The 107,392-nt window shown below is 51.6% G+C and overlaps 1 protein-coding gene and 1 long non-coding RNA gene across 5 annotated transcripts; one reads left to right on the top strand and one right to left on the bottom strand.

The window, feature by feature from the left end:
* Nucleotides 1-26,345: 26,345 nt before the first annotated feature.
* On the bottom strand, nucleotides 26,346-97,760 carry Rcan1 (regulator of calcineurin 1). Of its 4 annotated transcripts, none has more exons than XM_021229441.2 (4): nucleotides 97,466-97,760; nucleotides 32,031-32,204; nucleotides 30,635-30,794; nucleotides 26,346-28,023 (listed from the first exon to the last, which is right to left on the bottom strand). In XM_021229441.2, exons 1-4 carry the CDS (start codon nucleotides 97,709-97,711, stop codon nucleotides 27,851-27,853), a joined length of 753 nt encoding a protein of 250 aa, XP_021085100.1. In that variant the 5' UTR covers nucleotides 97,712-97,760; the 3' UTR covers nucleotides 26,346-27,850. The 4 variants fall into 4 exon arrangements, with proteins under 4 accessions (XP_021085100.1, XP_040606389.1, XP_040606388.1 ...); XM_040750455.1 differs by lacking the exon at nucleotides 97,466-97,760 and adding an exon at nucleotides 95,643-95,789; XM_040750454.1 differs by lacking the exon at nucleotides 97,466-97,760 and adding an exon at nucleotides 34,944-35,093.
* On the top strand, nucleotides 81,656-82,897 carry LOC121141886. The gene is made up of 2 exons (XR_005878815.1): nucleotides 81,656-81,962; nucleotides 82,725-82,897. It is a non-coding gene; the product is annotated as an uncharacterized LOC121141886 (long non-coding RNA).
* Nucleotides 97,761-107,392: the final 9,632 nt, after the last annotated feature.

Below are 107,392 nucleotides of genomic sequence, written 5' to 3'. Positions count from 1 at the left end.
TACTCTCAAGCTCAAGGAATCTGTCAAGGCCGCATCTGGTAAGTCGAGCCCGCCCCTCTAGACACAATTCTAGCTGCTCCACACAGACCTCCAGCCCAGTCCCTCCCTCCAACAGTGGATCTCAGCAGGCTCACCTTGCCATGACCCCCCTGGCTCAGCCGTGGTCGGTCCAAACCTCCTGGGGCCCACTGGCTGCAAAACCCTGGCCAGCCTGGCGGTTCCCTCCTCTCTCACACCTGAGAGCTCATTTCCCATTTGTTGGGCTCTAAGCACCTTTGGGCTGGTCAGTTGTATCACCTCAGAAAGACTTAGTCACAAACCTTTCCCAGATAGCTCTCGGGAATGTGGATGAAACAAAGCAAGATGAAAAACAGCAGCAGCAGCAAACCTCTGTGGCTGTGGGTCCTCCTGCTTCCAATTCGCAGGTGCCAGCAACACCTTTCATTAAAGCGGCAGGGGGTCACAGATCCCCCGGGGCAGCCACAGCTGACATCACTGAGCTCGGAAAAGGGCTGGTTTTGTTGTTCGTTTTCCAATCACCTTAACTGTGAAACGTGGTGAGCATTGCCCAGCCCACCCGCTGGACCCTCTTGAATGTCAAGCGCCCCTGCCCAGGGCGCTGCGAGGGCACATCTGCGAGTCGGAAGCACCCTTGGAGGACCGTGCACAGCCGACTTTAGACCCTTGGCTGCCCTTGCCAAGCCACCATAATCGTTATAGCGTTGTGAAAAGAACACATACCCAGTTAAGAAAGTTTTTCCAAAAGAAATAGCAGAGTCCCCACCCCCTCAGCCTCTCCCCGCCAGTGCTGTTTGTCTGGGGAGTAATGCAGGGCTGATGGGAACATGGATAAATTAATTACAGCGGGGAATGTCGTTCATGGGTGGAAAAGGACACCAGATCTGCTCATACAGGGTTTGACATTTGAACATAAACACCACCTTTATGTTTTTCTTTTTAAACTCAATCGGTCCAGTTTACCCAGACATGGGTATAATCCCTTTAAACACCGTGGATTTAAAGTTGAAAAGGTAACAATATGCTGGGTGTTCTCCCAGGCCAAGGAGTATGGAGATGAGGGAGTGAGGCCGACGCCTCAGCCCTTTCCGTGCCTGATAGTATCTTGGTCTATCTCTGGTTCTGAGAACACAGGGGCCCTTTTGTTGAAGTCCTTGAAATGGAAGGGCATTGGCACCCCTGCATATCTCGCTGGTGCAAGCGGCCCTCCCGGGAAGCTTGCGAAGGGTGTGTGTGTGTGTGTGAGAGAGAGAGAGAGAGAGAGAGAGAGAGAGAGAGAGAGAGAGAGAGAGAGAGAGAGGGGTGGGAACTGGGGCGAGTCCATCCTGGGTGATCTGGGTGATTTTCTTAGTCCCCGTTTTTATTTGAAGCTGGGTCTCTTGCTGAGCCTGGATCTCACCACCTTAGCTGGACTCAGTGGCCCGGGAGCCCCACTCATTCTCCTGACTCCACCTTCCCAGGGCTGGAGTTTCAGGCATCTTTTTTACTTGGGTTCTAGGGATCCAAAAAGGACCCTGGCCTTGCCGTTATCAACCAGACCATCTGCACTGCCCACGAAGATTCCCGAGTTTCTAGAAACAGTTGTCTGCGATCATAGTTGTGGTTTCTGGGTTTTGGGTTGTCGTATGTGTCCCCAGGGGTACTCTTTGAGTAATCAGGTAAAACAGAAGGAGAGGCAGAGGTGGGCGTGGCTTAAGGGAGAGAATATATTCAGAATAGAATTTTCAGAAAAAGCAAATGTGAAAAATCCATGGCATAAAATTCATTAAAAAGCAAGATGATTTTGAAGACAACTTGCACCTTCCAGCTGTGTTCTTCTTGGTTTACGTGACGTTCTGACCTGAGCAAGGACGCATTTCCTTAATTTCTTTTTTTCTCAACAAAGAAAGCGCTGATGGCTTCTCAGTGTGTTCAGGGTTTGCTGAGCTCCTAGGTGGGGAGGGCACAGAGCCCTGGGTCAAATGTATGTATGAGCTTGCCCATCTTGCAGGGCAAAGTTAGGATGCCACCCCCCCAACATGCCCTCCTCAGGCCCATCCCGACTTTCTGACAGAATAATTGCCGCCCTTGCTGGGAACACCTGTGCAGTTTCCAGCAGCTCCGACTTCACCCTTTGTCCCCCGAGAGCTCTTGGGACTGTTTTCCTCTTTTCACCCCGGAAGCCCTCACCAGAGACCACCCTGGATCTGTGTTAGACAGGTTTGAGCTAGAGCTCCAGGCTGATCTCTCGGTCTGCCCTAACCCTGCTGCTCCTGACTCTGAGCGCTCAATTTCAGGACTCCCCATCTCCCATCTTAGCTCAGCCAAGAATGGCCATCATGTATCACATCTTCACCTGCAAGCCTCCGCAGGGCGAATTCTATTCACCAACTTTGCTTTTATTCCCACCGTGACCAAGGAGGAACCTGGTCACGCGGCACGAGCTTTCCAGGCATATCTGAAGTATCTGGCTACTTGTCTGTCCATGATTTGTCCTTTCCTGGAACAGTGGTGGACCAGCCTGTAGCACCTCGTGCTTACTTAAGCACAAAGGGCATCAGTGAACTCGGGGTTGAGTTGAACTCAGTGGAAAGTTGGAGCGTGGGTCTTTGGAGCACAGCCATAAGTAGGAAGAATGCATGTGAATGGCAGTATCTAAATGAAAATCTGCTGTCACGACAGCAGCCCAGGACGCGTCTCTCTGACATTGTTCTTGTGGAAATCGCAAAATGAAACGAAATCTAAGAGCTCAATAAACGGACAAGGAAATTGCCCTCAACAAAGGCCGCAGTCACCTCATGTTCCGTTTCTCTTGGCAAGAGTGACCCAAATGAGGTGGATGCTGGAACGCCTGCCTCATGGGGTCCCAGGCTCTGCAGCCAGCCAGCCAGCCAGACAGACAGACAGACAGACAGACAGCCCGCCTGCCAGACAGACAGCCATTCACCGACCCTGAGCTCTGTTTCTGGTTTTGTGGAGGTGCCACTCCGAGAATACGTGTTCTGTTTCGCTTAGGCCGGTGTTAGGTAGAAGTTGTGCGGTGAAGTGAAATCACTTCCTGCAGAAGAAAGCGAGCTGTAAATAGGAAGTGCAATAGAGGGGTAGGAGAGGGGAACGGTGAGGGCCAATCTTGAGCAAAGCCTACCGCACACAGGCCGCGCTGTACGGAATCCATTCCTTTGTACAGCTGGCTTACACAGAGGGAGGAAGGGAGGAAGACTAGAGAAAAGAACCCTAGGTGAGGAAGGTCGGCGAGTTCACGCTCTGACCGTCCTTACCGCTGAACACAAAGCTGTGACGGGTAGCGTGTTGTAAATAAAGGGCTCAACAGAAACAGGAGAGAGGGCTAGAACACCAGCTCACTGCACTCTTTGTCTAAAACCAGCAGGGAACTTGGCCCTTGCTGGGAAAACCCAAGGTGTCCCATAAGGAAAGCCCACTGGACCAAACATGGCCCAAGTCAGCAACCCTGGCGGGGGATGGGGAGACGGGGACACACGGAAGGTGACTTTGCAAGGAAGAACAGTGACTGGTCACTACCCAGAGGCCAAGGAAGAAGGCGGCCCAAGGCCAGAGGAGACCCAGGCCTAGTGACATACTGGCCTCATGGTGGGAAATTGTCCCTAGGGGTCCTGTTGGGGAAGATGCCCACGTTTCTGGTATGAATCTGGTTCGGGACTCAATCCAGATGCCAGGCAGAAAGTGTTAATGATGGTCAAGGAAGGACTGGCCAGAAGGGATGGAGACAGCGGGACAGGAGAGAATGGGAGATAAAGACAAAACTCACCCAAGATGAGGCTAAAGCCTGTAATTCTAAAGCATAGGGTACCAAGGGCCTAACCTTAGGTTACAGAGTTAGCACACATGACACCAAACCAACGGGGAGAGACCGGACCAAGATGGAAAATCTCAGAACAACACAACTCCCAAAACACTAGATCAAGAATTAGCAGACAGAACCCAACAGCTCTAACATAAACAGCATTTTATGCTGAGTTACGTTATTTCTAATGCATTAGGCTGTTACAGACTCTGTATCACCAGGGGCCAATAGCTGCATCCCCACATCAGCAGTGTTGACACAAATACGACGGTGCGACAGTCAACTTAATCAACCTGCCTAGGACATGAAGGCCCCAGATATTTGGTCAAGCGTTATTCTGGGGCTGAGGAGATGACTCAGCGGGAGATGCATTTCTGAACAAGTGTGAGGACCTGAGTTCCGGTCCCCACCCTCATGTGAAATGCCGAGGTTGGTGCTGCGTGCCTGGCGCCCCTGAGCCGCGTGGGTAGAGACAGGTCGATCTGGGGGCTCCCTGGCCAGCCGTCAGCAGGAACTGCAGTCTCCATGTTCATAACAGGTGGAGAGAGATGGGAGGAGACGGCTGACACCAACCTCAGGGCTCCACGTGTGTGTACATGGGCACCCGCACACCTACACATGCAGGTACATGTGTGCACACATATACATACTTGTACACATATACATCACACACACATGTCACACACACACCCCCACCCCATCACACACCACACACACACACACACACACACACACACACCGCATACACTACACCCCCGCCTCCCACATAACACACCCCCACACACACCCCTTACACCACACCCCCACATACCACACACACACACCATACCCACTACACATCACCCCCCCACATCATATGCTCACACACACACATACACATACACCCCACATACACTACACCCTGCCCCCCACATACGACACCCACACACACCACACCCCCTACACCCATACCCACCACACACATACACCACACAATCATCTCCCCACATCATATGCTCACACACACACATGCACACTACATGCTCACACTCACTCACACACACCATATGCTCACATACACACACCACATACACAGACACACACACACTCACACATGCTCACTCACACACACACTCATACACACCACATGCTTACATACATAAGCTCACACATGCTCACACACACATACACACTCATATACACACACAGCACATGCTCACACACAAATGCTCACACACAGGCTAATACACACACACCACATGCTCACACACACACACTCACACATGCTCTCACACATGCTCACTCACACACATACCACACATGTATGCACACATGCTCACACACACATACACATACTCTATTCTTAATGGTCGCTTTGACGAAGATGTCTTGGGATGAGAGCAGTATTCAAACCCATGCACTGAATAAAACAGTTTGCTCTCCAGGCTGTGGGCATCCTCATCCATCCGGTCTGCGGCTTCACCCTCCCGTGAACGATATGGAAACAATAACTTCACAGCAGACAGATCTGATAAGCGCTGCTTCAGACAGGTGACCGAGGCCAACGTCAACACTCATAAATCACGGTGACAGTACACGCATTTGATATGATGTGAAGAAAATAGCCTGTCCCCTCTGCTGCCGTCCTCTCAATGACCTTTAACCTCAATCTCAAACTAAGGCAAGCGTCGGACAGGCACTGCCAGTGGAACAGCCTGCAAATCTCCACGTGCCCGTCTCTAGACACTCAAGGGCGAGCAGAGCAAAGAATGCCTCAGAGGCACCCAGCTGGGCCCAGGGTGATGTGGGGAGGTTAGTGTGAGCCTGGGATATAGGAAATGGATACCGGGAAGGGTTTCAGAAGCAGAAACGGATTAAATTGTGAATTTGCCAATCACACATCATTCCTAGTTCACTGCAATGGGCGGGGCAGACAGACACAGCGTTTTAATAAAAGGGGCAGCTTGTAGGGGACATGGGGACCTCGCTGGCACCTTTGTCATTTTTCTGAAATTCTAAAACCTACTGGAAAATGTAAAGTCTCTTAAAGGGTAAAGGAAACCGATCAGTTAGCTCACTGCTACCCCAACCACAGAGGCGAGCCCCTCGACTAAGAGGCAGAGCTAGAGATGAGCTCAGTGCATCCTGATTCCTTCGCATGACTTTTGAGCCTGGGAGAGCATGGGAGTGTTGGGAGAGCATGGGGGTGTGGTTCCTTCAGGGAAGCAGACCGGTGGCGGCTGGGTGATGTCACAGGAGGGACCTGTGGGCCTCAGTGAGCATTCGGTTTCTTGCTCTGGTGGGATGAAATGGGTGTGTCCTTTACTGAGCCAATGCTCACGGTTTTTCTCTTCCCGTAAACTTGAATGAAGGGAAGAGAACAAGAGTCCATCTGTGTGTACCACACACGCTGATGACTCCCACAAAACAACCCTGAGCTCAAAAAGGTGTCAAGCAAAAGACGCTCTCTTAAAAGGGGCGGCCGTGCTTGCTTATGAGCAAAACTTACCCCAGCTGTTTGAAACGTTCAGAATTACAGGACGCAAACACCCACCCCTCCCCCTACAGTCCCAATTTCAAACAGGAGCAGCCCTGGGGGACTGATGAGTTTGCTGAGTTGGTTTAAAGAGCAGTGGGAGAAAGGAAGGGGGGGGCAGGGGGACCTTGCTAAAAGCAGACATGCTGGGAGGACTTCACCCAGCATGGAAGATGACTTCCCCCTGGCTGTGTAGACCACCACCCTCACTCCCATCTCCGAGACTCTTGAGACTTAGACCCTGCAGGCTCCCCCCCCACCCTCCCCACCCGTATTCTTTCAGCCCCTAGACAGAATTACGACCTGTTGGGACTGGTGACTAGAGGTGGAGATGAGATCCTCATGACCCCCTTGCCCTCCTCCTTGCCCTCTGAGGGGAGGCGGGACCAGGCCCCATGATGACCTTTGACAAGTATGCCCGGCAGAGTCCCTGAGGATGGTGCCACTGGCTCAGAGGACAGGACCACACAACACAAGGGTTCATGTCGCCCAGTCAGCCTCAAGCTGAGTGCTCAGTTAACCAGTGTGCACCGCCACACCTGTTTTATTCCACGCTGGAGGCCGAACCCGAGGCCGTGCGTGTGCCAAACAGGGCCCTACACCCGCTAAGCCGCAGCCCTGGCTCCGCACAGCTCTTTACAGGTCATAAAAAAACGCAGCTGGGCTGCAACTGGGCAACAGAGCATTAACTTAGCACGTCCAAGGCTCTAGGTTTTTATCTGCAGCACCGCAGAAAGATGTGAAGGTCATATTGCAAAACGTCGCTACGGACAGTTGGATTCAACTACGTGGGTAATTACGCTTTGTGCTCGCTTCTCGTCAAAACGTGCGTGCCTATGTACATAACTATGACCAAATGCGTACTTAGAGGGTGATAACTAGGCAGAGTCCTGCGGGAACGCATGACTGGCACTGTGCAGAAGAACCACAGCTGGGGGAGCATGGAGTACCGTGCCGTCAGCACCCACCGCGGCCACTAGGGAAGGCAGAGCCTGAACGGGACAGAGGCTTCCTTCCCACCGAATGGTTCTAAACTCAACTCCTGTGACCTCTAGTTTTCGCCAGCTCCTTGTTATCCTCCTATCGTCTGTGAAATCTGCTCTCCCAGTTCCCTGGGAGAGCAATTACCTTTGCTGACAAGCTTGCCAGGAGCCTGGAACAGTCAGACGCTGGAGGTCCGTGGGAAACCTACTCAGCTGTCTGGCCCTTCAGGGTCCAGCTTGAACTGAGCCTCTGCGAGGCTGCTCCAGCAGACCCACTGGGCGGGGCTTGACCTTGGCTGGAGGGGGGGGTGGGGGAGAGGGGGTCGAGCCTGCCAGCGTCTGAGTCTCAAGAGTCTAGGAGATGGGAGTGAGGATGGCGAAGGGTTGATCTACACAGCCGTGTGGAGGCTGCACTATTAGCCACGGTGAGGGCAGGGTGAAGGGGCAGACGGGGAGCCCAGGAACGTTCTAGGCTAATCAAGTCTGTCTTCTGCGTGTGTGATCCAAGTCTAAGGCTAAAGGCCGGGAGTTGGCTATCGAGTCAGGAGTCCAAAGAGGCTCAAATCTAGAAGCGCACTGGGTGTTACAGGTACGCTTAGTGTCCGGGAACTATGACACCTGACCCTGGAGAGGCATCTGGGCGTCAGGTCCAGAGCCAATGCAGGGAGAGAGTGACGACTCCGTCAGTCAAGCAGAAGCTGCTCACAGCTAAGGCAAGGCCCCCATCTCCCCCGGAGTCTCAGAAGCAGGCAGGGGAGTAAGACAGCTTCACAGAGGGACGGGGCAGGGCTTCAGGCCGGTCCTGGCTGGAGGCTGCTGGCCTGGGAAGCTGCAGGTGGGCTGTGAGCCTGTCAGAGGGCAAGTTTGACATCTCTGGCAGTGACAGACACGGGGGGAGGGTCAGGGACTGAGGGAACTCTGGTCATCTGGGCCTGTTGCTAAAGATGTTACTCCTGAGCTTCCTGGCCTGGAGATAGCAAGCTGGCTTCCTACAGGTCTGACCCACGGCAGACTGACCGTTTTGTGTTCTTACCCTTAGGTAAAGGAGATGATTTTCCAGGCCAGTTGCTGTAGGTGGTAGGCCAGAGTTCTGTCATACATGCGGTTTGGACAGTGTCCATTGGTACACTGAGTCTCTCTGAGAATCAAACAGGGCAGGAAACCACAAGGGAAATAAGGAGGGGGGAGGGAGAGAGGGAGGGAGCAGAGGAGGGGGAGGGCCGTCAGGGAGAAAGGAGAGAGAGGGGAGGGGAGGAGAGATACCTACCAGCAGAAACAAGCCCTTGGAAGTCATAAAGCCCCGGGGGTGGGGTGGGGGGAGACGGGACAGAAGGCAATGGCTGCTTACTCTCTCCTGTCTGCTAAGAGGTTGCCAAAGGGGACGGTGATACGGCCATTGCTCCCGTTGAGTCCTCAAATGGGAAGCACACATCTTCCTGTGGCTTCAAGCAACAGTGGACTCAGAAATAAGCAACTTAGGAAGAGACACAAGTTGCACCCTCGCTGAGAACTGAAATGCTGATACACCAACCCGCATGTTCATTGCTTGTCTCCTGCCTGTGACAGAAGGAGGGTTTGTTTTGTCCTCACCTCAAGGCAGGGAATGCAGGGAGCAGGAGGTGGCTGGGCTGGTCAGTTTCCAGCCAGGAAGCAGAGAGAGATGAGTGTCCCTGCTAAGCCAGTTTTTTCTCCTTCTTAATCAGTCCAAGGCTCCAGTCCGTGGAGTCCATGGAGTGGAACCAATAATTTAGGGTGAAACTTTCTGCCTCAATTAATCCAGCTTAAATACAGTTTCTTGCGGGGATGCCTAGAGACTTGTTTCCATGGTGACTGTAAGTCACATAATGTTGGCGTTCGGTGCTAACCACCACAGCCTTGTTCCAAAGAAGCAGCCCCCAGCTTCGTCCCGGGCTCCATGACTAGTTAGGGGCCCAGCCCAGGCACTCAGCTCTCGCTGCTGTTCTTGTAAGACCATCGAGACAGGGAGAAGAAAATGCTTTCTGTGTTTTGCTGCCTTCTCGTCAGCGGCTAGTCTGGCAGGGATTGTTTAATAATACTTTTCTTCTGAAGGAGGGTAACCATGTTTCGAAAATCTGCAAATTGGAAAATAGGTGAAATTTACCAAGAAGTCAGTGGGTTGCTGGAAAAAAAAAAAAAAGAGGACACGAAGTTGAGGGGTGGGGTTGGGTCTGGGGGGGATTAGGAGAGGCATTGAAAATGAATATAATCAAAATACAGTGAGTAAAATTCTCAAATACTAATAAAAGCATTACACACTTTTAAAAGCTACCCACAGAGCCGGGCGTTGGTGGCGCACGCCTTTAATTCCAGCACTCGGGAGGGAGAGGCAGGCGGATCTCAGTGAGTTCAAGGCCATCCTGGTCTACAAAGAGAGTTCCAGGAAAGCCTCCAAAACAATACAGAGAAACCCTGCCTCAAAAAACAAAAAAACAAAAAAACAAAAACAAAAACAAAGCTACCCACAGGCTGGGCATTGGTGGTGTACACCTTTAATCCCAGCACCTGGGAGGCAGAGGCAGAGGCAGGTGGATCTCTGCGAGTTCAGGGCCAGCCTGGTATACAAGATCGAGTTCCAGGACAGCCTCCAAAGCCACAGAGAAAAACCCTGTCTCAAAAAAAAAAAAAGTTACCCACAGTCTCTCTACCTAACATAGCCCTTTTAGAATCATCTGCTAGTCATCAGTCATCTTTTTATTTTTAATCTTAGCCAGTTTCTTTTGAGACAAGCTCTCATCTAGTATCTCAGGCGGGCTTTGAAGTCACTTTATAGCCAAGGATAACCCTGAAATGCCTGCTTCCTCTACTTCCCCAGTGCTGGGATTGCGGGCGTGTGCGGTTCGGAGTGAAACCAGGATGTTGTGCGCGGTAGGCGAGTGTTCCACCAACTGAGCCGGGCCCCGCCCTTCGAATGATCACCTTTGATGAGTGATGGGAGCAGGTATTTCTGCCTCTGCTTGTCGGGGACACTCTCCTCGCTTGGTATGTAAGCCAATGCTCATTTCTTTGGAAACATCCTTAAAGACGGCAGAGGCTGAAGAGCATGCAGAGCGAGGTGAAAAGGGATGCCCCTGAGTGACGGTGACCTCAGTTCCGGCTGTAGGTTTTCTCAGACGCGGGCTTTTTTTCCATCTCTCTTGTCCCTACAGCCTAAGCCCAGGCAGCCCTTGTCCCCCGGTGCCCTGGTTTGGGTACTTTTCCCACAAAAGCCCATTCATAAACGTCTTGGTTGCAGCCCCTGGCTCTCACTACCGGGAGCTCGTGAAAAATTGAAGACGTGGGGCAGAGTGGGCAGGTGCCGGGCCTTTGGGCGGTGTCCTCAAAGGAGGTAGTGGCGTTCCTACCTCTGGCCGTGAAGTGGGTAGTTTTGCTGTGCCTCATGCCCTTACACCGCCTTACCACAGGCCCCAAAGCAATGGGGCTAATTTACCGTGGACTGATACCTCCGAAACCGTGAGCCCACACAAACCTTTGCTTTCTGTAAGCTGCCCTTGCTCTGATATGTGTTATAATAGTAATAGTACAGCATAGTAAAATCTGGCTGACAGTCTACAACCTCCTGGCTAGAGGAGATTCTCTGACCCTTTCCTATCCATCCCCCACACAGCCGCCAGCGTCTCTCGGATCCCACCATACTGCCCCGCTCCCCCTACAAAGTCCCGACGGCTTCCCTTAGCTGGAAAGTTCTAAGGCGAATCCCCCGGCAACGCAGCCAGCTCCTTCACACTCTGTGTAGCCCCAGTGAGTTGTTCTCAACCTCAGCTACGTTTCAGGGTCTGGAGGAGCATTGAAAACCGCCCGTGAGCTTAGTTTCATTAGTCTAGCCAGGCCCCAAGTATCTGCATTTTTATTTTGTTTCCCAAGACCAGGTTGTGAACTCTGCAGATGCCTGGGCCTCTGCTGCAGAGCCTGCTGCTTCCTAACCCGAGGAGCCATGTGGGAGCTGGCCTGAGGCCTCGAGTTATTTCCCTTCCACCCTTCGTAGTTGATGAGCAGCCTTCAGCTCGGAAAGATCAAAACCAAGAAAGCCTCCTGCGCCACCAAGTCTGGGCCCCATTGCTGCACACAGTAGGCTTGCTTGGAGATACACTTCAGGGCACGTCTGTCAGGGATTTCTAGGTTGGTTTCATTCAAGTGGGCAGATTCCCTCTGTGGGCAGCACCGTTCCCCGGGCTCTGGGGTCCCAGACTGCACAGGGAGAAGACAGCACCCTCCCTTTCAAGTCTTCACTACAGACACCCCAAGCTCTGTACCTGCCTTCAGCGCTGTGATGGACTGCACCCCAAGCCGTGAGCCCCCCCTTCTTCCGGTCAGGCCATTTTGTTGCAGTAACCAGGCAAGTAACTAATACACGCTTTCTTGGCATATGCGTTATCGTGAGCTACGGACCATTGAGAATAAGAGATGGGTGAAGAGGTCTGAACACACAGAGTAACTTTCCGTAGGGAAAGGATCATGGGCATGCCAATTTCTCCCAGGAAGACCCTTAGCAACCCAATGGAGAAGGCTCAGAGAGAGGCTCAGACCTAAGTTTGCACACTAGATCTCACTAAGCAAGCCTGTTCATCACCCCTGGTCACCCAGGAGCATCCAACTTCTTCCTTTCTTTTTTTTTTAAATTTTAAATAGCTGAGGATGGCATTGAAGACAAGTCTCAACCTTGTTGGTTGGGGTGTTTGTTGTGGCACCGGGAATTCCCTGCCATTTGTCAAGCAGCGGTTTTTTGTGTGGTTATCATTGCCGCCACATTCTGGAGAGTTCTTGACATCCCAGGTACCTCCTGTCAGCCCGCTGTTGGCCTTTGGGGAGTTGGGGTGGTCATCCCATCTGAAGCTCGTTGCCTGTTCTCTAAGACACGGTTCGGCCTGGCTCCCTCAGTCTTCACGGCCCCGGGGCTGCATCTCACAAGAGTCCGTCTCTGCTGGTTCTCCACGTGCTTAGGTTAGCTTTAATGAAGGCCAGCCTCTGCTTCCTGCCACCTCTTGGTGTGCTTAGCCAAAACAACAGACCCTGCTGGAGCAAGCAGAAAGCCAAGGCATCTTGAGAAGTGCTCATCACAACGTGTCACACTCGTATTTGGCTGAATTTGTGTGGCGTGGCTGTTTTGGGAAAATGCTCTCGGTCCCTGACTACATGTATCAGAATAATTTCCTGTTGACTAAAAGATGCCTTGATGAATATGTTTCCTTCCAGAACATAGGATCATCAAGGGACAAATTCTTCAGCTGAATTCACTGGAGAGACATATTGCTTGATTGGTCTTTTTTATTCCCTCTTCAGCAGGTTTTCTAAAATGCCAGATTTTATTTTTCACTTATTTCCCCAACAGCAGCAAATTCTGGCACATTCTCACAAGACCCAGGTCTTTGGCAGGAGAGGAACCAGATGTATTATACCAGAGAGTCCCAGGACCGTTTCCAAGTACCAGGGAGTCATTGGGCGCCTATCAGGAGCGAGATGCAGTCTCTGGGGATGGACTGGTGTGGGTTTTTGGGCATGGTCAGCGCTTTAGGTATGTAAGATCTCTCCCTACAGACTGGGCATACTGCGCCCCATCAGGAGGGGGATGCAGTCTCTGGGGACGGACCGGGCATACTGTGCACTTAAGGAAACAAGAGACACTCATTACAGATTGGCTTTGTCTGAGCAGTTTTAAATTTCTGTGCAACTCAAGCTGCTTCTCCAACACAGCACATCCCTACACCAGAGCCAGTTGTGTCCACTGGGGACTTCTTGTAGCTCAAAAGGACACCAAATCTCCGGAATAGAGCTGCGGAGTCCGCTGCAGCACAAGGAGCTGTGCTGGTGCCATCGGAAAGGCATGTAGAGAACCAGGTTCGTTTTGCACAGACAATAGAGACACTGTGTCCTTACTGAAGACGCCGAGAGCTGCTCAAAGCCCCACTCGGAGTGGGGACATGCTTTGTTGCGGAGGTGGGGGTGCCGGTTTGGGAAGACACTGCCATCACCAGTCGCAACCCTTGTTATTTCCCTGGAGGTAGATACTCAGTTGTCTGAGAGAAGATGAAGTCATCCCTGTCAGTTTCAGGATGTGCACATGGAGGTGCAGGACCAGGAGGGGCAGGATGGAGGTGCAGGACCAGGAGGGCAGGATGGAGGTACAGGACCTGGAGGGGCAGGATGGAGGTACAGGACCTGGAGGGGCAGGATGGAGGTACAGGACCAGGAGGGCAGGATGGAGGTGCAGGACCAGGAGGGCAGGATGGAGGTACAGGACCTGGAGGGGCAGGATGGAGGTACAGGACCAGGAGGGGCAGGATGGAGGTGCAGGACCGGGAGGGGCAGGATGGAGGTGCAGTAGGAGGTTGATAACGTCTGGATCCAAGAGGTGGTGACTGACGAGCCGCAGGGTGTGCTAAGGAGCCAGTACCCACCTGGGGTGTGGAGGCTGGTTGGTAGAAGACAGCTCTGAACATGTGGGTCCAAGCCAGTGCCCAGGGACAGGCCCAGACGTGGGACCCACACCTCATCCCTTGCATGTCATCGCTCTACAGTTGTCTTGTCCGTGACTTCTGCATACCGAGAACGGCACCCGCCAATCACCTAGATACAGCCGAATGCCAGAAACAGCGTGTGCCAAAACAACCCCAAGCAGCTGCGAGACCAGCACATCCCAAGCTGGGCTTGGGAACCTGATGTTATCACTGAGTAGCTGATACAGACCTGTGGGTCCCATTTCACAGTCAGCCAAGAATATTGAGGCCATGGGAAAGTGGGGCCTGTGGTGATTTGGATTCGATGTCCCCCATAGCCTTGGGACATTTGAACACTTTGTTCCCTGTTGGTGGTGCTGCTTGGGTAGGTTTATGAGTCATGACTTTGCTGGCGGAAGTGTGTCACTGGGGATGGGCTTTGAGCTGAAAGACTGGACCACTCTTCACTCACTCTCTTCCTCCTGGGGGCTCAAGACTTAGCGTCCTGCTTTCGCTGTCACAACTCCACTGTGCCGTCATAGACTCTCATCCTGCTGGAGCCAGAAACCCACATAAGCTCTCTCTTCTAGAAGTTGCCTTGGTCGTGGGGTTTTTAATCACAGTGATAGAAAAGTAACTCAGGCAGGGCCAGAGGAGAGGAAGATATTTCTATGTGTTTTTGCTGTTGCTCCAACTGTCTGCAACTCTTTCCTGTCTTCTGTCTGTGAGATCAGAGACCCTTTCATTTGGTAAAATTCACCTTGGTAACTTGGACTTTGTTTTTTTATTTTATTTTTTTAAAATTTAAGTTAGAAACAAGCTCGTTTCACATGTCAATCCCAGCTCCCTCTCTTTTCCCTCCTCCCCACCCTCCCCACCAGGCCCCCCAGTCCTCCACCCAATCTCCACTCTGATCCCCAGGGAGGGTGAGGCCCTCCATGGTGGATCTCCAGAGTCTGGACTTTATTTTTAAAAGTACTACTGTTATTGTTTGAGACGAGTCTCACTATGTAGCCCTGGCTGTCCTGAAACTCGCTCTGTAGACCAGGCTGACCTTGAACTCACAGAGATCAGCCTGCCTCTGACTCCCGAGTGCTGGGATTAAAAGTGTACACCATCATGCCTAGCTTACAGTTTAATTTTACTTTTCATTATATGTGAGCATGAGTGTGTGTGTGTGTGTGTGTGTGAGAGAGAGACTGTGAGTGCAGTGCTCGTGGAGGTCAGAAGAGGGCGACAGATTCCCCAGAGCTGTCAGAGGCAGTCGTGAGGCCCCTGCCATGGGTGCTAGGAGCTGAACCCAAAGAGCATGGATTGCTTAGCTGCTCGGCCGTCGTCTCTCCAGCTCCACTCAAGAAGACTCTGTTGTCCCTTCTGGTTCCTTTTCATCCAGTCACAGTCAGGTCATGATGACTTGGATTCCTCTCACTCCTAGTGCTTATCTCACACTTACTGTTAAGAGAAGGAGTGAATGAGTGAATGCATGAATTCAACATCAAAATAAGCTGGTCGAAATCTTATACGCCCGTTTTCAAGGTCCCTCCATTTAAGGCAGCTCTGCACCTCCAGGGGAGAACAGGTCAACAGAGGCTTGTTCGTCCCAAGACCTTCCCTGCCCCTTGTGAGGGCGTGGTCATGCTTGCTTTTTTAATTGCTGCTCCTGGCTGGCTTTCCCTCATTGCGTTTGGTGGACCTCATCATGGCTATGATTAGGGCAGCCTATCCTCACCCCTCAGCGCTCAGTGACCTGACTCCAACTGATAAGTGACTTTGGGGCCTCCCTGTCAACCACAGGCTTCCCCGAGGGCTCCTGTCCCTTATTCTCCATTGACACAGTGAAGAGTTGCTTGGGGCACAGTCAGGTTGGAGATCACACTAACACCCCGTCTACACCGCAGGGTCCTGCAGGAAACGTGGATCTAGTCGTGTTTGATGACACAACCTGTGGTCTCAGATTGGAGACCACACTAACACCCCGTCTACACTGCAGGGTCCTGCAGGAAACGTGGATCTAGTCGTGTTTGATGACACAACCTGTGGCGTCAGCCATGTGAGAGGTGGAGAGAAGAAAAGACAAGTCCAGGGCTACACAACGACCTTGTGGCCACTTGACCCTGTCTTAAAACCCTAAACCAACCAGCCAGTTAATCAGCCAATAAATAAATACGCTCACAGCTTTCCCTGTAAGCTTGACCATGGCTCCTATCAGGTGTGGGTAAACGAAATGTTTTAGACACGCAACGGACTCACTCAGTCCCAGCTCACAATACAGTGTAGACGAATCTGAGAGATAATTACCTAGGAGACAGAAGGCAGCTACAAAAGACTGCATCTTGCGTGATGCCACTCAGAGGGAAGTCATACGCAGAGAAACCTCGAGAGATGGAAGTTAGGAGAATGGTGGCCCAGGGCTCGATGGTGACAGCTGGTGTTGATGAGAGGGGGTTGAGACTTGCAACTTCCGGGGCTGGACCACAACCCATGAAACTATACGAGTGCCTTGGGAGCACTGTGTATGTGGATTATACCTCAGGAAATCCACTAGAAACAAAACAAATCAGAAGACCAAACCCAGGGCCTGTGTCTGAGACAAAGGCAAAGCATGTAGGGAGCAGTCCCGACCCCACCCCACCCCACCCCACCGCCCTCGCAGTCACCACAGCTGAGAACGTGTCTGCGTGCGGCTGTTTCTGCCACGTGTCCTGTCTGTCTTCAGCCTCACCTGTGAGAGCCAACACCTTACTGGCTACTGTCACCCAAGAGAGGTCAGACCAGGTCTCTGCAAAGGACCAGATGCAATGCCCTCTGGGGTCACCCCTGCACCCCCAAGGACATCCACTGTGGGAGTTATCAAGGTTTCCCTAGAAGGTGGAGGGTAAGGCCCGGGGTTTACACTGTCTTCTCAGCAAGTGTGATCTGCTGTTCCGTGTGGGTGTGAAGTCATCTCTCTCGGTGGCTTTGGTTTTTCTCTCCCCTGTGGTATGTGGGGTGTCTTCCCTTGCTTATTGGACATTTGTTTTGGTCTGATAGGAACAGCTTCCTCAGGCAGAGTGATCTACCTACCATCTTCCTCATCCTTCCTCTCTCCCTCTCATTCTCTCACTCCCCAAGTCAGCACTCACTCCAGAGGGTTTCAACAGCGGCATGTTTCTAAGTTATTTATTGGCTTTTATTGTGTGTGGAAGGTATGTGCTGCGTGGGTGGAGTGGGTTCTTTCCATCCACCTTCACATAAGTTCCAGAGATTGTATGTCAACAAGAGCCTTTATCACAGAACTGTCACGGCCCCGCCCCCAAGCCTGGCCCCACCCCCGCCCGGCCCCACCCCCTGCCCAGAGCCCACATGCTGTATTTTTACAGAACATTGCTTAGCAAGTGTGTCAACACATACCTCCTCTGTCAGGCAACCGGCCAATGGGCTTGCAAATGCTCCGCGTTGGGGGTTATTTTGTTCCTGGGTCCCTTTAGGAAATCCTTCAGGAATGAAAGCTATTCTGCTCCCAGCATGATGTGGTCACAATGGTTGCAGGTCTGAAACTCACAAATGTAACCTTTATCCCAGCTCTTCAAACTGGGCCCAAGGAGACGCTTCCAGAAAAACTCCTGGGTTGCTGGGTTTCTAGATGCTACTTCTCGCTTCAGTTTAACTCCGCTGACCTTGGGCAGGTGACAGCGTCGGACCCAGCCTGGCTGCACCTGGGGGAAGCCAGGCTGAAGTTTCCGCGTTTGGACACAGCATCCACTGAGAAAACAACCTCCCTGAAGTATTTCCTGCAGCAGCTGCTCTGCCCCCGCCCACACAGTCTCAACCCGACAGCAGTGTTGTGGACATCTGGGTCTTTAAAGGGTTAACGAAAACAGGGACTTGAGCTGAACTGAAGAGCCGAGAAATCACTGTCTAGTTGGACACAGTCACAGTGTAGGGAGACCAGGGAGGATGGAACGGGGAACACCTTGGCTGGAGCAGGGCCGTGCATTCCATCCCCGCGAGACTGGCAGGTGTCAGGCAGGGTTCCTCAAAGCTCGAGGGGCTTGAGAGGGGTCTGGGAGAATGATCAGAGCCTGGGAGGTCAGAAGAGGGACAGCTGGGGATGACACAGAGGTGTGGAAGCGTGGTGCATGCCCCAACACATCCAGCCATTCGTGGCCTGGCCCCGTAAGAGGCAAGGGCAGAGAATCCTCCACAGATGGGGCCCCGGCAGGCGGCTGCGTTTGGTCACTGAGGACATCAGGAACACCCCCTCACCCTTTAAAAAGCTCATCTTGGCAGTGGTGGGGAGGATGGAGGGGGAGGCTCTGCTGTGAAAGCCTGTAAGGGAATGAATCAATGAATCAGTTGCGAGGGTGGACATGGTAGGTGCGTCCTAAAAAGAGAAGCCACTGGCCAGGACTTCAGATGTGACTGAGGCCGGGGACGGCGGGACAGGGCAGCTTCACGATCCCGGCTCAGGGTACCCATTGCTAAGAGCAGGAGACACCAGGAGCTGTGTCTTGAGTGTGTCCCCTGGAGTTTGTGGGTTGGAAATAATCCCTAACAGCAGGCTCAGCAGAAAAGCCCGTCAGAGGCTGCTCTGCCCCGAGGCCTCTGCTCTCACGCATGAAGACGGCTGCAAAGTGGGCTGGACACTCGCTACCCATGTGAGGCCTCCAGCTATGCTATCCCTGAGGCAAGAGGAGTCCCCTTGCTGGACACTAGCGCTACCCATGTGAGGCCTCCAGCCATGCTATCCCTGAGGCAGGAGGAGTCCCCTTGCTACATGGGGCATAGGTCTGTGGCTTTTTGTTTTTATTATGTGTTGTGGGTGTTTTGCCTGCACGCTGTCTGTGTGTGCAGTAACCCCGCAGGGACCAGAAGAGGGCGTAGGAACTTCTGGAACTGGAGTCTCAGACAGTTGAGAGCGGCCGTGTGGGTGAACGGAACTGAAGCCGGGTCCTCTGCAAGAGCAACAATTGCTCTTGACTGCTGAGATGGAGGGGAACCTCTCTCTCTCTCTCTCTCTCTCTCTCTCTCTCTCTCTCTCTCTCTCTCTCTCTCTCTGTCTCTCCCCCCAAAGGTTATTTACTTATTATGCATACAGTGTTCTGGCATGCATGACCCAAGAGGTATGAGACTCAGCAGCTAACACAGCAGCATTAGGAGTCACGGCCTTTGCAAGGTAGTACACATCTGTAATTTCATCACCTGAGAGGCAGAGACAGGAGGATCCACCCAGGCAGGTTCTAGACCACCCTGGTCTACACAGTGAGTTCCAGGACTCCCTTTCAAGCCGGTATCTCTAATGGCTCTGCATCACCACATTACTAAGAGCCACAGCACAGACTTATCTGTCCCATTCCCCCATTCCCAAGGCTCGGGAGTGGTTCCTGTTTTCAGGGTGTCATCAGGCTGAAACCAAGGCAGCCCTGTATGGCAGCATGTCACCCCCCCCCCGGGCCAGCTGCTGCCAGGAGAGGCCTCGCACACGTCCTGACTGTTCTGAGTTCTCCGCTCAGTCCTCTTGGCCTGTGCTGGGTGGAGAACTCACCCAGTGGGGCTCTGTAAGGTTCTCGGGGCCCCCTGAGGGGAGCCTGCCAGAGCCTCCGGAAGGCCATGGTGTGTTCAAGGGAACTGTTCTGTAACAAAGGGATAGGACCGCACAGACTCCTATCAGCCCCTGCTCTGCTAGCCAAACCTGTTTCCCCCTGGTGGAAGGACAGAGGTGCAGTTTTCTCTTGTTGGGTCCAGGTTAGGCTTTTTTTTTCCAACTAGAGGTGGCCCCCAAAGTCCTTGCCACGAGGCTCCTTCCAACAGCAGCCACTTATTTATTTCTGGCCAGAAGGGGGCGCTGCTGTCCCTGGTCTACCTTAAGGGCCAGTCTGGTTTGGCTGGGCCCACTTTAGAAGCCTTCTGATGAACTTAAGCCAACTGGGTCTACATCTTAATTACTTCTGTAAATCTCTCTCTCTCTCTCTCTCTCTCTCTCTCTCTCTCTCTCTCTCTCTCTCTCTCTCTCTCTCTCTCTCTCTCTCTGCCACACAAAAGAACACAATGCAAGGGTGCCAACCAACCCATCATCATCTGAGGGGCTGCTCATAGAGACTCCTGCTCACACTCAGAGAGACTCCTGCTCACACTCAGAGACTCCCGCTTACACTCAGAGAGAGACTCCTGCTTATACTCAGAGAGAGACGCCTGCTCACACTCAGAGAGAGACATCTGCTCACACTCAGAGAGACTCCTGCTCACACTCAGAGACTCCCGCTTACACTCAGAGAGAGACTCCTGCTTATACTCAGAGAGAGACGCCTGCTCACACTCAGAGAGACATCTGCTCACACTCAGAGAGACTCCTGCTCACACTCAGAGACTCCCGCTTACACTCAGAGAGAGACTCCCGCTCACACTCAGAGACTCCCGCTTACACTCAGAGAGAGACTCCTGCTCACACTCAGAGAGACTCCTGCTCACACTCAGAGAGGGCTTTGCAGGGCCTGTCTGCTCTGGGCATGGAGTTAGACTCCTGAGGGCTATGTTAGCACCTCAACCCCTCCATCTTGTCCCCTCCATCTAGGCTCACAGCATCTGTCAGGGCTGCCGGCCCTGGGGACACGCCGACAGCTACGATGAGGAACTGTCTTTCAAGAGGGGACCAGCACCACTGATCTGCATATGTTCCAGGCTCCTTCTGGGACTCAATCCTTCTCCCTTCCTGCTGCTGTCCCGGCCTGGTGGGATGCTATGGAGGGAAGCTTGGCCCCTGAGCAAGTCCCCCAATTTCCAGCAGCCTTGACTGACAAGCCGTGCGTGGAGTTAGAGGTCATCCCTCTTCCTCCTGGGCGCCAAGATGTCCATAGAGGACTCAGGCTCTGTGCTTGGCTGGGTGACGGAGCTGTGGCTGAGGAGCCAGCACAGGCCCACGTATTAGTGTCTGACCCTGGCCATCGCGGGTGCCGGGGTGGTGGGTGGGGTAGAGGCCTAATGAAAAGGGTCCCCCATGGTATCCCAGACAGGCTCTCCTCAGGCAGCCCCAGGAACCTGGCAGAGCCCTGCTGGGTGAGCTCCAGGCCACACTACCTTGGCCTCTCAGCACAAGCCGAGATGCTTTTTTTTTTTTTTTTTTTTTTGCGATGTATGCCAGGTCCTGTCGCCATGCTGGGCCTGCAGGGGGCCCTCAGACCCCTTGTCAGGCAGTGAAGTGACAGCAGGGGGCAGCACCGCCTGGGGTATCCGCAAACCCGTCTTCAGTACTCGAGTAAGAAAGACCTCCATGAGCTTTTGTGGTCAGAGGTTGTCAGTAGGGTTCAAACCCTACCTGGGCAAGGGCTTAAAGCAAAACAAGCCCTGTAGGGTGTCCTTGCCACCGCCTGAATGAAGGCCTCTCCCCACCAGGGAGGGTGGCCGTCAGCAAGGAGCCATTGCAGGGCACCCTCTGGGCTCATCCAAACCTTGAAGAATCTGGGCACTCCTGCATCCAATCAGTGGCCACAGGAGGGCTAATGCACCCTCTTAGGACCCATTAGTCACTCTTGCCTTGGCCTCCTTGAGTACTGTCAACTCAGGAACCATTCCAGCAGCGTTCCTGTCTCCTTGGGAGAAGGATGGATTTCCCTGAAGCAAACAACAGGTTTCTTATTTGGTAATTCATGATTTCTAAAAATCCAGCGGCACACCCCCTACCTAGCTTTCATAGCGGGACCAGCCTGGGTTGCAGGGTCATTGCATGCCCTGTGTGTCTGTAGTATTTCTGTCCTGGAAGAGTCAGGCTCCATGGCAGCAACCAACAAATCTTGCCATACCCATGTGTCTTTCTACAGTTCACATACAATTGCATTGTTCTTGAAGAAGAGAAAGACACTGGTTTCAGGCATACAGGAAATCAACCATAAAAAAGTCGTTGGGCAGTGGTGGCACACACACCTGGCACTCGGGAGGCAGAGGCAGGAGGATCTCTGTGAGTTCGAGGCCAGCCTGGTCTACAGAGCAAGTTCCGGGACAGCCAGGGCTACGCAGAGAAACCCTGTCACAAAAAACAAATTGAAGGAAGTAACTGTGGTCCAAGTTGACTTTTTAAATTTCTATTTTATGTGTATGAGTGTTTTAACCATGTGCATATATGAGCACCACATGTTTGCCTGGTGCCCATGAAGGTCACAAGAGGGTGCTGGGTACCCCAGAACAGGAGTTATAGAAGAAGGCTGAGAGCCACCGTGTGCATGTTAGGAATGGAATCCCGGTCCTCTGCAAGAGCAACCAAGTGCTCTTAACCACCGAGCCAGCTCTCTAGTCCTCCAAGTTGAATTTTGCTGTGACTTGGGGTATAGCTCAGTGATACATGCTTCCATAGCATACACAAAGCTTTGGGTTTGATCTCCCTCAACACACACACACACACACACACACACACACACACACACACACACACAAGTGTCTTCTGGAGAGAGTATTTAGAATGCTCACACACACCACACACACACACACAAGTGTCTTCTGGAGAGAGTATTTAGAATGCTCACACACACACACACACACCACACACACACACACACACACACACACACACAAGTGTCTTCTGGAGAGAGTATTTAGAATGCTCACACACACACACACCACACACACACACACACACACACACACACACACGTGTCTTCTGGAGAGAGTATTTAGAATGCTCACACACAAAGCAGGCAGGCAGGCCCCTGCTCCACTCTTCTGTGTGACAGCATGTTTTGCAAATGTCCCCAGGGCTTTCCATCTCTGGCCCATCTCTAAGAGTAGATGATGGGGATTAAGACTTTCCTTCAAATTTTGTCCACTGTCCAAGATTTGAGTTTTCTCCTAGGTGCTGATTTTTAAGTCAAATCACCTTTACTAGGCATGCATTATCAAACGGCTCTATTTGCATGAATCTTTGTGCTTTTTGACAAATGCCACACCTGTGCTGTGACTGCCTCGTTGTCTCCTCTGTTAGTAGGTTGCTCAATCAAAAACAAACACTCATCACTGAAGAAAGGTCTTTCAAGGCCTTCCCAGTCATTCCCCCTCCAGCCAATCTCTTTCTTAGAAGAAACAGTTTTGAACAAGCCTTTCTTCTTCTCGGCAATTACCCAGCACAATCGTGTCTGCTAATCCCCGCCTTTAATTTCCTGTTGCATCAGCAGCCTGGAAATTTGCTGGATTAAAGGCATGAGCTGCTTAGGGGCTTGCTGACTGGAAAGGCAGGAACAGGCCTCATTGTTTTTCCATTCTTTCTCAGCAGCAGCTCAGTTTTCATTCTTCAAAACCCCATTATCTCTCTGTCTACTCATCCATCCATCCACCCATCCACCCATCCACCAACACATTCATCCCTATTCCAAACACCCAACCACTCCTTCCATCCATCCAGTCTCTGTCCAACCACACACTTCCCCATCCATCCATCCATCCATCCAGTCTATGTCCAACCACATACTTTCCCATCCATCCATCCACTCACCCATCCATCCATCCATCCATCCATCCATCCATCCATCCTATGTCCAACCACACACTTCCCCATCCATCCATCCATCCATCCATCCATCCATCCATCCATCCATCCACCCACCCATCCATCCATCCATCCATCCATCCATCCATCCATCCACCCACCCATCCACCCATCCATCCATCCATCCATCCACCCATCCACCCATCCATCCATCCCTGCTCATCTTCAATTGCTTTATCCATCCATTGATTCATTGATCCATTGCTCTACTCAATGTAGTATTCATCATGTTGATATCTACTATAAGCCATTAAACATGCTACCCAAAATCCAGTTTCCACCCAATTTCTGTTGGAACAAGGATGGCAAAAATTAACCTGAAAGATGATACATGCTACAGGGAAGAATGAGCATAACAGGAGACCCAGCAGGAGTAGCTAGCATTGATTCTCTTGGGAAGAGGCACTGATGATGGAGATTTGTAGGGCAATATTGAGTTGGCTAATTATTCATCAATATTTGTAGAGAATTGTGGGCCAGGCACTGTGATAACTGCCCATGACTGGGCACAGAGGTGCAGGACAGACACAGGACTGTTCTCCCGGGGTAGACAACATGGCAGTTAGCTGGGTTGGAGCACTGGGTGTCATTCCAAATGAAGAGTTCATGAGAAATGGTGCATCTAGGAAAGCGTGGTAGGAAACCAACAGCGTCTGGCCAGAGGTGTTCCCTTCCCGTGAAGAACGGTGACCAAGGTCCCAGTCAGAATCTCCAGAGGAAAAGTAAATGGCAACCGTGGGCACTACCACTCAATCACTTGCAGATAATTTCCTTATCTTTTATACACATGTGAAAATGACCTTTCACGAACAGCAGGGAAGGCCTCCTGGAGAAAATGAGGCGTGAGGGAAGAAAAATCTGTCTGCCCAATGGCCATGTGACTCCGCTGGCTCAGAGAGCATTTCCAGTGTGACTTACTGATTGCCTATACAAGACTTCAAAGAGAACCCTTCATGTCCTACTTCAGAGGCAGAAGCCCAGAGGCCAGGGAAGGGAGAGTGTTTGAAACCCAGAGGACCTTTCTTCCTAAGTAATTCTGAGGTAAATTATTTGTGTAGTTTCCATCTGAACTGCTAACCTTTTGATGAATGTCACCAACGCACACTTGTTAAATGGAGACAAACATTCTGCCGTATGTATGCCCACAACAGGTCCACGTGCTGCATTTAATTCTCTGTGTGTTAATATTTGATAAAGTCAATTTACTGCATAGGGAATCTTGTATGTTTTACCTAAAAATGAAAACCCTCTGAAAACCCAGATTTTCCCACACGCCATGTTTGCCAACTGCAGATCACTGGCTACAGCTAGAGCCTTAACAGCATCGAGGAAACCACGTTCCATTCATCATGTCACTATTGGGTTGGTTTGGCATTCATTTCAAGAAGCTTTGGTCCTGGGATGATCCCAACTTACTCACCATCAGCTCCATAAGACGTCTATGAAATCTCTACAGTTTAGAGTATTCTACATGCCGTGTGCTGAAGGCCGGGTCCTCTCCATATCATGTCAGTTAGTGTCACCATTCTGGGAGGTGGTGGAAATTTCAGGAGGTGAGGGCTGACCAGAGGGAGAAGGTCACAGATGGGAAGTTTCAGGGTGTGCGCGCGCCTCTGAATTAATACTCGGCTCCCAGTCCCTTCTCTTATCTCAGCTCTCCTGGCTGCTCTAACCTCACCATGTCCTGACATCGTGGTCTGCATTACCAGGCCCAGGAACAGCAGAGCCAGCCAGCAATGGCTACACCTTCCTTCTTCATACTGTCCAATGTGTTACAGCAGCAAAATGCGCGGCACACTGTTTAAGAGCTACCTTCTACCAACAGCAAAGCACGTCACGACCTGCCCCCTCGGTACCTGTCCCTTCACTTTATTGGTCTAAGTCAGTAACATTTTCACTTTCAGCTGAGATCACCGCTCACGTCCACCATGGAACTACGCAAAAGAGGTCTTCCGTGGGAGTGTTCGGCAACCTGAGTTCTGCTGTAGGGTCAGCTTCCCTGGCAGTGAGATCTTCCGTGGGGGTGTTCGGCGACCTGAGTTCTACTGTAGGGTCAGCTTCCCTGGCAGTGAGGTCTTCCGTGGGGGTGTTCAGTGACCTGAGTTCTACTGTAGCTTCCTTGGCAGTGACGGTACCACCCTTCCACACAGCTGTTCGGGGGACTGCTCCAAGTCGGTTCCTGGGCAACATCTCAGCCCTCTTGTAGGGCTATGTATGAACTAGTACCTGGGGCTGGAAAACTGCTCAGTCTGAGCCATCTGGAATAGTGAAGGGAGGAGCCCCGTGCTGTATTCCTATCCGGGAAACTGTCTCGCCTACCTCCAGGTGGTCAGTGAATCTGTTCAAGAATTAGCTCCGAGCACCAGGATTAAAATATGAACTTTCAACACATTTCAATCTTGGACATATGTGGCTTTAAAAAAAAAGATAGCATAGAAGTTTCCATGGAGGAATATTTAATGTTAATCTCGATCAAGATTATTTCCATACATCAAAAAATAAACACTTAACTATTGAGGCTTTTCCCTCTCCAGGGAGGAGGTGACCAGAGGTTCAGATGTTCTGAACACGACTGGCCTTTAGGGTGGCTCCCAGGGACCCACATGGTCGGAGGGAAGGCAGACTACCACCAGGGGTCCTCTGACTCCACACATGCAGTGCGGGGTCTGACCATACATGCATATTTAAACTAAGTAAATGTTTAAGAAGTAGCTTGTCTTCTGTGGATATCCCTCTGAGTAGAGAACCCCTCAAGTTAGTTAACAAGCATCACTAGAGTTGGGGTGTAGCTGTGGTGGAAGCGTTTGCTTGGCAAGCATGAGGTCTCGGGTTTAACTCCCGCCTCCACCCAGGAATGACCGTGCGTGAGGAGACTGCTCGGTGAAAGCGCCGGGCGCCACGTCTGCCCACCCGCACGGTGGGGACACTCAGAATCTTACTTTCGGTTCTGTCTGTCGGGCCCTTTCCTGAGTGACGTGTGCTGGGCTTGCTGAGATATGGCGACAGCGGGCATTGACAAACGCAGGTGCAGCCTGTGAGCAGTCCCAGGAAGAAAACGACAGACAACTTTCCCAGAGAGCAGGCTGCGCTGATTTATTACAGAATGCTGTTAAAAAAATTCCCTTGAGGTTGGCCTCTCCGGCTCAGAAGCACTGGGGTGGGAACACGGGGACAGCAATGTGATGGTCTCCCCTGAGGGCTGTGACCAGGGTTTGGTGGACATCCCACCCGTTCTCACTGCATATGCTCTCCCCAGAGGAAGCCGCCTTCCCACTCCCAAAGCATGCATTGTTAATTGGCATTAGGTTATTTCAGAGTGACAGACTTCGTAATGGCATTGCGAGTCCAAAACAGGACACCTGTTTACCAGACACACACATGGGTGACTGGAAAAGGAGAAAGTCCCAAATGGTGGCCGCGTCTCGCGGTCCATCTGGGATGAAAGGGGAAAGGCACTGTGTCCCTCTAGCAACACACAGCTACGACATCACATGCTCCAAATTCATCCCGCTAAACACATGACGGCAGTTTCTACCACACACATGTCACAGGTAGCTCGAGACCCCTTCTGCCCTCTGTTCTCACCCAGGTACACAACGGGTATTAAGATATGCTCTTGGCTTTATTTACAAGTTTATCTTCACGTTTCAACTGTCTCAACAAACAACTCCCAAAGAGGTTTTCGGCTGAAAGTCACGTACGAACCACACTACATGAAAGAAACAATAGGACTGACGCCTGAACCCAAACACCTAACCCAAAACCTCCCGCCCACCGGCACCTGACAGCAAAACTGTTCTCTCCATTGCAGACGCTACATTCTACACAGGAACTCAAGATCACCTTGTTGTGCGGGAAAGCACCAGTGACACGGTGCGCGGGACAGGGTGACGTGTGGACGCCTCCAGGGGTGACCCCACGTGTGCACGCTGTCGCAGAGAAGGCCAGGGACCAGGAAAGACCACAGCTCTCCAGAGATGCCCCAGCTTCCCAAGACGGAAAACAACGGTGCATTCACACACGGACAAAGGTTAGTCTTGGAACCCAGTACTATACATGCGTGAACGTTAGCACACGAGGGGAGACATGGGAAGGACGATTTCCACATGGCACTGGGGTTGTCCCGTAACCGTTCCGCACTGGACACTTGGTGGCTTTGTGGGGTGCCTCTGCTTACCAGCGGGGGCTGGACCCTGAACACCGGTTGGAAACAGAAATCTTTCCCCGGGGCCACCAGTCAACCTGTCCTTGGCAAAAACAGAACCTGGAAAAAGAGCGAGTACAAGACACTACCATTATCAGTTTTCTCAAGATGTCCCTAGATACCCTTGTGTGAGTATGACCAACTCAGTGAATGGCCCAACACGTTCCTGGGTGCCACGGACATGGGCTGAGGTGCCGTGTCAGAACGAGGAGACAGAGCCTTGATTCTCTTCTGAGCGACATGAACTGGAATTTCTGTCACAGTGGTCACGGCCGTCACCTCCAAAGCTGTGACCAGCCTCCTGCACAGTAAAAGATTCCTCCCCACGAATGGGGTTGAGAACGTGTCGTCTCCGTCTGCGAGCCGGTTCAGCTGAGGTGGATAGGCGTGTACTCCGGCCTCCTCGTCTGGATGATTTTTGGCTTGGGTCTCTTCGTCCTCTCCATTTCCTCCTCCTCTTCATCCTCTTGGTCACTCTCGCACACGTGGACCACCACGCTGGGCGTGGTGTCTGTCGCCGCATGCAGCTCATACTTCTCACCTAGGGGAGGAGACAGTTGCCTGGTAACTAGGTAACCGGTAACCAGGGCAAAAGCATGATGAGCAGGTACGTGGGCTGAGAGACCGAGGAAGGGAGGGAGGGAGGGAGGGAGGGCAGGAGTGTGTTGTTAGCTGACCCTTCCCATGTTCACCCAGGGGGCTCCCATCGGAGCTCTCCAAGGGCGGCGCAGGAGCATCAGTTCAGGGAAGAACTGCTCTGGAAACACATGTCCTGAGCCTCCCTTGCAAGGCTTCCATTTGGGGTTCCAGAGCACACCAGGGAGGAGGCGTGGACAGGACCTCAATGCCCACACACGTGTGACTGCCTTGCCTCTGTCCGCCCTTCTCCTCCTTTCTTAGTTTGGAGACAGGGTTTTATATAGTGTGGGCTAGCCTCACATTCACTCAGTAGCTCAGGCTGACCTTAAACTTCTGTTCCTCTTACCAACACCTTGTACAGAGGCATCACACCACCATGCCTGGTTTATGTGGCATTGGGCCATAAACTCAGAGATGCATCCATGCTAAGCAAGTCCTCCACCGGAGTGACATCCTCAGCCACAGCACCATGTATGTATACATGTATGTATGTATGTATTTATGTGTGTATGTATGTATGCCTGCATGCATGCATGAAGGTATGTATGAGCTAGTAGCTGGAACTGAGAATGTTCCCTCATTGCTGTCCTGGGCTAGCCTGAGCTTGCCCAGGCTCCACTCTGCTGTAGCAAGGTTAGGGTGAGCCTTCTGTCACTGAGAACTGTGGCTGGGAAGGAAGGGTCAGGGACATCCCTTGAGGGGTCTGCGCTGGCTGCTGATGGGGGCAGCAGGAAGAGTGGGTGCTGTGTGGCCTGGAGTGAGTGGACACACTTGTAGCTGGGGATGGTGGGCCTGGATTTCATTCCCTGGTGCCCCTCGCCTCTTCTCCAAAACAGGGCAACCAAGGCACCAACGGGGCCAATTCCATGAGAGAATGCATTCAAAACACCCGGCAGCTATGTGCTTAAAAGTGGAGCGTGCTGGGATGTCGGGCGAACAAGGGGTGCTTACTAGTAGACGCAAGGTCCCAGGTTGGAACCCCACTTCTGATCTAACTGGCTTGGGGGGCCTCCAGCTTCCTAGTGTGCTTCTCAGATGTGGGGGGCACGGCTCATGAACAAGGAATTTCTTGTTCATGGCCTTTACCCCACAGTGAGGCTAAACGTCGCTCTAACTGCCTGCAGACATGAAGGGCCTCAGCTCCCCCAGGGCTGAGGGTCACTGGGAAAGTTGAGAACGGAGGCTCTTCCACAGAGTATCCGCCACTGGCCCAGGCGCAGAGGGCTTGGGACGGAAGGCTGTATTGTGAAACCTCTGCAATCCTGAAGAGCATGGTTGGAACAAAAAGATAGAATACAAAAGCGAACTGAGTTAACTCCGCTGCTAACTAGCTGAAGGGCAGACGGCTCTGAGAAGGGTGTCTTTGGGAGACCCCTCTCCTCAGCCTGAAGGTGTATCTGACTCTGGGGCGGGGCCCTGGTGGGCACTCCAACACTCCAGTTCCCATCACTATCCAGGGCAGAGATGTTTCAGTCCAGTCATTCCCAGTCTGGGTTCTCAGGGATGGAAGGCTCGCTCCACTTCCTGCCTCTGGAACAGTCTGGCTCCTTGCTACAGATGGAGATCCCATTTCCACGTGTAACGCCCACAGATGCCAAACCCTCGGCTCCACTCGCGATGCTTGCTAGGAACTGCCATGATGAGCCACCTACTCGCTCACACAGGCCATTTCTAGTCTTGACCTTCAAGCCACAATTAGCACCAGTAACGCGATTCTTGGTTTGTACCACAGGAGGGATTTCCGTTCAGTGTGTTCTCAGAAATGTAATCTTTCAGCACGAAACTGCTGATGGGTGGTGAAAACAGAACCCTTTCCCTAGAGGAACATCAGATAGCTGGTCAAGGAGCAGCAGGGGGCTGACGGGCAGCGTTTATTCAGCATGCTGCGTGGTGGGCAGGAGTGACGCTCACATCTCTGCTTCCTGGTCCCACCCACCCCTCGGACAAGCCCTCTGACATGGGAGAGGGGCCCCGACATTTTACTATTCCTGAGAGCCACCTGCTGAGGGCGGAGCTGCCTGAGGGCCAGGTACCGAGCAAAGTGCTGTGTTCAGGGCGATGGTTTACCTATGGCCCACGGCTCCATTGGACGTGACCCATTGTGGGCTCTGACCTCACCGTGACCTGTGGTTTTCCTCCTACCCATTAGCAAAGTCAGGTGGTAACAACAGCTGCAGATGAGCTCCCAAGAAGGTTGGTCTGTTTCCCCTTTACAAAATCCGGTTGCTCAGCCCATCAGAACAATATGACCTATGGCCTGGGAGTGAGTCACACAGGTTTGCCTGGCGGGTGAGGGGACACTTTGGGGATGGTGGTGCAGAAAACCCATGGGCTGCTGCCATCTCTCCTGCAACCCTTAAGGGGAGCCCACGGTCGGGGCGCCAGTGGCAGCAACGTGGAGGAGTAAGCGTTCGTTCGTAAGACACATTCGCATGGGGTCACTTGAGGCGTCTCGTGTCGGGACAAGCCCACCACACCTCCCAGCCCCTTGACCACCTGAGGGCGCTGCTTACCTGGGCCCAGCTTGGAGATAGCATACAAAAGGTCGTAATTTATGACTGGGGTAGCGTCTTCTACTTGCTTCCAACCAACCGGTGGAGAGGCGGGAGGAGAGATGAGAAACTGCTTGTCTGGGTTGGGTGGAGCCAGGTGTGAACTTCCTATGTGTAATGTCTGAGGAGAGAGATCAGTTCATCACTACGCTGAGAGGGAGCTGCAACAGGGGTTTGCAGCAGCTCACGGAAGCCTTTGGGAGGCCAGCACGGATGGCAGACCAGAGGCCAGGAGTGGACGGGGCGGGTCCCGCTGAAGGGGAACTGTGAATGTCTGAAGGGGGTGCAGGGCGGACGAGCTCTGGTTTTGGTGCCTATGTTGGGCTACGGCAACACTGGATGGAAACGGCCGAAGGGAGAAGTGACAGTTTGGTCTGTCAGTGTATCATCGTGGGGTGGGGCACGGCAGAGTCCCTGGTGTAGTCACCATGGGGGTGGCATGGCAAAGCTTACAGTGGCTAGGAGCTGTAGAAGCATGTTACACGTTACATGGTGCCAACCAGGAAGCAAAGACAGCTCCAACCAGAAGAGGGGCTGGGCTCCAACCCCTCCGTGTCCACCCTGAGTGAGATATCTGGCTTCTTTAGGCCTCCACAGCGAATTTCTGTGAGGCTCAAAGGCTAAAAGTCATCTCAGGGGTAGAGGTGGAGAAGGCTCGGGGCCTGGCAAGGACTGACTTCACCTTGGGAGTAAAATTCTAGAACCTTCTTTCTCTTTTCTTGGCACTCTACCAGTCCCTGTTACAATATGGAATGGAAGTTGGGAACCGTCTTGAAGGTGCACCTGGGATTGGCCGGACCAAGGGCAAACCCATCCATAGATCCCCCTCTCTGCACCCCAGCTAAGAGAGGGTTATCAACCATCTGATCACCATCTCACGAGCCCATCCCTGCCCCCTCCCCGCCCCCTCCCCACTAACAACCCTGTGCTGATTTGCACATAGGTTCTTCACAAAGCCAGGGTGTTGCTGGAAGCCATGAGAACCTGGGCCAGCTGGTGACCTCTATTGACCGGGTCATTAGCCTAATCCCTGAGACACCCTGCAGAGAGGCCCAATGTCCAAATCCCAGCGTACCACAGCAGTTTGCAATGATGCCCACCCCCCAAGCTCCCTGGGTGAACAAGGAAGGCTTCTTGCCCTCATTCATGATTTATCCTAGGAAGCCACAGGGTTCCTGTCTCTGAGGTGGTTTTCACATTCACCTGGTTCCTTCTTAGACCAGGTGAGACCCTGAGAATCCAGGGTAGGGCCCACTAGACAGCCAGCTCGCTATCTGGAGTCTAACACCATCAGGACTTGAGGGGCTGGCGGTAGACTTTTTGGGAGGGGGGGCTGCTTCACAATAGGCACACTCACCTGCGCAAAATACAACTTCATTTCTTTCCCCAGGAACTCAGTCTTATGCAGCTGCAGCCTGGCATCGGCTGCGGATAAGGGGTTGCTGAAGTTTATTCGGACACGTTTGAAGCTCTTAAAATACTGGAAGGTGATGTCCTTGTCATACGTCCTGAAGAGGGATTCAAATTTGGCCTGAAAAAACAATACCGATAAAAGGTTTTAAAATTCACCTAGCCATTGCCTTCCTTGGTGAAGAAATGAGTTATCAGGTTATCAGTCATTTCAAGGGAAGGAGGGAGGGAGGGGGAAGAAGGGGAGGGAGAGGAGAGAGAGAGAGAGAGAGAGAGAGAGAGAGAGAGAGAGAGAGAGAGAGAGAGAGAGAGAGAGAGAGAGAGAGAGAGAGAGAGGCCGCTTCTTCCAACGGACTGACTGTGCTGTTTGTCTGGTGCTGGGATTAGGGGTTAGGAGGCCTTGCACCCTGCTAAGCACACGTGCCACCGTTAGACTAATTCAGATGATCTTATTAGCAGAGAATGTTCAATATACTAAATTCATTTAACCAGCAGGACAATTGTCACTCCTTTTAAAAGTGGGATAAGCATTTGCCAATGAGGTAGAAGAGTCCGGCCGCTCATTACTCCACAAGACTGATGTTCCCATGACCTTCCACTGTCCAGCCAACTCCACCCAGAGTGGATATTGTATTTTTCAAATATTTTTCTTTAGGGCTCAAGGTCATGCAGCACATTTGAAGATTCCTTAGAAACTGAGAACAAAGGGACAAAGACCTTAAAGAAAGTCTTGCCACTCCTTAGAGGAGGCTCCCATGTGGTTTTACCTCAGCCTGTTACTCTTTAACTCTCTGAAAGAATACTGGTTTAAAATGTAATGCGGGTCTGCAGGCGGGCCAAGCTTTCATGTACGGCCTCCCTCTGGTGCTTGCTGTAAGGGCTGTTAAGAATTAGGAAATATCATGAGCTGGTAGTGTCTGGAGAGCCCGGATTCTGGGATTGCAAGCTTGGCTCTTGGCTTCTGGAAAAACCTCATCAGCCTCCTGGGAAAGGCTGGGGAACCCCACCCTCTCCTGCAACAGTGGGGATGGGGGCTGCACCTCCTGGGGACACCAGGAGGATTCTGGGAGCTCTCAGAGTTCCTTTCTACGGGCTACACAGTCAGGACAGTTTGTGGGGGCTTCTGAGGGTGGGGTGGCAGGTGAGAAGGTGGCTGGCAGAGGGCCTGGGTCCGAGCCATGCTCTCACTCCTACTCAGGAGGACGACTGAGGCAGAGGAGGGTACACTGCCCATTTGCAAGTCTACCCGGCGTAGAGTCGGCCGTCTTTGGGACTAAAAGCCTACTGGCTCTTGGCGTAGTCCAGGTGGGTGCAGCACCTCTTCTCTCCGAGGCAGGTGGCGAGGGGACATATCCCTGCCCCGCAGGAGCATTTCTATGACTTTCCACTAGGGGCTCTGGCAGGGGTGAGCAAGGCGGAGCTGACATTTAACCTGGATGCCACCAGCTGGGCGATCCTGTCCAGCGTCTCAGGCACTGAGCAAGTTTCTTTCTGGCTGAGGGTGCCAGGAAAGCTGGGATTTCACATGACCTCATCAGGAGGCACTGTGACTAACTGTAGTTTTGAGTTATGATTCAGAATTTGGGAGAGATGACTTGGTGAATATTTTTAGAGTGCAAGTCAGGGCTCAGAACCAGAGCATCAGAGAGCATGCATTACTGCTAAATCCACACCCCCACACACTTAGGAAATGATCTTATCTGCTCTAACAGTAGACACCCAGCTGTTACGCCTGTGGTATAGGATCTCTACTTAAGTGCTTCCTAACTACCAGGCTAATATTCAGCGCATCAAGTCTGCAGTGCGTCTAGGAAGAGACCGTGTCTGACAATCACATTAAAAGGCTACAGTCCCAGTCTTCCAAACACCATAAACAATTAGCTGACTCTGAGCAGCCCTTTTACATGTCCCAATATGTCTTGAATAAAAAGCATACCACACAAACCCCATCCCCACAAACAACATATTCAATATCCATTCATATAGGATTCTGATTGATTAAAGATCAATTAGTTACTATCACTCAATGGCTTGATAGTAACTGATAAAAAAAGAGACCTCTTATGCTTTTCCCAAATAAAGAAAAGTACAGTGATTAAGATGACTATCTCTCCAGCCAGGCGGTGGTGGCGCATGCCTTTAATCCCAGTACTCAGGAGGTAGAGGCAGGCGGATCTCTGTGAGTTTGAGGCCGGGCTGGACCAACAGCCTCCAAAACAATACAGAGAAACCCTGTCTCATAAAACCAAAAAAAAAAAAAAAAAAAAAAAAAAAAGATGACTATCTCTGAGAGCTGCTACCTTGTCCCACACTGAGTTTTAATATTTGGTATGCCTGCATTTTTCTCCAGTCGGAGAGATCTGGATGCTGGAGGCAGACCCTTGCCATTCCTGCAAACATGCGGTCCATTCACAGGTTATTTGGACCTCCAGAGGCAGGAGCTGGCAGTAGCCACCCTCTGGAGTTCAGAGGAGCCAAATGTGGCCACACACTAAGTCCGCACCTCCCGCACACGTAGGGAACCCGGGAGCGTCCAAAGCCGGGCTACACAGCTCCCCTCACGGTTAATTCTTCAGGCAACAGCTTCTGATTTTCAAAACTCTAAAATACTCTGGGGGTTACTTGGTAAACCCCAGAGAGAGCCACCCACCCCTGAGTAGTTCGGCTAATTGTCCCAATTAGCGGCGTGCTTGGAAAATGCTCAGAAATCACAGGTCGCCAGAAGCCTTACCCTGGTTTCACTTTCGCTGAAGACATCACCGTTTGCCACACAGGCAATCAGGGAGCTAAAATTGTAGTTAAAGTCCCTAAAATGCATTCTGCTTTCTTACGGGGCAGAAGCTAATGACTCAGGACTCACACTCTCTCGCAGTCGAGCCCAAGCTGGAGGTTCCTTTGCAAGAGAAAGACCAAGGGTCCTTGCTCCAGCAGGGTTTATAAAGCTGCTGGGAGGGCCAGCCCCCTGGGGGTGGGGAGGGCTCGGCTTCCAGAGCATCCTGTTTGGACAGCAAATTCCTGAGTCAAGTCCGGCAAGCTCGCAGGCAGACAGGGACAAAGTGTAAGTTTCTACTGGAAAGAGGTGACGTCAACACCTTAGTCATTTTCCCTATGCTAATTGCCGCTGCTCCGAGGGTGGAAAAGGCTGCGGAGCCGAGGTTTGCTGAGCTCCCAAACCTCACCCCCCTCGAGCGGCATAGTTCCCACTGGTAGTAATTCCATTCGGCAGCCCAGACAACACGCTTCTGGGGCTGAACTGGGCGGGCCCTGCTTAAGATGGAAAATGTTACGGAAGGGACAAAGGTCTGAGGCTGTAAACAGCAATTAGCCTCCAGGGAGCCCTTAGGCTTGCGGAGACCTGGAAACCACGTCCTGGGGAGTTGGTCGCCCTGAAAAGCCTCAATGAATGTTTCTTGCCGGGCATCAGAGAAACATTTTGAAATCTGTCTTGGTCAGTGAGTTCTGTTTTTTTTTTTTAAAGAAAAAAGTTGGGCTTGTTTTGAAATGCAGTATTTTTTAACCCCCCTCCCCAATTGTACTTTATTGGTTCCCAGTGGGATGGTGGGAAGGGCACCCAAGATGGTACTATGAAAAACTTCCTGCCTGGGTTGGAGGGCCAGGGGATGGGCAATGTATACACGCTTCCCAAGGCTCAAAGGATTCAAAGGATGTGCTACAAGAGCTATGACGGTAGAACACGTGCCCTCAAGTCGATGACCAAAGCCACAGAAACAAAAGTCCCACAGAGAACCGGGCTCTGAAACTTAGCGGACGGTGTGTGTGTGTGTGTGTGTGTGTGTGTGTGTGTGTGTGTGTGTGTGTGTGTGTGTGTGTGTCCTGTTCAAGGATACACACCTTTTCTTTTTATCAAAAAGGAAGAGAGAGACGCAAAGAGTGTGCAGTTACAACCACCAAGCTCGTCTCGCCAGCCCCGGCGCCCGCTGTGCAGCCAGAGGGCCCCAGCTCCTGCTTCCACCTACAGCCCTGGCAGCCAGTCCGCCCCACTGGCCCCAACCTCGTTAACGCATTCAAAGACCGCTGCCTTCTCTAGCTGATTTGCAGACTCAGCTTCCACGTGTCCACACGTTAAGCCGTTCCCTCCACACTGAAAGCTTTCCTCAAAGCTCTTCTAAAGTCAGCCAGCAATTACAAAGAATGTATGCAACCGGAACAAACGGGACGCTTATCCCTCCACCCCCCCCCAAAAAAAGGCCAAGGCTCCTCAGATGAGCCAGTGTTGCTACATTTCAAAGCCCGGCGCTTCGCTGCCAACTGTGGGGTTATGTAAGAAACCAGTTATGGTGTTTGCTTTGCCAAATCACCCAGGGCTGCCAGCCCCAAAAGACTTAGATGCATTTATTTATTCTAAAAAAATGTTTGGTGCACTGAACAGTAGGTGTGTGTTAGACACCAGGGAGGCTGGCGACTTTGGGTGGTGTGTGGGGAGGGTCAGGCACTGGACCAACACGTGTCACTCCCTGCTCCTTCAAAGAGCCCCAGGCAAGACTGCTCCCGCTTAGCTACCCCCCCCCTCCTCCTGTCTTCTCCTGGAGCCCACCTTGACAAAGCTAAAGGGGATCAGAGGAGGACAGGAGCCTGATTTCATGGCGTTTGTGTATGTGCACACATGCGCTCACTTGTGTATACACACATGTACATGTAGGCCAGAGAACAACCTTGGCTGTTTCTCAGAGATTATGCACTGGCCTGGGGCTTGCCAAGGGGGCTCAGGGTCAGCCTGTCCCCATTTCCTCAGGGCTGGGGTACAAACACCTGCCATCACCCCCAGAGTTTTCACATGGGTTCTGAGGTTAGTGCAAGGCAAGCCCTTTTCTGGTGGAGCTGCCTCTCCAGCCCCTCATTCTTTTTCTTGTAAATCATGACGTTATGCTCCAGGTAAGGTTTGTAGGCAGAGCTGGGCCACTCCTTGTCCAGCTGAGGCAAGGTGGCCGGCTACTGAAATTTTAGGACCTTGATTGGACTATGTGAATGAAGGCGGGGGATAAGGGACATCAAGGTAAAAGAATACTGCTCAAGTCTTTCTCACAGAGGTGACAGATACATCTTCCACTAAGCTGTCCCCGAAGCCCGCACAAAACGTGTCATTCTGTTCCTGTACCAGAACGGATTGGTCTCATCTAAATCACATTTCCCTTAGTGAAGGTGAGACTTCCAGTTACCATTCAAGAACTGGGGCTGCTTCAGATGACAGCTGGCATCATGTGGGGAGACTGGAACAGGGTGTCACCCACAGTGAAATCACTGGTCACACCGTGTTCCAGAACCCTGGCCTACGGGGAAGGGGGCACCCAGGATCTGTTAGCAGAGGGACGCGGGGCAGACCGGAGGGCTTCTGTGCTACCTGGGGAGTCTGCCGCCTGGGGGTTCCTGGAGCACCTGGAGAAAGCACGGGTTCCCATCCATGTCAATTCCCTGCATGCTCTCTGTCTCTCCCGCGTGAACCTAGACCCCCTGATGCTCCCACAGGGAAATGAGTTACCCTTAAGGCATGGCCTTTCCTTACCAAGAAGAAAACTGGTCAACACGTGCATTTTAAAATTAATTACTTATGGAGGCAGAGTTTCTCTGTGTAGCCCTGGCTGTCCTGGAACTCACTTTGTAGATCAGGGTATCCTTGAGCCCGGAGACCCTCCTGGGATTGAGGCATGCTGGGAGTGCTGGGATTAAGGCTGTTTTTGAGACAGAGAGCACAGGCATTCTAAAGGTGCACACTCTTGTCCGCTTGCTCCTTGTGGTTTGGGAGACGGGTGCATTCTTTTGGGACAGGGTCTCAAGTATCCCAGGCTGGTTTTGAAGCTCTGACCCACATGCCTTCACTTCCAGAGTGCTGAGATTACAGCATACTCTGCCATGCCTGGTTTATGTGGGGCTGGGAACCGAACCCAGGGCTTCGTGTGTGACAGGCCAGCCCTGTACAACTGTCCCCCCCCCAGCATTCTCCATCCTGATTTGCTAGTTAAAGGGGGAAGGACTGAGGGCAAAAGTGCTCTCACAGCAGAGTTCATCAGGACTCAGAACAGGAAACCTGACGCCGGAAGCTAAAGGAGTAGCAGCCGCTGCCGTCACCCAAAGCTCTGTGCCCTGTGTTCTTCCACTGAACCATGGCCCCCCCCCCAGGAAGCCTCTCCAGCTCGCCTTCCCCTAGGCAGGCCTGCCCAGGCCAGCCGTTCCTGAGAGGGAGAGCTGCTCTTCAGTGAATTCTGCGCCCCTCTCCCACAGTGGGAGTTCTGAGGTCCCCCCAACCCTGTGCCATGCTTCAACAGTGTGGGGGGGGGGCTCGGAACTCCCACTGTGAGAATCCCAAGGAGCTAAACATGCTGCCAAGGAAAGTGTCATAAAACCAACTAACCCTCCGCTCTGTAGACCAGGCTGGCCTCGAACTCACAGAGATCCACCTGCCTCTGCCTCCCGAGTGCTGGGATTAAAGGCGTGCGCCACCAACGCCCGGCTGTCAAGGTCAGTTGAAGCTTAAAGTGAACTTGAAAATTACAACCACATGAGAACTCTAATGAGAAGGCAGAAGAGGAAGAGGAGGGAGGAGGAGAGTGGAGGAGGAAGGGAGGGAGAGGGCAAAGGAAGAGGGAGAAGAGGAAGGAGAGGAGGGCAAGGAGGGGGGGGAGGGAAGGCAACGGTCTCCATCCTCTTTCTCCCCAAGGCGTGTGGGCAGGCGTGTGTGTGTGTGTGTGTGTGTGTGTGTGTGTGTGTGTGTGTGTGTGTGTGTGTGGTCGCTGGCGCCTCCTCACAGATCTCCCTCTCTTGCTCGCTAAATTCTTGTGCTCAGAATCTGATTAGCGCCTGTTTCCTTATTACTGCAATCTTTCCTGGGTACATAAAGATTACCTTCCTTCGGTTACTTCTCGGAAAAGCACTGCTTGCAGAGTTTCAGAAGAAAAAACGGCCTCAGGCAAATCACAGAGGGTCAGGTCAGGCCCCTGACCACCTGGTGGCCATTACCCAGGACTAAGGGAGGCAGCCAGAGCTGCCACCATCAACCAGCCCTGTTTGGCTCTTTTGGGTCGGTCTTCCTGGACTCGCTTGCTTTAATGGTCGCTTTTACCTTCAGCTCTGCTGTGGTCCTCACCCAAAGGCACGTGCTGGCACCTCCCACAAAACCCGGGCTGCTGCCTGTGGGGTCTGGCCGTGTGTTTAAACGGCAGCGCTGTTCTGTTCTGGGAGGCTACTGAACCATCAGGAGGTGACACAAAGCCGGGAACACAGGCCACTGAGAGGACCTTGTGGAGATGACAGCCCCTCCTCCAGGTCTGTCTCTGCTTCCTAAGCGACTGCATTTCAAGCCCCCATGACCCAGACTGTGACAGCTGTCCCGCCGGCGGGCATTCTCCGATACAACGGACTGTGTCCTCTAACCCCCAAGCCCCACCCCGCCGCATCCTTTTCTGTTGTTTCTGTCCCGCAATCCACATTGGCAGTGAGAAAAGGCATGAACAGAGGCCGCAGCGGGAAGACGGTGGACAAGAACCAGATCGTAGCTTTCACAGCCCCTGTGGAAGGATCAGAGATGCATGGGGCATGGGGGGGGGTAGGGGGCTGAAGGTAGTTCCAGGGTGAGATGCTGTAAAGATTTAAGTGGATGAGTGTTTTATCTGTACGTGTGTAACTACGCATGTGCCCAGTGTCCGTGGAGGCCAGGGAAGGGCACCCCAGGAACTGGACTTGCTGGTGGCCGTGAGTCGTCACATGAGCCTCTCTAGGAGTTGGGGTGCTCTTAACTGCAGAGCCATCTCTCCAGCCCCTGAGGGTTTTTAAAGATACTTCTTGGGAAGACAGCAGTTTAAACTGCTTGTGTAAAGATGTATGACATAGGTGATCAATCATCTTATGGTGAAAATAACTATGAAAACCATTCAACCTTGTTTTATTTCTTAAACATGCCTTGGGATGAGCCAACGCTCTGAGAAATGGTTGCAGAGGCTCTACGATGATGCCCTCACTCGCTACAGGAGGTAAGTTAACAGTCGTCAACTCTGTCAGTTCAATCAACCGGCTGCCGCCTGATTCCCCCGGAACAGAGGCTCCTGTGTGAGGGGATTATGGGCAAGTGTGGGGAGCAGGCCCAGGTAGATGCAGAGGGCTCCATTGTGGTTTTGTCCCCGTGCACAACTTTCTGAACCCGTGGGGGGGGGGGGGGTCTCAGGGATGGGGCAGGAGGGGTGGGCCTTGTTCCCCATGTCCAGGAATGAGTACAGTGGTTCCCCTCAGCTGGAGCGATCGCCAAAGAGGGCAACACCTGAAGGCAGCCAGGGGGTCGATCTTCACTCCTGAAGGGAGTCCCAGTTACCAACCGGCCAAACAAGGCGTGAGTGCAGGGAGATGGAAACTCCCACCATCAATCACCTGAAAGTCTGACGCATAGGGCACTGTTTAAACCACAGGAAAGCTGCCAGCACCACGGACATTAGCTCATCCACCTAGGCAAACAACTTGGAAGGGGCTGAGTAAAAGAAGTCTGGACTTCCAGTAGTGTCCTCTGAAAGCCTCAGACTGACAGCAACTCACTCCCAGGAACTTAAACTCTCTTGACAGTGCGCTAAGACGGAAACGTGCCCTTTGGAGCAAATGAGTATCTAACTAATGACCAGACAATAAAAATGAAGTGTTAACATATATTTAAAAATGAAGATGCTGCATCCACTCAATAAAGGGAGTGAGATGTTATATAAAAAGATGCTAACATTTACTGAACTCATTAGTGTTAGCAACAATTACTAATAGTACTATTGTGACAATTTTGTGACACAGTAAATATAAATAATAAGGAAGACTGCTGTGTTTCTCTTGTGGCTTATTGTAGTCACAAAGTTTCCACAATGCATACTGGTTACTTTTTGAATATTTTTCCTATTTCCCCCACTTGATGCTGTATCTTGATGGTCAAGGTTAGCAGATACGCTACATAAAGTTCAAGGTTACAGGACCGATTTGGCATTAGGGTCATTAATTTATATTGCCTTCACTAGTCAAAATTCCTTAGCTCGGTGATTTCTTTTGGTCTTGTATGTGTCATATGCATGTGCGTGCGTGTGCATGTTTGTGAGCCAGAGGACTTACCCCAGCTGTAATTAGTTCCTCAGCAGTGTTATCCACCTTGTTTCCATGAGGCAAGGTCTCTGTCACTGACCTGCAATTCACTAAGTAGGTTTGGCTGGTTGGCCAGATGGCCCCAGGAATCTGCCCATGTCTGCCCAGTCAGTGCTAGCATTACAAGCACACACTGCCAAGCTCAGCTGTCTGTATGTGGTTTCTGGGGTCGAACTCAGGTCCTCATACTTGCAGGCAAGCCCTACTGACTGAACTATTACCTCAGCCCAAGCTTAGTGTTTTTAATATATTGATATTGTATTGTCAGTCATTGATTTTTTAAATCTTTTCTATGCCAAAATTTTACCATAAGTATTTATTTCATTAAAAAAAACAACAACAAAAAACGGTTCTACAAACCATCATTAGTGGAATATGCAATTAGTGAGTTGTGTTGGCTGAGGTGTGTGGTGGTATCTTGCTTGTACAAATAAAGCCTGTCTGAAGATGAGAGGATGGAGCTTGTCAGTAGCTAGCCATAGAGGGCTGGAGGTCTGCACGGACAGACAGATGGCTGGGTGGAGACAGGAAGTGAACTGGTTGGGAGGAGAGAGGACATAAATGGGAAGAAACAGGCACGCACTCTTTCCCGCTGGGAAACTAATGAGGTTGAGGTGGTTTTGGCTTGCTCCTCCATCTCTCAGCACTCTCCTCTGACTCCAGGTTTTTATTATTTAGACCTGTTAGGAACTCCGTTTACAGAGGTGTTTGCAGTACACTCGGGGGCACCCATGTGCCAGGGAACAGTCACTTGACTGCCCTGCGATGTGTCACAGGTGGCGGAGCCAACCTCTGTGTTAGTGTGAGCAGACCTCAGAGCCTAGAACATTCCGCCGACTCCAGCGCGGAGCTCAGCGGGAACCAACACGTGCCCACTGGAAGGTCTGCCGTGTGGACACGGCACTCGAATCTTGGACTTGCTCACCCATTTCCACTTCTCTAGAGCTCTGGGATCAAGCTGGGTATGCACTCCCCCACCCCCGTGGCCCCTTCCTTGGAACCACCCTTGTAACAAGACTGGAATGTTACCCAACAAACTTTCCCCATTACAGTGCTAATGATAACAGCTGTTTAATGTGCAAGGCCTTCTAAGAGAATTTGTATTTAATCAGCGAATTCTGGAGATCAAAGTCTCAACTCCAGGAATGTATTGCTAAAGGGAAAATTCCAGGCAAGAAGTTAGTTACAGAGGAAAACTCCCAGGACCCACAAGGCCAGGATGACATCAGTCAGGCTTTCAAGTCTCAAAGAAAACGATGAATCTGTCCATCCAGCTATCACTTAGTGTAGATCTGTTGTGTGTTCTAGTTTGCTTTTTTTTTGTTGCTGTGATAAATGTCATGACCAAAAGCCGCTTGGGGAGGAAAGGGTTTATTCCGGGTCACAGCCCATCACTGAGGGAAATTAAGACAGGGACTCAAGCAGAAGCGGAAGCAGAGACCACGGGGGACGCTGCTTGCTGGCTCCAGCTCAGCTGGACCTCTTTTTTTCTCTTTCTTTCTTTCTTTCTTTTTTTTTTTTTTTTTTGGTTTTACGAGTCAGGGTTTCTCTGTATTGTTTTGGAGGCTGTTGGTCCAACCCCGCCTCGAACTCACAGAGATCCGCCTGTCTCTGCCTCCCGAGTGCTGGGATTAAAGGCGTGCGCCACCACCGCCCGGCTCAGCTGGACCTCAGGACGTTCACCCTCATGTCCATGAGGATGGTGCCACCACGGTGGGCTGAGCCCTCCCACACCAACTACTGATCAAGACAGTCTTTCAGAGACATGGCTGCTGGCCAGTCTTGCTGATAACATTTCTCCAGTTGAGGGTCCTTCTTCCCAGGTGACTCTAGGTTGTGTCACGTTGACACCAAAAACTAAGAAGCACACTATGCAAGGGTCAGAGGACCCCATTAAACATCTTGTAAAGGAACCTGGAATTCTTAGCTCTCACCACATGATTGGTTTCCTCCACTAAACTAAGGGCAGACCAAGCTACATGCCCCAGAACATTAAAATCCCTTCGTAAGCATGTGCTGCAGCACCTAGTACAAGCTTTCCCAGGAGATTCATACGGGAGGAGGGCTCAGTTACTCCTTGTAAAATCTCCCAGCAAAACTAGTCAACAAAACAAAACAATCTCAGGGCGGTGCTGGCGCACGCCTTTAATCCCAGCACTCGGGAGGCAGAGGCAGGCGGATCTCTGTGAGTTCGAGGCCAACCTGGACTACAGATGGAGTTACAGGACAGCCTCTAAAAACAATACAGAGAAACCCTGTCTCGAACCGCCCCCCAAAACAAAACAAAACAAAACAATCTGTCTTTACTAAGTGGAAGGGCTGTCCACTTCATCCCTGTGGAATATTGAGTTCTAAAACCAGTCCTGGATGTTGTGGCTAAGTGGGAAGGCCTCACTTATGTCCTGGATATGTGAGGACGTCCTACCTCTGCATACTTGATTTTCAAAGGAAAAAAAATCCCTCACCAAAATGCATTTAAAAGTATTTTGGTGAGAACACCAACATAAGTAAATGAATACATTAGACGAAATCTTTTACTAGGTCCTATGTGGGCCTGGAGAACAGGGTGTACGTGATGGGGCTGGGAGCAGGGCAGCGGGCCGCTGTGACAACGGTCCTCTCTGCAAACACAATTTCGAAAGACAGCTGTAACACCATCCCTCATCCACATGGCCCTGTGGATCACTGCCATTCCCCCATCAGGAGGCGGGGCGTGTGCCCTGCCCTAGAAGGGAGGCTTGTCGGAGGGCTTCAGGGACTCTGTGTGGTTCCTGGAAAGTCAGAGACCCTCACACCCTCAGGGCACTTCTCCCTCTTCCTACGCTGCCTGCAGCATCTTGAACGGAGGCTCTAGCCTCTGGGCCAAGCAGAGCCAAGTACTCCGCAGACAGACAGACTGACTGACGCCCCTGCAGAAATGGAAACTCGGGAGCAACGCTCATGGCTTTCTCTGAGCTGTGAAGTTTCATCATTCTGCAGCAACGGGAACGGGAACATTTCCCAGCTGTGCTTAAGGGGCAAGGCTCGCAGCTAATCAGACTGGAACGCAAGTGTGCAGGGTCAGCCATCAACTGCTTTCCCACCTGACTGAACGCAACAGCAGGCTTTCTGGGTGCGGACGGCTCCCTAAGGACCCCAGGATGAAGGCACTGGAAGGTGGCGAAGCCTTTAGGGGGTTGGGTCTCTCGGGAGATCCTAAAGTCAGGTGACTGTAGGACTCTACCACTCTCTCTTAATTTCATTGCATATATTCAATGCATACAGCACTGTGTTAGTAAGGACGCTTTCCTGCAAGTGTACACAGTATACTTCGTACTTTCCCTACCTGAACCCTTCACCGTCTCCACTCCCACACCCTGAAGACAGTTTGGACTCCAGGGACACAGGGACACAGCTAGCTGGGCAGGAACCCTGAAGGACACTCCATTCCTTAGCATATAAACACTATATAGTTGTGTGTGTTTATTTATAACTAATATATATATACATATATATATATATTTATAACTTTATCTGTGAGGATGGATTATCATAGAGCCCAGGTCATGAAGTGGTTGTGTACTACCAATGTGGTGGCTGTGCTCCCTGATTATCAGGTGGGCTGATAGGGGCCCCCAGAAATGACTGCTCTGAGCCTCCTCCAGGGCAAGGGGAAGTACACACGCAAGGCCAAGGCAAGGAGACCAGACGGCAGAGGCGAGGGGGGCAGTGACCGGGGAACACATCACAAGACAAGGGAAGTGGGAGCCTTCAGGACTGGGGAAAAGGCACTGGCTGCCCTTGCACAGGGCCCGGGTTCAGTTCCCAGCACCCACACTGGGGCTCACAGGCTCTGGCAACTCCAGAGATTCAGCACCCTCTCCTGGCCTCCGTGGGTGGTATGTGGGCGTGGTCTTAAGAGCTCAGCATCCCACCCGCTTCTATTTGCAAACAGGGTCTCATTATGTAGCCCCAGTTGGCCTTAAACTTGGAGCCATCTGCCTGTCTCTGTCTCCCCAGTGCCGTCATGTCCAGATGGGTAGATGGGTGACTTAGTGTTCGCGTACTGACTGGCCAAAGCCTGGGCGTGACCAATGGCTCCAGCCCTTCCTCCTTGCCAGGGTGGTCACAATGGGAGTCACAGACAGACTCCGGCTGTAGTCACCACGAGCTCCTACTATAGCTGAAGAGCTCTCAGCTGCAGTTTCCTTCTCTGTGAAGCGGGACAGTCTACACCAAATCCCCTGTCCACTCAGCAGACGTAGGTACTTCTCCAACATCAGTTGCCAGGGAGCAGCAAGGCCACCACAGAGGGGGAGGGGAGAGGGCTGTGGGAAACATGCTCTATGCTCCATCTACTGCAGTAGGCTGGACTCTAATGTGGCCCCTGAGGTTTACCCCTGGAGTCCATGGCCTGCATTGTTTGGAGCTGTAACTAGGGTGGCCTCCTCCTATTCTGTGATTAGATTAAGTCACTCACGGAGATTGGACAGGGTTGAGACCCTCTGGCCAAGTATGCAGGCCTGTGATCCCCACCACTCTGGAGACTGAGATGGGGAATTCCAAGTTCCAGACGAGCCTGGGCTACATAGCAAGCTCAAGGCCAGCCTGGGCAACTAAGTGAGGCTATCTGAGAAGCAAATAAAAAAGAAGGGGCCATTCTCTAATTGCTGACTGTGAAGATGCTAAGGAATGGGGGGGGGGCAAGGGATGCGAGTGCCATCAGGAGCCAGGAAGAGTTGACCATGCTGGGAGGCAGAGTCCCCTCCACAGATTCTGACATTAGTGCAGGCCAGCCACGACCCTGCCTCTAGGAACCAGAGTAGCCAGTGAGCAGCCCTGTCAGACACCTGTGGTGCAAACCACGAGTCTGTTGTCATTTGTTCCACAGCAACAGAAAACAGACACACACATTCGCTGACTCGGAAACTCTGTTTGACAAGCCTTCCAGGTGACTAGCATTGTACAAGCTGGAACACCACTGTGTGGATAATTGAGGCACCTGGTAATGTTTCTGGCCAAACAGGATTTGTTTGCTCACATATAGACTTAGGTTGGCCACTGGACATCTTGAACAGCAGATTAGCCCCTCTGGACATTCCCAAAACACATGTGAGAAGTGACAAGAGACACGGTGCCTACCTATGGTTTCTATGTGCTGTCTGGATCATGAGGTATCTCCAGCTACACCTGTGTCCTGGACCGCTGATGCTCCCCAAGGCTGTCTGCATGTCTGGTGCCCTGAATCCCAGTCTCCCCCATGAGTGCATCCCCCTCCCTTATCTTTTCCTGGCTCCTCCCCACTTTAATAGACAGTTAAACAGCTCAACTCTTCTTGGAAAGCCTGCCCCAGATGCCTCATGTGGGCGAGCCCCTGCTGGCCCTCCTTTATTCTGACTCAGGTGACAATGGGTCCCGGTCTATAAAAAAAAAACCCAAAAAGCCCAGGTTGCCCAAGGGCTGGAAAACAAACACCCCAGCTTTCACACCTAGCCCAGTTCTGGGTAGGAAGGAGGTGGCTCATTGACTCATTGTTGACAGAATGCCTGGATGAATGAACAGTCCAGATAGCGTAAGCTCCATAATGTTGACCTGAGAAGTGGGTTTTAGGAGACACCAAACATGCTGGAGAACGGCTTTAGGTGGGAATTTCTGCATTGTGTGTCTTTCACCACAATTTGAAAATTAAGGGGGGGGGTCCCTGATGTGTTTTTAAATCATTGTAGTGGGTTCTGATCTTAGGTTATAACTTTCTTAGCCTTCCTTCCATTGGTGTTTCTGAGCCTCTTCCTCGTGGGAGGGGCCTGCTGACCCTGAGAGGGCAGTGAGGGGAACCCACTCCAGCCACCCCTTCCTCGGGTCCTTAGGAACAGTAAGCGGCTGGCATGGCGGGGAAGAGGAGGGGAGGGCCCACATGGTCGTGGGTCACAGCCGAGCATGCGTGGGCCATCTTGGAGGGTCAAGCGTGTTGTTTCTCAGAGCTCCGTCAGAGGACGCTTTGAAAACCCAGCGTCTGCTGATGGAGGGTGGACGGCCGTACTAAGAAGGCCATTTCAGAAAGGGGGCAGTGTGTGGAGGGCTCTTCAATAAAGAGGGAGGCACCAAGGCATGCGTGGTGTGTGAGCCTGGGGAGAAGGGGGCTCACAGGTGTCTTAATTATCTGAGCCCTGTTTTCACTCAGTGTTCCTCAACAGAAGACATGTGGGGTGAAACAATTTCTCTTTGTGTGGCCCTGTCACTTGCCATCTAGACTCGGCCCCTTACGTCCCCAGCATTTTCCCCCGCTGCTCCTCCTGATTGTCCTGAACGCCAGCTACTGTCCTCTATTTGTTCCTGCAATTGCGAAGCCTTCCAGAGATTGCCAGATCTCCCTGGGAGAGCAGCCTTAGAGAATAATAACGCCGGGATCTAAAATTAAGCAGGTTGTCCTAACACGACAAGAATAGCCCCAGCACACCAAATGCACTCATTTAATTTCTTATTCAGCAGGAAAGAATGGCCTCTTTTAATGTAGAACACCTTTGAAATGTGTCATTTCAAACAGGTCCCGAGCAGATCCTCATACTTGTCCACAACTCAAAAAGTGGGTTGACGCACACAGGCAGGAATGATGGAAGGCTTTGGAGGCTCCTAAGTGAAATGCCTCACACATACAAAATGCTCTTTGGCCATCTGAGGGATGTTAGCAGGAGGGGATTTACTAAGTAAAAGGGAGTGAGAAAAAAAAACACTTCAGTGATTCAGAAGCTGATTCAAGGGGTTGGGGGTGCGGCTCCAATGGTAGGGTGACTTGCCCCGAGTGTGAGAGAAGTTCAAGGCCGACCTCAGCCACAAAGGGGTTCAAGGCTAGCCTAGGTCAGGACGATCCGTCTCAAAAACAAGACAGCAAAAGATTTAAGACTGACTTTTGTTGTTGTCTCCTTCATAAAATAAAACCCCACTCACAATAGTTTTCTACTCCTGCCCATTCCTAAACCAAGAATGTATTGCACACAGGCTCTAAGAGGAAATGACATTTAAAAGTTGAACTTATGGTATGATGAGAATTTCTTCCTTATTTTTTTTTAAATAAGGAAGTGGTTACAAAAAATAGCATAGAAACTTTGTTTCAAACTAAGTAGGCTCTAACTGACATTTACTGCTACAATTAGACTACTTGAAAACCCCCAAATGCCAAAGTATCAACATCCCTCCTGTTTATCCTAGAGCTCAAAGGGAAAATCAAATGCTAACAAGAAGACTTGCTTCAGTCCAAAAGCCAACCACCCTCATCTTTGCAGCCCGGAAACAAATGCAGCCGTCTCTAGCGCCATTACACATGCAGTTTAACTGCAGCTCAGAGAGTGGACGCTGGAAGCCACAGACGGCAGTCCGCAGACCAGGAACTCGACAGGAGGAAGCAGCTTTAGAATAGCAATGGGTCACCCCCATCCATATTTCACAAGAAATGTTTGATTCCATTTCAGATGTGGAAAGAGAGCATGTTTTTCCCACCGAGACGGGAAACAGGAAAGGTCAGGGGCCCCTAATCTATTACCATGTCCTCTGTGGAAACTGAGAACAGCGGAGCCAGTGACGAGTCACAAAGACATGAGTTAGGAAAAGCGGCTGAGCAGTGGGGTGAACCCGATGAGGAAACAGCTCAAATGCTATTGGGAGGGGGGTCTGTATGCAGGAAAGAGTCACACAGTATACAAGTCAGTGAGTTTTGTAGGACTTTCTCCCCGCCTCCCCAAGGGAGCAAGGGTGATGACTCACAGGGTACTGTACTTGTCATACATGCAGGAGGGTCCCTGGGACCCACACAAAGCTACACATAGGAACGCCCGTTTGTAATCCCGGCTCTCCTTTGGTGGGACTGGAGGCAGAGACAGGAGAATCCCTGGGGGTTAACCTGGAGGTACACAGTGGTGAACAGTGAGAGACCGTCTCAAACAAGGTGGAAGGTTGTCCTGTGGCTTCTCCTCATGTTCCATGGGATGTGCACACCTGCCTTTATACACACACGCGTGCACTCACACACACACACACACACACACACACACACACACACACACACACTTGAGTAACATTAGCCAGTCTCCCAAAGTATGGGAAATACAAGTTGTCTGTGTTAAGTCACCTAGTCTTTGGTAGATTGTGATAGTCTGAGCTAGGATGCCCATCCCTCCTCTCCTCCCCCAGTCTATGGCAGTTTCGGACAGACTGAGCTTAAGATGCCTTCACCAGTCTGTGACAGTTTGGGATAGCCTGAGCTAAGATGCCCTCAGCCACTCAGCTTTTAGAAGCAAGCTTTAACAGTCTATGTTCTTGACTTCCTGCTGAGAGGCAACAAATTAAGACATCCAATGTCTTCTTTTAATTACAGCGCACTTTCTGCTTTCAAAGCAATGTAGGAAACTGATTTGCGAAGTTCGTTATATGCTGGATGGATGAGGGATTTGTTTGCCTAGTCGGACAGCAATTCTCTTCAACACCTTTTTCAGCTGAGGTTGCCAAAGGGCTTTTTTTTTCTCCCCTTGGGGAAGAACGAAACAAGGTGAAGGCAGCTTGTGAATAGGACAAAAGATTTCTGAAATATGAGCATAGTACTCTTAGCAGCTTTGCTGAATAATAACATATGTGATGTTACAGTACAGTCAACGTCTTCATGCACTGATATAACTGGCATAGTGCTTGAGATCATAGGTATGGTTTCTATGGTTGTTGTTTTTGTGTGGTGTGCATGGGATGCAGGCATGTGACTGTATGGGTTCACACCTATGCATGCACACGCGGAGGTCGGAGAACCACATCACGTGTCTTCTCCATCACTTCACTCCAGGAGACAGGGCCTCTCAATTAGCCCGGAGCTAAAAGCTGTTTGGGCTGGCTGCCAGGGAGCGTCCGGGCTCCATCTGCTACCTCAGCACAAGGCGGGGCTACAGCCACCAGCAGCCATGGCCAGCGTTTTCCTCAGTGCTGCGGATTTGAACTCACGTTCGCACAGTGAGTGCTCTAACTCACAGTGACATCTCTGCAGCCCAATTCCGTCTAAAAGAGGTCAGCAGAAACATGTTAAATTCTCCCTGGGTGCCAACTAAAAAACAAACAAACATATTTTTCCAGGCTGAAGAGCCTTTCCGTTCTTGCAGAGGACCCAGGGTTCAGTTCCCAGCTCCTAGTATGTGTAATCCCAGTTCCAGAGGGTCCAATGCCGTCTTCTGGCCTTGTATGGCCCTGCACACATGGTGCACATGAGCTCACACAGGCACACACGTTTACCCATGCCGGGCAGTGGCGCAGTGTTTCCTCCGCGTGCTTGCTCTGCACATGTCCTGCTCATCCGTGCATGTCTGACGATCACACTTCATAACTGCTGAGCTGGCCTGTGGTCAGACACCAGGAAAGAAGTGTCCGCTTGGGACCGGGTCGGGCTTTCGGCTGCTGGCTGCTGGGCTGTGACCGCAGCCTCTTTCCTAGTCATCTGCCTTTCACCGTCCCTGACCTGTCGAGGTCAGCCTTCGGTCCATGACTAGGGTGCTGTGCCCACACAAGCTTGGCCTGAGTGCTGACGTGCTGTGACTCATGCCCTTGGTGGCCCTCAGGGGGTGAAAGGGGAGTCAGACAGTGAGAACTTCACTTTGGTCAGCACGAGGTCAAAGATGCGAAATCCTCATGTGTGTGTGTGTGTGGGGGGGCGTCCGGAACTCAACCTGTGATTTGATCTAAATACTGTTTTTACTTCTTTTATAATTGCCCGCTTCCTAACCTGGTGGTAGGGTGATAGTATAACATGCTCTGGGGCTTGAAAACACATCTGCTAGCTGACTCCCTGTGGCTGCCCAAAACTAGTATTAGTGGTGAGAGCCCAGGACCCCCAGTGATAAATCACAGAGGGCAACTTAGAAACTGATGCTCACAGGCGGGGTGGCAGTGGTGACCCTCCCCACAGTAGAAATGCCTATGGGGGTGAAAGAGCAGAGGTCATCAGCAGAGACCAGGCGGCTCCCTGCCGGCTGCTTGCGATGCTTCCCCGTGCGGCAGCAGTGACTCCCTTCAGCCGTCCACTCGACACTGGCCACCGTCTGGGCTCTGACTAGGCCATATCTTGGGGTCCAGACACAACTGTGTCACCGTTCCTTGAGCTGATGGTTCCATGGGGCACATGTGACCACCCCCAAAAGACTGTCGGGGGGCACTAGCATAGACCCAGGTGTGACCCTGACGCTCCAGTCGATGTCATTGGTGGCACCGGTGGCTGTGAAGCAGCCCCAAGGTGGGGTCAGAGACGCCACCCAGTCCTGGTTTTGCTTTTTAACATATTTGGAATTGAATGCAGGACCTCACACAGGATAGATACAAGCTCTACCGCCAAGTGGTAGCTTTAACCCCTTTTTACTCTGTATTTTGAGAAGCTGCCCAGGCTACCCTTGAACCCATTCTGCAACCCAAGCGGACTTTGAATTTGTGATCCTCCTGCTTCAGCCTACTGAGTAGCTGCGATTACAGGCTTGAGTCATGGGCTCAGCTACGATTTACACTTGTAAGTGGCAAAGGTCCACTCGAGTATGTCCTGAGAAGCCTTCTCATGGAGTCGAGCCTTCCCCAGTGGCCCGGAGTACAGCACGGAGACATTCAGTTCTCACCTGCAGGCACAATTCCGGTCTGCCCACTCGGATGGAGGCAGAACACCATCAAGAAGGAAGTGCCAGATAACCCGAGTCGAGGAATAGCTCTGAGATTCACCATGGGTTCCTTTGGTATGGGCCGGATGGTACCCAGGACTGCACGTGTCTACTATCCAGCACTCCCCACGTGACTGCACCTGAGGGGAGGCCCTGTCTAAGATGTTATGGTAAAGAGGCCAGTAGGGTGAACCCTAATTCAGCCTGCGGGGTGTCATTACGGCAGACTTGGAACCTTCGAAGGAGACAGTAAAAAGCCAACGTCTGCCTGCCAGGGAAAGGTCACAGAAGTGGCAACCCCACCCCCACCCAATGATGATCTTGAACTTATAGCCTTCAGGAATGGGAGGGGAAAGGCCCCGTTGTTGAACACTTAGTCTATGGTTTGTGTTGGTGTACCCATAATAAACTAATACAGTCTCCAACGTGAGAGGCGGCAACAGTGTAACATACGCCCATCTTGAACTAACGTCTTTATCCTACACAAGAGCTCCTATCTACAGCTTCTGTTGTTTCCCAGGGGAGATGAAGAAGAAAATGGTTAGGCAGGAATGTGAGGATGACTCCAGGTCACCTACCCCAGAGCACCCGCAGCTGTTTGGAGGGGTGCCTGGCTCTACTCTGGAGCCGAGGGCATGCATGTTCTGCCATCCGGCACAAGTTACAACTCACTGTACACGAGGACCCAGGAAATCACCAGTGACATAAGGGGGACAGGCAACTCGGAGTCACGAAAGCCGCTTCCCAAATGCCACCTTCCTGGCAGTCACTGGTAAGTCTCTTCCCTCCCCTCATGAATCCAAGGCTTCCAAGGCACCATCACAGTGAGAGAGACAGAGTGGATGCCTTTCCCTGAGCACTGCTCCTTTTCCAAGGTGAGGAGGAAGGCTGCTCGCTGCTCCAAGGTGGAGAACCCACACAGGGATGTATCCTTGCAGAAAATATCTGTGATTATTCCGTCCCTGGGAAAACGGATGACAAAGCCTGAATCACATTGTCCAAGACTTTGAAATGACGCTGATTGGCCGCTTTCCATTGGAGCAGGAGAGGGGAAGGAAATGTGGCAGTTCTGTCACTCAGACGGACGCAAGCCCACATTCTGACAGTGGGTAAGCTTGGTCCTGGCCACTGAGGTCGGCTGCGACACTCCCTAATGGACACTCTCTCCCTCCTGTTCCCTTCAGGCAGCTTTAAAACACTGGTAGCTCCCCCCGCCCCCAACCTTTCCTTACAGGACTCTGGCATCTCTCCTGCTCCTAGGCAGTGCTGCCAGTCCCTGACCCTGTAGATCCACAGCAAGCCCCCTGGAGAGCATCCAGGGCACAGAGCTGCATATACATACATACATATACATATGATGCCGAACTCAGGTCACAGATTGTATGGGGTGTTGGGGAAGTCCTGTTATTTGCCTGTTATTTGTCAATAAAGTACTGTTGAGCCTATAGGAATCTAGATAGGTGGGGCTAGGAGTCCAGGAGGATTCTGGGAAGGAGAAACACAAGAGAGTCAACATGTAACGCCATGGGGGTAGGAAGCCTGGAACTATTCTCCGGTAAGAAACATACTTAGATTAACAATTATGGGGTAATTACTTAAGTCAGAGCTAGCTAGTAAGAAACAAGCAAGGCCAACAGCTTCATAATTAATATAGCCTCCTGTGTGTTTATTTGGGACTGATGCGGCTCTGGAACCAGGCTGGCAGGAAAGCGGCTCTGGAACCAGGCTGGCGGAACGGCTCCTTCTCAAGGAAAAAGCTTCTCTTAACAATGGGGAGACCTGGGTGGCTGAGGTTCTAGAAACTCCTACTGAGATTCTGGGGGGGGGCAGGGCGAGGAAGGAGCAGCAGCCTCTCACTAGGCTTGAGATACGGGCAGGAATCTCTGATGTGCTTCCTAAGGTGAGACTCACACTGTCTCTACTGGACACAGTGTGTATGGGCAGGTGCTGCTAGGGAGGGTGTGTGGTGGCATTCGAGGCTCTGTGTTCGTCTCAGGTCATGATTCTGTTATAGGTTAGGTTCTTGGTGGCACTACAGACATACTTGCTATATATATAGTCTGAGTCCTCGAGGGACCCTGAGTCTACACAGGTTAGGTACCAGCCATGGGATTGCTGGAAACACAGAACTCTGGGCCTCAGGGCCCCCAGGGGACTCCTACGAGTGTAGTGAGGCATGCAGAGCACGACTCTGTGTGTGTGTGTGTGTGTGTGTGTGTGTGTGTGTGTGTGTGTGTACAGATGATAAGAACATGAAAACATCCAGAATTAACTTCTCTATATGGAATGTGCCAGACTGTCACAAAAGGCCAATGTGGTTTTCAGGGTTCTGTCCAGGGAAAACGTTTGGCACGTTGTCAAGGGTGTTAGGGTCAACTGCAGTTCAGCACCAGGGCTGGGGATGTGGTGTCAGAGCGCGTGCATAAACTGGGAATGTGGCGGAACCCTGCAATCCCACCACTCAGAATGGAGGCAGGAGGGTGAGAAATTCAATGTCATCCTTGGCTGCATAGTGAGTTCAAGGCCAGTCTGGGAAAAGCCAGAAAATAAACACCCAACGACTCATATACAGCCTCCAGTCTCACCGGAATCATTCCACGTGATGCGCTGGTTAGAAATGTGTGACACATGCCAACCTGAGACCACGGGGGGGGGGGGGGGGGCTGTGTGTACTGTCCAGAAAGACAGGGAAGAGGCTGGCTGCCCCAGCCAACCTGAGACCACGGGGGGCTGTGTGTACTGTCCAGAAAGACAGGGGAGAGGCTGGCTGCCCCAGCCAACCTGAGACCACGGGGGGGGGGGCTGTGTGTACTGTCCAGAAAGACAGGGAAGCAGCTGTCTGGACTTGGTTTTAATTGACTTACATGACCAATAAAGCAATAAACTTCTTTTCCTTCATGAGCAATTTTAGTGGTTGCCTGTATTTCCAGCATTTCCCTCTAGGGACCAGTTTTATAGACTTCACATGACTCAAACTTTTAATCTGCCCCGTTCCCACAAGTTTTTCTTTTCTCTTTAACGGGATGAGAGAGGACTGGAATACAATGGCCTTATTCTGAATTCCAGGCTACCTGAGACACAGCATAGAGAATTCTTTTCAAGACCACGTGCGTGACAACGTTAAAATCTGCCAGTCCAAGGTCGTGGAAAAAAAAAGGCAGGCCCAAAAGTTCTATGGCAGCCGCTCTGCCATAGCTAACTGCTTCTCAGACTCGGGGGAGTCCTCGCTGGGGCTGCGGGGAGCAGACGCCCTTTCCCAGTGGGGACTCACTGGGGCGGAGAGGCCAGTGGCTGACTCTGCTAAGTCCGCACTTGTCCATTTTCTCTCAAAAGTTAGGATTGGAAGAAAGAAAGAGAAGGCCCAGCCAGGTGTCTGGAGCATGCTGCCACATGACTTGGAGCGCATGAAACCATGGAAAGTCACACTACTTCCTGATAGCTCACAGCCCTGCCGGCCACCGCACACCAAAACACTCCTGACTAATTCATTCCATGCTGCCGTTTCCCATGGCTGACTCACAGACATCCTCTCGTCCTCTGTTTCCTGAGAGACTCTGATGAGGGTTAGTCCACATTTAAAAAGCTGGAGATATACATAAGACCCAGGAACCCAGGCACAACATGTGAGTTCTAGCTCCAAATAAATGCTTGGTCAGAAAATCCCAAGACTCTCAGGGTCTAGGCCCTGAGGGCCGGCCACCTGCACTCCAGTGGAAGAGCCTTTGGCAATGCTCTTCGGGCCCCAGTCAGAGCTACTGTCAGCCAAACACGTGGGCAGAACGCAGGCGGCAGCAGGGAAGCCTGGGGTCCAGAGACACAGTAGCTAGGATGCAAACGGGCTAAGCCACAGCACACGGCCCTGCTCAGCGGCGAGGCACGCCTTATTAAAGACCAAGCTTTAGCTTGTTTGGGCTTAAGGGAGGGGAGGGGCTTGAGCGTCACTGTGATTTCCTGAAACACATTTGCAGATGTCACCCATAGACAGGCAAGTCTCACTGTGCCAATCATTTCCCCACCAGCCTTCCTTTGCGTCTGCCCCCCCCCCACTGCTGGGGATCACTTCCAGGCCCCCAAGGATGCTGGGCAGGTATTCTACCCTTAAGGCGCAACACGACTTTGACTCTATGTTTCTAGTCATCATCCTGAAAGGCGTCCCTATAAGAAGACACTGTGAATCACGCAATCCCTTTGACCTAAAAAGCACTGTCGTAAGAGTCACTCAGTGTTTAAATGAGTAATTCAATGAGTTATTATTATTATTATTTTAAAGCCAACTTTCAAATTGACTTATACATCGAGTGAAGCCTTCACAACGACAAGCTGAAGGGTGGGGGTCAGCAATGGGCTGCTGAGCCCAGCCGAAAGGCTGGTGTGCCATCAAACAAGAAACTTGGTGTGACCAAGCTTCCAGCCACACGTGCTCAGACAAATGAGACCACGTCTTCAAATGCAAATGATTAAGGGTGGAACCCTGATATTACGACATAGGACAGACAGGCCGGCCAGAGTCGGCCCTGCTTCAGATCTGAATTCAAATATGCAAATCATAAAAAGGGCCTTCATGAAGCCAATTTGGGAAATCTGGGAGCAGAATGGATATTTGATGATTGTATCGAAGTTACTTTTTATTAAAATAGAACTCTTAGTGCCACGCACCTTTAGTCCCAGCACTTGGGAGGCAGAGGCAGGCGGATCTCTATGAGGTCAAGGCCAGCCTGGTCTACAGAGTGAGTTCCAGGACAGCCAGAGCTACATAGTGAGAACAACCCCCCAAAATAAAAAAATGAACAAAAACAGAATTCTTACATTTTAGAGTTGTGTACAATGGAACATGCTGCCTGAAGTATGTTCAAAATTATTTCAAGGTGTGAGGGAGGGGTCCACGTGCTGTCCAATGTTGACTCTGGGACGTCATTGGGCGACAGGCTACATCAGAACACCCTTCTTGCCTCTGTATGTCATTGGAAACCTGCATACTAAAAAGCTACCTCACAGAGTTTAAAGGAAAAGAAAGAGGACTTGGTAAGATTCCGAACAAGGCTGGCGCTGCCCACACCATACTCAGACTACTGTTTGGACCTGTGTCTAACAGCGTTCATAATAAAATGGATGATGCATGAAGCTGAAATGGGCTATTTGAGTTTTAACAGTTTTTCCAGAGATTGCAACTCTCTTAGAAACGGCTTCTTTGTACAGTCACTGTAATCAGTGGTAAAGACGTGGCCATTACTTTTTACAATCTGCACCGCTGTCAGTAAGCGGAAATACTGAGAGCCATGTGCGCCTGCATGGGGGACTGTCTCAGTGAGCCTTGCGGCCTGGGACGAGAACAACGACACAGTTGCATTGTCCTGTGTCACCTGGATCTAGCCAAGCTCATGGGTGGAGGAGGCACTCTTACTGTTCTGTCGGTGGCCACATCTGCCTACAGTTGGCTACGTTCACAGCTGTGAAGATCATGCCAGAACCACCAGTTACAGAGAAATCACCCAGCCGGTTACACCACCTCACATTCACGTGGCTCCTTCCAGTCACCTGTTTCAAAAAACCCTAACTCCCAGCTCCCATGGCAGCCAGGAGACACTGCTGCAGATACCGTGCTCGCTCAGGCCAGGGCAGGCGTTGTGGCCAAAAAGCACCTAGCCGGTGCTACCGATCCCACGCAGGCACCTTTGTTACCACAGGATTGCTGCCGAGCCAAGGGAAAATGATAAACCGAATGACATATTCAGGTACAGGTTAGCAGGTATCGTGAGGTAGCTTTTTTGATTTTGAGGTCAGTTTTAAAAATAGTAAACATGGAAACGAGGTTCACGTGCAGCGTACTCGGAAGAGGAGAGTGATGGTGCCCAGTGTTCACAGATGATGACCTTGGGGACTTAGCGGCACCGGGCTAGCAATGGTGATGGCAGGGATAGTGGAATGGCTGGCGGCCACTAAGGGACAGCTGGTTGCCCCTGCCAGGTACTGAGGTGGGCACTCTCCAGACATCACCACACCGTTCTGAGGCAGGCGGTAAGGCTGCCCGCAGTGCTCAGGTCTCTTGGGTATCTGATTTGCAACCAGGATTTAAAGTAACTTAACAATGAAACTGTACCCAGCTTGACACAGATTCTTCAAATAGTGAGGGGTGACCCATCAGCCCCGTGACAACCTATGCTGACAAGCTCCAGTTGCCACGGTGGTGCCCATGGCCCCAGGCACCCCTGCTGGAAAAAGCCTGTCATGTTCCACCATGCAGTACCCGCCCCACACCTGGCTGCTGTGTAGACGCTGTCTCCAGGCGAGGGGGCATCTCTCCAGGCGGGAGCAGGGGTTCCTGAAGAGAAGCAGCTTCAGACTCTTATCACTGGGGCTCTATAGACACCCCTCCCCCCGCTGCCCTGCAGAGGAGCCCTGCACTGGCTAACTGGTGTGTGAGAAAGTGCAGACTTAGCCTAGTGGTTAGAAGATGTGCCGACCATGCACACGGCCCTGGGTTTGATTCCCAGCACGGGGTGGGGGTGGGGGGTGGGGGCGGGGGAGGGAGCCACAGGAGAACAGTTTTCTGAGCATGGTCCCAGCACTCCAGAAGCTAAGGAAGGAAGGCTGAAAATCTGAGGGTGACTTGGGATGTGTAGTGGAACCCTGCCTCAAACACACACACACACACACACACACACACACACACACACACACACACACACACACACACACGAAAGAAAGCACAAGTAAAAGAACAGGGTGGGAAGGTTTTCCAGCTCTGTCACCTTCCCAGAAAGGCGGGTCTTGAGCTCAGGCACTGGGTTCCTGGCAGCCCCAACTCTGTCTGTGACTGAAGCTTGGTGCCGGTGAGCTATGGACAGAAAGGGCCCTACTGAGAATTACCATGAAAGCCGATGGATGATTGGGTTGACAAGATGGTTCAAGTGGATAAAGGGGCTTGCTGACAAGCCGGATCACCTGAGATCAATACCAGAGGCAGCCTGGAAGAGGTGTCCTCTCAGCCCTACGTGAGTGTGTGCTCTCTCCCCCACATAGTAAATGTAATAACTTCCTTTAAAAAAATGAATGAGCCAGCGGTGGTGGTACACGCCTTTAATCCCAGCACTTGGTAGGCAGAGGCAGGAGGATCTCTGTGAGTTTGAGGCCAGCCTGGTCTACAGAGTGAGTTCCAGGACAGCCTCCAAAGCCACAGAGAAACCCTGTCTTGAAAAAAAGGAATGAAATTTTGACCTACATACACGAATGAGGGTTGGAATGCACAGGTCCTACACCGGGAGGGGGGGGTTCTCGCCCTTCCTAATGCTGCGACCCATACAACTCCTCATGCTGTGGTGACCCCAACCATAAAATCATTTTCATTGCTACTTCATCACTGTAATTTTGCTACTGTTATGAACCATAATGTAAATACCCGATATGCAGATGGTCTTAGGTGACCTCTGTAGAAGGGTCGGTCAACCCTCGAAGGGGTCTTGATCCATAGGCTGACAACTGCTGTCCCCCACGGATGCCCGAGTGGTCAAAACTGTCATAGTCCACATTCACCCGCTCGTAGCAGGATTGTGGAGTGACCCTCCTGAACACTGTAAAGACCTGTCTTAATAATCGGCTTAATAGATATTGGTTCTTTTATTATTAAATATCAGACCAGTAACAATTGGTTTAATAAATACACTTAATAATTGGTTTAATAAAATGCTGGTTGTCCAGTAGCCGGGCAGGAAGTATAGGTGGAACAAACAGACTGAGGAGGATGGGAAGGAGAAGGGCGGAGTCGGGAGATGACAGCCGGACAAGCAGGACTTATGAAACGTGAGATAAGAAGCCGTGAGCCACGCAGCAAAGCATAAGCAGAAATATGGGTTAATTCAAGTGCAAGAGTTAGCTAGTAACAAGCCTGAGCTATTGGCTGAGCATGTATAAGTAATATTAGGTCTCAGTATGTTTATTTGGGAGTTGGTGGCGCCTACCGATCAACCTTCAGCTCTACAGCAAAACCAGCTGTCCAAAATGATGGTTCTTTCTAAAGGACTTCAGATGGGAGCACTGTTTTATTCTGGCTATCTGAAGAGCCATGGTGGCACCGTGGGGGCCTGGAGTTCTGGTCATGACAGGTCATGTGTTCCCCTGGACCTGATTTCCTGCTCCTGGCACCACAGCCTTGTCTGTCGCTAGGCTGACCACTAGGACTCAGTCATTCAGCCCTGATGCTCAGAGCCCAAGGACTCTGCAGGGATGCCGCTGAAAGCCATTACCCTGTTAGGTCAGCTTTGCCAACTGCACCTAGTGAATGCTAGCAGGGAGCTGTAAAGATGCCCGAATACCCAAAATAGGCCCCACATAATCCTAACGGTAATAAAGGCCATGCCACTCTGTCAGCGTGCTGCACATAATCCTAACGGTAATAAAGACCATGCCACTCTGTCAGTGTGCTGCACATAATCCTAACGGTAATAAAGGCCATGCCACTCTGTCAGTGTGCCCCACATAATCCTAACGGTAATAAAGACCATGCCACTCTGTCAGTGTGCCCCACATAATCCTAACGGTAATAAAGACCATGCCACTCTGTCAGTGTGCCCCACATAATCCTAACGGTAATAAAGACCATGCCACTCTGTCAGTGTGCTGCACATAATCCTAACGGTAATAAAGACCATGCCACTCTGCCAGCGTGCTGCACAGAATTCCCACTGGGGTCACTGGAAACTCTGAGAAGGCAGAGGTGGGTGAACGCAGTCTGATCGTTCCAGGAACGGTTGGAAAAGCACAACGAGGCTGAATTAGGGGAACGAGCAGATGAAAACATGCTTGAGCCATTAGTGGTATCGGGAAGTAAGACAAAACGTGTTTGATTCTCAGCACAGGATGCCTGTAGGAAGAACTCTCCACAAAGTCCAAATCGTTTGTCCTGAACGCTGGTCTAAATGCGAAAGAGTTCTTCAGTGTGCCCCAGTGAGGCGTCTCGGTAGACACCACTAAAGGGACCTCTTTAGTTTTCACAGACACAGACGAAGGTAAAAGATAAAGGACCCATTTATGAAGGACAACCGTGCCCCTCTGGCAATAGTAAAACTGCAAAGACCATACTCTGAAATATCTCTTTGTTCCAAGTGGATTAAGTCAGTCAAATGTCTGGAACCAGGTCCCACAGGAAGGCCTGACGTTCTCCCGAGCATAGCTCATACTTTCCAGCTCGTGAGGCAGCCTTTGCCTGACAACACGTCCACGTGACACTCAACCTACACTCCGCAGCTGGCAGTGTCCTTTCCCCGGCATTAACGTACTCTGTAAGAAATTCTGATGTTTGCAGGGAAACGGATGGAACCGGATCATGACGGTAAGCCAAATAAACCAGACTCAGAGACAAATGCAATGCACTCTTTCCTGTGTGCAGAGTCTACATGTAGAACTTTTGTATGTACATACATGACACACACGTACATGTATGTGACATGAAGGGATAGGGAGGACTGAGGGGAGCAGGTGGCTCTGGGCATAAGGAAGCAGGCTGAGCCAGCCATGGGAGCGAGCCAGTGAGCAGAGCCCCTCTGTGGCCTGCCTTGGGTTCCTGCCTTGGCCTCCCTGGATGATGGCTGTAACATGTCACCTAAACAAACCCTTTCCTCCCCAAGTTGTTTTTGGTCACGGGGTTTACCAGAGCAACAGAGAACTAACTAGAATCCTGATTGGTCCTCAGATGGCCCAGGAATTACTTGATGAGGGCAGTGAGTGTCCAAGTGAGTCTCTGACTTTCAGCTGAGAAAGATTCCTACGCTAACCCACTAAATGCTGGTCAGGGTCCAGGGCATGTCTGGATGCCCGAATACACACTCAGAACCTGTCTCAGTCGGTGCTACAGAATACACACTCGTGGTTTCAGTCTAGTGCTAGCCTGCAGCTGGCTGGTCAGTCTATGCTAATGCACACTATGACCCCTGCAGCTGGCTGGTCAATCTATGCTGATGCACACTATGACTCCTGCAGCTGGCTGGTCAGTCTATGCTAATGCACACTCGTGGCTCCTGCAGCTGGCTGGTCAGTCTATGCTAATGCACACTATGACTCCTGCAGCTGGCTGGTCAGTCTATGCTAATGCACACTATGACCCCTGCAGCTGGCTGGTCAATCTATGCTGATGCACACTATGACTCCTGCAGCTGGCTGGTCAGTCTATGCTAATGCACACTCGTGGCTCCTGCAGCTGGCTGGTCAGTCTATGCTAATGCACACTATGACCCCTGCAGCTGGCTGGTCAATCTATGCTGATGCACACTATGACTCCTGCAGCTGGCTGGTCAGTCTATGCTAATGCACACTCGTGGCTCCTGCAGCTGGCTGGTCAGTCTATGCTAATGCACACTCGTGGCTCCTGCAGCTGGCTGGTCAGTCTATGCTAATGCACACTATGACTCCTGCAGCTGGCTGGTCAGTCTATGCTAATGCACACTATGACTCCTGCAGCTGGCTGGTCAGTCTATGCTAATGCACACTCGTGGCTCCTGCAGCTGGCTGGTCAGTCTATGCTAATGCACACTCATGGCTCCTGCAGCTGGCTGGTCAGTCTATGCTAATGCACACTATGACTCCTGTAGCTGGCTGGTCAGTCTATGCTAATGCACACTCATGGCTCCTGCAGCTGGCTGGTCAGTCTATGCTAATGCACACTCATGGCTCCTGCAGCTGGCTGGTCAGTCTATGCTAATGCACACTCGTGGCTCCTGCAGCTGGCTGGTCAGTCTATGCTAATGCACACTCATGGCTCCTGCAGCTGGCTGGTCAGTCTATGCTAATGCACACTCGTGGCTCCTGCAGCTGGCTGGTCAGTCTATGCTGGCACACACTTGTGGCTCCCATTGCATTTCTTATCCCAGACACACTGGCACTGGTGAGGTGACTTATGAAAGCACCACATTGGAGGGGCTGTAAGATTCTTCAAAAGGGCTAATTTTAAAACCCTGAATCCTCCAAGTAAGACTAGCTTCGTCTCAGTCTCTCTCTGTGTGTCTCTCTCTGTCTCTGTCTGTCTGTCTGTCTGTTTCTCTCTCTCTCTCTCTCTCTCTCTCTCTCTCTCTCTCTCTCTCTCTCTCTCTCTCTCATGTGTGTGTGTTATGCAATATTTAAGACTTGGTCATTTATGAGTGAGTTGACTTGACTGAGGGTTCCAAGGCCTGGAGCCATTGAGAACCTCCTACCCCTTCAATCGAGACAACAGACAGGCCAGCGGGTGTGCGTCTGAAGTATGGCAGTGGTCTCGCTCAGTAACAACCCACTCTGGTAGGGAAACAGTCTGTCCCTTGAGAAGTAACCCAGGCCTTTGCAAAAGGCCTTAGCGGTTCTGAACTCCCCCAAGCACCTCCTACAGCTTCCTCTCCTTTCAACGCAATTCCCGGGAGTAAAATTTCAGGCTGTTTCAGCAGTGACAAACCGCACCTGAGCTACAGCAGATCCCAAGACCCGTCCCCGGGGCTGACGGCAAGACAGCCCTTTTCCTTTCCCTATCTTTACACGGAGAGCATGGAGACAGCAGAGAATGGGAATTAAAACTGTCTGTGTGAATGTCTTCCTTGAGGCCGTGGGCTTTGGTGGGAAACCACTTCCTGGAAACATCTTTACAAAGATAGCTGGAAATGAGGAAAGTAGGGTTTTATAATGGAAACTATTTTGCAATTCTTTAATACTTTTAATGCTTAATAGAATAATCTAGAATGTTCCAGAAGAAATTCTGGTTGAAGTGACAACAAAAAAGGAGGACTGTTAGAAGTCAGTGACACTGACACGGCCTCAGAGAGACTCCAGAAGGGGCTGTATACACACCAGCAGCCACCGGTGCCTGGGGCGGGGGCGGGGACAATGAAGACAATTAGTGGTCAATCAAGAGACAAGGAGCTGCCACAGCCAGTAGGTCGCCTGACTGTGCGATGAACAGCTCTGTGCTGAAGTCACAGACAGAAGGACAGCACGCGGGGGACGGCCCCAACCATGACCGGTGTAAACGGGACAGCTCCAATCCAATTTTCTCCAGCACTAGGCTTTTTTTTGGGGGGGGGGCAAGTGACTGCTTTAAAACTTTCATTTTTAGTGCAATGAAAAGTGATCCCCAAAGTACATCTGTAAGCCACGGTGGAACTATATTTTTGAACGCGGGAACAGTGACCCTGCCTGTACACCCTTTCTGTACCAGCTCTAACACTGTGCATAAACACAAAAGCGTTCAGAGTAGTTACGGCTTCCTCCAGGGGGTAAAGTATTGAGCAAGCTGTACGTGGCCCGAGTATTTCGTTTGAAAAAGAGATTTATTTTTTAAATTTTGCGTGCACGTGTCACCTGCACACGTGTTGTCACCTGCACTGGATGTGTCTGGTGCCTGTGGGGCAAGGGCAGGGCACCGGCTCCTCAGGAGCTGCAGTTACAGTATCTCTGAGCCACCGGGTGGGTGCTGGGAACTGAGCCCACGCCATTTCTCCTGACCCCGTTCAGCCAGATCTGTAGGAACTAGCTATTTCCAGAAAGTGTTACCTCTTTCTGGATTATTACAGGTAAAATCTACACCAGACATCTGTTTATGAAAATCAGTCAAGCATGAATCCAGAAACAGTTATGAAGAAATAAAGCCACAACTTTTAAATCTAGTGTGGTGACTTATTACGCTTTGGGAGGCCGAGACAGGGCGGTTGCTGAGCTCCTGGTGAATCTGGGCTGTACTGTGAAATCTGTCTGGGCTACGGAATGAGACCCTGTATCAAACCAAACAACAACAACAGCAAAAGCCTAAATTTTAACTTGAAACGTTCTTAACCTAGCTTTACGGCACTGGCTCTGCATGGACAGACACAGCAGTCTCACTGTTAGAACAGCGTGGATCTGGAGCTGGCTCCCACATACTGCGTTCTTCCATAGGCGAAGGACTCACAGTCCTACCCGTTCAATTCAGAAATTCCAGGTCATTTGTCATCCGTGCGCCACACTCAATTACGTTTCCCTGCATGTAGCTGCATCAGCTTAGGCGGAGCATTGCCTCACGGTTTCTGTGAGGTCATGCACAGCAAAGCCTCTTCAGTGGGGCCCACTGAGTGCTCTGGGGCTTCCGTGATGAGGACTTACAGCAGTCACTGTTCTCCACTTCTCTCTAGGACAAACCCTGAGGGCAGAGATGGGCTAAATGTCAATAAAGTGACATCTTTAGCGATATCATTGCTACGTCTTTACACCTCTGGGGATCAAAACAAAGCCGGCCATCTGTATGCATGGGCACTGCCACACGAGTCACAGATGGAATGGAACACATTCAGAAAGGGCACTGCACGTCCGTGTACAGACGTCGCTTCGTACACAACACAGTGGGGTGGCCGTGCAGAGCGTCTACACAGTACCAGTTATCACACGCATCCTGGAGACGCTTTCCAGCACACAGGGCAACGTGCGCAGGTCACACGCGAACACTGTTGAGTTTCACATGCGGGACTGGGGCGTCTGAGACCCAGGCCATCCCGACCCCTCCCACGGGGTTAATGCTGGACGGCTGTACTCTGTATTCCACTTGCCTGTAAGCTTCCTTCAGCCATCAATGTGTGGGTGGCGGCTACACGCCAGACATGCCTCTGCTTTCTAGGGGAGCCCAGCACACAGGAGGCACACGAGGAAGCCCAGCAACAGATGCTGTGAAGCAAGCATGTGCTCTAGGGAGGGGTCCAGAGAGCAGCAGCCTGGGACAGCACATGCTCGGCAGCAGCCATGCTCCCACGTGCTCTGGATCCCAGAGGGGGCTGTCGTCCCTGCCAAGACGCTCAGGGTAGGGGGGCCTGGTGGTGGACACAGAACGACAGCCCCTTCTCACATGCCTCCCCTCCCTACCCTTCCAGAGGACTCTGTGACTGTACATATTTTTAAATTTGAAATTGGGTAGACATAAACAAAATGCTTCAAAATAAGAAAGATACTGATAATTCACAAACATAAAACGTATAACGTTGAAACCCCAGCTCTCAGGGGCAGCCTCTGATAGGCGGTAACCATAATTACTCAGTGGGATCTCAAGTCAGTTTGGAAGCTTTGAGCCTGCAGCGGGAGAAAGCCCTGGCAACGTGAGCTTGGTGGCAATTTCCCACTGCTGCCATCATGAATGAGATGACGTCGTCGTCGTGATGAAAGGGGCAGGAAGACGCACGATGGCGGTTCCAATCCAGAGTTCATTCACGGCTCCATGCTGGAGCAGAACAAGCCTTCTCCCAGTCTCTCCAGCAACTAGTCAGCCGGTCAGGACTCGCCTCTGGGGATGTGGACGGAATGAACACACCAGAGTCACAGTGTATGTCTAGCAGTTCCCACTGGGGTCTCCCTCAAAGCCCGTCCCACCAGGAGGACGGTCAACGGGTTTTCTTGAAAGCCAGCCTCCTGCTTCAGCGCTGCAGCCTCCCGCGGGCTCCAGGGCTCCCTCCTCATTAGCCTCCTGCCATCAGACCTCACTTGAAGGCCAGGCGGAATTCTGTGTGCCTCTGGCAGAAGGAGACTAAAGGCTCTTGGGACCGGGTACAGTGCTCCCCCAGCCCAGCGTCTGTCAGAGGGCTTTGCTGTGTAATTAGACGGGCTGTTAGAACTTGATTTCAAACGTGTTTCTAAGGTTTCAGCTAGCTTTGAAAGTGGCACAGCCCAGAGCCTGGAGCGTGTGGCTCCCTGCAGTTTCCTGGCGTGGGTAATGGAACTGCAGAGGTTTGAAATGGAGAAGTGTGTGAAGTCCCTGCTCAGTCGGGGCTTTCTATGCAGAAGGAATGCTTGTTTCTGTGAGGAGGCAGCTCGCTGGTGACCACCCCTTTCCAGTACACAAGTGGCCAGAGCAGCGAAGGCTCATTTCCTCAGGGCTGCTTTCTGTTAGCGCTTCCCCCTGGGGTTCCCCACCAGAGGTAGACCACATCTACTGCACGGCTGGCTGGCTGCACAGGCGTCTGTGGAAAAGACCTTCCCAGCAGGCTCTGGGACAGTATTTCTGACATGGGGAGAATGGCTGGGTAGGGGACATCATAAGCCCCGAAGAACTGGGACTCAGCGGCTATCCCATTAGTCATCTTAAATGATTCAGTGTGGGGGTGGGGTGGGCTCAGCGGTTAACAGCACTTGTTCATGCAGAGGAAACTGGGTGTGGTTCCCAGCATCCACACACGGCTTATCCGTGTGTGACTCCAGTTCCAGGGAGTCCAGGGCCCTCTTTGGGTGCAGACATGCACGGAGGCAAACACCATACGGTTTAACACAATTCTAAGCCCCTCAAGAGATGCAGCACACACCACCCTATCCCAGAGCACCCTCTTCTGGTCACGGGGCTCAGTTGGGGAGCAGAGGCCTCTGTCTGCCCCCCCCTGCTGAGAACATGTGGATGGGACATCTGTGGGTGGGGACGGAGAGCATCTGGAGACAGAAGGACAGAAATGGAGGGACACCCTCGCGGTTTAAGTGCAGGTGAGCCTTAACACACACACACATACACACACACACACACAAGTAGGTTTCTCGGCTTGGCTGTAAGGTAGGTGTGGATTCCTGCTTGAGAGAGGAAACCACCTGCAGATCCAACTTTGAAAACACCCGTGATGAGACCTGTCCTACGGGCCCGCCTCTGTGGGACTCAGTGGAGGCGAAGAGGATGGATACAACGACGAAGCCGGGTGGCGACTCCATCCATCCCTTTTCCGGAAGCCAGCGCACACTGATGCTGAAGGGAGGTGGGGGGCGGGGCCCCGGCCTAGGCTCCGAGAGCAACCACAGGAACCTTTTTAAAGGATGCCTTTTAACTGTTTAGGTGTGTGTGTGTGTGTGTATGTGTGTGCGTGCGCGTGCGTGCGCACATGCATGTGGGTGCCCACTGAGGCTAGAAAAGGGTGTTGGCCCTGAAGCTTGGGAGCCAAACCAAGGTGCTCTACAAGAATGGCACCCACTTTTAACCATGAAGCCATCACTCCAGCTCCCTAGTGGACCCCAAACGGGGGAAACGTCCTTTCCTTCCTAAATACCTACACAGTCAAAAAATGTTACAGGAAAAACGTGAGCTAAAGCCGGGAGTTGGTGGCACACGCCTTTAATCCCAGCACTTGGGAGGCAGAGACAGGCAGATCTCTGTGAGTTTGAGGCCAGCCTGGTCTACAGAGCAAGTTCCAGGACAGTCTCCAAAGCCACAGAGAAACCCTGTCTCAAAAAAACAACAACAACAAAAAAACAAAAACAAAAACAAAAAAATGTGAGCTAAAGAAAAGAGAGCCAGGAACGTACGGCAGACAGCAAGAGGAAGCCTTTCCTGGCTCTGGAAGTCACCACAGAGGAAGGGTCCTCCTTCCCTTCCTCAGAGTCCACTGCAATGCCTGGAGAGAGACTCTCCATTTAACAGAGACTGTCACCACATCAGAACTCAGTCACCCCATTCACAGACGATGTCTTCTGTGGTTAGCACTTTTTCTAAATGGTCTAGTCCACAACCCTAGGGTGAGGAACGAGAGATGTTCACACACTCTTTCTGGAAATGTCCTTGGCTGACAACACGGATACTATTCAGAGTTAGGGTTGGTTGTTCATAGATGTAAGTGACTCAGGCCATGCGTGAAGAACTCCCATGGCTTCAGGTATCAGTGGGGCAAAGGCCCGCTGCGTAGGAACAGGCATGCATGGCATCTTGACAATCTGAGTCAGGGCTCAAAGCACGTGATATATGCAGTCCATGATGAACCCAGCAAGTTTTAAACTAAAAGTAGAAAGTGGCCATCCATCACCCATCTATGACTCTCACGCACGCTTGAACCTGGGGAACACACTTTTATCATAACTTGAAAAGACGAGCCACCTGCTTTTAGTAAAGAACCTTGTTTAGAAAGACGCACACAACGCTGCACAGAGGAATGGTTTTCCTTCCTTCCTTCCTTCCTTCCTTCCTCCCTCCCTCCCTCCCTCCCTCCCTTCCTCCCTTCCTTCCTTCCTTCCTTCCTTCCTTCCGTCCGTCCGTCCTTCCTTCCTCCCTCCCTCCTTCCTTCCGTCCTTCCTTCCTTCCGTCCGTCCGTCCTTCCTTCCTCCCTCCCTCCTTCCTTCCGTCCTTCCTTCCTTCCTTCCATCTGTCCTTCCTCCCTCCCTCCCTCCCTCCCTCCCTCCCTCCCTCCCTCCCTCCCTCCCTCCCTCCCTCTCTCCCTCCCTCCCTTCCTTTCTAATCCTTTCTCTGGTCACAGACTGCTGGTTCCACACTTTAAGCAAGGCCCTCAGACACGGTTAGGAGGAGCAAGGAGCTGAGGGTAGCTGTGCTGTGGGCGTCTGCATTATACACGGGACCCTGTGGAACACATGTGACTCATCTGAATGCACCGCACTGCTATTAGTTTCCCGCAGAGTCATCAAATCATTCTGAAAACAAAACTAACTACTTAAAAACTTATTAAATATATCCTATAAAAACTAGTGTATCTACTTCTTAAAAATAAGCAGTGCTCTTAGAACATGGAAGTTCTATAAAGAAATTAAATTTCCTTAATATTACCAATTAATTAAATTAGAACTACATAAAGGATACAAGTAAGTCTTTAAAAAACACATAATTAAGTTAATTTACTTAGTTTGGTAAATTAGAGCAAACGGCTTTTACTTCATGCCTACCCAAGCCCTAATTTAATAATCACCGGCAATAATTGGGAACCAAGAAGACAAGACACTGATCTGTCAGTGTGAGAAAACCCTCTTCTATCACCAGAGGACAGCAGAGTTGTCCCTTAGTGTCCATCATGGATTAGTTCCAGGCACCCCTGGGATACCCAGTCCCTCACACGAGTCAGAGAATTTTCACAGACTGCATACACATCCTTCTACAGTTGCTATGCCGTCTGAGCACTGTTTGAGTGGACACGGATAGACGCTGTCTGTGTAGACATGGAGAGAATCTGTCTGTGTAGACACGGATAGACGCTGTCTGTGTAGACATGGATAGAAGCTGTCTGTGTGGACATGGAGAGAATCTGTCTGTGTAGACACTGATAGACGCTGTCTGTGTAGACATGGAGAGAAGCTGTCCGTGTAGACACTGTGTGCTGTCTGTGTAGACACGGATAGACGCTGTCTGTGTGGACATGGAGAGAATCTGTCTGTGTAGACACTGATAGACACTGTCTGTGTAGACATGGAGAGAAGCTGTCCGTGTAGACACTGTGTGCTGTCTGTGTAGACATGGATAGACGCTGTCTGTGTGGACTTGGAGAGAAGCTGTTTGTGTAGACATGGATAGACGCTGTCTGTGTAGACACTGGTAGACGCTGTCTTTGTAGACATGGAGATGCTTATCTGAGTCTGTGGGCGAGGAAGGACACTGTGTGCTGTCTGTGTAGACACGGGAAGATGCTATGTAACGCGTGGATAAACACAGAAAGACACTGAGCAGAGAACCTTGACGTTGGCACCTAAGGTTCCCAGGGTCCATTTGCTCGTTTCTTCTCCAGACAGAAGCACCGGCATGGAAATGGTGATTCTGTGCAGCAGGGAGGGCTCAGAGAGATGAAGTCACACATTTGGACACAGTTCTGATCCCTTACCCAGTCTCCTATGGTAACCCTGAGTGATGGAAACAGTGTGCCCAATGGAATTCCCTCATCAACATTCCATCATCATGATGACTCTGCCAAATTTCAATGCAGCTCTTGGTCATGGGTCTTATACCAGTACTAGGAACCAGGCTAACTGGTCCCACTGCAAACACATCCTATGTAACTCCAGACGGGTCTGCAAGGCTCTGGGTCAGCATCTGCCTAGGAGATGAGCTCCCCTCCATCACGACTCCCAAGACTTCCCTCGTACCACACAGCATTTTCGTCTTGACTTGAGCCTGCTTCTCTCTAGTAGTAAGAAGCAACCACTTGTTCCCTCCCAAGGAGAGAGAAGGCATCCTTTTGCTCCCGCTAACCCTCCTGTCTGCCTCTTCCTCCTTCTCCAAAAGAAACCGCCCCTTTTCTCTCCAGTCTCAGGGCCCTGCTCCTCCAGGGCCTTCCTTCACCGTCTGTTATGGCTGATACAGGACACGTGGTTTTCCCAGTTGCTAGAAAATGGCGGAAACGACCAGTGTTGCAAAAGCACACAGACAGAAAACACAGTGTCTGAGATGGAGAACATTTCTTCGGGAGGCCCAGCATCACCAGAATCACACAGAAGAAATGAATGAAGAACGTACGAACGCCTTTAAAAGATCCACAGGACTAAAGGACCTGGGCCGTGAGAAACGAGGTGGACAGATGCCTTAGGAGACCTGCCAGGGACCGGACCCCAGGCTTCTGTCAGTCAAACTAGAGCAGAAACAAGTGAGAAATCACCCCTAGCCCCACCCGGGAAATCAATATTCATCAGAGAATAGGCCTTAAGATGCCTTCAGTACTGCCAGGGGAACACATGCACTTTAAGATATTTTCAAGAGGGAGGAGTGCGGGGGGGGGTTCACCCCCATAATCCTAGCGTGTAGGCTGAGACAGAAGGGTTGTGGGACATTTGAGGCCAGCCTGGACTACACACAACAATGAAACAAAGAAAAGCCAAGTAAACATATTATTGGGAAACGACGTGACTTACTTTGCGTCTTTTCCTCTGTGTGTGTGTGTGTGTGTGTGTGTGTGTGTGTGTGAATGTAGCCCATGGAGATCAGGGCAAACCCACAGCAGAGAAAGAAGATGTGGGGTTTAGACGTTGGTTCTGGAGGCTGAGGATGATTTAGCCTCAGACCTTAGCAAGGCCAACACAGAATGCACAACACGGAGGACGGAGTCCCAGCAGGGGCCCAATCCCGGGGCTGTGATAAACACATGACACATACAAGAAGACTTAGAGAAACTAAGTGCCACCTGCGAAAGCAGCCTGGACAGGCAAAGCGCAACGTGACACGGTGTGAGTCGGTGTCACCCAACCCTCCTGGTGCCGGGACCCTTTCAGACAGCTCCTCTTGTGGTGACCCCAACCATAAGACTATTTCATTGCTACTTCATAGCCCTCATTTTGCCATTAAGAATTGCAATACAAACATCTGATACCGGGCCGCTGTGGAAGGTTTGCTCAACCCCCAGAGGGGTGGAGACCCACAGGCTGAGAACCACCGGTTTGGGCGGCGACTGGCGTGTGAAACAGGCACACCGTCTTGCTCCTTCCCGCCCAGAGCCATGGGTGGCTCGGCCCTGTGGAGTATGTGTGCCTTTGTTCAGCTAGACACGCGCAAGCCCTGCTTGCTGACTTGCAGGCTTCAGAGAACTTAGGGGCTCGCGCTATCTTTATGCACTGCCCGCACCTGAGCTGGCCCTGAGTCCTTCAGGCTCACACCTCTACCACCCCACACTGGGGCCCCGCACCTGAGCTGCTCCTTCCAGCGGTACTGCCTTGGGGACGTCCAAAGGCTGGGTTCCAGGTGGCCCCCACAGACAACTAAAACACCTATGAAATACCCAAGAGACAAAGGCCTGCTAGAGGACAGCAGGGACAGGGGGTCTGGAGCCGTGCACGCGTCGTCAAGCGACATGACAGACATGACGAAACAAGGCTGTCGGTCAGAGTCCAGGGGACAGCCAGCATGGAGGTGAGCATGACCCGGGAGATGGGACAAGTGCAATGGAAATGCAACCCTTGCACCACTCAGACCTGTAGCTGCCGGGACAGACCCCCGCCCCCACTGCTGCCCAACACGTACCCCACATACATACATACATACATACATGCATGCATACATGATTTGAATAAGCAAATGCAATCATGCTGGACTCTGGGGTAACTGGAAATGGAGGCTGGGCACAATCTGGAAACCAGATCCCGCTTATCTGATTGAGCACGGAGCTGGGATGTTTGGCCAGAGCCTTCAGGAAGAGTTGGTACAGAAGGACAGACATCCGCTTGTTCTGTGTGTCAGCCTGCCATGCCGACTCGTGTAGGAGGAAATCAAGAACGGCCTTAGACCACAGGTCAGTCAGTCCCTCCCTGTGAGCAGCCAGAGAACCCAAGGAAGAGCAAACGACACATTCCCCCACAGACGCAGTTGCCACAGACAGCTGGGGGGGGGGGCTAACCTAAGGTCAGGTGGGAGCATCCACTCTGGCCTCAGAGGCATCCCTCTGTGGTACTGGGTGGGAAGGAAGGAGAAGGTTTTGCAGGTAGCAAAACAACCCATCCTAAGGATGTGGGGGGGGGGCAGGGGCAGAGGGGGGCCACACCTTAACTCTCTGCACCTTCATCTGAGAAGAAATGTCACCGTGGGCTGCACCAGCGTCGTGGAAGCTCCAGGTAGGTTAAAGAGAGTTGGCGCCCTCATTGAGTAGCAACAGATAGTCAATTAAGAATGACGACATTTGGTGGTGTGTTCTTGTTAAAGGTGGGTCAATAAAAAAATGATCATATTTAGTGATGTGTTCTTGTTAACGGTGGGTCCCTGAAAAGACTTTTGGCTGCCTGTTCAGGACCCACATGAGAGTCTGTTAAAAACGCAGTGGCTGGGGTGAGGAGACCAGCCAGTCAAATAAAGTGTTTGCCCTCCAAGTATCAGTTTGATCCTCAGCATCCAAGTCTCAAAAACGAGACAGAGCTAAAAAGCCAGGTGGATCCTGGGACTCACCGGCCGGCCAGCCTGGCCTACTTGTGAGTTATACAAGTCAGCGAGAGACATCAGCTCAAAACCAGAAATGGGGATGGTGTCTACAGAATGACACCTTAGGCTGACCTCTGCCTTCCACATGTGCACACATGCACATACACACCACACACATACACACACGCACAGGCATACACACACACACACCACACATACACATGCATGCACAGGCACACACGTGCACACACACACAGGCACATACTCTCCCGCACATACACACACACACACACCACACACATACACATGCATGCACAGGCACACACACTCACACACACATGCACACACACACACACACACACACACACCAGAATCTAAATTTTGCTTCAGTTCTTTATGTGATTCTGACACACCCTCACTATGAGACCACAGGATAGACGGTCCAATGTCCTCCCCAGGTCTCGTGGCACGTGATTCCAGGCATACGTTTACCAAGCCCTCAGGACCAACTCAGTAATGATGACCTAGAAGAGGAGCAGAGGCCGGCAGGATCATGGCACACGAACTTCGCCTATTGTATTTGAGCTGCCAGTTCAGTCATGGGCCTGAACACTGGAATCTTCGTTCCTTTTCTTTCAAATTACCGTTCCACTCTGTGAACCAGCCGAGAGGAACACATAGCATCAGCCATCATTTGGACAATCACCACTCCACCAGGCGTCAGGACTCAAGGGGACAGGGTCACACCAGCTCTGTCAGACCCCAAATGCCCACAACCTGGATTGCCTCAGCATCTTAAAATAACAGATAAGTGGCCAAGGACTACCAAGGAGAAAGGGGTGGCTGGCACTTTGCTCTAGGGGATAAGGAGAGTCCAGTGGGACACGTCAAGCCGTCTTCTCTGTCATCAAGTGTACAGAGGCGAGGCTGCTCCCCGGGGTCAACGGTTGTCACGTCCTGCAGCTAGCCCTGCTGGCATGCAGGCCTGACAGTTAGCAGGGTCAGCACGAATGGAAAGAATGACAATGTGTCCTTCTACCTTCCTGAGGCTCGGCTGATATGGAAACTGGCTGGCCTGGCGGTGATGGAAAGTATGAATCCATTCTTCCTTAGGGTTGGGTGACTGAATGAATAACCAGCCCGGGGCCCGTGCTAAAATATCACTGCAGCTCACTGTGCTGGCTGGGGTCCAGCTATGTCCTTCCTTGGAGCTTATGGGACCTGAGTGTGTGGCTCTTGGGTGTGGTGGCTGCTGGTGAAAACACCCGCAAAGCACCCAGCAGCAGGCAGCATAGACTCTTCCTGCCGCTCCCCACCTTGGTGCTGGACTCGGGGGGCTCTTCGGAGCTTGACAGTTCTCGTCTGCTCTTAGGACGCCTCTATGGCTGGCTCAAGACTGCACTAAGCGTGGGACTCAGAACGAGCAACGCCCCCCCCCACACACACTGGAAACCCAGCAGAGCACCAGGAGGCCCATTCTGCTGGGGATGGCTGTGAACGGGGCTGGGGACAGTAGTGAGAGTAGCTTCAGGTCAGGATAGGTAGCTGCCACTCCCAGAGATCAACACCTTTACCTCTAACACACACACACACACACACACACACACACACACACACACACACACACACACACACACACACACACACACGTGCGCGCGCGCACACGAAAAACAAACAAGAAAACCCTAACCCTGACAAGGAAAATGAGAGCAGTAACGGGCATTTAGGAGTTGGGAGAGCGGTGGGTAAGTGGTGGATGAGGGAGCAGACCCAGACCTGAGGAGCAGCGCCCCCTGGAGCGAGCAGCCCCTCAGCGGACGGCAGGGCTGACCTGTACTCAGACACTTAGCTTTTTCCTGGGTGTGTCCCAACTATGAGGAAGGCCCCCAGGCCTTTCCCAGCTGGGGCGGGGGGCTCAGCTCTGTGCTCTCAGCCTCTGACACCTCAGACTCTCTGGAGCCACAGGAGGACACTTATCAGTGTGACACTGATTCAAGATCCAGGTGTTGTCTTAGGTGCTGGGTGCTGGGAGGCCAGAAAGACAACTTCCTGGGTGCAGCTGACAAGTAGGCGATGGTGTTCTGAGCTGTCAGGAGGTGACCCATGCCTCAGGACAGTGGAGGACAGTGTGCTGCTGGAGAGGGAGCCGAGAATGCCGGGCTCCAGAAGCCGTCTGTGAGGAGCAGCAGCAGCCTGGAATCCCAGACAGCACCCACCACGCTGGAGCAGCACCTCATGGCACGAGCAGAGTTGAGGGGCTCTGGGGGGCAAAGCAGCCAGTTCAGTCACGTCCACTGGCGCTCGGCGGCACGCCGGGATGCCCTCAGTGTGCTGGCAAAGGGGGGGACCGGCATTTCAGGGACAGGAGAGGTGATGACAATCAGGAGGCTATGGCTGAGAGGCCGAGAGGAGCTGGAGAGACAGCTCCGTGGTTAAGGCGGGCTGTGTTTACAGAGGACCCGTCCAGCTGCCAGCACCCACAGTAGCTCACAGCTGCCTGCAACCCCAGTTTCAGGGAGTCCCAAAACCTCTTCTGGCTTCCCTAGGCACTGGGCATACAGGTGGTACGCGTACACATGCGCACACACACACACACCACACACAACATTCACATGCATAAATAAAATATGTATTTTTCAAAGAGATGTTGAGGCTGTTGGAGACTGGAGAAAAAGCTCAGAGCTGAAAGTCCTGTGCTGAGGACCTGGGCTCCCAGCACTCACAGTGAACAGATGACAGCCTCCATTACATCGGCTCCAGAGGACCTGATGCCTTCTTCTGGCTTCTGTGGGCAACTGCACTCGCATGCACCCCCACCCCACCCATACACACATACACACACTTTTAGAATAGAGTGTGTGTGTACGCAGGCAGGGGCCGTGGAAATCCTCAGACACGCAGTAGCATTCCACGTGAAGCTGTGTGAGGGTATGGGGCAGGAAGCCAAGGACCAGCTGCGTGGACACCAGTATGATTTTAAGCGCATGCGAGCACCTGCTACTTACTTCAGACATAATACTGTTTGCTAGTGAAGCCCTGCAGGTACTCTGACTTCGCCCTTGGAGAGCTCATGTCACCACCACCGTTGAGTTTGAATCCACGTCCCTCTGTCCCCAGTTACAGATGGCCTCATGCGAGGTCACCCTCGGGCCTCGTGTGTGAATACCTGGTCCCCAGCTGCCCCACTGTCTGGGGACGCTGTGGGACAGGTAGCCTCGCTGGCACCTGTGCATCCCTGGGGGTGGCTTGCTGGCACCTGTGCATCCCTGGGGGTGGCTTGCTGGCACCTGTGCATCCCTGGGGTTGGGCCTGGGAGGCAACAGCCATTTCCCATTCTAGCCGGAGCTTTCTGGTCTCGGGCCTGCTGAGACCTGTGTCTGCCACCACAGACGAGCCCAGCTTCTGCCGCTGCTCCTTCCATGTGTGAGACCACGAGGCAGGGTAAGTCCTCATCCCCTAAGCTGCAGCTGCTCCTCCACGACTTCCAACCCAGCACGGAAGCCCTCACTGCCAGGGCTGTGGGCTGAGTGTCTCCCGTCTTCTGAGGGGATATGTTAGGACAGGGTCACTAAGTGGATCTGGACTCTACCTGTCATCCCCACAGACAGAAGAGGCTGGGCACACAAAAGTCACTGGGAATCCGTGTATAAGGATGAGGCAGACAAAAAGCAGCCTGCTCCACGGCCAACAGAGAGGCCTCAACCTCCTGGCACCAGAGCCGTTCTTTCTGTGAGTCGCGGCCAACTCCGAGGAAACCGGCGCTCTAATGGTTAACATGGTGCCCACAAGAAGAAGACAGGCACTTTGTTCTTGCAAAGGTGCCTGGAACACACCCCTCTGGCTAAGGGGTTTCTGCTGTGACTCGTTCTTCAGCAGTCGCTGAGTCGCTGATGGCTGTGGAAAGCCACACTCTCTGTCGGTTGCTGAATCCAGTCCTGCTGATGTTAGCGCTTGTTATGGTTTCCGTTAAATTGCCTGGTGAGCGGGTGTAATGAGGGGCAGTGGTGGAGGGGGGCCACCAAGGACGCAGGGGGTGCAGGTCAAAGGAGGGGAACACTCAAAGGTCACCATTCCCTGAACACCGGCTTACTTTGTGTCTTCAGAGGAAAATCACAGGTCCCCAACAGCTTCGCCTCAGACAGCAGCCGGGGACAAAAAGCAAGTCCCAAGTGAGGGTCATGCTGCAGAGTGTCGTAGTATTTTATACAGACTGTACACGCTCTTACTAAGTCACTTAGCAGTTACTCTTGTCTAAAATACTTAAAAAAAAAAAAAGAAAAGAAAGGAAAACCAGTGGCAAGAGTTTAAGAACTTAGTTTCTAAGGATTACCTTTTGGCTGACTCTGGTGATCTTTGCAGGCTCTACTCTATACCAAAGGGGGAAATGCTACCTGCACGCTCACTCATTAGCTAGAGAAGATAACAAGAGACGTCGGTGACAGGAGGTCTACACACGCCCTGCATTAAATCAGACACATGGGCTGCGAGGTAGCATTCAAACTGAAATCCTGTCTTTAACAGCCAGGTTACTGGAGGAGGGAAAGTCGTTGTTTTCAAAAGTGCTTGCTACAAAGGAAGTAACCCAGACCAGACCGCGAGGCAAACGGAAGGCAAGCGGGTGACACGTGGGGTGGCAGGCCAGAGTGGCAGGCAGTCACCAACCACAGGTGCGCAGGACGGCTGTGTCCCACGGTGCCCACGGGCTTGGAGCCAAGCGAGGGCGCTACAGCCTGGGTCCTCGGTGCCCTGCAAAGGCACAGCTAAGGGTGGCTCTGTGGGGAGGAGCTGGACCCTGGCCATTCCCCTTAGGCTGCTTTCTGGCCTTGAGTTAGTGGCTTTGCTCTACTGTGCAGCTCTCCCCATCGCTGCCATCCAGCACCCCACCCCCCACAAGAGAAAAACAGGTCGCCCTGATCAGAAATGCGGCTGCTAAAACTGGAGATGAAAGCGAGCTTTCTCCTTACAAGCTGAGTATTTTGGGTATTTTCTTATAGTCACAGAAAGCTGACAAAGAGAGATGCATTTAATAATGAAAACCCAAAGGGTCATTTGGTTTTTTGTTTGTTTGTTTGCCAATCCTAAGTTTGTATGCACCTGATGAATCTGTAGCTTCAAGACTGTACAGAGCAAAAGCCGGCAGAACAGGAGAACGAGCAAACTGGAATCACGGCTGGGAGTTTAAACACGTTTCTCTTCACACGGGAAGTCCCTCCGGCTGTCTGTCCGCAGGCTGATGCTGCCACCCCTAGCTCCGCTGATTCTCAGGTCTTCAGACTCTTGTGGGGTCACACCACACCTGTCTGGGTCCCCTGCTGGCGGGACACCAGGTGTGTCTCCACAGGACACCTCTACCTGCACAATCTCCGTGGATCTGTTCCTCTGGGTCTGTTCTCTGAACAACCGTGCAGACTACTGAGTCCTCTTCGGTCCTGCCTGCTGCCCTGGGTTTACTGCCTTCTGCTCAAACCAGCGTCACCGCTGGCTCACGGCCGCATTGTTCTGCTAAAAGTCACCTGCTCATGTCCTTCACTCACGGCAATAACCACGTGGCAGTCACATATTCTGAAGTAGCCTCCAGCTCTCACGGAAATGCATTCTGTTTTGTGCTCCTGTGACTTGGTGGATGAATGGTGGAAAGTCTCACGCACTCCAGGGCAGGAGAGAGCAAGAACAGCAGGCTCCCAATCCCCTTCTAAACCGCATCTCTGTGAGCGAATGCTGTCCCTATGTCCCATCCCAGCACGCAGGAGCAGCAACAGCGCTGGCACCTTCCCAGGCTCTGACCCCGGGCCACTGAGCTTTGCCCATTGCATCCCACTGGGGCCTGGCCTGTGGCTGGTCTGTCACATACTTGATGGTCCCTGAGTGCAAGGCGCTCTCAAGGAGGACTAGAAGAGTATCTGCCCCATGCCATCATCCCTCGGTACCTGCAAGGAAATGGTCCCAGGTACCTGATGTAGCATCTGAAAATAACCTACGCACATCCTCCTGAATTCCCTAAGTGCCCATGCTGGCTCGTGGCTTTTCAGCCAGGCAGACAGTGCCTGATGGTGGTACCCAGACACATGGCCACGCTCCTTGGTCCTGTCACTGGATGATACTAAAATAAGATAAGGCTCAGTAAGTCCTAGGGTCAATTCCGGACTGCTGTCCTGCACACAGTACCGGTGAGCTGCTGAACCAGGTTCAGGCAGGGGGGCAAAGTCCCTTTTCCCAGGTCAGGGCACAGATGAAAGTCAATACTAAAATGGGACGGTATGTACCAGCACACCCAGGCGCAACCCCTGACCTCCGGCTTCATTAGACCCACGCTTCTGGGTCGGGAAACATCATTCAGTATCAAACCACAGGTTCAACCATCTGTACCCGTGTTTCCCAATTCTAGGGGGAAATGAAAACACACTTCCTGGCTGAGGTCATCTCACCTCTGGCCAGGTTTTCCTATGCAATGTCCCCAGCGTGCTCTAGCGACTGACTCTGAGACATTAATCTACAATTATAGGAAAACCTGGTGGCTTGACTTGGTTAGCAGACAGGAGCCCGTGGGTGGGGCCGTGCGCCTAGGTCCACGGGAAGGGAACATGGATAGGGACTGTTCTGTTGCTCACCCGTGTTCACGGCACGGAAAAAGAATGCTTGCGTGCTCCTCCCGGAGACAAGCTCAACCCTCCCCTGCTATGTGTCTACAAAATCTGCCCCCTACTTCCTGGAGCTGATGGTCTCCACCTTGCTAGTTCCCTAAAGCTCATTAGAGGATGAACTCTGAGAAACCTGATCAGAGGGCGGCACAACAGGGACACACCCATTTTCTGGTAAAAATGCCAAGTAATGGTAAGCTCCAGTGTTTCAGCCTAATTCTCGCCGGCCCCCACCCAACTTCCACCTGTTGACGGCACCTGAAACTGCCGGGCCAGGGTGTCCCTGTATGATTCCCTCAACACACCGGCCGGGCCGTCTGGAGACTCACTCTTCCATGTGGGGAGTTAGGATGCACTGTTAGGCAAGGCAGATACACCTGCCATTTTCCTCATCACTAACAGTGGCACTCAGCAGCCCCGACTGGCTGAGCCTACTTCCTGGAGCAGTGAACTATCTGCAGGAGACAGGAGTGACCGCCTACCTTACAGGACGCTCCCCACTGCTGCAGGGAGTCCAGAGGGACTAGGCTTCGTAAGCAGATGGAAACGGTCTGGAATGCTGAACTAGGTCCTATCTGCCCTCAAGGGCAGAGCAATGGTTTATGCCCCAGGGTGACCAATGCCCCAGCCAGACCCAGAGTTCTACAGTAAACAGGAAGGCAGGTTAGTGTCCACTCACTTTGAAGTTCTGGAATCAGAAGGGAGGGGAGGGGTTAAGTGCTCTTCCACGTTTATTCAGCCTCGAGGGCAAGCGACAGAGATGTTCCCTGCAGACTGACAGTTTTAGCGGGTGTCTCTGCTGGCGCTTGGACCAGATGTGGACCTCCTAGGACAAACGAAAAGCAGCTGAGCAGATGAAGGGTCTGGGCTGTCACCCACAAGGGGCAGCAGAGCCACAAGCAGACCACGGGGAGAGAACTATCTTGTAGTCTGAGAAAAATGGCATTCTGCCGCAGCACAGGGGCCCGTGGGCCCCTAAAGTGTAATGTGGGGGTGTCTCAGTTTCTTTTCCTGTCGCTAAGATAAAACCCTGACAAAAGCAACTTAAGGGAGGGAGAGGGTCACGGTCCAACATGGTGGGGCGGCCAAGGTGACAGCGGCTTCAAACAGCTGCTCACATCACGTCCACAGCTGGACGCAACCAGGATCCCAGTCAGGGAGTGGCGCCACCCACAGTGGGCGGGGCTTTCCACCCCAGTTAACATAGTCAAGATAATCACCCACAGGCATGCCCAGAGAACCTCACCCAGGTGACTCTGGATTCCACAAGGTGACAGTTGACACTGGCCGGCACAGGAGGCACGGAGCAGGACACAGTGCAAGGGACTGGAAGTGGACAGTGACAGAAGCAGCCAAATGCTTGAAAAAGAAAAACTGTAGGTTCCAGTTTTCAGACATGCTCCCCAGGCTTCAGAGTCCTCTTTAGGAAATAAGGAGTGTCCCATGGATCCTGGGGGTTAGACACAGGACCAGCCAGGACAGCAAGGAGTGTAAGAGCATGCACTCTGAAATAAGACAATGGGGGTTCGTAGCCGCCCCCTAACCCTGCCACTAACACCAAACAAGTGACCCTCCCTCGAGAGGCTGAGATGACTCCACCCAGAGAATTGGGAAAAGCTCAGCGGACACGCTGGGAGGCAGGAAGCGAAAAGGGTCATCTAAGAGGAAGGAAAAGTAACTGAATGTTGAGGCTCTACACGCCTCAAGGCTTTTCCCCATCACAGAAGCAAACTAGAGCAGCAGCAGCTGGAAGAGCAGAGCCCAGCCGAGGGAGACCCTTCAGCAACGCCAGGCCTGCCAAGAGCGCGCAGCCCTCACTCACTCAGCACCAATCCCCGGGGAGCGAGCAGAGCTGGGCGCTGCAGGTGGCTGCCGCTGAGGAAGGGGGACCGGGTCCCTGCTCACCCAGGATCTGACTTAACTGGCCACAGGTAGGCCATCACACAGGCTCTGCTGCCTGCTAGGGGCTCAGTGCATGGTGCATCGTGGGAAGGACACAGTGCAGGAAAGCTGTTCGCCTTACGGAAGCCAGGAAGGGGAGGAAGGGTGGAAGGAGGGGAGGGGGCGGAGGATGGGAGAAGGAAGGGGAGGAAGGAATGGAGGAAGGGAGAGAGAGACCTAAGATTCCGAGCATACACCAGCACGCCTGCTTTCCTCTCTTATCCCGTCACACGGACTCACGAAGGTCAGTGTCCCCAGTCAACGCTCACTGCCCTAGGATACACTAATAGATTTAGAGCAGGAGAACCCAGGAACAGACCCCACTGCAGAACAGGCCTTAGGATAAAGGACAGCCAGGAACAGACCCCACTGCAGAACAGGCCTTAGGATAAAGGACAGCCAGGAACAGACCCCACTGCAGAACAGGCCTTAGGATAAAGGACAGCCAGGTTCAGGACCTGAGCCACAGTCGGGGGACTCTGCTTACCAGCTCTACCTTGGGACAGAGTGAGGTGACTCAAGCTAAAAATTCAATACTTGCACAAACACTTGGGCCAACCCAGCCTCGAGACAGAAGTCGGTGCAGTGCAGGTCTGTTTGCTGTGCTGTTTGCTGGTGTGCAAACACGGGCCAGGGTCAGCATTCACACATTGGAAAGGGGGGGGCACGCATGTGGCGGGGTACAGAGACCCTGTGTTGAAAAACCAAGGGGGAATGAAAGCACTAGAAGCAAATACTCGCTGCACACACAGGACAAAGGAGCCATGTCGCATCTGAACTACAAACGGAGCAAAGAATAAGAGGTCCTGTGAGGCGGCCATCACCAGAGAGCCACGGGGCCAGGTGGAGAGACTATCTGTGAGCTCAACGAGAACGCACCGATTTTCTTCATATATGAACATAAATAAACAGCGCTCTTAACAAATTCTTAGTCACAGGCCAAAAACGCACCAGAAAAACGGTAAATGACATAAGCCATTTACAGAGACAATGCAACAAATGACCAAGGAGTCTAAGATGGGACACACTACTTAAAACAAGGAGGTATCCTTTTCCATCTGTCAAAGGCCCAAAATGGCAAGGGACGGGATTCCACGTGATGAAGAGCAAACTAGCATAGGCTGTCACACAGTCATCCATGCCTCCTGCCTCAGAGATGTGTTTACACACAGACAGACGCGTTTACACACACAGAGACACATTTACACACAGACATGTTTATACACAGACAGACACGTTTACACACAGACACGTTTACATACAGATAGACAAGTTTACACACACAGACAGACATGTTTACACACACAGACAGATGCACATTTACACACACATGGACAGACACATTTACACACAGAGACAGATATGTGTTTACACACATAAAGAGAGACATGTTTACACACATAGACAGAGACACATTTACACACATAGACAGAGACATATGTATACACATAAACAGAGACACGTTTACACACATAGACAGATCTGGGTTTCCACACAAAGAGAGGCATGTTTACACACACACAAACAGAGACATGTTTAGACACACAGACAGAGGCACGTTTACACACATAGACAGAGACATGTTTACACACATAAAGAGAGGCACATGTATACACATAAACAGAGACAGGTTTACACACAAAGAGAGGTGTGTTTACACACACAGACAGAGATGGGTTTGCACACATAAAGAGATGCGCATGTATGTGAGAATTTGCTGAGCACAATGCTGTGGTAGGAGAAAGCTCCCTAAAGCGCTACATGCTCATCAGTGGGCAGGGCTGGTCTAAGGTGGTTGTGTCATGGCGGAACCCCAGGCAGCCAAAGGAACGCAGGGTGCAGGCCACCACACGGGAAGACAGGCAGCTGAACAGTCTTGTCACAGCACTCCACAGCTTGTAAACATAGCACACGGTTCCAGTCACTACTTATCTCTACCCACTAGACTCCCAAACATGCATATAAACAACACACGACGCGTCCCAGACGCCACCTCTGAGGAAGGAGGTAAGAAAAGACCAAGTGGGGGTTTAGTGAATGCTTGTAGTTTTCTTTTTACGACGACTTTTGTAATTACCGAAATGGCGGCAAGGGACAGGACTCCATGACTAAACAAGTGCAGTGTCTACGGCTGGCACTCAGCATACAGCTCCCCAAATATCCCACCTAGGGCTACCAGTTATCTGTGCGGCCAGCAGGGGGCGGCAGGACTAACAGCTGGAGGACGGCTGTCTGCTGACGAGTTATGGGGGCCCCGGGAACTCAGTATGGACGCACTGTGCCAAAGGAGTTGAAAGGACTGACTCGCTCAACTGCGAGCGCAGCGAGGCTTGCCTTGACGATCTCGAGCCAGCACACGCTGAGGATGGCAGGTCGCCTTCCCTCAAACAGCCTCCTGCACGCCAGCGCAGCATTCAGGGGTAAAGGGTCACGGCGGCGTTGGCCTTCCGAGGACCAGGCGTGTTAGAAGACGCCCAGCGGAGGCTGGGGGCCAGCAGGAGAGGTGGGGGTACAGCAGAGATGATTCTGAAGAGGTGTTTGCCTCCTAAAAGGAGAGAGAAGGGGTGGAAGGAAGAGAAAGGGACGAGAAGAAAGAGAGGGCCAAGAGGGAGGAGGGACACTCCACATGACATTAGCGATCACCTAATTGAATTTGTTTTCAAGTTGTACTAGGGACCCTAGGATTTGTTATCTGCAATACTTACTGACTGACGCATCACAGTTCACGGGGTCTCTATATCTATCTGTGTTCACAATACCTTTTTTTTCTTTTTGGTTTTGTCGAGACAGAGTTTCTCTGTGGCTTTGGAGATTGTCCTGGAACTAGCTCTTGTAGACCAGGCTGGTCTCTAACTCACAGAGATCCACCTGCCTCTGCCTCCTGAGTGCTGGGATTGCAGGTGTGCGACACCAACGCCCAGCTTACCTTTTTTTTTATGTGCTTTAGTTCATAATTTGCTATCAATTTTGGGGCAAAGTTCATTTCACACTAAGTAGCCTTTTAACAAAGTCCCACTGGGCGGTGGTGGAACACACCTTTAATGCCAACACTTAGGAGGCAGGTAGATCTCTGAATTCAAAGCCAGCCTGGTCTACAGAGCAAGTTCCATGACAGCCAGGGCTACACTGAGAAACCATGTCTTAAAAACCAATCCAAACTAAAAAAACACAAAATACTGAAGTCCCCAAATTGTAGTTTATTCTAGGTGTTTCCGAGTAACAGGTGATTCTAGCCTGTACATCTTACTTTTGGGTGTTTGGAAACATGTAGGCCTGCCTCTCTCTCTCTCTCTCTCTCTCTCTCTCTCTCACACACACACACACACACACACACACACACACACACACACACACACACACACACACACACACACACGCTTCCCCCCCTCCCTTAGAGCTGCAGGTAGTCCTAGGAAAACAAGGGTTACCATTTCATGGACTTAAAAAAGCCATACTTGTTGGGTGTGGTGGGACAGTTTTAAATCCTAGCTTTCAGGAGGCAGAGGCAGGCGGGCTGTGAGTTCAAGACCAACCTGGTCTAAGTAGCAAGTTTTAGATCAGCCACAGCTACATAGTAAGACCCTACCTAAGGGGGGAAAGGTGTTATTTTTCATTTTTATGGTGGTCTTATTCCCACTGTTCCACCAAAAACAAAAACTTGTTAAATACCTGCAAGCAGCAAGCCCAGTCATCTCTGCATGTACACTAGTTATAATAAAACTCAGATCCACGCTATGCATCTGCAACACATCTGGCATCATTCTCCGAGCTCCCTGCTAGCCCCTTTCACCCTGAGCAGGCCCCTGGGGGCACTGTCACAGAGCAGCTAAGCTGCTCCCCAAAAGTGACATGGCCAGCAGCTGGTGACCTGGGCTTAGAGTTCTGGCTGACTTGTCTCGTGGGCTCAGCCTCTCCTTTCCACATGGTGTGGCCCCTGAGGTGACACTTCTGGCTGAGGAAGGGACTCACTGTAAGGAAGGATGGGTTCCAGCGTGTGGCCACGTGCATCTTTATCATAGCCCTGCTCCATGAGAATTAACCAGGTGAGTAACACGCAGCTGGAAGCCCTCGCGTGGGAGAGCCTGCCCAGGTGATCCCGGCCCTAATGGTAGGGGAAACAAACATCAGGTGTGGACCAGCACGGAACCAAGGGGACATAGTCACTGGCGGTACAGTGAGGGCCTCACAGGGACCGTGTCAGCATTTGAGAAGTGGCTCCCATCTCCGTCATTATCGCAAACGCCACCACGACAGTTCCCCCAGCATCCCAGTGGCCACACACCCATGGCCACATACCATCCTGCCGGCTTTCCCACCAGACCCTGGTTGAGCCCTCTAACCTGAACACCTGAAATGCTTTCATTGGATTTCTAAGGCTGTTCAGCTGGTAAAGCCATGCAAACACCCCAAAGTCACAAAAGCTCCCAGCTGGGCCTCAGCTACCTGCGGGCCCAAGTATTTCAGCTAAGAGAAACTCCTCACAAGGAGGGGACTGCTTGGGATCCCAGGTGACACTCTCTGCCCCAGCGGCTGAGATTCATTCTAGTGCACATGGCCCCTGCAGTCTGTCCCCTGCCCAGCTGTCCTCTGCACTCACTGCCGGACACACAGCCCTCCACAACAGCCCACCTTCCTCCCCATCTACTCTGAGAGCTCCATCTTGGGTTTACCTGGTCTAAGAAGCTACACACCTAAACAAACAGGCCCGGAATCACTTTCCAACTGTCTGCGGCTGTGCAGGGCAGCCCAGTGATGGATTCTGGCAGTGGCCTGTTTTTAGGAGCTGGCAAATTTTACGGAGCACTGACAATGCCTACCTGAGATCCACAGGTCAGGAAGTCTGAAGGCAGCTGGACCAACCCCTGCCTGCCCGTCCAGAGCGATGTCAGTGTGCTCTGAGCAGGGGAGATGTTGGGAGTTGTTCTTGGGCATCCTTGTGAGTGAGCTGGTCTACATACACCGTCTGCTGACTGATCTGTACGGATAAGCTTGTTCTAGGTCCCCACTCAAGTGAGCAGGTCTGAGCACTCTCTCTGGTGACCCATTTGTGGGCACTAGCGTCCCCTTTTTACAGTAATCAAGTTAGCAACCTGATACAGGACGCTGCTCAGAATGGCCTAGTGTCCCTGAAGTAGTGGACATTCCCACCAGTGACTTCTCTGATATTTTATTGTGGTGGTCATGGTGCTGGTGTGAAACCCAGGGCCTCGCCCATGTCGGGCAAACGCCCTACCTACCGTGGAGCTACATTCAGTTCTAATTATTTATTCTGATTCTTTATTCATGTCATTAAAAAAGCCAAGTTTTCCGAGAGACATTTCACAAACTTGTGCCAGGGGACGGGAGGGTCACTCCACCAGGAGGGCTGGCTCCCTGTTTGGCAAACTCTGTTCTCCAACGATCTCAGTGTCCAATCAGTGGCGGGTTTCTGCTAGGATGGTTTCTCTCCCCTCTGAGGTTGAAACACAAGCTTGTCTTTGCATCTCTTAGCAAGACTGCTCACACTTCCTCTGGGGAGAGGACCGCCTCAACAGTCTTCAGCCACCCTGGGGAAGTTACTCCCCCTGGTGGTGACCATTGAACAGCAGGGGTACTCTGCTCTTCGGCAGACCCTTCTTCCCACGGGCTCCGAGGGTGCCAGGGTCAAACCTCTCCGGGAACTACGAGATTGTGCGATGCTCGCTATTTTTTACAAAGAGAACTCACCTTTGCCTAGAAAGTGAGCAAATGGCAGTGTCTCCCTTAGGTCATCAGAAAGACGGGAAAGGTGGCACACAAACTGAGTTGGAACAAGTGGTGAGACGCTAAATCGACGTACTCAGAGTCGGTTTTGGAATTACTCGTTTTATAATTTACCACCCAGACTGAAAAGGTGTGTTACTGAAAAATACCCCTAGCCCGGAGTGCTGGTGTGCATTTGTAGTCCCATTTACTGGGGAGGCTGAAGCCGGAGGATTGTCTGAAGCCAGGAGTTGGAGGGCAGTCTGCCGACACAGTGAGACTTCATCTTGGGGAGGGGGGGGAGGGGGAGGAGAAAGACCTGATTTCCCCAGGCAATAGCATAAATCAGGTGGACGAACAACTACTAGCCGTCCTGTCAGTAAGGTAAACCCGCTGTGATATTTAGAAAACTCTCTGCTGTCAGACTTTAGACAAATGTCATTCTGGTGTTTTGGAAATTCTTCAGACGGTGCCTCGACCATTTATTTAATGACCAGGGCTGGGGTCACTTAAATCTTCACTGGTGCAAGATCATCAGATTAATTTTACATGAATTTCCAGAATCAATTAAAGGTGCAAAGTTTAAGTGTCTGAGATTTACCCTCCTTTAGGCACAAACAGTACAAGACACGGTGGGGGAGGGGATGGAGGCTGGGGGTGGGGATGGAGGCCGGGGGTATGTATGGAGGCTGGTGACCTGGAGACGCCTCATCTTGACCATTCTAACTGGGGAAAGTGTGACTGGACCTGTGGGTTTGGGGAGCAGGAAGTAAAGGGACAAGTGGACTGTAGCACCCATAGGGAAAATAGTACACTGTGGTTCTGGAGCTACAAATGACCTTGAGGCTCTAATCTAAGCTGCTCAATCGACAGGAAGCAGACACGGTTTGAACAAGAAAGCCATTCGCCCAACAACACATAGTTCATCATCTGCGTGGCATGAACAACATCTTAAATTAACTTTTACATCTTCCCTAAGGCCTGTAATTTGAGGACGGAGATGCTGACTGGGGCGGTAGGTCTTCTTAAACAGACTTTCCTATACTTTGGGCAGAGATTATGTGGTCTTTGTGCAACTGAGGAGGGTGAGTAGGACGTGTCTGGGCTCCCATGGTTAGACCTGAACTATGTAACGTTCAGGATGTGAGCGGGTACCTAGTCAACATTTGCTGGATGAACACACACGTGGATGAATGAGTGCAGAGCTGGACCAGGTCCGCCTGCTCCAGTGTGCAGGCACAGGTCAGCTTCAACACACCACCAGCTTAAAGGCTGCTTCCGCACTTGACCCATGAGGATCGCCAACAACCTCCGTTCAGAGCAAAAGGAGTGACCGAGTTGTAACAAGTCCATCTGCACCCGATGCACAGAACAGACCCTTCACCAAACTCCGTAGGGTGTGGATGGCGTGTGCCACATCCACGTGGACCCTCCATGTGCAGTACTGTCCCACTGTGAGAGGGTGAGCATCAAGACCTCCTGAGTGAGTGAGAGCCGAGCGAGAGTCAGGTGACCTGGGATTGATTGGAGACACTGAACCCACCACCTGAGCAATGCTATGATGACAGCAGTGACTATTTCACAAGGTTCTTAGAAAGGGAAACAATGTTCCATACAAACGGGTTAATAGGGCACTTGTTACAAAGATTAACCAGGAATGCAAAGATGGGTAATTAGGCACTGTCTGGGCCCCTTCCTCCTCTATCAAGCTCACATGCTGAAACAGAGTGTGGCTGGGCTGAGAGATGAAGGAGATGAGTTCTCTAAGAAAGTGAGTAAGGCAGGGTCCAAGGACGGGGACCCTGTGCCCTTACAAGCCCTCATAAAGGCCACAGGAGCACTCCCTGTGCCCACACACCAGGAAAGACCCTCTAGGACACAGTGAGAAGGCGCCACCTGCAGGCGAAGGACAGAAACTTTACCCTGATCCCGGTGGCGAGCCTCTGAGCTGTGGAAATGAAGGTCTGTCAGTGGTGTTTGGGAAGACCGATGCCGTGATAAAGTAAGGAGAGCTACTGATTGTTAGCTTGAGTGGGAAAAAACATTTCCAAAATTAGCTCTTTAAATTAAATAACATTTCTGTCTTCTAATTCTAAATTCAGGCCAATCCCAAATACCCCTCTCCACTGGGTTAATTACGATTGCAGTGGGAATTTCATACCCTGCCTGTCAAAATTAGCCACAAAGGAAAAAGTACTGGGCCTTCCCAGGCTGGTCAGGGTTCGTTTCTCCCATGCAAGCTAACGAGACCCGACTGCTCATCCTCTGAGGCGAGCCAGGGCCTGGTGGTCGACGACAAGTTTAGTTTCCCTGACAGCTTTTGATTCTTGGGAGCTCCACAGTGTAGACGTAAGCAGTTTGTGTAAGCTGTGGAGGCCAAAAGTGCATCCTTCCATGAACCTGAACTTAAAAAAACAAAACAAAACAAGAAAACGTAACACACACCTTTTTTTCTGTGCTGGGGCTTGAACCTGAGTCCTTGAGCATGGCCAGCGAAGGCTCTACACACTGAGCTCTATCTCAAGCCTGCTTTAATAAACATTTCTGAAGGTTAACTGCTCCACAGAAGCCCAAGGGGTTTGTAAGGAAAACAAAACAAAAGCAACAACCCGACCGGTGTGGCGCTGTGCACCTGCAATCCCACTTGGGAGGTGGAGGCAGGAAAATCAGGGGTTCAGGGTCACTCTCAGCCCACGTGTGCCTCCTGAGGCCGCTCTAAAAGAAAACAGCCAGGACAACAGAGGCCCCGCTGTGGTGCTGCTAGGTGCCCAGTTCTCGGGTCCTCGATACTTACGGATACCTTGTATTGTGGGTACTTATGGCATCCATAAGTACCACCTTTGTTCGAGGGCTGGAAATTCAAAAATTCGGGAAATAGTGGGCAGATTCTAAGCTAAACCTGCGTTTGTACCTCACTCCTAGAAGAACAGGACAGCAGTGACGCTCACTCTGAGACTGTTAGGCGGGGATGGTGGGTTCCATCCGTTCTCATACTCTCTTGCTCTGAGGGAAGCCAGCAGCCATACTCTGAGCTGCCCCGTGGAGAAACCCAAGGGAAAGGAACAAAGGACACCCCGAGTCTTTAGCCATCAAAGGACTGGGGCTCCCTGTAACAGCCCACAAGAAATCTCCTTTGCCGGTCTTCACGTGAGACACAGATGATGCCCGAGTCCAGCTTTGGGCCAAGCTCGGTCACCCCTGGATCCCACAACCACGGGCTCACCAAAGTGTTGGGTGAGCTTGTTACACAGTGGTTGAAAATGGTTACAGTAACTCACACAGCAGCTGAAAACTGATACAGTAACTCATGCTGAACCTTTGCTAGATCCCAGTCACCCACTCCCCCCCCCCCCAGCTACTGTTGGCAATCCCCATCTCACAGGCAGAAAAATGAGGACACAGGCTGGGTGAATGTGGCAGACTGGAGGGAGACCTAGGCTCCTAACCACTATGCTACATGGTCTCTTTGTGGACAGGTCTCGGCAGGGTTTCTAGAGACTGAATTTTAGACAACAGGAAGCCAAGTCTTACTGCACTGATGCTCCTAGCTCTAATATTCCGCTGACCCTACATTCTGACACCTACATTCTGACACATTCGGTTTCCCCCAGAGATCACTGTGGCGTGACGGGTGGTTGTTAACTGAACTGCATCTGGAATTCACTGAACCCCAGCAGCTGGCCGTGCCTGGGAGGAAGTTTTCTTGGTTGGAGCATTTGAGGTGGGAGAGTCACCCTCAATGCGCATCATTTTATTTGAGGCCAAAAGACCCACCCTAAATCCAGGCAGTTCCACTCACTGGCAGGCTTATCTATCCTCACCCAGTGTTCACTGGTGTTAGATCCCACTTCTTTGGAATGCCAACATGGACCAAAAACTGTTACCTTTCTAGGACTTCCCTAGGATTCCCGCACCAGATTGGGGCTGCTAAGACATCGCGTCAGACACTGAGCAACTACTGCATCCTTGGTCTTTCTGTCGGGAGACAGCCATTGTTGGACGACTTGGACCAGTCTGTAGGTCACTCTACTAATCCGTGTGCGCACGCACGTGTGTGTGCGCGCGTGTGTGTTTATGCTAACAGTTCTGTCCTTAGAGAAACCCTGACCAATGCAAATGCACACGAGGCATCTTTACCATCTACTGCTATGGGAACCCGGGTACTGCTACAACACAGCAGAATCGCTCCTCGTTTCATCACTGCAGTATCTGCCGGTTCTCACGGTCATTACAGTTTACAAAGGGAACTCCCCCACCGCTCTGAAAATGGCTCCTAACGACAAGTACAACCAAGGCGTCTATTCAACACACACCCATATACACACCACCCCATACACACACACACACACCACACATACACACACACCACACATACACACACACACACACACCACACATACACACACCACACATACACACACATACACACACACCACACATACACACACACACATACACACACACCACACATACACACATACACACACATACACACATACACACACACATACACACATACACACACACATACACACACACACACACACACACCCCACTGCACAGAGGCAGTGTGTTCAAAGAACTAGGAAAAGCAGCCCTTCACTGGCTGGCACTGAAGAGAAGATTATGTTTTCTGGCCACAGTTTTTAAGGGAGATAAACAAAGAGACAAAGAACGCTGCCTGACATGTAGATTCAAGAGTCAACAGCCTCAGCCTCTTGCTCTGTCACGAAGCCTATTTCTCTGTCACCTTATGTAACTGTCCTGAGGACTGAAGAGTCTGTAGTTGTAGGCAGGGTAACAGTTACAGCTTCTGCTATGAAGAATGCTGCAAGACTTGGGGTGGCAGAGAGACTGAAAATTGAAAAAGGAAAGCAAAGTGTGCCTATAAAAAGCGTCCTATTTGTGAAGTCAGAAACTCTAAAGCCAAGGAGACAGTGGGCAAATCCTAAACCAAGCCTTGCACCTAGCTAAGGTGGGTTTTCACAAGTTAACACAGCATTCCCAGTATGTCCAGATAAACTCAACCCACTGCACCCGAGGCCAAACAACAGAAGAGGAGACTTCACCCAGGATGCACGTCTGAGAGAACGCACCCTTTGCCCCCAACAGGCTGAAAGGTGAAACCTCCTAGGTGTCTAACTCTTTACACCCCCCCCGCCCCCCCAGGGGACGCCATATCTCCATGTGTTACACAGACTGACTTGGGATGGAAACAGGCAGAAACATGGAGTGGAAGCTGTGGGCATTGTCTGTACCATTGCATTTCCCCCATAACATTTCAACCATCAAATTGCCATGGGGTGCGGACTTGCCTACAAGTCTGTAATCTGCCGGTGGGGACCCCACGCATACAAGGGTGAGAGGAAGGCAAAGACACAGGCTCTCTTCCTGACAGTCAGCCATCCCGCTTAGGCTTCAAAGCCACACAAGCTGGCATGGAGAGGGGGTCTCAGACCTGAGAGCCTGACCACCACCTCGGGCTGGAAGGAACCAAGGCACAGGCAGGCTGGATATCTGCTCAGACGGGACCCAGGGACCAATCACTCCACATTCCCTCTAATTATGCATGGCCTCTTTCTTTCTCCCACCCACCTTTTCTCCCCGCAGGGTTTCACGATGTAGCTCAGGCTAGACTGCAACCAGTGTAGCTCAGGTCTCAAACAAAAGACAATCCTCCTGCTGCTTCTGCGCCTACCTCCGAGCGTAAGCTACCTACCACACCTGGCTAAGGTCAAACCGCTTGTAGCTGAGCAGGAGGCATGGTTTCAGTTGACTAAGACAGTCAACCCATAACCATCCCCAGTTCCCATGCCTCGATGGGGGAGGGCAGGGGGAGGGCCAGGGGCAGGAGGGCAGGGGGAGGGGTGTTGAGCCGACTCAGCAGGTAATCCCTGATGATCTGACTCTGAGCCCCAGGACCCAGTGAGAAACCAGATGCCCAGGCTGGCATCTAACCCCAGGACCTCCGCGGTGGCTGAGGTGGGAGGCAGAGGCAGGAGAAGCATGCCGCTTTCAGGCCAGCTGCAGAGCCTGAGAACCACGAGACACCCTGCCTCTAAAACCAGACAGAAGGAGTGAACGGGCTCCCAGAAGCTGTCCTGACCTCCCGGGCATATCCTCCTCCGACCCAACACACACACAGTTTTTTAAAACAAGTTCCAAGGTGTGGGTACAGTTGGAATCTCCTTGCTGGGGGCGGGACACGTATGTAAGGAACTTAGGGCCCTGCTTAAGCTCCTTTTATGCAGATCAGAATAGATGTTATTAAAAGAAAATCATCTGTCATGAGTCATAATCATTTTAAAAGAACTGTGTGTTGAGTAGAAACAAGTAGATTCTGTATGATTTCCAGACAGCCTTCGCGCAAAGCTCTAGCCATCAAATACACATTTGTGTTTGAGACATCAAGGCAAGTGCATGTTTCCCGACCGTCCGGAACTCTGCCCTGCAGAAGCCAAATGGGAACTCTGAAACTGCCCGTCAGCTTGGTGACAACAAGGCAAAGGGAACCAGCTAACTAGTGCCAACAGCCCAAAGCACGGGTAATCACTGGTTCAGAGCAAAGCTTAGCTTTCTAAGTAGAAGTATTCATAGAAGGAGCAGCTAGTAAAATGGGATCCGCCAGGCAGATATTTGCCCGAGTAGAAAATAACCTTATTTTAATAAGGGTTTCCACTCACTTGGAACAGTATGAATCTCTCTAGTGATGTTACACTAGTGATGATAGTTCTTTATGTAGACATTTAATTAACATACTCTACTCAAAGCAAATCTCACATTTCCAACTCACATATTAGAAGTTATAAGAGTTGGCCAGGCGTTGGTGGCTCCCTTCCCTGCAGGACGGTTTCCACCCGACTTTGATGTTAAAGTAACAACCGAGTCCAGCCCTCTGGGAACCCTTCCCTGGTTGCTCTTCAGACCTTCCCTCCGTGGCAACCTGCCCCTCAACGCTCACTTGAACTCCTTCCTTCCGGCCTTAACCCCAGTTCACCCTGGCATCTGCACATCACGTCAGCATTGCTATTCCTTTTGCATGGATTCCGGACACAAAACTCCCCTAAGGAGCTTCTTTCCATCAACCCAGCCAGCCTGTGCAGAGGCCATCCTGGGCTACTCAGTCTGATGCCTCAGTGAGTATCTCTGCACCCACACTGTCGCCAGAACCCCTCTCTGGACCCCGGAAGGCAGAGTCCACCATTGGATTTGGGATGCCCAGGTGAGGCTCCCTCCCTGCGAGCTTTGGCACCTCAACTCCACACCTTCGGATCTAGGACTCCTCCCAGACAGCTCCTCACAGGGGGTTCCAGCCACGCTGCTTCCTCTCCTGGATCTAGCGTCCGCTGCTCGTGGCCAGTGCGGCTCCTAAGGCTGGCCCAATTAGCCAGCTCTTTGGTCCAGCATCCGAGTCATCAATGTGGGACCCTGTAAGGACCTGGCTGCCACCCAGCCTGCCACCGTTTCACGTTTATATGGTGCCCACTGTTAATACTCAGGCATCTATCTGCATGGGCCTGTCCTTGGGGTTCTCACAGGATGCGCCCTCAGCTGCAGCCACTAAGAGCACCACCTGTGCACATTCACTGTGTTCCCTTTGAAAAGGGCTCTGCCCAACTCCCATCCTCCTTTCTCTCCCTCTCTCTGTGCCCCCTCTTTCCCTTTCTCTCCCCCTTTCCTCTCTCACCCCCTCCTTCTCGTCTCCCCCCCTTCCCTTCCTCCTTTTTATGATCCATTCCCTAATTAAAAAAAAAAACCCTGTAGCTGGGTGTTGGTGATGCACGTCTTTATCCCAGCACTCGGGAGGCAGAGGCAGGTGGATCTCTGTGAGTTCGAGACCAGCCTGGTTTACAAAGTGAGTTCCAGGACAGGCTCCAAAGCAATTCAGAGAAACCCTTTCTGGAAAAACAAAAACAAACAAACAAACAAACAAAAAACCAAAAGCTCACCTCTGCTTGATCCCCTTCGCATGGCGTCTTTCTCTCCCGCACTGCTTTTCTTAAATTACAACAACCACCACTTCTGTCAGCCCTCTGTGCCCACAGGATCCACATGTACAGATTTGGGCAATCTGGAGTCTTTTCTTTTTTTTTCCTTCATAAAAACTGCACCAGTAAGAACATGCACAGACCTTCCCTTCATGCCATTATTTAAAAAAACAAAAAACAAGCCAACAGTATTTAACAACTATTTATATAGCATTTACAACCTAGTGGATATCACATGTAACCTAAAGATGAGTTAAAGCACGTGGGTTGATATGCGTAGGCTATTTGCACGCATTACACTCTTTTACACAGGAAACTTTGCCATGCGTGGATTTTAGCATCAGAGGGGTGCCCCAGAACCAAAAACCGCCACAGATACAGAGGAATAGCTGCGCTTAAAAATAGCTCGTTCCCTTGCTTCTCTCCTAGAATCCGAGCCCCAGGAAAGCAACAAGCTCACCACCATACCTTCCTCTGAGCCTGGGACCTCAGTGTGGAAACCAGCACCAGTCATTAGCAGAACCAACGCATTCCAGAGAATGCCACTGCCCTTTCGATGCCCACTGCTCCCTGAGCCCCCCTCCCCCCTCCCCCTCCTCTTCCCCCCTCCTCCCCCCTTCTGCTACATCTGATTATTTACCTTTTCTGCTTCCCTCAATCAAACGCATCAGCAAAGCTTCCAGCGCCTGGCGCTGGGTCCATATGTCAATGAACCGCAGCTGAAGGTCACTGCCGGGAGACCCCACTGTGTCTTGGTAATTTGTAATTTAAAGCCCGTTTACTCTCAGGAAGGATTTACAGTGACCGCGTAAGCTTCCGGGCATCCCGTGCGAAGCAACAATTGTCGCCGTTCAGGGGCTCCCTCATCTCTCTAGCAGGCTTAGCTCTGGCCAGCACTTCAACCTCTCTTAGGGATCCCAGGCTCTCTCTTTCCCGAAAGCAAGGTGACTTCACCGTGAGACCGTCCTTACTCGCTTGGGTGCCTGCTAACCCACACATCTTGTGGAAAGATCCCCCAAACAGCATTGTCTACGATCTGCCCCCCCCCCTTGGGCAGACATTTACTAAGATTCTGTGGCGGGGCTGTCTGGGGATGTGAGGATACAGCAGAGAATAAAATTGCAATTTTGCCTTCAGGGCAAACAAGCAAGCGCTGGGCCTCATAATGAGTTATCATCTCTAGTGGCCAGGGGAGCTATATACCGTGTCCCTGGGGGGTTAGCCCCCGCCCTGCGTTTACTCGGTAGAGGAAGGGGTTCACCTCATTCACTGGGAGGCAGGAGGGAACAGACGTGACCCACTATTCATACATAGGACTCGGGCTCTGCATTCTCAATCTGCACTATTGGAAAAAAAAAAAACCGGTGTTTGGGTGAGGATCCATCCCGGTTGCTCATTATCTCGCGGTTGATTGGCCAGTTTGGGTAGAAGGGTGTTAGGGGGAGGGGGACCCCTTCCTGCGCCTTTAGGATACTCGGTTCCTTACAGGGGTGACACGCCACCATCAGGGGCACTCAGTACCCCGGGAGTTAGTTGTTCCCTCCCCTCCCCGATCTGCACAATCCGGACACTCTGGGCAGGAGAGGCGGTGGTCAGGAGGAACCGATCTCACAGCTCGAGCGAGCCGGTGGCACGCGATCTGGAGCGCGCGAGGCGGTGCAGGAGGAAGCCCGCCTTCGGGGCCAGCGAACCCCGGCAGGCGCCGGGCTGCGGTCCGTGTGCAGCCCCGGCCGCGCCCCGCAACAAGTGTCCGCCCTCCGCCCCGACGGCCGCACGGTCCTCACCCGGCACAGGCCGTCCACGAACACGCGCGGGTCCAGGTGGCAGGCGATGGTGGCGCTGGGCAGGTCCTGCAGGTCCACCTCCTCCATCTCGCAGTCGATGAAGCTCCAGTCGCCGCCGCCCTCGTCCGCCTCGGCAGCCGCCGCGTAGAAGGGCGCGAAGGGCCGCAGAGTCACCCGGGGAGGCGCCCGCGCCCCGACCGCCTCCGCCGCCTCCCCGAGCCGCGGCCCCGCCACGCCGTCCTCCATGCCCGGCGCGCGTTCCCCCTCGCTCCGCTCCGCGCCGCGGCCGCCGCCGCCGCCGCCGCCACCGCCGGCTCCCGCTTCACCCTCGCCGGGTCACCGCGGCGCCGGGACGCCGGCTTCCAGCGCCCGCCCCCGCCCCGCCTCTGCCCCGAGCGGGAGGGGGCGGCCAGCCTGCGCGCGTCGGCCTCGGGCCTCGGATCCCCGCGGAGCCCAGGGGCGGTCCCTTTAAGGTCGGCTCGCGCCGGTCATCGAGCCCTGCCCTGCCCAGGGAGAAGACCAATAACAGAGCCGAGTTTTGTCACGTGAGGTCCGGCCCGCCGCCCTACGCGTGAAGCCGCGGGGCGGCCATGTTTGTTAGGGGCAGAGGCCTCTTGCCAGGTCTGCCCGTCTGACAGCTGGCGGCGCCTGTTGAAGGACACCGGCCGGGGGATCCATCGCCGCCGCGGATGGTGACCCTGGAGGCAGCGCTTCCTACGGTCCCCACGCGGCCACGTTCGGAAACGTGTCAGCCGACTTTAGGGGACCTACACGAAGTCAGTTGGAGGCACTGTTCAGTGGCCAGCAGCAGCCTTTGGGTATACTTAGCCTGTGCGGCCACCGAATCACAAATGAGGGTTGAGTGACACCATGGAAACGTGCCTCGCGTTTGCATGTCAACTTATTAGTCATGGCATCACTGCCCAGTTTTTAGATGATTAGACGCATTTTTAGCGCACCAAACAAATGCGCTTTAATTGTATGTATGTATGTATGTATGTATGTATATCGTGTATACATAGACAGATATCACTGTATTTTGCTCACATCGGCCCTCCCTTGTGCCGTTTACCCCATCGTGCTGGTCTCTTTTCTTCCTTCTAAATACTTCCCTTTCCACTTTAATGTATTTTTTAATCGCCATGCATTATCAGTTACTTTTCTGTTACTGTGATAAAATACCATGACCAAGGCAACTTACGGAAGAGTCTATTAGAATCTGAAATAGAGTACAGAGGGATAAGAGCCCGCTTTGGTGGGAAGACCACGGCGGTAAGTAGCAGGCATATGAGCAGGAGCTGGAAATTGAGAACTCATACCTCAACCACGAGCCCGCCTAAAGCAGGGCCGGCGAACTAGAAATAGGGTGAGACCGTGTCTACCAAAGCCCATCTCCTGTGGGGCATTTCCTCCAGACATCCCCAAACACTGCTATCACACGTGGTACCAAGTATTCAACTGCCTGAGCCCACAGGGATACTTCTCATTCAAACCACTGTACACAGAAGGACAGTGGTTCTCAACCTGGGAGATGGCCGGCCACCTCACCGGGGTCATGCCGCATCAGATACCCTGCATACCAGACATTTACAGTATGATTCGTAACCGTGGCAAGATTACAGTGATGAAGTAGCATGAGATCATTCTTTGGTTGGGGGTCGCCACACCATGAGGAACTGTATTAAAGGGCCGCAGCATCAGGGAGGGTGAGAACCGCTGCAGGAGGAAATGAGGCAAGACACTGGACCTTGGTTTGGGGGGGGGGACAGGACCAAGGATAACACGGCAGAGTGAAAACTTGAGCGCGGCTCCATCTTTCTGTTAACTACCTGGAGAGCAATCTAGACCCTGGTTTCCTTCCCAATTAAATGAGGTCACACGGGAAGGGATTCAGTGCATACTCAGTAAATGGTACCCTCTGCTAGTGCCCTTAGGTTCTTAGGGGGATGTTGAGTGAGGGCTGTGTTTTCTCCTCAGATAGGAACACCTACTGGTCAGGATGTGGGGCTTTGTCCTACAATGTACATGCAATTAAAAGCCAGGATTTATTTAAAGGGTACCGTGTGTAAGGCCCTGTGATTGCAATTAACGATGCCTTCCAGAGCCCAAGAGAAGAAAGATAGCTCATTTGGAAATAATTCACAAAAGCCCAGAGGGGTGAGGATGGGAAGCAGCAGGGACCCTGGGCCTGCAGATGGTTCTGTGAAGTGACACAATCACTCTGCTACACAGTTTGGCGGGTCCCCTGGCAGAGAAAAGTCTAGAGTTAACCAAGCAGGTGTACGGAGCAGTATAAACCTGTGAAAAAGAAAGTCACGCAGCACGCAAGAAGCCGCACGTGACAGTTTATGGCATCTTTGCTCACGGGAAGAAGCCACATGCCCTGTGGATGGAGGCACCAGGAAGCATGTCTACACAACGGAAACGTGCTTGGCACACGAAGGAAAGAAAGATTAATGTGGTCACTGCCCCCCATGATGGAGCTCAGAGACATTATACCAATGAGAGAAGCCACTCACAAAATGTCATCTACCCCATTCGTATGGAATGTCCAGATTAGGCAAACACACAGAATAATATTATAGCTCAGTGGTTGCCAGGGACGGATGGGAGGGAAGCAGGGAGCGACTGTGAGAGTCATATTTCTTTGGGGCGTGACAAACAACTAAAGCTGGTTTGGTGATGTCTGCCCGACTCCTTGATTGGAAAAAAAACACCTCGTGGTGCCTTAGGAGGTAAATGTTATGGCATGCAATTGTCTCCACGTGGCCAGCATTTTAAAAATAGGATACGATAAAGGCCATGTGGGATTAGATGAGGTTCAGCAGAGGGAATGACATCACAGGGTCAAAAACCCTCTGCAAACCCCAGCCAGACATTCTCAAGAGGATGACAAAGGGAGAGAGGCCCCAGTGTTGGGAAAATATAACACTCAGCCAACCAGTTGCTGGGTGGGTCTGTTGTTTTCATCCTTGGGACAGGGCACCGCTTCCTGGCTGGCTTACTCTAAGCCATTTGTGGCACAGAGAGAGTGGGCTTGGTGGGCAAGGAGCGTGAAAGAACTCACTATGGAGACAGAAACCCAAGCTGTGGTCAGAGACGCAGTTACAGCTGGCTCAATGCTGCCGCTGAGGCAGGAGGATGGGGGTCAGCCTCAGGCAAGCAGCAAGGACAAGGTGGCCGTAAGGAAGGTTGGAGCACCCGCTGCTCATTGCTAGGTTACTAATAAAGAACACTCTGCCTCCCTGGCAGCAAAGCGGAGACAGGGGTGGTTCTCAGGTCTGATGGCCCAAGGCTAGGTGGATAGCAACAGCAATACTGGTACGTTTTAAATGTAATCTCCCCCACCTCTCTCTCTCCCTGCAGTCTCCTCTTTCCCTCTCCCCCTCCTCCCTCTCTCTCCCTCTCCTCCCTCCTGTCCTCTCTCCTCCTCCCTCCCTCTCCCCACCGCACCCCACCCCATCTCAGGGATGGTTGTGAGCCTCCCTGGTGAAGGTGTTGGGAACTGAACTTGGGTCCTCTGAAAAAGCAGCAAGAAATCTTAGCTCTGAGCCATCTCTTCGGCCCCAGACAGGTTTTGTCTATTTTTTTTTAATGTAATATTTCATGGGTGCACCTGCCAACCAGCTCATGTCCTCAAAGACAGGTGTTACTCCTGCAGCTTCTTAGAAGGCAGGAACCGGGAATCCATCAAATGCCTGTCCCTCGAGCAAACAGGCAGAGGCAGCAAGTCATTCTCATGCTACCTCAGTCCCTGCGGTCTCCTGCAAAAGAAGTATGAGCAATGCCCAAACTAACATGGCATAAAAGGTTTGAAGCTGAAAGAAGGGAGCAGAGATAATGATCCCGAGAGAGAGGTGCACAGGTGCCCTCCTCCACACGGGTGTCCCCTCCACACAGACGTCTCTCTCCACACAGGCTGCCCCACAGGGCACGCCCTGATACACCTGAGCCAGCTCCTGCTGGATGCCTGGAAGACAGCACTCTTAAAACTACCAGGTCGGCCGGGCGGTGGTGGCGCGCGCCTTTAATTCCAGCACTCGGGAGGCAGAGGCAGGCGGATCTCTGTGAGTTCGAGGCCGGGCTGGACCGACAGCCTCCAAAACAATACAGAGAAACCCTGTCTCGTAAAACCAAAAAAAAAAAAAAAAAAAAAAAACAACCAGGTCAAAACGCAGTGTAAGAATAGGATTGAGCTGGGCGGTGGTGGCGCACACCTTTAGTCCCAGCACTTGGGAGACAGAGGCAGGTGGATCTCTGTGAGTTTGAGACTAGCCTGACCTACAAGAACTAGTACCAGGACAGCCTCCAAAGCCACAGAGAAACCCTGTCTGGAAAAACAGAACAGAGATAGAGAGAGGGAGGGAGGGAGAGAGAAAGAGAGAGAGAGAGAGGGAGGGAGGGAGAGAGAGAGAGAGAGAGAGAGAGGGAGGGAGGGAGAGAGAGAGAGAGAGAGTGAGTAGAGAGAGAGAGAGAGAGAGAGAGAGAGAGAGAGAATAGGATCAGCACCATGCCTTCCATACGCCCTGCTCCTCTTTGCACTTAGAACATAGCATTTTATAGCCTTATGCCTTTTAAATCCAAGCTTAATGAAGCTGTGCCTTATGCTTCCTGTGACACCGGCAGGATCAACAATCAATAGTTGTCCCCGGAAAGGGAAAACCAGAAATGTAAGCTGTCAACAGCAAAGGCAGAAACCAAGCGTGACACATCCCTGGAATAAATATAATCGCAGCCATTTCTGAAGGAAAACCAACTGAACTCGGGGCAACCTTTTCAGAGAACATGCCACCCACCGTAAAGAATGGGTGACCCTGCCCCCTGTCCTGCCCCGCCCCCCTTGGGGGTCGTTAACTGAAGCCCTTTCTTTTACTGGCTGCAGCAAAGGGGACCTCAAATCTATCTAGTGTCTGGCTAGAGACATTTTCCTTCCTCATTGGCAGGAGGCATGCTGCATGCAGATGATTTGATCCAGAAGGGAAAGGAACCCGGAGAGGTGAAAAAACTCCTCAGGTCGCCCCTTCCTCCCACGCATTCCCCCCTTATGCTGCATTATGTCAGCTCAGGACCCCCGTGTCTGGTTTTGGTCCTTGCACCTGCCTCTTCCGTTGCCCCTCCCTCGGGTTTGCAGCCACGCCCTCGAGGGATGGGCCAGCCCATTCATCCTCCAGGCTTCATCCTACCACACCCCCAGTTGCTTTCTGTTCTACTCTCTTCTGAAGAGGGAGGGGGCTGTGTGCAGCAGGCGTTGGTGACTGATTGCTAAACGTACCAAAGACGTTTCTGCAGAGTCTGAGAAATTACTGACACTCGCAAGTGTTACCTGGAGTGGAAGGTAAATTGCTGACTTCTGGAGTGTTCCAAGGTTGCTCAAGCAATTAGACTGACTGACCAATCAGGACACACAAGCCAGAAAACCAGTCAAAAGATTATTTGTTTTGCTTCTATTTGTGCATTTACTTCTTCCGTGTGTGTGTGTGTGTGTGTGTGTGTGTGTGTGCATATGTGTGTCAATATGTGTGAAAGTTGGATGTGTGTAGCTACACATTTGTATGGGTCCGTATGCACATGGATGCACATACATGTGTCTAAACCATAATAACCAGCTTAAACCAGGAAAGGACTTTTTATGGGGAGGCTTATATGCGCTTAGACTCAAACACCGGAGGGAGGGAGGGTAGCAATGCGCATTCCAAGGGGAAAGGCACGTTAGGAGGTGTGGTCTTGTTGGAGTGGGTTGGTCTTGTTGGAGTGGGTGTGGTCTTGTTGGAAGATGTGAGTCACTGTGGAGGCGGGCTTTGATGCTCAAGATGCCTCCCAGTGCCACAGTCCACTTCTACGTGCAGCACCCCCTTCTCCAGCACCACGTCTGCCCACATGCCGCCAAGCTCCCTGTCATGATGATAACGGGCTGAACCTCTGAACCGTAAGCCACCCCAACTAAATGTTTTCCTTCGTGAGAGTTGCCGTTGCCATGGTGTCTCTTCACAGCGACAGAAACGTAACTAAGACAACATCCGAAGGTGGGTGTGTGCTTCTTGAGAGAGTCCACAGGAGACAATTTAAGTTAAAGGACACAGAGTGCCCCGTGGGAGGCAAAGGCAAGGATGAGGCCAGCCAGGCCTCAGAAAAGTTCTAGAAGCTGAACCCTGACAGTACCCAGAAGCTGGACGGTCTGTGGAGGCCATTTCGAGTGTATCTCCTGAGAGTCGGTAACCTGCGCACGCCCAGTGCACACTCATTGTTCAAAACGTCCCTTGATTCTGAGCTAAAATACTCACCCCCACGTCAGAGTCACACTTTCCTGTGCGGCTGGGGAAGCCAGGCAGACCTGGGGTGACGGTCATTTCTCGCTGTGACTGTGTGGAAATCCCCCACGCTCTTTGACATTGTCTCCTTCCAAGACGCTGCAGGAGCTTGCACAATGTCCAGTCAACAATGCCTCAGAAGGGGTCAAATCTGTACCCTTCCCCTTCTGCTCAGGGACTCACCTTCCTTCCAGGGAGGGAGTGTCAGAGTGCCGCCTGGGTTCGTCCGGTCACTCATTTCCTTTCCCAGCTTGGAGTTCTCCATGCTGTGACTCAGCCCATCTCATCCCCAGGAAGCTGGCCTGCACTAGTTAATCAAAATACCTGATATATTTCGTTAAGGAGTGGGCTTAAAGGGGGAAGGGGATGTCTTGGCTTACAGTTCCAGAGTACACAGTCATCGTTGTGGGGAAGTTACCGCAGGCCATGTTGCGTCAGCAGTCAAGAAGCAGAGGGGGGTGGAGAGGGAGGGGAAGAGAGAGGGAGGGAGGGAGGGAGGGAGGGAGGGAGACAGAGAGAGAGAGAGGGAGAGAGAGAGGGCGGGGAGAGAGAGAGAGAGAGAGAGAGAGAGAGAGAGAGAGAGAGAGAGAGAGAGAGAGAGAGAGAGAATAGAGTCAGGAGGGCAATCCAGTGAATACCGAGTGCCCCGAGTTTGTTCTTCACCGTTCTTAAATACCCCAACCAAAAAGGGGAACATGGCAAAAGACTTCTTTATCATGTACAAGGAAGAAACAGACTTTCCTCCTTAATTGTCCAAACATTTGATAACCATGCCTTAGACTAAATTTCTTGTTATCTGGCCTTGAAAGTCAAGAGTAACTGCACCTCAGACCAAGTCTCTTGTTATTTAGATAAGACACCCATGCCTAAGACCCAAACATCCTACAGTAGCCATGCCTTACACCTTTAGGTCTTTTGGCTTTAACCTTGAAAGACTAAGGATAGTTTTGAACTCTCTGACCTTAAGCCAAGATGAAGTGAAGTGTTTTTACGGGTCCTGGACAGGCATCCATACATGGAGAGATGACAGTGGATACCCTGCATTGTTCCCAGCACACAAGAACAGCATGGTGTGACCGCCGGGCAGAGGCTGGGAAATTCTTTATGTTTGCTTCAACCTTGTGAAATAGGAAGTGAGAACAGAAGTCTGGAGTATTTAAAGTGAGAGAAAAAAAAACGGTGAAGTAGCTCATCCTCTAGGAACCCGAGATAGTGAGTGGAAGGAGAATCTCCTCACACGAATGTGGCATGGGTTGTGTGTAGCGGGAAACACACACGTCTAACATATAGGAGGTTGCTGTATGCATAAAGCTAAAATATGGGCATATACATTCATAGAAGTGAGCCAATATATAACATTTGCAACATATAACAACACAGTTGTAACCTACGGTTCCCGACGGATACTATATGCAATGTGGTATATGAAAATATGTTCACACATCACACATGAATATGGAAATATGGTTAATAACATGTAATAACATTGCTATGTTATATACATTAAAAATGCAAAATTTTAAACGCCTGTATTATTAATGATCTCTGTTTCTTTCACTCTATTGATACACTTAATGCCTGCTATAAAACATACATTGTAGTGGCTGGAGAGAGGGCTCAGCAGTTAAGAGCACTGACTGTTCTTCCAGAGGTCCTGAGTTCAATTCCCGGCAACCACATGGTGGCTCACAACCACATTGAATGAGATCTGGTGCCCTCTGCTGGCATGCAGGCACAAGACTGTATACACAATAAATAAAATAAAATAAAATAAAAGCATACATTGTGGTAACATTGACAGCACCAGGAAGAAAACAACCACAGATTTAAATATGGCTTGCCTGTCCTCTGTTCTCCAGCATGGACGCTTGATGACGATACAGTGTTAATCCAAATTATGATCTGTACAGCCTAGAATGTTCTAAACACATACAGGATCCCAGTAACACTTGCTGAATGGATTGATAAAATAATGTGACTTTGGTATTGCGATGTAGTTGTCAACTTGGGCATAGTGTAGAGTCACCTGTGAAGAGAGTTGCAGTGAGGGCTGGTCCAGCTCAGACAGGCCTGCGGGTGTGTCCAAAGGGGATTGTCTTTTCATACTAATTGATGTGGGGGACCCCAGCCCGAAAGCGGACGATGGGCTTCTGTGAGTTTGTGACGTAATGAAGCGGAGACAGCTGAGCAGTGGGCAGGTGCGCGCGTTCTCTCCTTTTGACCAGAGGCAGCCGCTTCAGGCCCACGCCATGACTTCCCTTCAGCAATGGACTGTGGCCTGGGTTTGCAATCCAAATAAACACTTTCTCCCTCAAGTTGTCTTTTGCTGTGGTGTTTTATCCCCGCAAAGGAATGCAACCAGACTCTTACCAAGAGTCTAAGACGGTTTAGCTGGGTGTGGTGCGGCATCCCTCCTGCTCATGGAGGCTGAATTAGGAGGTCACAAGTCTGGGGCCAGGCTGGGCTTCAGAGAATAAAAATCGCTTTGTCTTCTCAAGGCCCTTGTGGTCCTTTTGATTGCTCATCAACAATCGCCCTGTTAAGCGTATTTCCTCTTCGGGGCATCATTGTGCACCACGCTTATTAACTTACAGTATTCATACTTTCAACCCCATCTACATATATACAGAAGAATAGCATTCCTAGTTTATACACTTAATGCATTTCCACATCCCTGGATGTCAGTAAGTTGCTCTTGCAAATCTATTGCAATTACTTACTTTTATGAACTTCACCAATGGGTGCGACCCACAGGAACCCTTGAAAGAATCTGACTGAAATTGTCTTCATGTTTTAAAGTTTGAGATAGCAGAAATTTTACAGATACCACACCTTGGATTTTGGCACTGAAATTACTTAATGACAGAAATCTTTCCAAACTTTTTTTTTTTTGAGACAGGGTTTCTCTATGTAATAGTCCTAGCTGTCCTGGAACTCACTTTGTACACCAGGCTGACCTTGTACTCACAGAAATCCACCTGCCTCTGCCTCCCAAGTGCGGGGATTAAAAGCATGGCTTCTATTTTTAAAATGCTCTTCTATAACACAATTTTCTGGCAGGATGTGGCTACTTACTCATTCATTGTCAAGTGTCCCCTTGACCTTGGGTGGGCAGGTGACATTTGCTTATGTATTTCAAACTGCTCTCAGTACCCAGTCCCTATAACCATGGCTGGCAGTTGTATATACACGGAACAGGGGGATGCCAGCCTTTTCTGCCCTGTAAAGAGAAGCTTTTTCCTTGAGAGAAGCCTTCCCACCAGCCTGGTTCTAGAGCCGTATCAGTCCCAAATAAACACACAGGAGGCTATATTAAGTATGATGCTGTTGGCCTTGCTTGTTTCTTACTGGCTAGCTCTGACTTAAATAATTACCCCATAATTGTTCATCTAAGTATTTCTCTTACCGGAGAATAATTCCGGGCTTCCTGCCCCATGTCGGTACATCTCGACTCTCCTGTGTTTTTCCTTCCCAGAATCCTCCTGGACTCCTAGTCCCACCTATCTAGATTCCTATTGGCTCAACAGTACTTTATTGACAAATGTACAGGACTTCCCCCATCATCTCCTCTTTTCTGTTTAAACAAAAAAAAAGGTCTTAACTTTAGCATAGTCAAATT

The sequence above is a fragment of the Mesocricetus auratus genome, unplaced genomic scaffold, assembly GCF_017639785.1.
Source record: "Mesocricetus auratus isolate SY011 unplaced genomic scaffold, BCM_Maur_2.0 Super-Scaffold_100008, whole genome shotgun sequence".
In the NCBI taxonomy this organism is placed as follows: Eukaryota; Metazoa; Chordata; class Mammalia; order Rodentia; family Cricetidae; genus Mesocricetus; species Mesocricetus auratus.
The sequence above is the reverse complement of the archived record's forward strand: the minus strand, read 5'-3'. Positions and strand labels throughout refer to the sequence as shown.

What these genes read in the sequence shown, in the direction of transcription:
- Rcan1 (XM_021229441.2), bottom strand. Translation starts at nt 97,711, where the DNA reads ATGGAGGACGGCGTGGCGGGGCCGCGGCTCGGGGAGGCGGCGGAGGCG. An exon ending in TCGTGGACGGCCTGTGCCGG is followed by an intron (nt 32,205 to 97,465) that starts GTGAGGACCGTG and finishes TTGTTTTTTCAG; the next exon opens with GCCAAATTTGAATCCCTCTT. An exon ending in TGAAGTTGTATTTTGCGCAG is followed by an intron (nt 30,795 to 32,030) that starts GTGAGTGTGCCT and finishes CTCTCTCCTCAG; the next exon opens with ACATTACACATAGGAAGTTC.